Source organism: Chelonia mydas, chromosome 8, assembly GCF_015237465.2.
Source record: "Chelonia mydas isolate rCheMyd1 chromosome 8, rCheMyd1.pri.v2, whole genome shotgun sequence".
NCBI classification, from domain to species: Eukaryota; Metazoa; Chordata; order Testudines; family Cheloniidae; genus Chelonia; species Chelonia mydas.
The window spans coordinates 69,823,513-69,967,691 of record NC_057854.1 but is presented as its reverse complement, the minus strand read 5'-3'; the positions used below and the strand labels follow the sequence as shown (position 1 = coordinate 69,967,691).

Here is a 144,179-nt window from a genome sequence, read left to right as displayed (position 1 = left end):
CCGATGAAGTGAGCTGTAGCTCACGAAAGCTTATGCTCAAATAAATTGGTTAGTCTCTAAGGTGCCACAAGTACTCCTTTTCTTTTTGCGAATACAGACTAACATGGCTGCTTCTCTGAAACCTATCAACACTGAGTAATTTTGATCTAATCAATAGAATTGTTTCACACAGGTAGTAGAGTGCATTATGGGGTTTTCTTTTGTTTACTTGTTTGTCTTTTCCCTTATCCTAAAGGATCAGAACCAGATACTGCTAAAGGCAGAATACTGGATTTGATGCATCGGTAGTTCAATCAAGTATAGCAAAAATCTCCTTGCCATTCTTCCTTCTAGAGACAGGAGAATAATTGGCAACAAATAATTTACTCAAAGTTCACTGCTTTTCAATTTACAAATTCATTCAAGTGCCCTGATACTGTGGTGATGTGAGAACCTAGATAATTACTCCCAACACCTATAGTGCCAGATGCCACTTAAAGTCTGTTATTTATACTTGTATATCTTGTTACTATAACTATTCCTTATTGGTTTGAGACATCTGTCCAAGGGGTACTTTTTATATCAAGTGATCATCTCTGCCATCATATCCCATTGAAGCTCCCTTGACTAGAATAGGCTTTGGAGGAAGCCCTACAAGAGGTACACTGGCTCAGATAATATACGAGGGTAGACAAACCAAGGCAGAAGGTTAGATTAGGGTTTTAGACTCTACAGTCCCTTAGTCAACAGTTTCCAATACAGAAAAGTGGAAGAGAAAGAGTAGATAAAAGACTATCAGATGTATTGTTTGCAGACCTACAAGATGTGGAGGAGGTAATTTTCACTTTGACCATGACAATATGGATGAATTTGGACTGATGTTTACAGTAGCAGTATCACCAAAATCACAAGTTAGTCAAAAGTAGAGACATCAGCACAGATGAACCAGAACCGGTAGCAGCAGATGACTCAAGCTTCTGCTGCACAGACGTTAATACCACCTGTCATTGTCACTTGAAAATGCATACCAGGAGTATACAGCAAAAGTTGCCATTAGAATACTTGCTCTTTACAGGCATTTATTATAACTGCTACTGAAGCTTTGTTTAACATTCAGGTTCAGTTCAGTCAGGTTCCTGTAAACAGAGATGGCTTAGATTTCATACCATCACTAACAGCTTTCATTGTATTGGCAGCAAGAGGAAATGAAAAAGTCATTTTTAGGGAAGGTCTATATACCCAGATACCATGGAGACAGGTACAGTTGAGAAACCTACATAGCTAGGATGCTGGCTTTGTGTTTTGCTTTATAGGAGAGCTCTCTGATTGCCTTGTAGCCTTTCTTCTAGCACCGATTCCCAAGTATGGAGTCTGTTTATTAGTATGACCTGGTCTGCACTAGAAAACAAAATAGCATTTCTACCTGTGTTCGTAACAGTAAAACCTGTATTGTAAATAGGGCATAGATGCTTACCACCATGTTCCCTATCTATCCTCTAAGGCAGTGGTTCCCAAACTTGTTCCGCCGATTATGCAGGGAAAGCCCTGGGAGCTGCTGGAAGCGGCAGCCAGAATGTCCCTCGGCCCGCACCGCTTCCAGCAGCTCCGATTGGCCTGGAGCAATGAACCGCAGCCACCAGGAGCCACGATCAGCCGAACCTGCGGTCGCGGCAGGTAAACAAACTGGCGCAGCCCGCCAGGGGCTTTCTCTGCACAAGCGGCGGAACAAGTTTGGGAGCTACTGCTCTAAGGTAAGGATGGGGGTATACTATAGCCTACATCTTTTCTATGTTTAATGGAGCATATGGTTGCCAACCCTCCAGGATTGCCCTGGAGTCTCCAGGAATTACACATTAATCTTTAATTGGAGATTATGTCATGTGATGAAACCTCCAGGAATACCACCAACCAAAATTGTAAACCATAACCCCCTCCTGTACCCCAACCCCTTGCCCCAGCCCTGAGCCCCCCCCCCACACTCAGAATCCCTCAGCCTGAGACCTCACCCCCTCCCACACCCCAACCCACTGCCCCAGCCCAGTGAAAATCAGTGAGGGTGAGAAAGAGCGAGCAATGGAGGAAGGGGGGGATGGAGTGAGCAGGGGCAGGGCAAGGGTGTTTAGTTTTGTGCGATTAGAAAGTTTGCAATGCTGTTGGAGCGACACCAGTGGAGAAGTACCAGTCCTAAATTTTCTTGAGTAGATACAGCATCAGGGTGAAAAGAAGTAGGGATTTTGCTGCATTTTCTAATATTTCTAATCTAAATAGGACAATTTTCCAGTAGGGGGAAATCATTTGGTGTCTGAGTCCTATGCTTCTGACAACAGCATCAGTAATGTGTTCTATTGTGCTCATACTGTCCATGTCTAAATATCAGTAGGGCTGTTGAGAGAGAAGTTATTTGCATTAAAAAAAAATGTTTTTTCTCGTTTGGTAAAGATCAAAAGGTTTTGTCTAATGAACATTGTATGTGTCTGGAGGTTCAGACTAGGCCATGCAGGCCCTGTACTAAACCAAAACAGGATCCCCATTTTCCAAACATACACAATGTTCTTTGCATTAAAAATCTTTTTCTTCTTGAATTTGGTTAAAAGCAAAATGTATTACCTGAATATCACCACCACTTGGGTCAGCCATGTTTCCCATACCATGCTTTGATTTTTTTTTTTTTTTTTTAAATCACAGTAAGACATACCTGTAAGTACCAGAAAACTACATGAGTTTGAATATATTGCGTTTTCTAAGAGGATCTGTCCTATGGAATGGGCAAAAGGGTTCAGGGGGTAGTAAAGGGACACCAGACCTTGTAAATCTTCTGTGGCTGCCTTGACTCAGACTTTTTCCCAGGATCTGGCACTTGCTTCTTGGGTGCAGTGGTCGTGAATAAATATGAGAAGTTATATTACATATCACATTATACTATAACTAATTCATTCCACTTATGCATTTATTTCTCATTATGTAAGCTTAACTGCTCGATTCCATATAGTATTGCCCCATGCATCATAAACTTAATTTAGTCAGCCTGGTCTCTATACAAAATATTCCATGGTCCAGTTGCAACCTGCCTTCTTGGGGTGAATACTTTTTAAATGGCTGACTAACCGTGTACTAGTAGCACATAAAGCTATACCTGACGTGAACTGGTGCAGTACATACTTCCCTGCCCAGGTCTGCCAGTGGAACTCAGTTCTCAGATACAACATACGGGCTGTTTTTCCACTGAATGCATCCGATGAAGTGAGCTGTAGCTCACGAAAGCTTATGCTCAAATAAATTTGTTAGTCTCTAAGGTGCCACAAGTACTCCTTTTCTTTTTGGGCTGTTTTAAATGCGCGCCTTGCTAGGCCTCTTTAAGCAGAGATTGCTAACAATGCCAAATTGTGTAGGGGTTTTGTGATAGCAGCCCCATGTTTTAGCAGGATGTGTTAGCTCATGTTAGGAGCCCCAAGGAGATCAAGTTTATTTTCATTCATCACTTAAGCCAGAATTTCAGAGTTTCAGGCCAAAAGGAATGATTAGGTCATCTAGTCTGACCTCCTGTATCTCACGGGCCACTAAAATTCACCCTGTTGTCCCTATATTGAGCCAAATAACTTGGGTTAAACTTAAGCATTTCACACTTTAGGAGCCTGAACTGTTGTGTGTCACAGGCACAGAACAAGATGGAGCAAGGTGTCACCAAATGCCCAAATACCCTGCAATGGCAGGGAGTTGATTTAGTGAGATGTACCATATGTACATAAGTTAGCCATGCTCCATGCTGCAGTGGAAGGAGAACTCCCCCCTCTCCCCCACCACCAAAAAAGAGTTCCTGCCAATCAAACATGGGGGAAGATTCCTTCCCATCCCCTCTCAGTTTGACCCAGAGCATAGGAGCAAGAATTTTAATTCCAGCTTCTGGAAAAGAAATATTAGCAAGCAGCTAGACAATTCAGCCAACCTTTCAAGAGTAGATAGGGATAGACTAGGCCTTCCTACCCCATCCCTCCCAGGCCGTGCTAGTATTTGAGAGAGAGAGAGAGAGAGAGAGCGCGCGCAAGATATGGGGAGGAGGGTTACACCTCATTGTGCAGCACAAAGCCACACTGTACAGCAGCTGAACAGCATTCCACAGCATCACTGAGTAGCAGCCCACAGAGGGGTGGGTGGAAGCCATGTAGGGGTGGGCCAGAAGGAGTGGGATCTGGGAAAATGCTGCTGCATGAATCCTTTTATCACAGTGGAAGAATGGGTTACATTAAGGTATGGAAGAGCTATTCCTGCCAATGGACTGAAAACCTTCATGGAGTAGCTCCACCACCTCTCTGCAGCCTAAGAGGGGAATATACCCTCCTTCTGTACCACTTATTTACCTATTGGCACAGCCAATCTACTCAGGTCAGGTGCTGGACTCAGGATTTGAGCCTTAATGCAAGAAAGGTCACTCACTAAGTCCAATATGTGACACCACAAGTAAATCCCTCCTTGTTCACTGGATCTTTGTGATGTACAATGCACAATTCCACAATGCAGTGTCCCTGCATTCCAGGGAAGATATAAAATGATATTTAGTTGAGTAGCAAAAAAACCCAAAAACCACCCCAAACACCACACAAATCACCACACACTCTGCACTGTACACCCATGTCCAGACCTATGACTTCTGTCTTGTTGCATGCACAGATTAGTGTTCTAGTGCCCATCATGAAAGAGGATTTCTTTCTAAAAGAGCAGATCTTATTCAAAACTGGCATTTCCTCGACATCTGGCATTACTTTGCTAAGGTCAGTCGTTTTGCCACATTCCCATGACAGGAACAAATTGAAGGCAGAAAACAGAGCTGCCACATTTGAAAATACCAGTGATGCATTATAGACACTTATCTCCTCTATCATCTGTTTTACATTTAGAAAAAAAAAATCTAAGAAAACAGGAAAAAAAAGAGTAAGAAAGGCACTACATTTAAACGGCCACATAATTCATGGAATTGTTAGGGGTAAGAGCCCATATTTGCAACTTTTCATGAAATATCTATATGACAAGCATTCCCCTTGCACAATTAAAATGACTCCAGTTTATTTAAATAGCAACTGGCTGTAGAAAAATATCTATTATAGGGCCCGATCCTGCAGTACCCATGCAAAACTGCATTCTTGACTCCCATCTGAGGTCATACAGAGCTGACTGTGCTGCTTATGAACCTGCTGCAGAACCCTTCTATGCTAAGGATATTTTTCTGGAAAGGTCAGAATGGATTTGTGATCACTTTGCAGCCAGCTTGCACCAGCATAATCATCACAAAGCAAATGCAGCACAAAAGTTAATTTGTCCTATCAGTCCTGTGCCAGCAAAGCTCCCATTGGCTTCAGTGGGAGTAGGATTGTGGCTGTAATCAAATCCTTTAGAGAGAGAAGAAATTTAGACTATTCTATTTATGGGCCTAACCTTGGTGAGACCATCCTACAAGCAATGCAGAGCACCCTTCACTCCTATTGACTTCAAGAGGAGCTGCAGGTGTTCAACACCTTTAAGGATTTGGGTCACTAACAACAGGCTGACATAAGCACGTCCCCTCTAAGGATCTCAAAGCGTGTCACTAAGTATAATTAGCTAAGTGTCTCAACACCTTTGAGGTCGGAAAGTATTTTTATCCCCCATTTTATAAATGGGTAATCCGCAGTACAGGGAGATTATGTAATGCCCCAAAACAGACCAAGTCAGGGGCAGAAAGAGGAAAAGTCAAGAATCTACCTCCCAGCTCCATGCTCTTCATTTTGAGAAGTCTTACAAGCCAAGCTTCTCAGATAGATGCTCAAATAATAATAAACATAGAACTGTTCAGATTGGCTTTGTATGTGTCATGTCATATTCTCTTCCCCCTTCCCCCGACTTGTGTCGCCTCCTTTTTGACAGACAAGATGCCTGTGTTTTTACTTTCAATACAAAATTTTTATACTTTCTGCTGGGTACATTCTTGAGATCCAGAAGCAGCAACATGCATTTATACCTCCTGTCCTAAGTATATAGTTAGTGTTTGGCTGGATGTTAGAATCAGGGATTTTCATATTGGTACAGCCCTTATTTTGGAGACACCGTTAATTTGAAGTATAATCAACTTCACAAATACTTTAAGGTAGAAACACCTGCCTCTGAGCACCTTGTCATTTTTGTGGTTTTACCATCACATTTTCTTATTTTTAGAAATCTTCTCTCCACGGTTACCCACAGAAACAGCAGGAAAAACTGACTCACTGGAGAACAATTAAGCTGACTACACACAAAGCATGAACTGAATATTTTTCTCCTAATATCTTTGTCATACTTGTAAGACTAGAATCTAAATATTCCAGACAGAAGTAGGATTATAAGGTTGATGAGGTCCCTTAAAAAACAGAAAGTCAGCTGGAGAAAAAGAAACAAATAATTTTGATCTTTTATGCCTGACAATGTCTCTTTCATTTTGTACTCGATGATATACAGAGGGGTCGGCAACCTTTCAGAAGTGGTGTGCCGAGTCTTCATTTATTCACTTTAATTTAAGGTTTTGCATGCCAGTAATGCATTTAAACATTTTTAGAAGGTCTCTCTTTATAAGTCTATATACTATATAACTAAACTATTGTAAAGTAAACAAGGTTTTCAAAATGTTTAAGACGCTTCATTTAAAATTAAATTAAAATGCTGATCTTACGCTGCCGGCCTGCTCAACCCGCTGCCAGCCTGGGGTTCCATTCACCTAGGCTGGCAGCAGGCTGAGCAGGGCCTGCAGCCAGGATCCCAGCTGGCAAGGGGCCGGCAGCCAGAACCCCAGACTGGCAGCGGGCTGAGCGCGGCCGGAGGCCGGGACCCCAGACCAGCAGTGGGCTGAGTGGCTCAGCCCACTGCCAGTCTGGGGTTCTGTCTGCTGGCTCCTGCCAGCCCCGCTCAGCCCGCTGCTGGTCTGGGGTCCTGGCCCTGCCCACATAGAGTGGGTACCTACCTTCTCCCTGGTTCTAGCCCATTCTCTTCCTCTCTCTCTGCACTGAGCTGAGGGTGGGAGTGAACTGAGCACTGGGCTGGGGGTGAAGGAGCAGGCTGGGCGTTGGGGTGCAGGGTCTGGCCAGGAGCTAGAATGAGGGAGGGGGCTCAGGGTTGGGGCAGGAGGTTTGGGTGTGGAGTGCTTACCTGGGCAGCTCCCATTTGGTGCGAGGGGTGCAGGTGGGAATGTGGGAAGGTGGGTGCAGGAGCTCCCGTTTGGTGCTCAGGGTGGGGGTGGAATGTGAGGGGTGCAAGAGTCAGGGCATGGAATGTGGGGGGGCTGGGGTGTGTGAGGAGGGTGCAGGAGTCAGGGCAGAGGGCTGGGGTCCTGTGTGGGGGGTGCTGGAGTCAGGGCTGGGGTTGTGGGGAGGTGCAGGGGTCAGGGCAGATGGCTGGGGGTATAGGCTAGGGTCGTGAGGGTGCTCCCAGCCCCCTGTCCAGAGCGGCTCATGGCAGGGGGCTGGAGGGGATATGCCCTGATTCCACCCCCCTTCCCCAAGGCCCCGTCCCCACCTCTTCTCCGCCTCCTCCCCAGAGCAGCGAGCTCACTGCGGCTCCACTTCTCCCCCTCCTCACAAGGGCCATCAGCGGATCCGCGGCAGGGAGGGAGAGGAGGAGGGGCAGGAACCCCAGCATGCTGGGGAAGAGCCACAGACCAAGCTTCTTTACCCTGCCTCCGCGGGGAGGTCGAGTGGGGGGTGGAGAAGAGCGGGCCGGGGCAGGAAGGGTTTTTAATGGCATGCTGCTGCCTGCTGGGGTCCCGGCCTGGGTTCGGCAGCGGGCTGAGCAGGGCTGGCAGCTGGAACCCAGCAGGCAGCAGCGTGCCATTAAAAAAAATCGGCTCACGTGCCGTCTTTGGCACACGTGCTGTAGGTTGCCGACCCCTGATATATAGCATAATCCCGTGTATATTTTTTTTAATGAATGGCTGGGTCAGTAAAATGGTAAATAAATACTTACATATCAGTTATTAAATAACACTAGTAATGCCCTGAAATTGCTGTTAAGGTATTTTTTCCAAACACCTGGAAATATTGAAATTGGATTAAATAGAGTGTATGCAGACACAAACCCACTTAAATTTTCTTATCTAATAACTCTCTAGGTAGGCAAGATAGCTAAAGAAGCAGGATACTTGGCAATCCACCTGTAATTCTATCCCCTTTTAGAAACTGCATATTCCTTCTTGCAAACTCTAACTTGGGGAACAGACATACTGCTGTCTACAGAGAGCTCCTGTGCCCTGCTCCTTGTCTTGTTGCACTAAAAAGGTGGCTGACCTACCTATCTAATGCTGCCCTAGTGCCTCCAGTGCCCTTGGTTTGTTATTGATTCTACCAACTGGTTACAACTCAGCTTCTGTCCCCCTCCAGCCTCTAATGGGGTTACTAGGCCAAAAAAGCTAGTAGGGGGCATGCTGTATGTAAAGCTGGTTTCCTAGAGAACTCAGACTGTAGATTCTGTAGAGAAAAAGAGAGGGAAAGAGAATGAGAAGACAGGATTGTACAACAACAAAAAATTCCTACCGTGGACAGCTCCTCCAGCTCCACTTCTTTTTGCACAGTGCAAAACAATATTACATTAGCAGGTGAAAACCATGATATGGTTAATATTTAAAGGAGTAAGACAAGCACAGTACTTGGTGTCAGGTGGGGGTGGAGTTGTTATATTATTCCTCACCTTTCAGAACTGGGTCACCTGGTTTCTCTTTACTGTCTCAATTAACTAATTGCTCTAAGCAGGGCTGTCTGTCTGTAGCCAGGAGTGACCAAGACAGGATCTAGTTCCAGTATGGAGCAGAGAGGATAGGAGAGAACAGGAGTTTGGAAACATGGGATAAGGGAATAATAGAAAAGTGGAGGATTGGGTGAGGGGAATGTGGAATAGAGTAGGGAGAACAAACAAAAGGGGTGGGGGAAAAAATCAGGGAAAGGGAGGAAGGTAAGGAGGAGTAAGAATGAGTGAGGGGGAGGGAGAAAGGAAAGTGAGAAGGAGGAGAGAGGTGGGAGAACAAATAAGGGAATGGGGAAGAAAGTGCAGGGGAAGACAAGACAGAGGAAAAAGGTAGAAGAATTGAGACAGGACAAGGGAGTGGAGAGGAGGGGAATGGGAAATAAGATGGAAAAGAGGATGAAGGAAAGTAAGAGACAAAGAAAAGGCATAAGAGTGGGGACATTTGGTGAAAAGGCTAATGGAGGACAAAAGATAAGTTCTGAACAAAGGATAAGGTGATGGAAGTTGTGAGATTTAAGGATGAGGTTCTACAGAGGTTGGACAATGACCAAACCAACCACACTACCAATTAGTGGGGGGATACCAAATATCCAGACATACATACTACAGAAAGAGCACCTGGTGCCTCTGGCCAAATGAAAGGGGGGAAATTTTATGGCAAGGAGATGTGGTGGTTGGCCAGTGATGTGCAGGAGGCAGGAAGGAAGGAAAGGCTTAAAGCAAGGGCAGAAAGTAACAGCAGTGGCAATTTATGAGGAACACAAGATGGCAAAAAAAAGTGATAGCTAAAGCTAAGGATCAGGCATTTAAAGTCTTATACACAGGACTACTAATGGAAGAGGAAAAAGGAATATATAGATTACCTCATCATGGCTAAAGCAGCACAGAGAACTGGGCAGCTATAAGGTGTGTCAAAGATGAAAACACAAGAGTACTGGTGGAAGGTGGTGAAATCTTTAGGAGGTGGCAGCGTTTTGTTTGTTTTTTTCACGAGAAACTGCTCAGAGTAGAGAATCCAAAGCAATTGTTGAGGGAAATATGTGCAAACAACAATCTCAAGACTTATCACCATGGTGGAGACTCAGACAGTGCTACCAGACAGTGTACCAACTGAGGCATGAGAAAGTAGTGATAATGACAAACTTTTTCAGCTTAATTTGCCATACTGGAAAAATGCCCAACAAGTGGAGGAAGAGCATGCTAGTCCCTTATCTTCAAGCATAAAGGAGATGTGCAAGAATGTAATAATTACTGACTCATCAAGTTACATAACACGGTGCCTAGAAAGAGTTATTGAGAAAAGACTTTGGGATGAGCTGGAGCACCAATGAAATGACAACTGATTCAGGTTTATGCCAATGAAGTCGCCAATGGATGCAGTGTTTTCAGCCTGAACGCTGCAGGAGCAGAAGTTCTGGAAGAACTGCAAGGAACTGCACTTGATGTTCATGGATTTAGAACAGGCTTATGCTAAAGTTCCTAGAGAATCGCTATGTGTCCCCTGTGGTTGTGCAATCCGCTGGAGGCATATGTTCAGTCTATCATGGACGCGTATGGAGGATAACAATAGTGAGAAGTAGCAGCAGCTACAGTGAGTCACTCACTGTGAGGATAGGTCTACATCAAGGATCAGCCTTACACCCGTTCCTATTTGTGATTTTAAATGGATACCTTGACACAGGAGATTAAGGCAGAGGCTCCATGGAGCATGCTTATCACAGATGGTATTATGTTGTGCTGTAAAGATAAATATGAACTGGAAAGGGACCTAAAACTATGGTGGGCTGCATTAGAAGAACATGGCTTAAGAATCAGCAAAAAGCAGAATACTTGTGATGCTTCATTAAGAGGGACAATGAGAAGCCAGTAAAACTAGATTGTATAGAGTTAAAGTCTACATAACAATTTATGTACCTTGGTTCAAGTGTTGAATTATGATTCTTTGTGATAAGAATACGACAAATAAACTAAAGAGCAAAGCATATAAGATCATGATTAGGCCAGTCATGGTGTATGGGTTGGAATTCTGGCCAATATGGGAGAGAGAAATACAACTACTTCACACTGCTGAAATGAGAATGCTCAGGTGGATGCTAAGTAAGATGAGAAATGATAGACTATGTAATGAAACAGTATGAACCATGATGCAAAGTATCTCCCATCACAGAAAAACTTGAGATGACAGATGGTTGGTCAAGTGCGATGATGATATGTGGGATAAGTTGGCCACAGAGTATAAGAGCTAGTAGTCATGGGGCAAAGACCATGAGGAAGACCTAGAAAAGGGAGATTTGAGACCCTGAGGACAGGCATGAAGAAGGTTGGTATCAATGTGGAAGACTCACTTGACAAGAATGTTTGGAGATGAAGAACAAGAGCCATCAACCCCATTTGATGGCAGTGGGAGAAGGAGAATGATGTAGAGGCTTGAGGAGAGTAGGAAGGGAGGGAAAGGAGAAGGAATGGAACCATCTAGTAAGAGGAGTGTATTTTCTTGTTAGATTATACAGATACATTTGAACTCTTTACACATACTCCTGGGACACTCAAGTTGCCTTCTTTTAAGTAGGGACAATGATACTAACCCCCTTTGTATGGCACTGAGATCTACTGAAAAGCACTATATAGGAGCTAGATGGTTTTTTCACTATTATTATTAAGCTGTGTTCCCTACTCTAGGGATGTTCCAGGAATAATGGCCTTCCTATCAATTAGTAACTTTGACTTTCATCAGTTTTAGAGCATTTTCACATTGCGATCTGTGGGAAAACAATGTTTCCTTCCATCCTCCTAATGTGATAGCCCTACTTGAGGATTATTTTTTAATCTTTTATTATTCCCTCTAATTTGGTTATTATGCTGAGACTTTTTTTAAAGTGCTAGCAGGTTTTGTGCCATCAATAAACTGGTTGATAATAGGCAATAGTCAAAGAGTTTCCATCTGGGCCCCAAGAGAATACGTTCATCTGCATACATATTCATCAAGCGTCCTAGAAGTAAACAAAGCGTTCACCTATTAGTTCACAATGTGCCCTGCTTGTCCCCTAAGCAGGGAACTGTATCCTGCACTAGAACCTCCAAAAGCCAGTCTGTTTAAATCTGATCCCAATGAAAATGAACAGATAGGACTTCGGATCAGGCCCTATTAGAGTTGTACTAATAAGTATATACCTTAATTTTTTTTAAAAGGGTGGGGGAGGTTCTCTTTGCAACCAAAAAGACGCATTGGAAACAAAGTTATTAGATAAAACCCAACACTATCTAGAGAGTTAAATGAATACAGTTCAAAGTATTTGATTTCTATCTAAAGCAGTGTCAAACATATCCTGTCTATTGAAATATGTTTTCTGTTTTCATTTTAGATAATTTAATTTGTCATGGTTCACAATTTCCTGTTCATTTATCATTAGGATTTGTAGCTTGAAAGCACTCAACATAGCAAGGCAAATAAAAAGGAAATTTCTTGAGAATTACATTATGCTAAATAAATGCTGATATTGATGTTTTGTTATCAATGCCCTCTAAATCCCAACAAATAAATCCCTCAATGAACAAGAATTGACTTCTGGAAAAAAAAACACCTAGGAAAGCCAAATTGCTGTATAATTTGGACTGAACGGGTTTGGAATTAAGTTTTTGTTTTTTACTTTTCAAAATGTGACATTCTTTGCTCTTAAATTTGAGTCCCGAGTGAAAATATCAAAGTGAGGGGGGAAAAAAAAAACACTACAAGAAAATGCCTTTTCAGTGAAATGCAAGGATCTCTCTGAAAATTAGGGAAGGCTGAAATCTATTTGCCCACAGAACAGGACATAGATTTTAGACAACATTATCTAGGATCAAATAGCATGCACATGGATTTGGGATTTAAAATATGTAAAGCACTGGGTTTTGCTAAAAATGATCTTTCATATAAAGAACCAGTTGACTGCTGTGGATTTTAATAGCACTTAATTCGTTGTTTTTGGGGAAAAAAATAATCCTATCTGAAATCTGTTTAATATTTAGCTCAGTGCCAGTTTTCACAAAGCAAGTCAATAAGGGCTCTATTCATCTGTAATGATCCATAGCCTTGAACAATGCAGGGGGTCATGGCTCCTTGCTCTGTAGTAAGTCAACAGCTGACTTATTCAGTAAAAAGGTCTGTCTGTGGAAGCCATTTTCTTCTTTTACCTTTATCCAGGCATAGCAATAAGACCTCCTCCCTTTGTGGATCTTAGGTCCTAATTCATAAAGCCCCACCTAAGAGTGGAGGAACTCCATGTTGTTGCCAAATGTTATTGGGCTACACAGCTTGGCTTCCAAATCAACTCAAGTGTTTTTTTGTTAATGCCCGACTTCCTCCTTTGCTGGTGCTGTATGCATGTGATAAAGATGTGGAATGGGAGGGGAGTATCTCTCACTTCCCTATGAACAAAGAACCCATAACCTCCCACCACCTTTTATATATTTTGTCAGATCTCTTTTATAAGACCCCGAGTTGATTATTACCCTTAAATTCCATTGAGATAAAAGAGCTCAGTACCTCCCAGGATCGAATCAGCTTCTTTGCAGCTGATCTTGGTGCTCATCAGGTTGCCAAGGTGAGCTGACTTCTGAACAGGTAAAAGGTATTCAGTGGTACCCTCTGTCATCAGTAAATGAAATAAGTGAGCATATCAGGCCTGACCCCAGTCCCAGTGAAAACAATAGAAAACTCCTATTAACTTAAAGGGACACCAGCAATTTGAAAAAAACAAAAAACAAAAAAAAACACATTCCTTCTTGTGACTGTTGTACCTATAAAGAGGACTAGTAAGATTCCTGTAAATGGGGCAGGGGGGAGTATTTTGCAAAACAATATTTCTCTTTTATTTCAAGTTTGTGGCAATTCTTCAACAAAAAACTTCAAAAACAGACTTCAACAAGAAACTGCAGAACTGGAATTAATTTGTAAACTGGACACCATCAAATTAGGCCCGAATAAAGACTGGGAGTGTATGGGTCACTACAAAAAGTAATTTTCCCCCTTCTGATACTCACATCTTCTTGTCAACTGTAGAGAATAGGCCACTTCCACCTTATTTGAATTGGCCTCATTATCACTGACGCCCCCTCCCCCCCAACTTGGTAAGGCAACTCCCATCTTTTTATGTGCTGTGTATATATGAAACACATATAATATATATAAAATACACACACACAGAGAGCTTACTGTATCTTTCACTCCATGCATCTGATGAGGTGGGTTTTAGCCCACGAAAGCTTATGCCCAAATAAATGTGTTAGTCTCTAAGATGCCACAAGGACTCCTCGTTTTTGCTGACACAGACTAACATGGCTACCACTCTAGAACTTTGTGCATTTGGCAGCACTTTGTATACGGTCAGTTTCATTGAGGGGCCATGGAATGCTACTCGATGCATTAGTTGGTCCCTCTGCCCAGCATACAATTGAGCATCTTTAGTGTTCAATCTAACTCCCACTGAAATCAGAGAAGTTTTTACTCTCTAGTGGAAACTGGATCAGGCCCTAGATTCTTATCCTGCCTTGTCTGGCTCTACCACATGTAGGGGGTGGCAGAAAGGGCTCCATGACCCATCCTTCCTGCACACAAGTCAGATGAATTTTGCTCTGAGATGTCAAAATAATTTTGACCCTCACTAATAGGTTGAGAAATGGTGAGTCAGCTTAAATTAATGTGGCTCCCCATTTTCTTTAAATCATAAGACCACAGTGACTTTGGGAAAATCAATTTACTCTGAGTTCCTGAGGCATTAAAATACCTAAGCTGCTAAACTTTAGCTACCGAACAAATTATGCATAGATTTCAAGCCAGTCTGAACTAGTAAATCATTGAAGAATTTGTGGATAAAAACACTAATCAAAAGGACTATAATCCATTCAGACAGCTATTTTGACCTTGAAAAAAAGGGAGTACATCAAGTCAGTTTATATTACTAAATTAGTAAAACATTTCTGAATTTACAGAATTATTAAAATTATTAAATCTGAATTACTTGAGTGCTGTTAAGAGGCTTGAATTTGCCTGGAAGAACTGTCTAATTTTGTAGAGCTGGTCTTCTGTCCCATTTGGGCTTTCAGAGAGATTTTCCTCAGCACAAAATAGGCAAATCCTACATATTTGTATTACAGGCAGAAATAAAAATACAGCATGTTATCCTAAATAGCTTTCATCAACTGCAAATCAGCGTCTGTGCACCTGTGCATATATACACTGATTTGCAATTATTTTATATATTATATTGCATATATAATACACATACATACACTGTAGACTTCTGATACTGCAATCATTTCAACACCACCATATTTTGCAAACTTAATTTTAAGACATCTTACATCTGTCATTAGAAGGAAAGGGGATAACTAGATATTTAGCCCTGGGGGGGGGGGTATTTCTATTATGCTAATACACAATTTAATTATTCTCATGGCAATGAGTGTAGAATTAAGTTTCTCAAATTAAATTGTTAATGGTCTAATTTTTTCCAGAAAAAATTAGACAGGGTACAGGTCTTCAGTCCTTGTACTCAGACAAAAAACAAACCAAACAAAAAAAAAACCCAACAACTTACCACTCAGCTCAATGTGCACTGCATTGTGGAATTTTGAATGTCACAGCACAAGATGAAGTGGTGAGCAGGACAGTGAGTTTCTGAAGTAAAGCTTAAGGCCCCTATTCTGATGTCGCTTGCAGCCCCTGTATACTAGCGCTGTGGGTGTAAAGGGGCCATAATGCTGATAGATCATCCCACTGAGGAAAGCTGCTAGTGTAGGAAGATTACATAGCCAGCAGAACAGTCTCTCTCCAGCCCCTCACATTCCCACTGTGTAGATGAATAGGGGGAGCTCCAGCTATTCTGGATTGCTGGATGACTCCACAGGGTATTGATGCAGACAACATAATTTGAGTTACACCTGGGGTTACTCCAGTGTATGCTGGGAAACACTGATCTCTCCAGCTGTCCCGAGAATCCAGGAGGCACAGAAGTGGCATTTAGCAACCTTTGCCTTGTCCCTACTTGGTCTGTACTAAGTTCAGGACAGCAGCAACCCAAATGGGGGCTAAGAGGAGAACACAGAATCATAGAAATTATAGGACTGGAAGGGACCCTCGAGAGATCTTTAGTTCAGTCCCCTGCACTCAAGGCAGGACTAAGTAGTATCTAGACCAGCACTGACCAGTGATTGGAGGTTTTTTAGGAGTTAGACAATGACAGATTTCATAACCTCCCTAGGCAATTTGTTCCAGTGCTAAAGCCTCCTCCCTTGCTGCAATTTAAGTCCATTGCTTCTTGTCCTATCCTCAGAGGTTAAGAACTATAATTCTTCTCCCTCCTCCTTGTGACAACTTCTTATGTACTTGAAAACTTATGTCCTCCTTCAGTCTTCTCTTCTCCAGACTACACAAACCCATTCCCCCCACCCCACTCTGTCCTCATAGGTCATGTTTTCTAGACTTTTAATCATTTTTGTTGCTCTCCTCTAGACTTTCTCCAGTTTGTCCACATCTTTCCTGAAATGTGGTGTCCAGAACTGGACACAATATTCCAGTTGAGGCTATATCAGTGCTGAGTAGAGTGGAAGAATTACTTCTTGTATCTTGCTTACAGCACTCCTGCTAATACATCCCAGAATGATGTTCATTTTTTTTTGCAACAGTATTACACAGTGGAGCACAAGCTAAATATGAGTCAACAGTGACCCCCAGATCTCTTTCCACAGACCTCTTTCTTAGTCATTTACTCTTTTGTATATGTGCAATTGGTTGTTCCTTCCTGAGTAGAGTACTTTGCATTTGTCCTAATTGAATTTCATCCTATTTACTTCAGACCATTTCTCCAGTTTGTCTAGATCCTTTTGAATTTTAATTCTATCCTCCAAAGCACATGCAACTCCTCCCAGCTTGGTATTGTCCACAAACTTTATAAATGTACTCTCTATGCCATTATCTAAATCATTGATGAAGATATTGAATAGAACTGGACCCAGGACCAATCTCTGTGGAACTCCACTTGGTATGTAATTAAGAGCCTTCATTGTACCCTCAGACATGGCTATTTTCCACCTACATCCTGCCACTTTTTTTTCCCTATACACTGATGAGCACTGGAGCATGCTTGCAACATTCTTGGACTTCCTCTGCACTGAGGGGAAGTATCACAGCTTGCTCTTAACACACACAGCCTTCACTCCGTCTTGTGCAGACACACGCCACTGCCTTGCACTTTTCTGTGCACTGTGTAAGTAACAAACTGTAGCAGAGTAGTCAGCATTGGGGATTGAACCTGGCACCTCTAGCACCAAAACAACATGAATCCAAACACTTAACCTAAAGAATCAGCTCCAGTATGAGCTTTGCCTAAAAGTAAGAGAAGCAGGCTTAAGTTGAGGTGGTTTAGAGTCCAGATCTTGAAAACTGCATATGCTCTTAATGTTCAACATTATTCCCAATGTCTTGTAGAAATATATGTAATAAAATATCTTATTTACATAATAGAGCTTTTATTTGTCAGTAATTTCAGTTTTAAAAAGCAATTGACAATGAGTGTTTACAGATGATGGAGCAAATTTAGCTGAAGGTCATATCAGAGTTATACAGATTTGACAGAGCAGAAGATGGTCCATGTTATTTAAGTTACAAATGTACACTTCCACTTCCTAAACTAGCTAATCCTCAGTACTGAGACTCTATAAAACTCAAATAGTAACAAAGGCAGGAATGTGTTGAAGATGTCCCTACTAAGGGGAAAAGAAGAAGTGCATCAAGATGAATCACTCCTTCTTACTTGATGGATATCTTCTCATTATTGCCATCAATCATCATCATCATCATCTTTCCTTTTGATATTAAGCTATTTAATCCTACTTGCATTTTAATTATTCTATATCCAAGTGTTTGGTGCAGTAAAGAGAAGAAGGATGGTCCAGTGGTTAGGCTGGTAGCCTGGGACCAGGTTTGATTCCCAGCTCCAGAGATTGTGATTTTGTGTAACTCACTAATTTATGCTCTATATTTGTCAATATAGTTATGTTGGGGTGTGTGAAATTCTTTAGCGACATAACTATGCCGACAAAAGCTCCTACCACTAAGGCTTTTGCTGGCATAGCTACATTAGAAAATAACACACACCTTTAACTGACATAGCTGTGCTAGCAAAACTTTGTAGCGTAGCTCAGACCTTAGTCTTTCTGTACTTCAGTTCCCTATCTGTAAAATGCAGATTCTAAGGATGTTCTGATAAATACATTTGAGATTACTTGAGTACCTTATACTTTGACAAGTTATACAAGTACCTTAGCCATAAAAAAATCTCACTTTGTATAGGATTCAGAGTAGCAGCCGTGTTAGTCTGTATTCACAAAAAGAAAAGGAGTACTCAAATAAATTTGTTAGTCTCTAAGGTGCCACAAGTACTCCTTTTCTTTTCACTTTGTATAGTTTCTATATTGAGCATACAGCACATACTTCTCATTTATTTAATCAGAATCAAGCTTTTAGTACCAGGTGCTAAGCAGCCTCAACTCCCATTGACTTCAATAGGGACTGACTGTAACCACCAAATTGCACAAAATCCTCAGCCTCTAGGCCTTATCAGTATATATAAGCAGTAGAAGCAGTGATCAGAAGGGGACCAATTTCCCATGGAGGCAAATTGATAACACTAGTCTATGACCAAAAAAAAAAATTCTTGTTTGAACGTCAAACATGGGGAACTTTTAGATAAACAAAAAGCCATTGTGGATCCCAATAAATAGACCAGAAAGTCAAATACATGGGACCCAAATTAAGTCATCTGTAACCTTTCAGTCTTATTGAACAAAATGCTCTCACAGAGAGGCTGTTCTGGGGAAAAAACTAATCACTATGAGTTACATTGTGAAAGGATTCATTACAGGCAACCACTATGTGCAGTTGTGCATGCAAACAGCAATAGTTTCATAAAGGAAATTTAAGAACCCAGAAAGTGATTTTGAATGCATAGCTGAGCACTCCATCATATGGCAGCTGTACACTCAAAATATCAGGTTTTGCAAAAAATTAGAGGAAACATGTTTGTATTTCTAATTGTACACTGTGATTCCCCTTTGCTTAAATACACACAGCTCCCTCCTTATTTCAGCCCTCACTTGCATTATGAAAACGGATTCCTTCCCATAGTTCAAGCAAACAATAGCTTTTGCAACTCAATAACAAATAGATAAAAAGAGCCTAATTTTATTGTTGCTGAGACCAAAGTATTTGTTATGTCTACATTCATTAAGGTAATTCTCCAGCTCCTTTTTTCAGTCCCTCACAGACATTAATGATATTGAAGGTGTCCGGTCTGCAAATTAAAAATACTACTTCCAAGTTTCATCCCAGAGTATGATTTTTTGTTGGGAAGTTATAAGTGCTTGAAAATAGAGACAACTATTGTATCACTGTAATATGTCTGACCAGAATTTAGATTCTGAACTTCAGCAATATACTCCAGACAAGCAAGAGTCACAAACAACATATCCTAGAAGTTTGGATATAGGACATTAAGACAGTAAATTTGACACACAGAAGTAAGTTCTTCACAGTAGACATAGGAGTACAGTTTAGGCTGGCAGTTTAGGGATTTACCCATGTGTAGCGTATAAGAATTAGATGGTTTCCCTTTAAATCTTATTTCACAACTATATTTGTCTCTTTATGCTACTATCCATAAACTGATTTTGAACTGCATCTTAGATGGTATTCAAAAACCACACATAAAGAAAAAAGTTACTGGAATGAGTAACGGATCATGTAAACAAGTATTTAAAAAGGTATAGAACTTGAATCTAGAGCAAACATTCTAATCCAAGAAATAACATGAAAATAGGTATTATCTATGTATGCTGCTCTCCTCAGGACACCCAGAACCATAAGCCACTGTGTTACCCCTCTGCCTCAGCATGGCAGAGCTTTGTTGGGGCTTAAACTGTCTGCTCCCTGCCACACCAGTCTGTCCACCCCACCAGCACATTCCCTGAGACTCTGCCAGTCTTAACTTTGCCTTGCAGGTAACAATTAGTGAACCCTAGTTTCTCAGAGACATCTCTTTGCAGTGTCTAGTCCCTCTCACCGGACACTTAGAAAAATCATCATTATCTTGCTACCTCCAAAGAGACAGCATACATACCAGCCTATTAGGTTAACTGAGGTTCCCTCTTCACTTCAATATAAATGGCCCTGTGATGGTTTATTGTAAAACTAAAAAGAAGTTAAAATCTATTCTTTATTAATTAAGTGCAACTAAGCAAGAGAAAGAGAGACAGATATGGTTACAAATAAACAAAAAACGCTGCCGAAAACTTAATTCAAGCAAGCTATGTCATTGCCTAAACAGCTCTGTCACTTACAGCATCTCCAGCTTTTCTTGTTAAGAGATTCAGAGGGTGCTGCCCCCTTCATCCCCTAAGTGATGAATAACTAGAGTGTCTTTTTGCTCTCCTTATGTTGCCTACAGTCCATTGTCTTTGCCTCAAGAGCCAGGATGACTTCCTGAGGATGGAGACTCTATCCCAGGATGAGCTCACTAAGCTGCTGCTTGTTAGCTTAATTGCTTTGTTTACTTTATATGTAAATGTACTTTCGTTCTCCTCTTCCTGTAATCAAGCTAGTCAGACAGGTAAATCCACATTTCTTTGTGGAATGCAGGCTTGATCTAGTCACTGCCTCCAAAACACATTTTAAGAACATATTTCCAGATTCTTGCCGAGGTGATTATCACCACCCGCCTTTAGCTATTTTAGTTTCTACAGCTGGGGAGGAGAAATGCCCAATCTTATCTCATCTGTGCGTTCTTAGACAAAAGGGTCTCACATGATGAACCATTTTCTTATTGTCTTCATAGGTGGGTCCTATTTTGGGATAAAGAGAGGTGGGATATCATTTTTGAGAACCAGAAGGAATCATTAGCTATTAATCATTCAAGACACATGAGTCCCATATATCCCTTACAACATCACTCAGTGATATTCCTGACCATCACGTCACCATTTACACATTAATAGCTTATAAGATACTTTTTGGAGATTTATCACAACAACTGTGCGTTAGGGATAGTGAGTGTCAGGCTTGGTATGAGTTACAGCCTAGTAGGCCTTCTGCTGGCAGGCACTGAGGTGTTCTTAGGATCATACTGTGTGCTTCTGTGACTTTCAAAACCAGTGATCTATATATAGCAACTATGAAGAAATGACATAGCTTTGTGACAGGAGATTGTTAGATATTGTAGAAAAGAGACAATTGCTTTATGTAATTGCAACTTTAAGACAGAATTTACCTCTCCAGTCTGCACTGCAGACGTCTATTGCCTATGCTGAACTTGTTCCATTGTGGAACAACCACTGGTGTCACATGCCAGCTATTCAAGAGAGTTTCACACTGCTAACAGTGTGAATCAAAGAGGAGAATTTTGTCCTATATGAGAAACTAAAGGGGGGAACTTACAATCACTGAAAGCTATTGTAAATGTTAATTATTAAGTGATTGCTTGGCCTTCATGTCATTCAAAAATAGTTTTCACTTATCCTGCAAGTATTTTTTCCCTGCTGATATTAACCAGATTTTTTTTGCCTGGTAACATGCAGCAAAATTATTTTGGCAAGATGTCTGCAGAGAAGATTGCTCTGGGAGCCACCATTTCACCCCCATAGAAAGTAATGTATCAAAACAGTTGCACCACAGAGGGGACAACCTTTTGAAGGAGTATCTTAAATATTTCTAGGTCCATGTCTTATGAACCCAAATCTCTCATAAGTGAGAGAGACTGGGAAATAAGAAATCGTCATACCATCCACAGTGGACAGAGTCACTTCTGCAGGAGTAATATGTGAATTCTACACACAGAGCAAATTCCACACACCAAATTACTTTATGAAGGACTGAGAAAAAAAAATTGTACCATAATTCTGACATAAGCAAAACAGAGCAAAAACAACAACAACAACAAAAAACACAAAAACAGAACAGCTGTCAATTCTACACAGGGAACCCTGTCTCCCATATGTTGGTCTCCCTTCATGTGCCCTTCAAGCTTCATGTGAGGATTATTGTTTTAATCAGGTCATCTATTCTATGCTTAGTACAAAAAGAAAAAACCCACACCAAACAAAACCACATATTGATGCTAAAGGGCTAATCATGGACCCTGCATGCAGCCCAAGCAAGTGGCTTTTGTGCAGGGGAGTTCTGGGGTGGCCAGTGGGAAGAATCCTTCCGCAGGCTATGAAACAGCAGCCACCACTCTATAGCTGGTACTAAACCCTCAGGGTTGAGCCACTGGCTGCTGCAATCCACCCCTCTTGAAGGATTTGACTAGTGGATATGCACAGTCATGATGGATCCTCTGGAAGTGGGCCGTTCATGACACTACCCAAAATCCCTCAGCATGCTGTGCAGAGCACAGTTTCATAGTGCACAGGGGTTGCCAACCTTCCCCTCACCCCCTTAAGTGTCACACATTTTGCTCCCTCTAAAGTAATACAACTGGCTACATTCAGGGAGAGAGGGCAATGTTTTGTCTCAGAAGGAATTGTGCACCTAGATAAAGAGGGAATAAAAGGACCCACCTTTGCTCGTGGATCATATGGTACAGCCTCACAGGTACTGATGAACTAAAATGGAAACTCATTTCAAACCATGTTTGCCATGGCCATGCAGGGGCTCCGTCAGTGCTCTCAATCTGCCTTAAGACTGGGAGGGAAAGTAGTTTCCCTCCAGCATCTGCATAGGCCCCTTTCACAAAGCTGGTTTACTTTGACTAAATAGCCTGGGGCCAGGATTTGGCCCTGGATGAGATTTAAAGACTCAGCATGGGAGTTTTAAAAACACAACAGCCCTAGCCAAACTTTTTCTATTGAAGTCAATGGGAGTCACCCTTCTTTATTACTTGCTACAGACTAGTCAGAGATGCCACATCCTCCAGATCAAGGACTTTTGTTTTCTGTTTCCCTAATTTGTTTCATGGCATTTTTAGTTTTTTCATCAACATAATTAAGTGCTTTTGTTAGAGTTGAGCATATTTTCCTGATACTTTGTAGTCAAAAGCTGTTTGAAACATGGCAGAAAAGCAGTTTGCATTAATGCAGATCTTCTACAAGCAGCTATACTGTGTGTATGCATATACAAAAACAACGGGGAGTCCGGTGGCACCTTAAAGCCTAAGATTTATTTGGGCATAAGCTTTCGTGGGTAAAAAACCCACTTCTTCAGATGCATGGAGTCCATGCAGGGTTTTTTACCCACGAAAGCTTATGCCCAAATAAATCTTAGTCTTTAAGGTATCACCAGACTCCCCATTGTTTTTGTGGATACAGACTAACACAGCTACCCCTCTGATGTATGTATATAAGCATTTATAAGGAACATACAGAAGGAAACACATGCATGATGTTTGCTGATGATAGTCTGTGCCAGTGGTGGGCAACCTGTGGCCTGTCAGGGTAATCTGCTGGCAGGCTGCCAGACAGTTTGTTTACATTTGCGGGATTGTGATCTACTGGTTGGTGACCACTGCTGTAAACAGTCAAACAGCAAGATGGAAAAAGAGACAAAGAAAATCTTCATATCCACACACACAGGTGAAAGAAAACAGCATGATCCATCTTTCCTACCAGATTCCTTCTGCTCAACTGAATAGAACTTTATGAGTGGGAGCTTAACTATAAAAGCGAGGGGCAAATGCCCCAAGGTCTCTCACTCCCTGTCCATTTCTCTCTTTACACCAAAGATGACAAAAAAAAAAAAAACAGCCATTGGCCTTTGGGGGAGGCCTGAACGTTTTGGTCAGTAATTATGTTGAAGAATGTGGTAAGGACTTTACCTTGATTCAAGTATAGTTTGTTAAGTTAGGAAGCGTGATTTTTCTTGTAACCATTTCTGACTTTTATGCCTCATTATTTGTATGTACTTAAAATCCGATCTTCTTTTATTAATGAAATTGTTTGATCCAATACAGTGTTTTAAATTATTGTCTGGGTAACTCCATTTAAGGTGGCAACTTCTTGTTTATTATTCCCTCAAAGGGACAATGGCTCTAATATCTTTGGACTGTCCAGAAGAGGGCTGGACAGTACAGAACTTGGGAACTTGGGGGGAAATCTGAGACTGGGATTGTGTTGGGATCACCCTGCAGAAGTAACCAAGGGTGGTAAAAGCCAGAGTGCAATCCATGTATTGGGGGCAGGCTGCAATTACATACACACACACACACTCACACTCAGAGATGTGACTTGAAGGCTGGCAGACTATTTGTGAGTGGCCCAGGTTGAGCTACTGCAACAAGGCATTGTAAATTTGCAGGGCAGGAGTGACACAGCCACTAACTTGTCTTGATTGCACCCTGAAGATTACAGTGGCTTCCCCCTCCCCCCATCAGATCCTGTAAAGCTTTTCTCTAGGGTGGCTCCTGCTCTGTCTGGGTTGCAGCTTTTTAATCACAGCTGTTAACCAGCCATTCAGCCCCATCTGTGGGTGGGGTGGGGTAACTGCTCTCTTCATTACCCATTTAGTGTCTGCTGCAAGGTAGGGTCTATACATCCCATCACAGGACTGAATTTTACTGCTGCCTTCCATTGGTGTTCTAGAGTAGGGACATGGAGCTCCGAGTGCATCCGCGTAGGAGGCAATTATAATTTGGCAAGGTCAGACAGTGCTCACTGCAGCATTCTGTATGTGACATCATGAGGTCTTGACAATGGTGTCATTGCTGTCAAGAGCCAGGAGAGTTATTTTTGGAGATTGGTCACTATGCTTTTGTCAGCTCATAGGATTTTATCATTTGACTCAATATTTGACATACTTGTTAAAGCTGCAACTCCTGGAATCACTCAGCTATGTGAGACATTCAGTTTATAAAAAAAACACACAAAAAAACCCCACAACATTTCCAACCCTCACCGTTGGGGAGAAAAGCTTGGAAACCTGGCCTGCATGAGCCCTAATGGGCCAGAAACCAAGAATGAAGCCCACATTTGTTACTTTTTAAGAGGTCTTGTGATTTTTAATCTCATTTCAACCATTTCATGATTTTTCCACACCTGGGGCTGTCACCTGCTTCAGTGTCCCAGCAGGATCAGCATCTGCTAACTAGGTGGCATGTTTCATGGAAACATTGCCAGCCTGTAACAGCTCTGAAAAGTTTCATTTAGAGTCAGATTGTAGACTGGTCCTCCATGGTTGCACAGCAGCGTAAAGGGAAAGCAACACACTTTACCATGTAGCCTCTCTGCACATCCACTTCATGTGTGTTGGGGAATGCCACATATGCATACCCTCTGTTCCCCATCCATGCAGGTGAGAAGAGAGTGGTCAGAAAGAGAAAGGGCTGGATTGAGCCTTAGTTCCACATCCCATAATGCACTGCTAGTGTAGCTAAGCTCATATGAAGAGGCAGTAAACTGCTACTAGTTAGGAGCCGGGGCCAGGAGCAGATTATTTCCCCCAGAAATAAGGGAGGAGCAGGGAAGAAACTATGACTACCTGAGTCACACTTCCTTTCCACTCTGCTCTGGGATGGTGCAGCTATATGCCACCCTATCACGGGACCCAATCACCACTATGGGCTCCTCCTCCTGGCCACTCTGGGGATTAGCTCCTTCCAGGTCTGAGGCTCTCTAATGCTGCTTGCTTCCTCTTCATGACTTAGCCCCCTGGCCAGGTCACTATCTGTGTTTCCCCTTTCCAGGCTACCAAAATGTATCTTGACTGCTCAGGCAGTCTTCCCATTCACTGCCCAGCCAATAGGGGAACTCAGGCCTACCCCTGTTCCAGCTCAGGGGCCCTATACCCAGGAGCCAAGTTTTGCACTACCCTATTCCTTACTGCTTTTCCCCTGAGCGATGCCTACCTTTCTGGTTCCTTCCCCCACACAGAATTCCATTTTGCCAGACCAAACTCCCTCCATCCCAGGGAATGACTGTGTCTACCCTTTATAGCCCTAAACATCCACACCCAGGGAATGACAGAAAACTACTTCCCTGCACCCCTCCTGCTCTGTTCTTGGGCTCTATACAAGCCCCTCCTGTTCCTGTCCAGCTGAGCCTCATCTCCTCAATCCCTGCTCCTTCTCCAGGTGCAGCCTGAGGAGTTAATTGGCCTATCTAGCCACCTTAACCTTTTCAGATCTTGTGTGGGGTGTCCACTCCATCACATACTCCTTTCACAGAGCTAGGTTCACAGGCACAATATAGCAGGCACAGGCATTTTAATGGCATTATAAAATAAGAACTTGTGCTATGCTACGTATTTTCTGCAGTCCTTACTCAGGTAAGGCTCTTATTAATATCAGTGGGAGTTAGCTTGAGAAAGGCTGCCAGGTTTGACCAATAAACATTGTCCCAGAATAACACGCTTCGCCATGGAAACAATTGCTCATGGTAACTCAGCTCCTTTCGAGATATTGGCAGAAACTGCACAAGATCCTTCAGATAGTGTGCGTCATTGTTGCATATAGAGTTTAAGGGCTCAATTATGCGCTCAGTTACAGTGGTGTAACTCCACTTGGTTGTAACTGAAGGCAGGATTGAGCCCTTAATGGCAAGTCAAACTGAAAAAGAGTGGGTTCTCAGGAATATATTACGTGAATAACATACCCAGTTCCAGGATACTGTTATGCTTTATAGAAAGATTCCCCCGAACTCAAGGAATGTGTGTCTGTTCTCTCCATTGTCTCTCACCAGGCCTTCTGGCATAGCTTTCAGATTTCTCAGTGCATGTATGTGCACATTTGCTGTCTAGAGTCCAAAGTTTTGCTGCTAAATATTGAGATTGATTTCTGTCTTTTTATTTCACAAACTTTCATTCTAGCTCTGTATAGTAAAAACCTGCTGCTCTCACTAGCTAGGGTGACCTCATATACAGCACGTTGCCACTCTTGAAATATTTTGCTGTATGTAACCATCCCAAATTGGTCAAAATAAGTATGGCCATGCCAGAGGTCATCTTCTCTTCAAAGTGATGGGTATCCTGGTCTCACTAAGGATGCTTTGTGAGCTAGCTTCTTTTGATGTTTAAAAGTGATTCCTCCTAGCACATCCATCTCATAACCATTGCCTGAGTGCTTCTGGTGCTCCCCAAGTCCTACAGAGTGTATCCACCAAGCTAGCCAGTTGTCATCTCTAAAAGACTCGCTGACACGTGGGATGCTTTAAGACATTTGGCCCACTACTGCTAGCATCTCCACCTCCAAAAATAGCCTAAATTCCTACTCTCTTGTCCTGGTGCACTACATCACTTGAGGATCTCTTCACATTTTCAAGGTGGGAAACAGACACACACTATGGTGTGCAATGCCCTTTCCTCCATCCAGCAGGGACAGTCAGACTCAGTGCCCATTTTCCATCCAAAAAGGCGGGATCACTCAGGCAGCCAACCAAATATCATATCATATGCTTCCATATTAGTATCCATCTCAGCACTTATATCCCCTTCCCCTCAATCACCATAGAATTGGAAGATTCTAACCTATCAAAGATTAAACACATAGGGGGTACAGAGAGTAGTTTATTAAATACATCAATTATGGTTCATTTGGTCACTCCAATCTGCTAAGAGAGTAGGTTGTAGGCAGTCAGGACCAGTGGCCAGACCAGGACATCAGAACCAGAGTCAGAGTCTGAATGCCAAAGCCAAGGGTTAAGACAGAGTCATCACCAGAAACCAGGGCTCAACATCAGAACTGCAATCAGAGTCCAAATTCCAGAGCCAAGGGTTGAGACAAAGTCAGAGCCAGGAATCAGAGTTGAGGGTCAGAACTGGATTACCTGGAGTCAGAGAAGGCAGGAGCAGGCCTGGTTTCAGAGGCAGGAGCAAGTCTGGAACAAGATTGGAATGAGGCCAGTTACAGGGCAGGGTCAAGGCAGGCGCAGAGCAGAAGCAGGGCTTGGAGTGAGGCAAGCACAGGAAGACAGAGAATCCACAGCCAAGTCCATTGAGCAGCCAGTGAGCTGCTGCTGCTGCTCCTGGGCTTAAGAACCGGCCAGCTAGCTTCCTCAGCCAATCAGGCAGGACTCAGTAGGCCACCAGGAGACTGAACAAACAGAGTTGCAGGGCCTCACTCCAGACATGGCTTGGATAAATATGGCCATTTTATAGGTAATATATTCCAATAAGCATTGGCTTTGGGAAGGCATGCACCTATCACAGAACCAATGGTGATGAATAATTCAACTATCTGCCATCTCAAATTTTAATGACACTTTCTGGGCCTACAAGAGGTAACATGGAATTGCTGTTCTGCTCTAGAAAGGAAGCCCTAAAGAGGTAGCCTAAGAAATAGACAAGAAAGCTAACAGGCATGCAAATTACTAGGGCTGTCAATTAATTGCATTTAACTTACATGATTAACTCAAAAAAATTAATCCCAATTAAAAAAATTAATCCCAATTAATCGCAGTTTTAATCACACTGTTAAACTATAGAATACCAATTGAAATGTATTAAATATTTTTGGATGTTTTTCTACATTTTCAAATATATTGATTTCAATTACAACACAGATTACAAAGTGTACACTGCTCACTTTATATTATTATTTTTGATTACAAATATTTGCACTGTAAAAATGATAAACCAAAGAAATAGTATTTTTCAGTTCACCTCAGACAAGTACTGTAGTGCAATCTATCATGAAAATGCAACTTAGAAATGTAGATTTTTCTATTACTGCACTCAAAAACAAAACAATGTAAAACTTTAGAGTCTACAAGTCCTACTTCTTGTTCAGCCAATTGCTAAGACAAACAAGTTTGTTTACATTTATGGGAGATAATGCTGCCCACTTCTTATTTACAATGTCACCAGAAAGTGAGAACAGGCATTCACATGGCACTTTTGTAGCCAGCATTGCAAGGTGTTTACGTGCCAGATATGCTAAACATTCATATGTCCCTTCATGCTTCAGCCATCATTCCAGAGGACATGCTTCCATGCTGATGACTCTCGTTAAAAAAATAATGTGTCAATTAAATTTGGGACTGAACTCCTTTGGAGAGAATAGTATGTCTCCTGTTCTGTTTTACCCACATTCTGCCATATATTTCATGTTATAGTAATCTCGGATGATGACTTAGCACATCTTGTTCATTTAAGAACACTTTCGCTGCAGATTTGACAAAACACAAAGAAGCTACCAATGTGAGATTTCTAAAGATAGGTACAGCACTTGACCCAAGGTTTAAGAATCTGAAGTGCCTTCCCAAATCTGAGAGGGACGAGATGTGGAGCATGTTTTCAGAAATTTTAAAAGAGCAACACTCCGATGCAGAAACTACAGAACCCAAACCACCAAAAAAGAAAATCAACCTTCTTTTGATGGCATCTGACTCAGATTATGAAAACGAACATGTGTCAGTCCACATTGCTTTGGATTGTTATCAAAAGAACCTATCATCAGTCTGGACGCATGTCCTCTGGAATGGTGGTTGAAGCATGAAGGGACATATGCATCTTTAGCGCATCTGGCATGTAAATATCTTGTGACGCTGGCTACAACAGTGCCATGTGAATGCCGGTTCTTACTTTCAGGTGACATTATGAACAAGAAGTAAGTAGCATTATTTCCTTCAAATGTAAACAAACTTGTTTGTCTGAGCAATTGGTTGAACAAGAAATAGGACTCACTTGACTTGTAGGCTCTAAAGTTTGATATTGTTTTATTTTTGAATGCAGTTATTTTTTATACATAATTCTACATTTGTAAGTTCAACTTTCATGATAAAGAGATTGCACTACAGTACTTGTATTAGGTGAATTGAAAAATACTCTTTCTGGTGTTTTTTATAGTGCAAATATTTGTAATAAAAATAACTATAAAGTGAGCACTGTACATTTTGCATTCCATGTTGTAATTGCAATCAATGTATTTGAAAATGTAGAAAAATCCGAAAAATATTTAAATAAATGGTATTCTATTATTGTTTAACAGTGCGATTAATCACTCAATTAATCATGATTAATTTTTTTAATTGTGCAATTAATTGTGATTAATTTGTTAGTCGTTTGACAGCCCTTTACATTACCCACTCACTGAACTAGGGACAAGGTCATCTTCAATCCTTAAATAAAGATTTATTGGAAAGCAAGTCTGGTGCCAGCAGCCACAATGATTCACATGTTCCAACAGTACATATTAAAGCTGCTGCAGTTGAAAAACTCTTTAAAAGGAGTTTTAAAAACTGAGATTTGGTGATTGAATTGGCAAACTACTGCAAACCATCACACTGGTACCATGAAACCATCAAACTGGTACGAGGCCCTGCCTTTCAGAACTCCCTTGATGACTTTAATCAGTGGTCCTTGTGGCTTTTACTTTGAAATATTCTATTTCTGATTCTTCTCCCTCTTACTGAAGTAAATCAGGAGTAACTCCAATGAGGTCAATGGCCCCAATTTCCTTGTGTATGGAGTCTGCTTTGTGCTGATATAGCTGGCACGAAGTGAACTTAGAACCATAGAACCATAGGGTTAGAATGGACCACAAATGGCTCGCAGGCCGTATCCGGCCTGTGGGCCGTAGTTTGCCCACCCCTGGCTTAGGCACAACAAATCCTGCATCTTGGCAGGGGTTAGGTCAAGGTTAGACCAGATGACCCGGTCATCCACATGGTTCGGCTCCGCTCCGGTGCTCTGGCTGGGGCGGTGGGTCAGGGGCCACACCAGTGATTCAGCCCCGCTCCAGCGCTCTGGCCAGGGCACTGGGTCGGGGGCTGCATCAGCGGATGGACCCACTCTGGCCGGGGCACTGGGTCGGGGCCACACCTCGCAGCTAGGCCCTGCTCCGGCGCTCCAGCCAGGACGCTGGGTCGGGGGCTGCACCAGCGGCTCGGACCCCTCCAGCCAGGGTGCAGGGTTGGGGCCTCACCACGCGGCTCCCAGAAGCCATGGCATGGCCCCGTTCCAGCTCCTACGTGCTCCAGTGGGAGCTGCAGGGGCAGTGCCTGCTGATGGGGCAGCGCACAGAGCCGCCTGGCCTGGCCTTCCCATAGGAGCTGGAGAAGGGACATGCCACTGCCTTCGGGAGCTGCTTGAGGTAAGCGCCCCCTGAGCCACTCCTCATGCCCCAACCCCCAGCCCCTGTTGTACCATGGGTACTGTGCTATATAATTAGTTATGTTTTGGCTATATACAGTGTATGTTTTATAGGAAGAATTAAGGTACTAGAATAAACGAATAGGATAGTGGATACTAGTATTAGCCATTTTCTTTTTATTCATGCCTTGCAAGTAACAGGCAGGATTTTGTCTGTGTCTATGTTAATTAGATTAGAGGACTTTCGAAGGCCTAGGCCCCAACGTAAGAAAAGATAGTTGCAAGTTTAGGCTATGGCGACACTGGCACTTTACAGTGCTGCAACTTTCTCGCTCAAGGGATTGAAAAAACACCCCCCTGAGTGCTGCAAGTTACAGTGCTGTAAAGCATCAGTGTAAACAGTGACCCAGCGCTGGGAGCTGTGCTCCCAGCACTCTACGATAATCCCCTCGTGGAGGTGGAGTACCAGGAGCGCTGGAAGACCTCTCTCCCAGCGCTGGTGCACGACCACACTCACACTTCAAAGCGCTGCCGCAGGAAGTTTCGAGTGTAGCCATGCCCTTAGGAAGGCCTAATTTATGATGCCTTTCTTGTTCAATATAAAACACTGCTATTTCTTACCTTTTGGAGGTCTCTGTAAAGAACTGTTTGTATAAATGAGGAATGCATGCATCAGGAAAAGATAAGGTGTGAAGGCCATTGTTAAAGCCAGATGACCAAGGGAGGAGGAGTGAAGAGACTTAAAGACGCCAGACAACCATCAAGGTGCATCTATGGTTGAGGAGGTGCAGACTGACGACCTGAGGTGAAGGCTGGCACCCTTAAAACACAAGATAATTGATTAAATCGAAACCAGACAGGATGATGCTCCCGGAGGTGTTTTGGGCCATCAAAAGATAACACCCACTGAGGAGTAACCAGTCATAAACTGACACAGCAAAATCCATAGACTTCAACGGAGAAAAAGGACTATAAGAACAGGGTGCTTTGCCATGGGGCTTTGGGTTCATCTTGCCAGCAACTCCAGGAGCATCGGATCGCAACCGACAGAGCCCGGCTCCCCTCTGCAACCAATCTGGCTGGCCACTAGATTGATCCAGACTCTGGACTGGTAACGATAAACATTGACTGGCAGGACTGTGTGCATGGTGTGTGTGTGTGACTGAAAAGCATATGCTAATTGCTGTATTCTCAATAAATGCGACGTGTTGCCTTTTCCCCTACAAAAAGATCTCGTGTGCTTTGTTTAAGCATAACACCCCAGCCCTGATCCCACTCCCGCTCTCCAAACCCCTCGATCCTAGCCCGGAGCACCCTCCTGCACCCCAAAGCTCTCATTCCCAGCCCCACCCCAGAGCCCGCACCCCCTTCTGCCCCCCAACCCCAATTTTGTGAGTATTCATGGCCCGCCATACACTTTCTATTCCCCGATGTGGCCCTTGGGCCAAAAAGTTTGCCCACCCCTGGTCGAAGCCATCCAAGACAGATGGCCATCCAGCCTCTTTTTGAAAACCTCCTGTGAAAGAGATTCCACAACCTCCCGAGGCAGTTTGTTCCATTGTCCTACTGTTCTTACACTTAGGAAGTTTTTCCTGAGATTTAATCTAAGGCTGCTATGCTGTAGTTTGAACCCATTGCCTCTTGGCCTGCCCTCTGTGGCAAGAGAGAACAATTTTTCTCCACCTTTTTTTTGGCAGGCTTTCAAGTATTTGAAGACTGCTATCATGTCCCGCCCTTAACCTCATCTTTTCCAAACTAAACATACCCAGTTCCTTCAGTCTTTGCCCATATGGCTTGTATCCCATCCCTTTGATCATCTTCATCGCCCACCTCTAGATCCTTTCCAGGTTCTATACATCCTTTTTATACATTGGTGACCAAAATTGGACACCGAACTACAGCTGATGCCTAATCAGTGCCGAGTAGAGCGGTACTATCACCTCCCGTGACTTGCATTCTATGCTTCTGTTACTGCAACCTTAAATTGCATTTGCTTTTTTTGTAACAGCATCACACTGTTGACTCATGTTGAGGTTGTGATCCACCACAACTCCCAGATCCTTCTCAGCAGTGCTGCTGCCAAGCCAGTTTCCCCCGTTCTGTATTTGTGTATTTGGTTTTTCTTTCCTAAGTGTAGCACCTTATATTTGTCTTTGTTTAATTTCATTTTGTTGTCTATCGCCCAGTTCTCCAATTTATCAAGATCCATTTGAATTTTAGTTCTATCCTCCAAAGTGTTTGCAACCCCCCCGCCCCCGCTTTGTGTCATCTGCAAATTTGATCAGTATGCCCTCTATTCCTACATCCAGGTAATTAATAAAGATATTAACTGCAAACAAAGAGTAACTATTAATGAATGAAGTCAGACTGGAAGAAGGTCTCGAGTGGAGTTCCACAGGGGTTCTGGGTCCAGTGTTATTTAATCAAGTATACATCCATTTAATGGTACTCTACTGAGCCTGCATTTCTTCAGTTTAGTTACAGAATGTGCGACTGTGTCAAAAGCATTGCTAAAGTCCAGGTATATTATGTCCATCGCATTCCTCCTATCCACCAAACTAGTTACCTTGTCAAAGTGGCCCCAGCCACTTGAAAATTCCCCCATTGTAATGCTTCTGGAGCGCTGCAACTTTGGATCTTACTCTTGAAAAGCCAACTAGCTCTGCAGGTCCTTCTGAGCTCTCTCCTTCACCCCTGGGCAGATCCCGCCTGCCCAACCAGCACACAGACCCCCCAGCCAATGATGTACATATCTGCCACCTGCTGGTTACCCACCACTGCAGCCTCCTGTTTCCCCTATGCTGAGAGGGCAGGGGGAGGAAGAACCACTGGACTCACCTTCACATCACTCCTGCCTTCCCCACCAGGCCACCACACCCTGCATGTGAGGAGGGGCCTGCTGCAGCTACTTTTGTCCCTGCAATGGAGGAGGTGGGGAATCATTGCTACCCCTGATGTCCCACTTGTGGGACGGTGGAGCCAAGGTCACCTACTGCACTTGGCCATTCCCTTTTCAGAGCTTCCTCCATAGCTTCCCCTTGTGCTCCGCAGGAATCTCAGGGCCTACTTGCCCCTCAACTGCTGCAACTAACTCCTACCACTTTACAGCCTTCCTGCCCATCTTCCCCATGATCCCGTCTCCAAGCTCTGCTGCTCACCGGATTTCCCCGCCCTTCCTGAATACTCAAAACCAACACATCCAGGAGGGAAAGGGTTAAGGTGGCTGGAGCACGCTCCCCTCCTCCTGTAGGCTAATGGGGCCCCTTCGTTTTCCCTGGGGTAGGTTTCTTGACGTCAAGCCCATGAATATTATACGAAGCTTCAGGATTGTAAGTGCAGCGAATCCTCCTCGGGCAGAGAAAGCCTGGGCTCTGTGCTGGGGGTGGAAGCCATTGCGGCGGCTTTGGGGAGGGAAGGAGATCTCTCGCAGAGAAGAGGCTTTGGGCTGCCTGCGTGTGGCACAAGGGATTGCTGCGAAGGGGGAAGCTTCACGCTGAGCTCTCCAGAGGGGCCTCTGGGGCATGTGACATCCACACAAGGCACCGGAGCGGGAGGAGAGGAAGCCTGCTTCGAAGCACTCATCCCCATCCCTAAAAGAGGAGCCCAGCTCAGCCCCTTAGCCAGCATGTCTGCGAAGGAGAGGCAAAAAGGCAAAGTGACCAAGGACAGCGTCACTCTATTGCCCTGCTTTTATTTTGTGGAGGTGAGTGGAGCACCTGAGCGCGTGTCCCTTCAGCTTTAGCATAATGCAGCTCGTTAGAGGCATTTTAGGAACAACTTTGGTCCCTGACAGCATGCGTCTTTCACTGGGGTCTGCTCTGGTTAGTGCCTTCCTCACTGCCTAGGTGAAGATGTAGAGAATAGCACTACGGAGAGCTGTGCATGCTGAGCGAGAGAATGTTCTATCGGCGTATTATGCATGTGTGAGAGTATGGCAGTGTGTCTCATTCCTCTGTCAGTGTTTGTTATGTCAGCATGTGTCTGGGTTCGGGGTCTGATTCGTACCTGGCTGTGGATTTCAGTTAGGGTAACATTAAGCTTTGCTTGTAATATATTTGCATGGAGTTCACGTCTGGTTCTGAAACTGGGTCTACATCATCTGAGCTGTAATCCACGGTGGGGTGGGGGGAGGGATGTTCTTTACATCTCGAAAAAGAGAGAGTTCATGTTGATAATGTTTCAGAACCATTTCATGTAAAATATGTAGGTGATGCTTTGCATAATAAAATCAGTACCAGACAGCCATCAGTATTCTGAAGAGCTGGTTTGAGATTAAAATCTTCCTTGCAGGATACAGGCTGCTTTTATGGGAATTATTTCCGAGAGAATCATTTTGCAAATGGACTGGCAGCGAAATGAAACCATGTCACAGACATAGGATCATCTCAACAGGAAGACATGTTTCAGAGAGGGGTTTATATGCAAACAGATATTGCATGTATTATCTCCATGAAAGGAAAGTCATGTTGTAGAAGGAATGTTAAAAAAATGAATATGGTTTAAAGTTGTTAGATAATCAGCATTGTGTTTTTGATCAGTCCCCAGTAACCTGCCTGGATTGTCAGAGATAGCTAGGTAACGATGCACGTTTTGTATCTTGAAAAAGTGAAAGAGTTTCTCAGTAGATTTTGTATTGAAAGATTGAAACATGTCATGGCTGCTCTGTTGGTGCCAGGTGAAGTTACACTTCCACAGGTTTCAGAGTAGAAGCCGTGTTTGTCTGTATTCGCAAAAAGAAAAGGAGTATTTGTGGCACCTTAGAGACTCAAATAAATTTGTTAGTCTCTAAGGTGCCACAAGTACTCCTTTTCTTTTTACACTTCCACAGGCTCTCACTGCTTCAGAACTGGTGTATTGCTTAGAGGATTTTAGCCTCTTTTGACAGTAAGTAAAAGAGCAAACATGGTTTCAGCTTCAGGAAATGAGTATGTGATTTCTGTGTTTGTTAACCAAGCAGTAAGTGAACACAGCTTGCTTCTGATGACTCCACTTACAGTAGGGCAGTTACTTAGTCACTCGGCCTCTGTGCCTTAGTTTCCCCATCTGTAACACAAGGATGGTAGTAATTGCTTCACAGAGGTGTGCTGAAGATAATGCACAAAAAGAACTTTGAAGGTTAAAAACAGGAGGGCTATGTAAGAACTAAGTATAATTTTTAGCCAGAATGGCAATATTAAAAATCTTGCTTAAATATACTGGGAGATAGGGGGCCACAGTATGAGAGTGGCTTGTAAGTGGTGGCAGGCTGTCTCTCTTCCCCCTAAATTCCCTACTAGTTGCCTGGGACAAGGGAGATGAATCATATTAAAAATAATATTGGATGGGATACTTTTCAGAGAATGTTAGATTTTAAAGTAACAGACGTGTCTTATTATTGTGGATTAGGCCCACTTGGTGAAATGTACCCACTGATGGAAGGCTCCTTCTGGGCCACATAATTCCTGTAGTATTCTTGTCAGAGGAAGGAGGTCATGTGTAGAGAAGCCAGCTAGGTGGGGGCCTCTCTATCCTCCTCATACTGGAGCAGAGGGTTCTATACTATCGGAGGCCATCCCATCACTGAGAAGGGCTTAGGGGGCAGACAAGGGAAGGGACCACTTCTATACTGATGCAGATCTAGTAACCAAGGGCCCCCTCACACACACACACAAGGGGAGTAGCAGCCACTTGGGGATTTGAGGGGTTGCACTGCAACTCTATGGTCTGATCCCACACTGTGGTGGGATGATTTTTTCGAACAGTAGCGCATAGCCCAAGAACAGTGGTCACACTTAAAATCAGTTTTGCCTCGGATAACATTACCTCAGAATTTAGTATAGACTCAAGGAGCTCAGTCAATTCAGCTTAACAAAGAGAAGGCTAAAGAGGTGACTTGATCACAGTCTATAAATACCAACATGGGGAATACACATTTGACAACGGGCTCTTCAAACTAGCAGATGAAGGTATAACACAATCCAATGGCTGGAAGTTGAAGCTAGACACAAATTCATAGTGGAAATAAGGTGTACATTTTTAATGGTGAGAGTAATTAACCATTAGAACAATTAACCAATTATTCATCACTGGCAATTTTTAAATCAGGATTGGATGTTTTTCTAAAAGATCTGCTCTAGGAATTATTTTGTGGAAGTTCCTTGGCCTGTGTTATTATAGAAGAGGTCAGAGTAGATATTCACAGTGGTCTCTTCTGGCCTTGGAATCTATTTGCAGTATTCCTTAGGAACTCCCTGTACTTTGTATAGTGAGTACTGCAAACCACACTAAAGCGACTGCAGCTCTTATGACTAAGTCACTGGACTGCAACTCAGGAGATAAGGGGCCAGTTCTCAGCCCTACTGCACACTCTTTGTAAGACCTTGGGTAAGTCACTTAATCTCCTTGAATCTCAGCTCCTCAGCTGTGAAGAGGAGCCTTTGTCTGTCTTTTCTATTTAGGCTGCAATTCTCTGGGGCAAGGCGTGTTTTTCATTTTGTGTATGTACAGCACCTAGCACAATGGGGCTCTGATCTCAGTTGGAGCCTCTAGTATAGGCACTACTATAATACAAAGAATAGTCTGTCCACTGACCTAGAGAAAACTGCTACTGCTGATGGTTATTTAAGACAACAGACAAGTTTTTAAGTATGACTATTGTGCTTGGGCTTTATGTAGGATTAGAAAATTTCACCCACTGTGCACAGACACTTTGGGAAATGCTGTCAGGTGACAAACTGCATTACTGCAAAATGTCACATGTCCTTAATAGTTAGGATTTCTTTGTTGTAGTTGTTTTTAAACTCTTCATTATTAAATTCCATTTTCTATTGATTCACCTCCATAGGGCCAAAGCAGGACTCCGCCCCCTTCTTATGCACATTCCATTAGTGTCAGTGGGAGTTACATATGCTTATAGAGAAGAGAGGAGACCTCACACTGCTTGTTTGTAGCAAAGGATAAAGCATATAGATTTTGTATGTATTTCTGTGCACCAGCCTCATCAGTGGTGGGCTGCAGGAATATGCCCAGCTTGGGGAATGAGTTTAACAGAAACTAGAAAAGCAAGGGAATCTCCCATGCTATATTATTGCTGTTGCAGAGGCAGAGTGGAGAGGTTGTTATGCAGAAACTGGCTTTCTGTATACCAGATGAAGTGGGCTTCAGACCTCATCTGTTGTAAGGAAAGTTGTGAGGATACAGACCCTTACAAGTAGAGAGGGGAACTAAAACTGAAAACCTTGGGATTCCAGGACAAGCTGTGAGGACCCTTCCACCTTGCCCATGTCTAGCACCTGGGAGCTCTGAGGATGTTCACTTCTAGATTTGAATTTTATGGTTGGCCCCAATCTGTGTATTGTTCAAAACCAAAGCGTCAGATCTGAACAGATACAACATTTAGGGAAATTTGGATCCAAATCCAGAGATTCAAACTTTGCAACTGGGGCCCAACTCCAGTTCCCCTAAAGGTTTAGGGGTGAGGCTACTGTCCTCCTCTTCTATTTCTCTCCTTTTCACCTGCAAGTATATTTGATGAGACAGAAGGCCAAATTCTGCTTTCAGTTACACTTGTGTAAATCAAGAGCAAATTCAGTAGACTTAATTGATAACTGCGAAAAAGTGGACTGAGTCCAGGGTATCCAGTATTCAAATTAGAAAATTGTTATGGTTGCCTCCCCCACCCCCCAACTCTTCTTCTGTTCAGTTTCTAGTGGTAAGACATATATTTATGATTTACCCACATATATCCAACTCTAATCTGATCCCTGAGAATGTGCTCCTGGAACTTTATAGGTTTCAGAGTAGCAGCTGTGTTAGTCTGTATTCGCAAAAAGAAAAGGAGTACTTGTGGCACCTTAGAGAGTAACAAATCTATTCGAACATAAGCTTTCGTGAGCTACAGCATCAGATGAAGTGAGCTGTAGCTCACGAAAGCTTATGCTCAAATAAATTTGTTAGTCTCTAAGGTGCCACAAGTACTCCTTTTCTTTTTGGAACTTTATAGTACACGATAATACTGAGATTAATGAAACAACCACCTGATAGCCCCTGCGGTGGCTTTAGCAGAAGGAGGAAAATGGCTTAAACATTTTTGAATTGTGATTGGTTAAAGAAGAACGTGAAACTGGCTCACCTCTCATATATATGTGTTTAAATCAGGAATAGCTCTATTGAAGTCAATAGAGCTACCAATGTACGGGACAAGACAGGCAGGCCCTGTGAGGTTAACTGGCATTAGTACACAATGTGGATGCTTTTTGCATACCATAGGCAACATCATCATCCAAATAAGTGTAAACATGAATATAGGAGACAAGATTTAAGTAAACCAGCCACCTCTTAAATGTACACAATTTGGGATTTTCAAAATTTATTTAATAAAAAAATGTTTTAAAGGGTTTAATTCAGTAGGTGAATAATGAAAAATGATGAAAAATGCAGTTTCTCCCCTCTGTACCTCTCGCCTTTCTGTATATTTCCTTCCCATTCCATTCTGCCCTACTCTCAGGTCAGGCTTGCCCTCCCCTGGCCCGTTCTTAGTTGCAAGTCCCAATCCACTGCTCCTTGTGGCTAAGCAACAATTAGTTTCATTTTGTATTTTGAGAAAGACATGAGGAGCTTCTTTCTCACCTGTGCAATTAAATAATGAAATGCTAATCAGAAAATGCTGGAGGATCAGGGCCACAGGAAGAAGGCAGATCTATCACTAATAATGTCAGCAAAATAATGGGAAACTGTAGACAGGCATTATTTCCCCGAAAACTAGAGGAAAGGGAGGGGCCGAGAAAATTATCCAGGGAAAAGGAGAAAATGGAAAACCAAAAATCACACGATATAGAAGGGTGGGTTAATACATAAGCATAATGTCATACATAATACATAAACAGGGAAGGAAAAGATGCCTTATAGTAACTGATGTAACCTAAACATGCATGGAACTTTATAGAGCAAAATTAAAACAAACAGATTTTCTGCCTTCAAAGGGCTTGAGCCTGCAAACTCGCACTATGGGGAGCAGTACTTACTATCCTGAAGTCAAGTACTACTCAGAGGAATAAGCACAATTATGTCCAGTAATATCTGTTTGCAGAATTGAGCCCTAAAATGAGACAAAAAACAGTCAGAGACTACAATTAAGGGAGGGGATGAGGAAATGGTAGAGAGAAGAGGAGGACAATGATTCCAATCCTGCAGATGCTTACTACTAGGCACAGTGTTTATTACCATGATGCCAACAAGACTACTCATGTTAGTAACCAATACTTACGATTATAAGGATTTATAACACTGGACCAAATATGATTATATAGTAACTTAGCAAGCGAGGCTGCATTTCTATTGATAGTTTCAATCTAAAAAAAAAATTGTGGGCCTGATTCTGATCTCATATACAGCAGTGTCAATCAATAGTAACTCAACAAAACTCAACCAAGTTACATTCAACATAAAAACGATGTAAGATCAGATCAGGCCCTATCTAACTTAATTTATTTGAGCTACAGGGCCACATTCGCCTCTTACTTACACCAATTTTACATTAGAGGCTTCAGTGGAGTTATTCCTGATGTACAGAGATTAGATAAACGGAGAAGCAGGCCCATGGGTTAGAAGCTGTAGAAGTGAGAAGGAAATCAACAGACATACAGAAAAGAATTAGAGCAGCAGATATGGTGGATGTGGCCTAGGCTGAAAAAATAGGGAAGCAGAAAACCTACAAAAAAGTTAATGAAACTTTATTAAACACAGCATAAAACATTTCATGACTTTTTGCAGTTTTCACTATTCGTGGATTAGTATGTATCTCATAAAAATTTTAAAGTGTATTTAAACATTATTTTTAAATGACCCTATTATAATGACAGTAAGAGTCTTACACTTTGCAGAAGCACATATCACGTGATCTGGCTGGGTTTAGTTTTATCTGTGCATCGCTACCTACCTGAAGTGTATATTAATCAGCACTTCCACACAAACTGAACTGTGTTATTTTTTAATTATGTTTGTACGTTTCACAGTTGTATAGAATATGTGGATAATCTGAGCCTCTTCTTTAAAAACTAAGGGAGAGGACTACTCATGGAAGCTCAGTTTGCATCTGTTTAAACAGAAGGATATTTTCATAATGAAAGATCTATAAGCATCAGGAAAATATTAGGAATTGAAACATTGGGCTAGTCTACACTGGCAACACTAAGCGCTGCCACAGCAGTGCTTTAATGTGGCTTGTGTAGTCGTGGCAGAGGGCTGGGAGAAACCTCTCCCAGCGCCCTGAAAAAAACACCTCCACGAGGGGCACTGGTACACGGTCTACACTGGCGCTTTACAGCACTGAAACTTGATGCACTCAGGAGGGTGTTTTTTCCTCACACGAGCGAGAAAGTTTCAGCGCTGTAAAGTGCCAGTGTAGACAAGCCCATTGTCTGTGACCATTCCTGGAAAGAGATCTGCCCTTTGCTTTGTTGATCTTCCCTCGTTAGCATATTCAGAGTACATCCTCAGTACATTCAAGGACAATAGCCAGAAGGTTAGTGCCTCACATTTTAAGTATGAATCTGGAAAACTTCCAGGGATATATACCTCCTGTTCCCCAGAGGATGAAGATGTCTGCAGATGTAGCATGGACAAATACATTTATTCATAGTGACAGGAATATGCTCTGTTTCAAGGAAAAATCTGTGTGTGATTTTTCTTCACTCATTAACCAGACATCAAAAAATATCTGGAAATCCTGGAGCCTGGGAGTTTTACCACAGACTTATATGAAGACAGGATTTTACACCTTACCTTTTGTCTTCAGGGTTAGCATGTACAAACACAGAAGGCCTAATTTTCTCTCACTTACACATGTATAAATATAGAGTAACCCCACTGAAGTCAATGAAGTTACACCAATGTATAATAGGTATAAGGAATCGGAGAATCAGGCTCAGTAGATGAAATCCTGGCCCCGCTGAATTCAATGGGGTCAAGATTTCACCCATTTTCAGTACGCTGAAATACAGAATGCCAGATCCTGAACTCCTGTAAGTCAGCAAAGCTCTGTAGATTTAAATGCTAGCTGAATAATTGGCCTATAAACTTTGTGTTACTGTGGATTTATTGGCAGAATATCCCTACCCCAGTTACTTGTCTCTGGGTTTGCTGAGACGTGAATGCAGCTCAGAGAGACTATCCACAGAGTTAAGTTTTGTTCCTTACCTTTTCATGTGATATGTAAGGTGGTAATGGGGTTTCTTTTGGCAGTATTTCCTCAAGCAGACAGTATGTAACCCAACCAATCACTGTTATAATGTGGATCCCTTCTCTGAGAATTGATAATCCATCCACTTTTGTTGGCTACCAGACAGGCTAGAAAGCCAGTGGTAGGCAGTGCCTTAGAAAACACAAAAGAGATCTATTATTGTAGCAGTCAGTTCTGTAAACTGGTGGGTTTCCTCGGCTCCAGTTGAAATAAATGGGTGTTGAGGATGTTCAGTGTATCTCAGGACCAGATACTTAGTTCCCATTCATTTTTAACTTATACTGACAAAGTGAGATTCAAAATGTCAGATGTGGATGCACATCACTAAGTATCTCAAAAATTCCACTTCTCAGTCATTTCTGGATTTTTTAGGTGTGTAGATATGCATGACACACATCCGCATTAAAATTATTTGCTTAGGACTCTGCAAGGTTTTTGTAGGCTTGACTTCCAGGATATGCATTGCCTATGGGAATTAAGTGATTAGAATGGGAGCTTTACCTCTATAAGGAATTATAGGATCAGCTCCTCAATTTCGGGGAAAGGGCAATTGCTGTATGCTAATTAAAGGGTTCAGAAAGAGTCAGGAACTACACCAATGTCTCTTGGAGGCACAATGGAGGACTTTCCTCCCTAAATTTAAATCCAATGAAAAAGCATGTTTAATCTTAAAAAATAAAATACAAATAAAAAAGCAACCTGTAACACTGATGAGCTGCACACAATCATTTTGATGATTTGGTCCCATGAAGGGGAGTTTCCACTTTCATCACAATAAAGATCATATGTCTAGCCCTTTACCTTGTGAAGATAGCAGCATCAGTTTACTATTCCTAAGCTAATCATGTGAGCAACTATGAGGGGTGAAATGGACAAGCACCTGGGTCATGCAGTAGCAGGAGGCTGGGGAGGGGCATCCTAATGACCCACTCTCCTCACATACATACCTTTTTATGTGAAAGGTGTCAGTTCAATCTGGTATGTACCTGAAAGAAGCCCTAAGCCCCACTGAAGTCTTTTGGCTGGCCCTGAAGTGTGGTCAAGGTGCACAGGAGTCAGTTTTGTTTGGGGGAATTATGTTCAAGACCTGGCCAAAGCATGCTAAGGAGAGCTCTGCTTGTTCTTCCTTCTAACACATTCTGAGGCCAGGACAGAGGTGTCTGCTGCTCAGTCCGGCAGCTGCCACCAAAGGTTGAGCCTGCTCTGGCAACTGCTACCCATTTATCACTCCTTATGCATTGCCCCCTGCACCACTAGAAGTGCATGGTGGATGCACTTGTAGACCTGCATTCCACACCACCATCCTGCCAGCCTCTCCAGCAGCTCATGAAAAGGAGAGGAGGTGGGAATATTGTGCCCTGAGCACATTTGGCAGTATTGCTCTTGGGGCTGACCCCGGTGACGCTCCTAAGCTGTGGAGCAGACAACAAAAAATATATAATTGTGTGCAAGTCTCTTTAAAGAGAGTTCCCCCTCAGAAACTCATGCTTTAAAGTATTACTCACTTCCAAAAAAGGGGACCAGGGTCTTTTAACTCTAGCCCAGATTTCCACATTGAAACCCCGAGGCTAAGCAGCAGTGTGGTAGATCCCATGACCTACTAGCCCATTGTTGTGGCCTCTCGGTGATACTGCAATATATGGTATTAAATAAATTTATCAACAACATTGTCCTTTGGCCTAACCAGTAAGTCAGTATTCAGGGCCTTGCTGGACTGTTTCTGTTAGAACAAGAAATTGATTTTACTAGTCAGATATTTCTTTGGTGCAATCTTGTTTCTTTATGTAGAATGTACCCACAGTCCTGTTTCCCTGATCACAGTAGGAAAGAAAAGCAGAAGGCAGAGGAGGCAGTTTCTCTGCTCACAGTTTCAAAGCCTGTCTTTCCAGCCTGTACTCTGCACAAAAGAAAGCTCTCTGTTGGCTTCCTCCTAGGGCAATGCTCACACGGTTTCTCTGGTTTTCTGCTCACTTTCCCATTCTTTTCACACACTCAGGGCAGGTTTACACTTAAAACTCTGCAGCTGTAGCACTTCAGTGGAGCTGTTACTATGCTAAAGCAGAGCTTCTCCCGTCAGCGTAGTTAATCCACTTCCATGATAGGTGGTAGCCATGTCAATGGGCAAAGCCCTCCTAGCAACATAGCGCTATCTGCACTGGGGGTTAGGTCAGTAGAACTGCGTCGCTCAGGGGTGTGGATTTTTCACACCCCTGAGCAATTTATTTATACCAGTGTAAGTTTATAGTGTAGACCTGGCCTCAGACAGCTGCAATCAAATCAATGCCCCAGCCCCTGCGTTGCAGTCAGTCTCCAGGCAAACCCCTCTGGCCACATGGCTCAGCTTTTACTCAGGCATTGCCTTTGATGGTTTCTTCTGTTTCAGTTATCATGAAATGAAGAGGCTAACTGCTCCCTCATTTACCCTTGATAGAAGTCAGCTAACACATCCATCAGCTTCATAGCCTATAGATCTAAGACACGCCTGCTGGCAGCCACATACACGCTCCGGCACAACAACAATAATATAAATAAGATAATACATATACTTTACAATCATGAAGAGAGTCATAGGTAACAAATAACAGGTGTAGAGTACAGCATGTTATGAAGAAGCACAAAGATTGCATAGATGTGTCATACAATGTATTATTGATACATAGAGGATCTATGAGGACAATTTCATGCAGGTGAAGATCGTGTGAAGTCTTCACTAGGTGAGTTGTTGTAAAGACGCTAACCAGAGATGACCATCAAGGTGTTTAGTTTTTTAGTCAGGGAATTTATTATTTTTGTGTTCCCTGAGCATCAGCAAAATACTGTCATACTGGGGGGACCAGATTGCATTTTCTTCGGCAGAATAATAGGCTTTTCCAACTGGGAATGTGTTTTTTATTTGTCTCTTTCCTTTTGTTTAAGAAAACATATATTTTGGACCTAAAGTTCTTGACAATGTCATTTCATGATATGGTCAATATTTGCTTGCTAGTGACTCAGAGCAAACATCACTTGCAGAGAAAATGAAGCTTTGGTTTGGAAAATTCTCCAAGGGGGAGGAAAACCTTGTTTTTTTTTCTGATGGCTGGACAGCATGGTTATGAATGCAAATGTAGGGATTCTGAAAAGAACCTGTGAAAGGGTAAAGCCCTCGGCCCAAGATTTTAACTGTGTTCAGTGCTCCAAGCTAGCAGGAGGGGTTTGTGGCTAGAAGCATCAAGTCATAGATTCTGTGCTAACCCAGCATTGATCTTACCCTTCTGCAGGCTTCTGCTCTTTAGTAAAGGCTTCTGCTCTTTAGTAACGGGGGTTTGTCACCATCACTCAGCACCAGTCACACTACAACAATACGAATGGTAGTGGTAATGATAACATCTGAGGTGGCAGAATGTAACTGATTATTGCTTCTGGGAGCATTCAGTCCTGTGTGCCTTTTCACTTGGAAATATTTTGGTTTAAGAATCATAGAAATGTAGGGCTGGAAGGGACCTCAAAATCCAGCCCCCTGCACTGAGGAAGGACCGAGTAAACCTAGACCATCCCTAACAGGTGTTTATCCACCTTGTTCTTAAAGGCCTCCAGTAATGGGGATTCCACAACGTCCCTTGGAAGCCTATTCCAGAATTTAGCCATACTTCATAGTTAGAAAGTTTTTTCTTAATATCTAATCTAAATCTCCCTCACTGCAGATTAAGTCTCTTACTATTTTTCCTACCTTCAGTGAACATAGAGAACAATTGACTAAACATAACCAATTTTTTTAACCTGTTTCATAGATCAGGTTTTCTAAACCTTTTATCATTTTTGTTGTTCTCCTCTGGAATATTTACAATTTGTCCATCTCTCTCCTAAAATGTGGCACCCAGAAATGGACAGATTATTCCAATTGAAGCATTACTGGGGCCAAGTAGAGCAGGACAATTAACTTCCATGTCTTACATATAACACTGCTGTTAATATACCCCAGAATGATATTAGACTTTTTGGCAACTGCATCACAGTGTTAACTCATATTCAGTTTGTGATCCACTATAACCCCCAAGATGCTTTTCAGCAATATTACAAACTAGCCAGTTATTCCCCATTTTGTAGTTTTGCGTCTGATTTTTCCTTCCTAAGTGAAGTACTTTGCATGTCTTTATTTAATTTCATTTTATTGATTTCAGACCAATTCTCCAATTTGTCAAAGTCATTTTGAATTCTAATCCTGTCCTCCAGTGTTTGCAACCCCTCCCCTCCAAATGTTAGAAGTATACTCTCTAAGTAATTAATGAAAATATTGATTAGTACCAGACCCAGGACTGATCCCTGTGGAACTCCCACTTGACTAGACATCCCCCGCTCCCTCAGTTTCACAGCAAACCATTGATAACTATTCTTTGAGTATGGCCACAAAGACATACGCAGTGCAAAGTGACTGGTGCCTGGCTTTTTCCCCCTCCCATGCACTAGAAACTATGAATGTATGAGTTTACAAAAATCTCTTGGAGGGGCTTCCACCAGATCTGGGACCCCCTCTATAAGGTTTGGGTCTTGCTGACTAATTAGAGCTCCTTTGCTTTGCACTACATCATGAAACACAAAGGAGCATTTGGCCTTTATTCTTCTCCTGAAAGTATTTGTGAATATGTTTATCTCTTGTTAAGTTTTTTGGGGAATGGCATGATAGGGCTAGGTCCCCTGCAATATAAATAATAATCATCATAGTAATGAATAATACAACTCTATGGCTTAAGAAAGCCTCTTAACTAGAATGGGGGTGGGGGCGGTGTCATGAAAATTTGACCAAAAATGGGCAACATTTGAAGTTTTGTAACCAGCTCTTCTCCTAACTGTGCTGATTATGATCCTAATACAAAGTCCTTTGAAACCAATGGGAATCTTTCCATTGATTTCACTGGGCTTGTATCAGATCTTCTATTTCCAGGGATAAATTATAATCCAGAGCAGAGATTAAAAGTCAGAAATTTCTCAATCGACTGATCATGTCAGAACACGAAGACTCATTAGCCCAGGTCATTGGGTTTACTTTTTGTATTCCAATTAGAAATAAGAAAAAGATTTTCTATTTTGTAATTAAAACAATGCATATTATTACCTTCTAATTATGTCTCACTTGTTCAGGGTGTCAGAAGCTAATGCTTGTAATTACAATGCTTATGCTGCCCTAAGCAGAATACTCAATCAGTATTCGTATTTTTAAACAGCCACTTAGAATTATTTAGGATATTGAACAAACACTTCTATTTTCTTTGCCTTTTTGAAGATGCATTTTATATTTAGGTTGATAAAAAAGATACGAGAACAAGACGTCTTATGGGACCTGACATACAATATATTGCAAATTGTCTATAAAAGTATTTGTTCTTATTGCTGAGGAATTATTGTAGGGGTTATTAGGCCTTTAGAGTTATTCTTTTCTTTTGGGGAGAGGGTGGTTATGTTCCAAAAGAATATGGTAAACCTAGAAGTGAAAAGCACAATGGAGTCCTGTCCTTTGTGGGGGTTTCTAAGCAAATGTGGATGTTTCCTGGATTTTGTAATTAGCAATAATAAAACTGCAGTTAGCATATGCAGAATGCAGATCCCTTCGAAAATGATCTGTAGGCACATTAACTCATTATACTACATCACTATATAAAATATTACATATTTAATAATAGCTGAATCTCACTAGATAAATGCAATTATATAGCTGGGAAACAATCAGATTGGAAATATGGACTTGTTGGTAACATACTGTCCTAAAACTCAAGAAATCTGGGTCCACACCAGTGTGACCTGGAGCAAATCACATAATCTCTTTGTGCCTCAGCTCCCCCTCTGTAAGAAGTAGGATAATTATTCCTTTGCCTGTTTTGTCGATTTAGCTCTTGGAGGCCAGGACTGTCTCTAATTATGTGATTTGTACAGCACCTAGCACAATGCTGCCCTGATCTCGGTTGACGCCCTTAGGTACTACTGTATTGCAAATAATAATAATAATAATAATGATTTTGATGTCAGATTTTACAATTGCCTAAACCATGATGTGTGGTGTCAGTGAAATCACACTGTGTGTGGGCCTATGTGTTGCCTAGCCACGATAGAATGGTGCAGAGCTGCACTGGCCCAGGTGGAGCTAAGGTAGGATTGTGCCACTATCCCTCGCTGAGTTTTCCAGTGGTGGGGATAACACGTACACTGTACCATTCCATTGAATGGACATCTCCCAACCTCCTGCGAGCTGAGACACAAAGAGATTATGTGATTTGCTCCAGGTCACACAGGAGTGGAACCCACCTGAACAGCTCTGGGTGAGTGCATCAGGGGAAGATAAGGGGATACACCACTATAAGCCTCCATCTTCCCACCCCATTTAGAGATATTTGTGCACCCAGAAGCAGTCTCAATAATCCCCTGAGCACAGGGGCTGTGACTGTCCCTTCCAACTGCTGGGGGAGAAAACCGGGGGAAAACTCCTTGTTCCTTACTTATCCATGCAATCATACTGAGTTACTACACATACAGGACTGTCACTGAAATCAAAGGGAGTTCTCTGGAGTGCCCAATGTGAGATGAGAATTAAACAATTCATCTAACTAAAAAACGTTATTTCCAATGACAGCAGAAATCACAAAATTCAAATGGGATGAATTTACTATTTATTTAAGTAAATCTAATGGATTTCTTGTGTTATTTTCAAGACACTCTTGGGAATGCCACTCTTTGCTTTATTCAGGATGTCAATTCACATTCCTTTCCTATGCAATCACAATCAGCCTCAAAAATGTAATTACAACACAATCAACCTGACCACTGAGAACAAAGAATGCAAAGTTATTCCTTAGACTACCTTCAGTGCACTTTTCATAGCAATACTTTTGAAGACAAGCTAAACTCTGCAGCTCTTTGCACTGTGTAGCGCTTCAAAGCAAAGCTGTTATTTTCAAAAACCAAGACCCATTATAAAGCCTGTTTCAGTGGAGTCCAACTAACAACCTCTTTCACCCCTCCCCCCTCCCAAAATTACATTTTCTTTTTAAAAAAAACCTGTACTAACAAAAGCAAACATCTTAAAGTTTGGAAATGGCTAATTAATGGATCCAGACAGTTTCCCATTGCACTTTACAAACATTATCATACATTGTCTTGTCACCCGACATACCTTACACACCCAGTCTTCACTCTGTTTTACTCCAGAATGGCTATAAGCAGAATGTATCACCTGCTTTTATCCCTTTTTATGAAATGTGCAATAAAGATTTAAAATGCAGCATAATCCAGTGATACATTAAATTCTGAAGGAAAACTACATTTTCTCAGTGTGATGTGTTGGCATAGAAGAATATTTTCTGCAAGGGAAATAGAATAATTCATGTTTGGTGCTATGAAATATCTTCACTGTCTGGTGCTGTAGGTATATGCAAATCTATGTGGACCTTGCAAGTTTGTACTTTTAGCTATATTAAGAAGTGGAGGAAAAGCAAACATAACAGCCACCTTCAAAATAAGAAGGAAAAGTAATGCTAGCAATTACCGTTCCATTAGCCATGTTTACCTTCACTGCTGCAGGGAACTGCAAATCTTACCTCCCTGTGTCAGCCAGGTTCATTGCATCCCAAGGGGTTTCAACCTAAGGGAGGGCAGGCAGGGTGCTTCTACTGTGGCCCTCCTCCATGGGTGGTGCTGGGTAAATGCAGATTTCAGTTCTATTGAGCACTCAGTGAGGACCTCCTCCATGGAAACTGAGAAGCAGGGGAATGCAGTGAATCATCATATGCTGCTGCCCCCCGCCAAGCTGCCTCCCCCACCCACCCCTGGTCACTTTGTGGACTGTACTGGCCCTTACATGCACCCTCGTAGAAGGGTGCTTTTGCCTGCTTGCCATTGCCACAGCTTCTCTGGTACACTGTCTGCCAAAGAGGGCCCTCTGATAGAATCGGTGCTTTCAGAAGCTCAGGGAGAGCCTGGGTGAAGTTTCCTCCTTAAGTCTAACTTTTCTCCCTAATGAATTAATGGAACTAATCTCTAAAGGGTAAAATCACTAAACATCTAGATAAAGGAACCATGACCCATAATCATCAGCGTTTTCTACAGGAGTAAATCCTGCCAGGCAAAGTTAATTGTTTGGTTTTTTTTAATAGAAAAAAAGCCTTCACCCATAATGAATAGGTGAAGGCAATTCACTCTCTATATATAAAAGAAAAGCATTGGATACAATTTCTCATAAAATCTTCATGATTGTCTCACTGATGAAAAGGCTAAATTGTTTGGGAAATAAGATTGCAACAAATAGTTTGACCAGCTCAATTGACTAAGGTAGTGGTGGGCAACCTGCGGCCCACGGGCCACATGCGGCCCGTCAAGGTAATCGGCTGGTGGGCCGCAAGACTGTTTTTGTACATTGACCGTCCACAGGCATGGCCGCCTGCAGCTCCCGCGGTTCGCTGTTCCTGGCCAATGGGAGCTGCGGGAAGTGGCGCGGGCCACAGTTTGCTGCTTTTGCATAAATATTATAGGGTTGTTTGGGTTTTTAGGTTTATTATTACAAAGAAATAACAATGAATTGTTTTTCTTTCCTTCCTTCCCAGTTGCCCATACTGGCATCTTCTGTTATTAGTCTCTATTTTCTTGAACTTACTGATGTCTTCAAGCCAGTTCACTCTGGATTCAGCTGCTATGACAGGAGTCTGAGTATGCCATACATTGAACCTACACAAGAGGCTGTTCCCTTCCTGATGTTGCTTAGTTTGACTTTTGCTGGACCTGCAATCACAGTAAGTTATGGGAATGTTCACCTGCCTCACCTAAAAAAAGATTTAGGAGCAGATCTTCAGTTGGTTTAAATCAACATGACTCCATTGAATTCAATGAATTACATGAGCTGATGATCCGATTGTTAGGTTTTTAACATGCAATTTTTATCCTTCTAACACAAAATGTTAATAGGGCCCCAAACTTTGCAACAGAAAAGTGTGGATTTTTAAAAATCTCTTATTGACTTTTAATAGGCTTTAGGGTTCCCAAGTCACTTGGGCAATTTTGAGAATTTTACCCATTAATCCTAAGTGGTACAGTTATGAATTAAGAATAAAACATTCATCGTATTGAAATTAACAATGGAATTTCTCTCTCTCTCTCTCTCTCTCTCTCTCTCACACACACACACAAAATGTTAAAGTATGTTAAAAGGATGAGAGTAAATAAGAAAGTTTCGTTCTTAACTGTTTATATTGAGATGCCAATCGGAAATGCATAATCAGACAAAGGCTACCATGGAAGACACTCTTAAATGCAAATTAATTGTGTTCTCTCCTTTTCACTCACACTTTAAATACCTTTTCACGTGTGCTAACGTTTTTGTCAAGTAAATCTTCCTGTGGTTACAGAGCCAGAGCCAAATTCTGCTCTGAGGGCACGTCTTCACTGGCAACGTTAAAGCGCTGCTGCCCCCAAGAGGGGAACAGCTACCAGCCCTGGGAGTGCGGCTGGTGCACTGTCTACACTGGCGCTTTATAGCGCTGAAACTTGCTGTGCTCAGGGGTGTGTTTTTTCACACCCCTGAGCGAGAAAGTTGCAGCACTGTAAAGTGTCAGTGTAGACAATCTATCAAGCAATCTGCAATTCCAATGAACACTCACTGTAGTTGCCTGAGTGTAAAGACAACAAAATGGAGCCAGTACATTTGTGTGTAGGCTGGGAACAGCAGAAAGTTTCTACACAATGTGAAAAAGTCCCTTAACTCTGTCTTAAAATGACTCCTAGTAGCACACTAGTAAATTATGGTTGCGATTCACCCCTCCCTGAGCAACTGGGCTTTGTGCAGAGAACAAAGGCGGGTGGGAGGGATAGAATTCACCTTTTATAGCCTGGGATGAAAAGCAGGCTGTGTATGGCTGTTCATTCAGTGCATTTCCCAGCCTCCTCCACAGTGTTTTTTGACTATTCATTTGCATAAATTGAGATCCCACTGACTACCCATTGGCCAATCAAACAAGTCCTTAACACTAGCCTAATTAAAACTAGCATAAAGATATTTCCATCTGTAGTCCACAGGAGAGACTGTGGAGTTCCACCCATGCCCTCTTTGCTATGGGCATGAACATTAGAGGGCGTGCATGGATCTTCTGTCCCTTTGTGAAGATCACTCTATATAAATCACTGTTCTGTATATTATGCTGAATGAAATAGTGTTTGTACAGGACCTTTCATAGTTTTGTTAATGAGCGTGATCACTAGTGCAGGATTTTTTTTGGCAAATGGAGATGCCAGGTTACACTCAGCAGTGGCTTACATGCAGTTTTAGAAATAAGAGCCAGGTTTCTTCAGTGAGTGAATATTGACACTGTGGTTATTTATTATTCTTTCCAAAACTGCCCTGGAGTATCTAACTTGTAAGCTATAGGATAGGCAAGAAGGAAACTAATTCAATGGCTCATCCAAAGGGAGAACAAATTTTTAACAGAACCTTCCCAGTACAGCACTTAAATATCAGTGTATGAGCAATTCAACTACTTTTATATAGTAAATGAAATAAAATGATCTTTACTAGTATAATAACCCTGCTGGAATGACAACGTGAAGGTAAAATGAAATGTAAAAACGTTATTTTTATGTACACTTAGAGTGCTGTCTACACTGCTTTACTGGGGCGCTCATTTGCTCATTTAACTATGCACTTAGATATGCTCACAATGCTATAGCTACCTCTAGTACACAAGAAAAGGCAGGCCAACAAATTCATCCCTGTTCCGAACTCCTTTGAGTTTAACCAGGGATTAATTCATTCCTTTGTGCTATATCGGATAGTATGAAATTGTGAAAACTCTAAAATGCGACTCTGCATATACAGAAGTGAAGAGAAGGGGTGAAATCCTGCCCCCATTGAAGCCAATGCCCAAACTCCCGTGGAGTTCAGTGGAGCCAGGATTTCACCCTATGAGTTTTTAAATAGAGGTATGGCACTCTGGTAAACATCTGTGTCACTACTTCTGTTCGGGTATCCCACCTTTTTGAATGTGCAACGCAATGAATGACAAAATTCCTTGAAAGTGACCTGTGGGCCCTGTATATACACTGGGAGAACTTTGCTAAGAACAACCATGTTCATAAACTGGTAGGAAGCTCACCTACATTCTTTATCATTCTTGAACAGCTGCTCCTCTCTTGCCCACAGTCCCTTCCATCTCACCGAGGAATTCCGCCTCAGGGTCATTCATGTTGGTGTGCATCTAATTTCAGTATTCCCAGCCCAAGCATTTCAAAATCATGAGTGGAATTCAAAAAGTCATGTGATTGACTTAAAGAATCATGAGGGTTTTTTTTTTTATTGGTTTCTTTGTATAGGTCTCATGTAAATAATATGGTTTCAGCAGCAGGGGCTTTAAGAAAAATATGAACTATCATGACACTTGTGATAAAAACAAGAGATTGGCAATGTTGCTGTGTATGTGGCCACCTTGGGCTTATTCACTGCTGACTAAACTGGATCCAAAAGGCTTGCCCTTGGAGAGCAGATTGGCTGGGTAACTATGGGTTTTTTTAATTCTGTCAGAATGGATTTTCACACTGGCATCTACAGGGAACAGCTGCAGGAGTCATACTGAAGTCATACAGGCTCAAGGACTATGAGCCAGATGCAGTCTTGGCATAAGTGCACTGAACTTTATTGATGTCAGTGTATTTACACCAAAGCTGACTATTAACAGACACTTTCAATGGAGGTAATCTCTGTTCTGGGAGCACTTCTAGCCTGAATGGAAGAACCATGGTATATTATGAGTTTTTCATGTCTTTTTTGACACTGGATTCATAGGACTTATTTGGTCATGCCTCTGGGCCAGGAACTGCCCACATTTCTATGATTCTATGTACGAGTCAACTGGAATGCTCTAAGATTGCAAAATAGTTCCTATTTTAACCCCTTGTTTTTATACGCTCATAATTTATTCAGCCACCCATTGGATGGAAATTTTCAATGCTTTGTATATGCCTGAAGATTATGTTTTCTAAGGGCTCATTTATACAAACACTTAGATCACAGCAACCTGGGGTGTAATCTACCCTGCACTTGCCTGCCACTCACTAAGTGTTCGTGTGGACCCAGCTGTCAAATGCTAAAAAGTTCTCTAATGCACTTTGGTCTATCCTATTTGGAAGCAGGAGCAGATCAACGGGAACTAGGAAATTTTTGCTGCATAGCAAAAAAAGGGCGGGGGGGCGCCACATGGACATTTAGTGCATGGCAGGCCAGTTCAGGGTAGATTTACACCCGAGCTTGCTGCAAACTATGTGTTTGTGTGGACAAAACCTAAGTCTGAGCAAAATCCCTTGAAGTAGGCTTCAGTTCAGTGAGAATGCCAAAAAAAAAAAAAAAAAGTACTTTCCCATTGTGAACAATTCTAATCACAATGTTGCTTTAGACAGGGCTAAATGCAAAAAAGGCTGAAAATTAAAACCTACTTTGAAAATAATCCTCACCAATGACTAGTGCATTTTCTTGCTTTTAAAAAAGATGCTTTTGATTTGCCAGTTATGATTATTTTAAAATTGCATGAGACTGTGCAGTAGAAAATGTTGTGTTCAACAAGTGCGTACTTAAGCCCTTGTCTTGCAAAGATTTACATGTGAGATTATTTTATGCACATGAGTAGTCAGAGTGAGTCAGTGATACTACTCATATGCGTCAAGTTAAATAGGTGTGTAAATCAAGCAGGATTACGGAATAAAAGATGCATCACAGTTAGTTCATTGTGCGTTTTTCAAAACTATCTTGCTGATTTTAAACGTTCATAATGTTGAAACTCCTGAAGCCATTTTCTCCGAACTTGGATTGTCTATAATTGTCTGAGTATTTTTTAAAAATATTTTTGAGACTTAAATACTGAGCCAAATTTGAAAAAAATAAGTCCAGAAGCGTCAAAGTTATAACCATTAATTATTAGCCAGCTCTAGGAATGCCTTAATTCACGCATACTAATAAGGACATACACCCGTACATTTCCTTGTACCAAAATGCATACTTAGCTTGTATTAATAATAGAAACTAATGACAGTGGTACACACCAGTTGTCTGTTACTCACTGGTACCTGTGAATTATGGAACTAGAGACTTACCTTTCTTCATTTTTTTCTTCTTTCCTTTAAATAAAAATCCTAGGAAGTTAATGCACAAAGAATATACTTATGCAAAATTTGAGTTGCACAGTTAAGTATTTTGTATTTAAATTTTCATTAATTTTCCAATGAATCATAATTCATACAAAAGATGCAATATATAAAATGAACCACTGAGAACCATACCAGGAACTCCAATACTCTAACATAAAATTTCCAGAAGCCTAAGAGATCCGTACATAACTTACTACATTATGGGAGCAACAGGAACTGAATATCATTGTCAAGGTTCCTTCCCCACTCTGAACTCTAGGGTACAGATGTGGGGACCTGCATGAAAAACCCTCTAAGCTTATTTTTACGAGCTTAGGTTAAAACTTCCCCAAGGTACAAACTATTTTACCTTTTGTGCCTGGACTTTTTGCTGCCACCACCAAGCGTCTAACAAATATAACAGGGAAAGAGCCCACTTGGAAACATCTTTCCCCCAAAAATCCCCCCAAGCCCTACACCCCCTTTCCTGGGGAAGGCTTGATAAAAATCCTCACCAATTTGCAAAGGTGAACACAGACCCAAACCCTTGGATCTTAAGAACAATGAAAAAGCAATCAGGTTCTTAAAAGAAGAATTTTAATTAAAGAAAAAGTAAAAGAATCACCTCTGTAAAATCAGGATGGTAAATACCTTACAGGGTAATCAGATTCAAAACACAGAGAATCCCTCTAGGCTAAACCTTAAGTTACAAAAAGACACAAAAACAGGAATATACATTCCATTCAGCACAACTTATTTTATCAGCCATTTAAGCAAAACAGAATCTAACGCATATCTAACTAAATTGCTTACTGACTTTTTACAGGAGTTCTGACCAGCATTCCTGCTCTGGTCCCGGCAGAAACAACACACAGACAGAGAGACCCTTTGTTTCCCCCCCTCCAGCTTTGAAAGTATCTTGTCTCCTCATTGGTCATTTTGGTCAGGTGCCAGCGAGGTTGTCTTAGCTTCTTAACCTTTACAGGTGAAAGGGTTTTTCCTCTGGCCAGGAGGGATTTAAAGGTGTTTACCCTTTCCTTTATATTTATGACAATCATGTTAAAAAAAAAACCTCATATACAAATTGATGTAATATTTAATGATCATGGCTAACAAAAAGGAAAGGGGAGAAGAAAAACAAATCCCTTCTGAAACCCCAACCTCAATCCCTACCCAGAGGCCTAGAAAGGTAAAAACAGTTAGAGCAGGAATCAGTTTGCCTATGTTATCTGGTGAGATATTCACTTACGTTATCCCATGTCTAGAGTATGGTTTAGGTCTATTTCCTTTAGAGTAAATAGTCTTTACTACAGTATCATCCAGTAACTTATTTTCCCCAAGCTATTACTTTAGGAGTATCTGTGTCTTTCCATTAAACCGAATTAGTTTTTGCTCACTATCAGTTCCATTAAACAGTAGCAGTTTTTAACTAGACTTATTCGGAGCCCTGAGGTTCCTCCTAAAATGCCTGTACTTGGTGTAGGCATACGTTGTGTATGTGTGTGTGTGTATGCCTAAATATATACACACACACACACACACACATTTACACACAGAGGATTTTTTTCCAGTAACTCCCAATGACAAGATGACTCTGAAACATATGTATTAAACTCTCAGAATGGGTACTGCATCTCCAGCATTTGCCTGACCCCCATTCACTTCAGTGGGCTTTGAATCAGGCCTCTAATATTTTTTCCTCTTAGAAGGAAAATAAAAGCACTATAAAGCATACAAAATTCATATGGTGTGGTTGTTTTAGCCATGTCAGTGTATGTTAGATGGCTAAAGAGTGTTTGCTCCCTTTGTGCAACCTATCTACTTTGTCACAGAGTAACTGAATGTTAGATCATATAGTTTATCAGATAGTTTGCAAGTTTGATTGACAGTACCAAAGCAGAAAGAATAGAGGCTTTGCACCACTGCAGCAGCTTTATGTTGTCCCCTTCTCAGTCAACACAACTACCCAGTTGAGTAAAATAAAATAAAAAGTCCCAGAAATATTTAGTAAAGTAGCATAACTTTTGGCTTTACCATGGTCCAAGCTTTTGTCCTGTAAATTACCTAAGAAGGAGAGCAAATTCGCAATCTGCTGAATCTGCCAGCCCTAATCTCTAACATGATTAATCCAGTTCTCCGGAAAGACACCAGCATGAACAGCTGAATATACTACCCCATGTTGTCCGCTTTGTTTCCCTGATTTCCCTTCTATAACACATGATGGTCTATCTTTCCAGGTTTTTTCTCCTTGCCAAATATCCCCTGATGCTTCCCAAAAGCTATTTAAGATTCTGTAAAATTTTAATTTAAAATCCCACTGCTTGGTCCTGGACAAAGTCTTAGCATTATAATGGTGATACTGAGATGGATAATAATGTTATAGACTCTTTGTGAAATTAACTCTTAGCTAATAAAACTCTCTACGTCTCCTCTACCATTGACTTTCCCATATACTGACGCAACCTTCACTGCATTTATTTTGCTCTAGGGGAAGAAAGGAAACTCAATTAAGACCAAATGAGTGGTCAGCAGGGGGTTGATTGTCCAGAAACTGCTGTCCCATTTAATTTCCTCCCCCCTGTACAGGGGGTTTCACTGAGATAGTACAATGCATCAGCACTTGTCTGATGGTTCCATCAGGTCCTACATAGTTTGTCTTCATTTTTTTTTTAAGCATTTTTTTTTAGCATTCAGCTACATTGCAAATCTTTTGAATCACACCTTATACAGTGCCGTTTTACTGAATCTGCAGACAAACAATCTGAATCTGTTCTGAGGTCTGAACTGCCCATTCACATCAGTGCAGTGTTAACTCTGAAGTCTAAAAACAATATTCTTGCCAACATTCGAGCTGGACAAAATTTTTCAGCCAAAAATTTTTGGTGAAAAATGCAGATTCGTTGACACTAAAACATTTTGCAGATATGTGTCTGTTCCGCCAAATTGTTTATGTAAAAAAAACATAGAGAAAGAGTCTAAATATTTTGTTTAAACATTTTCTAAAGGAAATATTTCAGTTTTCAATTTGAAATTATTTTTGTTTTGAAATGTTTTCAATTTCATTTAAAATATATAAAAATGTTAAAAATACCTTGAAAGTGAAACAGAACATTTAGTTTCAGGTTGAACAAAACGTTTCGTTTGACACTGCCCTGCCCCCATTTTTTTTTTTTAATGATTTTTCAAAATTGCCAACAAATATAAGAAAGCAATTATTCACAGAGCTCTGGTCAGCATTGCTGACATAACTATATCACTGCTGAGAATTTTAGCAGAAACATCAAATAAATCTGAGTGTGTGGAATTTAGGACCATGTCATGGCTTCCATAGAGCAATATCACACTTTCCTCCTTATATCAGGGTGACTTGCTCTGGGCAAGCCAACCCTGATTACAGAATGAGCCCCACTTGAGGGGAATCAGGGACTTTCCTTTAAGGAGCCATAGTAAGAAAAGCTCAGAAAGCCCTAGTGAAATTACAATCAGTGAGAGAGGCTCCTGCAGGGAAGACCCTGAGACTAGGGGAACTGGTACAGCTAGGAAGGGCTGGGAGTAGCCTACCAATACAGGAAGGACTCTGCCCAGACCAGGGGAGTTTGGCTGTACCTGGCTGGAGGGAAGACTTTTGTATTTAGTTTTGAACTTTAATTAATAAATCAGCCAGTAAGGAAGGCTGTTGTGATTGGACTGGAAACCCTGTGTGAATTTTATCTGGGGATCCAAGAAGGGAAACTGAGATAAGGGATTGCATACAGGCAGGGTTGCCCTGAGGCCACCAGGATGGCATGAGGCAGCCACTCATCTGCACTTCTACTTTCTCCTTCCTAGCTCCACTCTAACCCCTCAGTAGGCTTGCTATCTCTCTCACTCTGTTAATTTATATGGCTATAAGGACAGAACCCCAGTCTCTGCAGTGGATCTGGTTAAAAACCAAACCCATTATACAATTAGGGAAGAACAAGCTGTCATGGAATTTTAGGCTGCCAGGGATTGCTAGGCAGGCAGGCAGCCAAAGGTTGAGTGCTAAATCCACCCCAGAAATGCGATGGGAGTGCTATGGCTTTTCACCATTTATGATGCAGCATTTTCTAATTATTACTTTTTTATATTATTGTATCACCTAGAGGCCCCAGGCAGGGCCAGCGTTCCATGCACTAGGCACTATACACACACACATACACACAAAATGCAAAGATGGTCCCTGCCCCAAAGAGCTTATGTCATTATATATTTAATGTCAGTGCCATCTTCTCACCTGCCCTCACTCAGGGGAAATTGCATTTGTGAATGTTTACATGTTGATGAAAGAAAAGGAGTACTTGTGGCACCTTAGAGACTAACCAATTTATTTGAGCATAAGCTTTCGTGAGCTACAGCTCACTTCATCGGATGCATACTGTGGAAACACAGTATGCATCCGATGAAGTGAGCTGTAGCTCACAAATAAATTGGTTAGTCTCTAAGGTGCCACAAGTACTCCTTTTCTTTTTGCGAATACAGATTAACACGGCTGTTACTCTGAAACCTGACATATTGATGTAAATCCTTTAAAGGCAAGTACACATCTGTGAATGATGAGATTTGTTCTATTATAATATATTTCAGCCCTTACAATCCAGTCACTAACTGCTGCATAACTGCTACCTATGCCATGAATACCTCCTTTGTCATTGCAGATAATGGTAGGAGAAGGAATTCTCTACTGTTGCCTGTCTAAAAGAAGAAATGGGATTGGAGCCGAGGCCAATATTAATGCGGGAGGCTGCAACTTCAACTCTTTCCTTAGAAGAGCTGTCAGATTCGTTGGTGGGTTTTGGGTATTAGTTACCAAAAATGCCTTTTGTGACGTATTTTTTATTTTAATTACACAGGTTTTTTTGTTCTTTAAAATAGCCTTTTAGGACAGTAAACGGCAGTTATTGGCATAGCTCTCATCCTGCCAAAAAAAAGTGCAAGAGAAGCTGTTGAATGGTATTGCAAAGTAAATACACACATTCAATGACGTAACACTTCTGTTGTCCATTTTTCACTTTCATCTATTGCATTATCATCAGTATTGCTAAATCAATAATTTGGCTTATCATTATCCCACCAACCCCCCCATCTCCTTTCAAAGTCCATTTAATTGTTAAGATGTATGGGTTTTGTTTTGTTTTGAATGTTTTTTGCCCTGTAAAAAGAATCACTATTCATGAGCATCACAATAGAAACCGCTTGAGCTGATAGCCCTATCAAACAATATCCGTGGATTTGATATTCCATGTGTGGATGGTGGGTCTCTCAGGCTGGCTTCACAAAAGGACATAGGTGTTATAGAAGACCTCCCTTTACCCCAATGGTTAGAGTACTCACGTAGGATGTGGGGGGATCAGCTGTTCAAGTCCCTCCTCTGCCTGATGAGAAGAAGGGAACTCAACAGGAATCTGCTGCCTCTCAGGTGAGGGGCCTAACCAGTAGGCCATAGTATCATTCTAACTCTCTCTGGCCCAAATAATATTCAGTTATTTAATTAAAGTGGGACAACTTCAATAGGAGAGAAGAGAGACCTCCCCCACTGTCCCAGCACAATATCCAGTAGCCCATTGGTTAAAGCACTCTCCTGAGAGGTGGCAGGGTGCCTGTTCAAATCCCATCTCCTCATCAGGAAGAGGGAAGACTTGAACCAGTGGTCTTCCACAGCCCAGGTGAGTGCTCCAACCACTGGACTAAAGGTTATAACAGAGAGCCTCCTCCTTGGCTGCTCTGCCTGGAGGTAGGTGGCCTTGTGTATGCTTGCCAGATTGGGTCTCCACACAAGTTAGGTGGAAGAGCACCTATCTTCCACTGGTTTGTGAATCACTCTGTGGTGGAGATAGGAGATAGGCATCTGGACACAGAGTGAGACAGAGGTGTACAGAAACATAGGTGCCTAGGGAATTTTTACTGCAAAAACTTAGGTACTGAGTTTGGGCACCTACAGGGGTAGGTGGCAGCTGAGCAGGAGTTTTGTGAATTGCAATGGTGCTTAAAAATGGAAATTTGTTGCCTATATCTGCGGGTTAAGTGCCTAAATACCTCTGTGAATCTACCCCTTATCTCCTGGAAAATGGATGAAGGCTGACATATTCATTTCATATAAGCCATTGATAAGAAGGCAATTAGGTGTTTTGTTTTGTTTTTAATTATTGGTGACCATCACTGGATTTGAATTGACAAGTTATTCTTTGCTCTTCGTGTAGAATGAAGTGTACCTGTTGGTGAGAGATTCAAAGCACAGTCCTCTACGCTGCAGAAACCTGCATGGGCAGAGCAGGTGCACAGGAGGGCAATGTTTTTGAGCAGCGGAGAGCTTCACCACAGCTCCAGTTATGCTGGAATGGAGGAAAATGCTAGAGTGGGAAAAGGAAGAGGTTACTGGACCCATACACAGCACAGATTCAGTGGCCAGAAACCCTCACATAAGAGCAGCAGGGGTGGGGACTCTGACAAGGCTAGAATAGCCATGAAGGAGGGCTGCAAAATTGCTCCATATCCTGCTCTATCCCACCTAAGGGGGCCCCTCTCCAACTCCATATAAACCAAGCTTTGGAGCTGTGGATTTCACCCTTAATTTATTCCCTGAATCTGATCTTTCATTTATATGTCTCATTTAATCATCTCATGATAAAGCAATAACTTCAGCCTTCTTCAAGTTCTCCAATGGAAAAAACTACTTTAAACAGTACAAGTTGATCAGAGAAACAAATCTGAAAACCATCCAAAGCAGGAAAAAAATGCACCATAAAGCAACCACATTTACTTGAACTATATATATTCTGTCTCAGGAATTTGGCATTCAAGATACTAGTGTTATTAGTCAGTAACAAAAAGAGAACATTTGGAGGAAGACTGCATTTTTCAATAGATAAACTCTTAACAGGAAGTGCAGTTTAACTAAACAATTTAGTTTGTTTTTTGTAATATAATGAAAAAGAGTGACACTGTGATTCAAGGGTTAAACCACTGCATGGACACAAACAAGGTCTGCAATGCCCAAATTACAATCTGACTGGTGTTTGGTGGTCTGTGGGAGATGAGCTGGTGCTCTCAGATCCCTTATTAATAGACAGATGTCCATACTGAAAACAAAAGAACACCACACATCCCAGTTGGCATTATTTGGCACTACAGGTGGCCATCTCACGAGAACGAACAAGTGTTGAATGAACATGCATATTCTCATGCCTAGAGAGTTGCCCATCCTTGGGGCAGTGTGGGAAAGCTTGCACTGTCATCACTTCCATTTCCTCTACTGCCAGTTCGGTGTATAAACAGATTAATGAATTATTGAAAATATTAAATAAGATTGGTCCAGAGACAGATCCTTGAGGAATTCCACTAATATCCTTCCTCTAGCCCAACAGTTCTTCTTTTAGAACAACCAATTGTTGTGTCTCCTTTAGCCAGTTCCTTACGCACCTCATAATTCTTGTAATAATCCCCATTTTATCCAGGTAAGCTAATAATTTCCCAAATAGAACTGTATCAAATGCTTTACTGAAATCCAGGTAGATTAAATCTACCACATTTCCCTTGTCTAAAAGATCAGTTAGCTTAAGGAAAGATCAGGTCTGTGTGACACAACCTACTTTTGGTAAACCTATGTTGCATTTTATCCCATTTTCAGTTTACGTCAATGTCTTTAATTATTCTTTACTTTAATATTTGTTCTAAAACCTTGCATACTATTGAGGTCAGACTAATGGGGCTGTAGTTACCTAGATCACTTTTTCCCCTTTCTTATTATATAGGTACTAGGTTTGATAGTTTCCAGTTATACGGTACCTCAGTTTGATAGATTTATTAAAAATCCTTGCTAACAAGATGTTTGGTTATTAAAGTTAAAGACAAAAAATTGGGAGAGAAAAAAGGAAATCAGTGTAGAGTCAATTTTCCAAAGTACAGAATCTCCATTTCTTATATTCATAACATCATATATATTTTCCAATATGATACTGGAACACTGTACAGTTTACTACAGTTTATAAGCCAAATTTACCCCTGCGCAGAGGGCCCACAAAAGGCTTATTATTAATTATTATTATTATCAGATGCCTAACAACCCCAGTAATGGGCTGGGATATTATTAGGTGCAGTACAAACACAGAACAAAAAGACAGGCCCTCCCCCAAAAAGCTTACAGACTAAATAATATTCCACTTAAATCGTACCTAAACTCTGGCGTAAGCAAGCTTAATACCACTGAATGCAGTGGAGCTGTGGTTACTCATGTTGCAGTGAATTTGATCCAATGATCTTAACTAAGTTTAACCAGCTGGTATGTTTTACTTTCTAGGTGTTCATGTCTTTGGCCTTTGTTCTACTGCTCTCATTACTGACATCATACAGCTGTCAACAGGGTATCAGACACCATATTTCCTGACTGTATGCAAACCTAACTACACATCCCTAAATGTATCCTGTTCAGAAAATTCTTACATTGTGGAAGACATTTGTTCAGGATCTGATCCCATAATCATCAATGGTGGAAGGTTAGTTCCATATTTCATTGTGTAATAATCTTTCCTTACATGGTTGCTTTTAAAGGATGTAGGTATTCATTCTTATTTTTAATTATCTGTCCCACATACCAGGCTTAATCAGTAACTATCATCAACTCTGAGTGAGTTTTGACAGTTTTTATAACAAAATTCAGTGAATAAGTTGATCTTTAGATATGTTTACTGTAAACTTAACTAAGGCCTAAGGGAGACTTTGGAGAGTATTCAGACAGTCTTGAGTGCCTAAGGGTGTGGTGGTACCCACTATTAACTAACAATTTTCTTCCCTTTCGAGTAAGCACAGTATCTAATTCATTTTTCAACGTGGGTTGCTTTTACTGTTACTTTTGATAGGGTCTTCATAAGTTCTACATGATGTATAGGGAAAGATCATGGCTAAATACCCATGTTACCTGAGGTCTCCTTATACCTTAGTTCATGAAGTCCACTACACTTTGTTCTTTACTACTTTTTTGTGCATTTTCTGCTTGGCTGAAGTCGGGACATTGACAGACATTGAGACTGAAGTCCCTTATTTAAGAAAAGATTGCAGCATTGCAAACTACTCTACACTCCCCAACCAATATGAGCTTCAGTCCTTACCTGTCTAGGGACAAGAGGATAATTCATTCTCTCTGGTCACTCAGGGAGATCACTCCCATGGAGATGGCCAACATGCATGGAAGTTAACGCTATTTGTGGTGGTAGTTTATGTATGCTGGACATCAGTTCTCTGGGAACTTAGAGACCACAAATGCATTTTAGACAGGCCAGCAGTCATCAGATGGTAAAACAGTCACTACTAGAGATGAAGGACTCTATATCCTATTGCTCTGATGCACCTGGTCCTCACCATGAGTCTTAATATTTGACAGTTAGTTCAAGAAACTTATCTATACTACCCTAATTATACTTTTAGGCTCTTGAAAAATGCAGTCACATCTCCTCTTAAAACTCTTTATTCCATTGAACACACCACCAGTTTCTCCTAGTTCTCCCACAATAGGTTAACTCTCCTTTCTAATTTATCATTCATGTTGAAATCCCTTGAATGTTCTATACTGTGGTTTTCTAATTTGCACATAGGTATCTAAAAGAGATTCAGCAAAATTATAGAATGGCTGGAGCATGTGAGCTGCTTGGACATACTAGCGTGACCAGGGACTGCCAGTGAGCCTGGTGCCCACCGTAGTGGACAGGGCTGGGGACAGTACAGCCATGCCAGAGGAGCTGCCTGGGCTGGGCACTGGCTCCTGCAAGCGACGGCCTGATATGCTGCTGCTTTCACTGTGTGGTTCCTGGCCCCGGTGCTGACCATGACCCTGCTGGTCTCGCTTGCTGTCACTAGAGCCCTTCAGCTCTGCAGATATCTACTTTATGCCCACAGATATAAATTGTGTGTCCATGCAGGGCTCTAACTATAATGATAATTAAGTATTGGAACAGATTTCCAAGGGAGGTTACAGAATCCCCATCACTGGAGGATTTTAAGAGCATGTTAGACAAACACTTGTCAGAGTGGGTCTAGGTATGCTTGGCCCTGCCTCAGCACAGGTGGCTGGACTAGATGACGTCTCAAAGCCCTACATTTCTATCATTCTATAGTGGCTAATTCTTCACTCTGTTCTTTCCTACCCCATAAGCCTTTACTCTCACCTAGGCTCTGATTCTGCAAGGTGACTGGTGCAGGCAGTACCTTGAATCTGCATGGAATCCCACTGAGTTCAGTGGGGTTCCATAGGTCCACCCTTGCTCCAAGTAATTTCTTTATCCTTTCACGTAGGGCATCTACTGTTCTGTGTTTGCACTTATTAGTCCACTCTGTCAAATGCCTTTTAGAAATTTCAGAATAGTACTTCACCCCTCACTTCGCATATCATCATCTCTAAAACATCAATCAGATTTGTCACATCAGATGAATATTTTATGAAGCCAGTGGCCAATTTTAATCAGCTCATATTTCTTCAGAAATGTTATGATCTCATCTCATATTAATATCTCTGTGTTATTCCTGACACTGAGATTGCATTTGATTGATCTATAATTTTCTGGCTCCTCCTTAATTATTATTTTTGTTTCCTTCAAGTCCTTCTCCACTCATGCTGGAATGGTCAGATATCTCTTATTGGTCCAACAGACTCTTCAATCACCCCTGTTGGGGTTTTATGGTATAACCTCTCCAACCTTGGAGAGTAATCTGACTGTCGTGATTTTAACTTGTACAAGTCTTGTTTTTGTGAGATTGCTAATGGCCTTCATTTTTAATTTATAATACACCAGAAACTTTGTTTCCATATGTCGTAACTAGCCTCCAGACTCCCCTGTGAACAGTAAAGAGAAGAATTTGTGTAACTATTCAGCTGATAGAGAAAATTAATTTTCTCTGTTATCCCTTAGTGGTCCAGTCGCATTCCTCATCAATCTCTTCCCCGGTTTATAGTCAAAGTGCCTTTCCATAATTTTATTCATATCATAGGTGAGTTCTGTCTCCTTTTGTTAGTTCTAGTTTTCTTAATCAGTTTTATACTCTCTGTTTTGTTTCATAATCCTCTTTATCCCCTTTGCATTGTGTGTTCTTACACTCTGCATGTTATATGAACTATTTTTCCTCTCATAGCTTCCTTAGTTTTATCCCCCATGTTTATATTTCATGACTCTGAGTGGTAGCTTATTTCTTGTGCTCAGAGTAGGTTTTCTTTCAGAACTCTGAATTTATCTACCACATTAATACTAGATGTCATGCTTTCCATTCACAAAGAAGAGTCATACATTTTCAGCCAAAATTATTTTCATTTTAAAATTAAAAGATAACAAAACAAGAAAGAATAAAAGTAGTATCTCCCTGAGAGAGCCCTGTATGTACCTCTCCTCTGTAACAGCCTGCATTTGCACTGAATGCAAAGAAACAAAAAGGTTCAGTAAATAGAAAATAAACCAAAACACAATGACACAGCTACACATCAAAGTCATGAAATTAAGATCCAGACCTGAACTTTGTCAAAGTTCAGAGAGCTGGATCCAGTGCTGTGCTCAGGCCTCTCTCTCTGTTCATTGGCACAACTGACTCTTTGACAAAGATGTGCAGACCATAAATACATGGTTTCATTCACCCAAATTGGGGGAGAAACTGAGTGGCTTCTACCACAGCCTATAGAGCAGGAGTGGGCAAACTTTTTGGCCCAAGGGCCACATCGGGATTGCAAAACTGTATGGAGGGCCGGGTAGAGAAGGCTGTGCCTCCCCAAACAGCCTGGCCCCTGCCCTCTATCTGAACCCTCCCACTTCCCACCCCCTGACTGGCCCCCTTAGAACCTCCGACCCGTCCAACCCCCCCTTGCTCCTTATCCCCTGATGCCCCCTCACGGGACCCCCAGGCCCTAACCGCCCCCGGGATCCCACCCCCTATCCAACCCCCTTGCTCCTTGTCCCCTGACCGCCCTCCCTGGGACCCCCAGCCCCTAACTGCCCCCAGAACCCCACCTCCTAGCCAACCCCTGCTGCTCCCTGCCTGCCCTGACCCCTATCCACACCCCTGCCCCCTGACAGGCTCCCTGGGACTCTCACGCTTATCCAATCCCCCCCCATCCAACCTCCACCCCATCCAACCACCCCCTGCTCCCTGTCCCTTGACTGCCCCCCGGGACCCCCTGCCCCTTATCTAACCCCCCCCCCACACACATACACTCTCTGCCCCCTTATTATGCCACTCAGAGCAGCATGTCCAGCAGCTGTGACCCCCGGCCGGAGGCAGACATGCTGCCACGCTGCCCTGCAGAAGCACACAGCCCTGCTGCTCAGAGCGCTGACGGCGTGGCAGCATGACTGCAGGGGAGGGGGGACAGCAGGGGAGGGGCCGGGAACTCAAGAGCCGGGCAGGATGGTCCCGCAGGCGGGATGTGGCCCGTGGGCCATAGTTTGCCCACCTCTGCTATAGAGGCTCCATGTCCTAGGGAGGGAAGATTTTTGTCTTTCTTCCCTATGCCACTCTTAATACTTATGGATATTCCTTGTGAAAGGCTCTCAGAATTTACAAAGGAGTCAAAGATCTAAATCTCTGACCTTACTAATGAGAAATTAACACATTTCTATTTAGCCAGAGTCAAAACTGAGGAATTGCTAGGGCATGTCTTCACTACCCGCCGGATCGGCGGGCAGCAATCGATCCAGCGGGGATCAATTTATCGTGTCTAGTCTAGACACGATAAATCAATCCCCGAGCGCTCTCCTGTCGACTCCTGTACTCCAGCGCCGTGAGAGGAGCAGGCAGAGCCGACGGGGGAGCGGCAGCCGTCGACTCACCACGGTGAAGACACCACGGTAAGTCAATCTAAGTACGTCGACTTCAGCTACGTTATTCACGTAGCTGAAGTTGCATCACTTAGATCCAATCCACCCCCCCCACACTGTAGACCAGGGCCTAGACACAAAGTTCAGATCAGTGGAGTTGCATTCACACTAGTTCTGAATTTGGGCCAGAGAGTTCATTTACACAGAATTATTTAGAGAAGACAAAGCAAAACGCAGAATATAAAAAAATATGATGCAGCCTCTCAAAGGAAAACCAATTCTTTAATTCACCAGGGCATACTGTAGGCGACAACGACTTCTTAGCATTGCTGTAACGTTCTAAGAGGGGCATATTTATGACAACAAATTGACATATATTTTCTATTTATAGTGCCCCTTTTTAAAGGTCAGAGTCGTTCTGTTCATCTTCCACAGACCTTTAACTAGGATTCTGGTCAAGAACCCTGGCTGTACAACAGAGGTTGTTGTTGTTTTTTTTATAAACTGAATCTAGACCTTTATTTTTTTTCCTCTCATGCCCTTGTGACTTTTTTGTTCTTTTCAGAGAAAAGAAGGTGTTGAAATGCAACCATAAAGGGGCAAATGTCAAGATCCAGAATATCTGATGTGACAGTTTTATTTAGCTACTGCTGTTATGGTTCTGGCTGCAAATGTTCTAAAATAATAGACGCTAAGCTACACATTGTAACTTTCACCCTCATTATAGCTCCTTATCTGGGACTCAATCCTGGAATGTGCTGAGAGCACTCAACTCTGTCATCACTTGGAGCTGAGGCCTCCCCCCACCCCCAGCACGTTGCAGAATCTGGCCAAAAATCAGGAGTCCCCCACAATCTTGACATCTTCAAGGAATCTTCTAATTTTTTTGTCTTGCTGGTCTGCTCCTTTAGCTGTTGGGTGAAGGGGCTGGATTACTTTATCCTGAAATGCTTTCTCCAGTTCCTTTGCCGTACGTGAGCCTGTCACGTCAGGAACTACTGGGAGCTGAATCTGAGGAACCAGGAGACAGAGCAAATGAAGGTTCACTATGCCTGCCTCCTTAAGACAAGAAAGCTCCATTGTTATTCCCCCCTTTTCACAACAGTAATATGGGGAGGAAGGAGGAAAGAGAAAGCACAGAGAGGATGCAGGGTCTCTGCGCAGTCAGAGGAAGACATTTAGGGGGATGTCAGAGTGCTGAAGAAATTAAGCCTTCACACTGCTCCTCCAGACCACCTACAACATTTGAGGACACTTTCTGTTTTCCATATTATCAGTCTTACTTGTGGGCCCCCATTTCTCACATACGGCGAAGCAACTTTCTGCTATTCTGGTGGTGCAAAGCTGCCCTTCAGCCAGTGGATCTTGGCACCAGAGGAGCTCTTCTGCTTAGGGTGATCCTTGGTTGGTGTAGAGACACTGTAGCAACAACTATTCTAATCACCATCCTGACTGACTGTACAGGGGACATAGCTAGGGAAAACAGTGTGTGACTACAACTCCCTCATGCTCCAACAACCCCCCGTTACTATAACAGTACATTGGTAGCAGTCACAAATTAGAGCAGCCCCCAGGAGTGGCATTCAGATGGCCCAACATTTGGAGAAGCAGACTGCTTCCTGACCTGTGCTGCGCACTCTTAGGCCACAGCTAATCATCTGAGCCATGAACTTCATTGATTAAGATTATGGAGATATATATAATGTAATCAGTTATTTGCACATATTATTTGACTAGCAGTAGAGTAATATTGTTGATGAATAAATTATTCACAAATAATAAAACTCCATTATTTGACTAGCTCTATAGATGGCTAAACAATGTGCCTCAAATAAATTATTCACGTTTTTCCCCTCAATCAGAACTACCTATATTGATAGAAAAGAATAAGGTAGATAATGTGTAGCAGTCCTCCTGTAATACTCATTCCAGTCACTAACCGCTTAAAGAAAGAATTAATGAAATCTCAATCTATTTACTATGTAAGAATTTTTTTTAATGAGATTTTTGAGCTTATCTCTTTGGGCCCAATCATCCACACATCTACTATTAGTTGTTAGTCAAAAAGGAAGTCCCTCTGAAGTCAATGGAATAATTATATAACTCATATGAACAGACTTTTGTAGGATATGGCCCATCATGAAAAAATATCCAGAAATGTAATTATATATATTTGCCCCTTTAAAAAAATCAAATATCTCAGAGTTCGGTGCATCTAATTAGTTTTTTAATATCAGAAAATGACTTGGTGTTGAATATTTAAAACAAAATGTGATTATTTTATTAATTCAGTTCTTAGCTGATCCTTTCCCCAGAATACGGAATGGGGACTTAGGAAAAAATATAAAAGATAATTTATTTGCTTGTGATTTGTAAGTTAAAAAAGACTGTACCATCCCATGTGTTTTTAAATGAGCAGTCGCAGAGTGTATTTGAACTGAGAAGCATAATTTGAGTATCCTTCCTTGGCAGAAAGTCATTCCCTTCTCAACATGCGACTCTGGCAGCCTTTGCAGCTGTATATATTTCGGTAAGTAATCAACTCTGTTCATTATTCATTTGTACTAGAGAAAAGTCAGAATGTCATTTACTCTCTGGCGTAAAGTGACTTGACTTAGATTGTTGCCTAACGTAGTAAGGAAATAAATAAGCTCTTATCCTCCGAGCCTGACAGCAAAATGAAATTACAAATAGCTGAAATAAACTCAATATTGTATTACTATAAAAGAAACAGTAGGGACACAGTAGTTCCACACAGTTTGTTATCTAGCAACATTATCCTTTGTAGTGGAGTGTAACATTAAAGCATATTTAATGCTTCATATTATTCACATACAAAATATGATACTTGTCTTATAAAGTGATATTTTAGTTTGCGTTCAAATAATGCTTACCATATCCTGCCTCTTTTCTTCCTCCCATCTTACTTCAAACATTGCATCCAAACTCTAGACTCTAAGGGACAAATTCTTCCTTGATATCGCTGCATTGACTTCAGTGGAATTACATCAGGAATTTGTTTGTTTGATGTGAATAGCTCCACTGATATTTACCAATAGGATTGGCTGGCTAATTTATGGTTAATTGTGCCTTTGTTGAATGTTTAATTTTTAAAATCTAGGAGGAGCACAGGTCAGAGGCTAGGAACTCAGCAAGATTCAAAGAGCAAGTGGCTGTTTATGTAAACAACAAAAATATCTAGAGTTAATGCTAACGGAGGATTGGAAGCAATGTGAAACCTTATGTTTCCGGGCTTAAATCAGTTACTGCAGACAGTCTTTTAGTTCTGTGTTTGCACAGTGCCTTGCACAATGGGGTGCTGATTCATGACAGGGACTTCTACGCACTTCTGCAATGCAAATAAATAATAAATAACAACCACCATTACTGATTAAATTGAAACCTTCCGGGGGAGGGGATTGATTACCCCACATCTGCCCACTGTGGGATCTCTTGTACCTTCCTCTAAAGCAGTGTTTCTCAACCTTTTTAGGTTAGTGATTCCTTATTCAAAGTCAAAACATTACACCATCCCCTTACACTTACTATCAAAATAAGAGTAAAAAATATATTAAGGATAACCATGATAGGTCTATATAATTTAATTGTGTGTGTGGTTACATATTCAACAGACAATACTTGACCATGAAGGTTAAGGGAAGTGGAGGAGCAAGATTTTCTTTGCTTTAGATTATAATAAAATTTTCAGCACATTGTGATTGCTTTTTGTGACATACACCCAGGGGTCATGACCCACTGGCTGAGAAACACTGCTCTAAAGTATCTGGTACTAACTGCTATCAGAAACACTGTATTAGATGGACGATGGGTCTCATCTGGTAGGACAATTCCTATGTTCCAAAAGCACTGTCTCCTTAGCTAGTAATATTTGCAACACACCAAATCCTTACTCAGGTCTGAGTTGCATTGTCTTCGGTGAGAGTTTGGCTTGGATAAGGCCTTTGGAAGTGGTCCCATTTGACTAAAGATTTTTCTATAGCAGTTGAATGGATTTTACCAAAAATGAAAAATAAAATCAACAAAATTGATGCAATAAGAATATACCAGGCATTCCTTTGTATTCAGTTGAAGAAACCATACATGAAATAAAGTCATGTCCTCTTAGGTCAATCTGAAATTTCATAAATCACTTTTTTTCTTTTCTTTTCTTTTCAAGATGTACTTCAATTCCACTTTAACCGACTCCTCCAAACTTCTGAAACCTCTTCTCGTCTTCGCATTTATCATCTGTGGAATTATATGTGGCCTGACTCGTATCACCCAGTATAAGAGCCATCCAGTTGATGTCTATTGTGGTTTTCTAATAGGAGGAGGAATTGCTCTCTATTTGGTAAATACAGTATGAATGTGTTCTAAGTTTTAGAAAACACAAGTCATTCATATTGCAATGTGCTAGTGAATTCTACACAAGTATCATTTCTGGAGATAAACTGGTAAAGGGGGAACAGGAGTCTCTCCATTTAAAATGGATGCCTGTCATAGGGATGACACCCCACCTGGGATGCCCTCATGCAGCAGGCTGCAGCACAATAGGTGTGCCAGCATCAGTTTCTTTTTTCTCCACCCATGAAAGGAACATAATTTCCTCAGTGTCCAACACAAAGTCCCATCTCTAGGTATAATTTATTCACAAGCAGCAGTTTCCCCAAAACCTTTGTAGTAAAACCATTCTCCATAGACCCACAGTAAACATATAAAGGTACAACACTTTCTCCATTCTCCTCCTCAGGGACAAAACCGCTGTGTCACCCACCCAAAAGTCAATAGCAGCACCGTGTTCCCTGTTCTTTTTTGCCTTGTTCCAGGGCCTCCCTTTCCAGGCCATCCACCTGGGAATAAGCAGTCTCATGACTCTTCTACCCCAGACACAGGATTAGTCCTTTTCAACCGCCCAGCACTGGCTCCCCACTCAGCAGGCTAGCCCCGCCGCTGGTCTCCTAGCCCGGCCTCCCTCCCTGTTCCACGGAGGCCTGCAGGGCTTTCCATTCTCTGCAGCTTCTCTGTCTCCCCCAAGAAGCTCTCACCTGACCCTTTCCTTGCTCCTCCAGCCTGTGCTCTCAGGCACAGCTCACCCTGCCCTTTCCTGAACCTCCCCTCTTGGGCCCAGAGCCGTCTCATAACCCCTGTTGGAGGAAAGCCAGTCAGTTGCAGTGCATTGGACCCTGCTTCATTTTAAAGGAGCCAGTCACCCAGTGAAAATAACATAATGTACAACGTTGCTATTAAAAGTAAATGTAATTTAAGATTGAACATGGAAACAGCTCTAAGACTGTGTGCTGTCTGAAAGTATCTTGGGACTTTTCTATCCAAACACTAGCTAAAATAATGGATTAGATCAGAATTTGCTGCCATGTGTAGTTTATATTACAAATATCAGTTTTGTTTTCACAATTAAATATGAACTTTAAAACGGCCAAAATTAACATAAGCAGGTACAATAAATTGCCAAGTTGGTAATAAACTAAGGGCAACGTAATGCCCTTGTACATCATTGGAACATGTTGGGAGGTTGTGCAGAACTCTGCGGCCTGAGCAGGGATCCTCTGAGGCACTCCATGTGTATAGGGTAGAAGGATTCAAGAAGGGCTTAGCTCTCCTTACATCTGTTGGTGAAAAGCATAGCAAGTATTCCTCCAGTGCTTGGTGTTGTGTGTGCTAGGAAGTGGGGCTCTGGACACATCCCCAGTCTGAGTGATCTACATCATCTTAAGTCTTCAGAACACTGTCAGGCTAGCTACCTCCTAGCCTCCCCAGTGCTCAAGGAATTCTAGTGACAGCATTTTGCCTGGGTCCTGTGTGGGTGAGGAAAAGATGTTTCCCTGCATCCAGCTATGAACCAAAATGAGTCAGAAATGCTCTTCAATATTAAAACAGATGATGTTCAGTCACATCATGATAATCACATGACAGTACAGGCTATATGCCAGGGGTTCTCAAACTGGGGGTTGTGACCCCTCAGGGGGTCGCAAGGTCATTACATGGGGGATTGCAAGCTGTCAGCCTCCACCCCAAACCCTGCTTCACCTCCAGCATTTATAATAGCATTAAATATTTTTAAAGTGTTTTTAATTTATAAGGAGGGTCACATTCAGAGGCTTGCTGTGTGAAAGGGGTCACCAGCAGTGATGACCTGCCAAAATCTTAACAACCAGTTCCCTATTAAAAGTTGTGATTTAAGGTATGTGCCCCAGTATGTATTTTTTGTACCAGCAGGGTTACCATACGTCTGTATTTTCCCGGGAGGAATTTTTAAAATTTAAAAATTCCTCCCAAACGGCGATTTAAGAACCAAAAAGCCTGACCTGTCCGGGAAAATACGGATGTATGTTAACCCTGCCTAAAGTTCTTTTTTAAAAAGATGGGCCTGAACTAGAAATCAGCTAAGTTTCACATGGGTGGATCCCTGCCACTCCCTGGGGGTGTGCTAGGGTGACCAGATGTCCTTATTATATAGGGACAGTCCCAATTCTGGGGTCTTTTTCTTATATAGGCTCCTATTACCCCCCACCCCCTGTCCTGATTTTTCACACTTGCTGTCTGGTCACCCTAGGGCATGCACATGTGTGGGTCCCAGCTGCTCCCTGCCCCCCTCATTGAAGCAGGTGTGCAGGGTTACTGCCCTGGGAACTGCAGGGCATCAGTGGATGGGGGCCAGCTGCAGACAGGGGCGTGGGGCAGGGCTAGCTGGAGGCAGGGGGTGCGGGGGCTGGCTGGAGACAGGAGGGTGCGGGGTTGGCTGGAGGCAAGGGAGTGCAGGGCTGGCTGTGGGCAGGGCAGGGGGTGTGGAGCTGGCTGGAGACAGGAGGGTCTGGGGCTGGCTGGAGGCAAGGGGCTGTGGGGCTGGCTGGAGGCAGGGCAGGGGCTGACTGGAGGTAGGGGCTGGCTGCAGGCAGGGCAGGGGGGTTCAGGGCTGGCTGGAGACAGGGGCTGGCTGCGGGCAAGGCAGGGGGTGTGGCAGGGGCTGGTGCGGGCAGGGCAGGGGGTGGCTGGAGACAGGGGCTGGTTGCGGGCAGGGCAGGGGGTGCAGCAGGGGCTGTTGCAGGCAGGGCAGGGGGTGGCTGGAGACAGGGGCTGGTTGCAGGCAGGGGGTGCAGGGGTGGCTGGAGACGAGCTGGCTGCAGGCAGGGGGTACAGGGGGTGGCCGGAGGCAGGAGCTGGCTGCAGGCAGGGGGTGCAGGGGGTGGCCGGAGGCAGGGGCTGGCTGCGGGCAGGGGGTGCGGGGGTGGCTGGAGACGGGCTGGCTGCAGGCAGGGGGTGCAGGAGGTGGCCGGAGGCAGGTGCTGGCTGCGGGCAGGGGGTGCAGGGGGGGGGGCCGGAGGCAGGGGCTGGCTGCGGGCAGGGGGTGCAGGGGGGGGGCCGGAGGCAGGGGCTGGCTGCGGGCAGGCTGGTGGGTACTCACAGGGAGAGCAGCAGGACGCAGCCCAGGCCCAGCAGAGCAGCCGGGGACCCACCAGGCAGCATCGGGAGCCCCAGGGCCAGGGGAGCAGCAGTAGCAACAGGGCTTGTGCTCAGGGCCAGGCGGCAGCCCACATGGTCCCATAGCGCAGCGCCCCCGGTGGCCGGAGGAGGAATTACATCACTTCTCAGCCGGAGCCCATCAAAGCCTCAGCGCCCCCTGCAGGGAAGCGGGTTAACAACCGGTTCTAAAACTGCTTCAAAATTTAACAACCGGTTTGGGCGAACCAGTGCGAACTAGCTCCAGCTCACCACTGGTCACCAGTACAAAAGTTTGAGAACCTCTGCTATGCAATGCCCTCACCAGAGGATGATATTAGAGGCAATAGCTTTTAGAGTGGTAGAAGTAACACCAATATGAATAGACCATTGAAATCACACGGTATATGAAAATGGTCAGTTCCTGTGTATTGCAACCTGATCTGGAATTGATTTTTTTACCCTGGATGCCACATAAAATGATAAGTGCATGTAAAGACATACAAAATTCACAGCAAAATTGAGTTGTGCCTATGTTTGAAACACACACTCAAGCATGTTCTTGACTAAGCTTGCTCATAGGCTGTTGCATGATGCCTTACTTCAGAGACTCTTCATTCTAAATACTCTGCAGCCAGCAAATCGGCTCTGAAAAGTAAAAAAAAAAAAAAAAAAAAAAAATCAATGGGGAGGTTGAGAGGGAGAAATTAATACTGTGTAATTACAAACAGATCTGGGAGTAGTGCAAAGAATTAACCTGAGTGATTAGCTCAAGCGTTTGGACTGTTTATTAAATATTCTCTCTCACTAGAATTTCTTTAAAATGATATTGTTTTACAACTGGCCCACTGAATGGAGTAAATGTCACGAAGCTAAACCTTGTTGAAGTTCTGCATACCTTGGAAGCCAATTGATTCAAATTGTTCTATCATGTAGATATTGTATTACATGGTCATTACACAGTAGAAAGGGCAGAACCACTGAGCAGAGAACTAATCTAGCTGGAACAAGATTCAGTAAATCAGAGCAGACAGTTGTGTAGCTGTAAACATTACTTAAGTGAAGGCCAGGAATTGTGAAAACATTATTTTAAAAACAAAACATTCTCCCTTGTACTGTATCTGCTGCTTTGTAGGAGGGGGAAATAATCCTCTGCTTTTCCCAGTTATTCTCTTAGACTACCTGGGTGTAATAAAGGATCACAATGGTACCACTTTATACATACCTGCATGTACAGAACTGAGGGCAAAATTTGGAACAATAAATAAGATTTGTATTGGTGAGGATAAGTAGTAATGGAAAGAAAACAAACTGAACCATTTAGCTGTATTAACATTATGAGTTTTCTATTTATTTAAAGCCATGAAAGTATAATTAAAGTGTCTGAAAATATTTGTTTTTCCATAATTATCTAATGCTTCTATCCAAATATCAGGGTCTTTATGCTGTGGGGAACTTCTTGCCAAGTGAAGAGAATGTAATTCACCAGAATCTGCAAAGAGAACCATTAAGATCTTTGACAGACCTGAGTCAAGATGCCAACAGAATTTTACCGGGTAAAAATGGTGGCAATAGTGACGGCCGTTCCTCTCACCATTCTGAGAGTATTCTGAATCGAAACCACAGAGATTCTGGATCCCTGACTAACATCAAGAGAGCAAATGCTGATGTAGAGATTATAACTCCACGAAGCCCCATGGGAAAGGAAAATATGGTTACTTTCAGCAACACTTTGCCAAGAGTCAACACGCCATCACTGGAAGATCCAGCAAGGCGAAACGCAACAATTCATGCATCAATGGACTCTGCCCGTTCCAAGCAACTTCTTTCTCAATGGAAGAACAAGAACGAAAGTCGAAAATTGTCTTTGCAAGTAATAGAGACTGAATCCGGCCATTCACCACCAAGGGCTATTGAAATGCGATCAAGCTCTGAGCCATCCAGAGTGGGCGTTAATGGTGATCATCATGGCCCCAGCAATCAGTACCTCAAAATTCAGCCTGGCAGCGTTCCGGGTTGTAATAACACTGGTCTTTCTGGAGGGCCAAGAGTCTCTATTCAGTCACGTCCTGGTTCTTCACAGCTAGTCCATATTCCTGAAGAGACCCAGGAAAATATAAACACATCTCCCAAAAGTAGTTCAGCTAGGGCCAAATGGCTGAAAGCTGCAGAGAAAAGCGTTGCATGTAGAAGCAACAGTCAGCCAAGAATCATGCAAGTAATAGCCATGTCAAAGCAGCAAGGAGTGCTTCAGAGCAGTCCTAAGAATTCAGAGAGCAGCACAGTCACCTGTACTGGAGCCATCCGATATAAAACCTTGACAGATCATGAACCCAGTGGTATTGTAAGAGTTGAGGCCCATCCAGAAAATAACAGACCCATAATTCAGGTGCCATCAGAAGGTGAAGGGAGTGGATCTTGGAAATGGAAAGCTCCCGAGAAAGGTAGCCTTCGTCAAATTTATGAGCTAAATGATCTCAATAGAGACTCTGAGAGCTGTGAATCCTTGAAAGACAGTTATGGGTCTGGTGACAGGAAAAGAAGTAACATAGATAACAGTGAGCATCACCATCATGGGATTACCACTATAAGAGTCACACCAGTGGAGGGAAGTGAGATTGGCTCAGAAACTCTGTCCATCTCTTCGAGCCGTGACTCCACACTTCGAAGAAAAGGTAACATTATTTTAATCCCTGAAAGAGGGAGCAGCCCAGAGAACACCAGAAACATCTTCTATAAAGGAACATCCCCCACAAGAGCTTACAAAGAATGAAAAGAGACATGTCAGCTGATCCATATTACCAAGAATTAACACATTTTTATAAAGCTTGTGCTCTATTTCTTTTTGAGCAGATTCAGAAATATTCTTGATGTGCCAAATTTACTGAGCATCGGCCTGACTATTGTTGGATGTTGCTGATGTATGGTGTGCATGAGCTTGTGGATTTCATGTGGTTGGGGGGGTGGGGGAAAGCACAATGCAAGAACCTAATACAAAGAGTTTTCTTACAACTTGTTTCGTCAGACTAAAAACATTTCTCTGAGGGTGATGATATCAATCAAAGTGATGGTTTTGAACACAGACACTTTATTTCCTGAATGTGCCAACTTTTTGATTTTATTTATATTTACGTCTGAGGACAAATAATTTTTTCACAGCAAAGGCTGTATCAGTGTTGTATATTCACCTTTGCAGATTTTGCACCAAAACTTTAATACAGGGTGGTGCTGATTATAACTTTACATATTTTGAAAATTTACATATGCGTTAAACTCGACACATGACATATTGATGTGCAGTTACTTTAAAAATAATACTGCTAATACTAGGACGATGCTGGCTGCATTCATGTAGAGTAGGAAATATTTACAGCTTTGTTATAGTGGATTTGTCACATTAAAAGATTGCAAAGATTTTGTGTAGTTCTTTGAAATAATGTTTACTGCAACAAAAAAATATGTGGGTGACATTCCATTGGAGTGAAATAACTATCTAGTTTGAATAGTTTAGCTGCTGCTGCTGCTCAACTTTTGTTTAAGTACAGGTGCTACTAATGAAGAGGCTTCTTCTTAGTGGGCTAACTTGTAGAACAGTTTTAAATATTGTTTTTAAAGGGATCTTTTAAAGCACATAAAATAATACAGATTTTGCATTTTTACAAGCTCTCATTTTGTCTCTCTGCAGACCTTATATTTTTCTGTTAATTTTTAACTAGATAATGCTTGACACTGATAACTGCAAAGAAATTTGCTGTGAAAGAAGGTGAGCCATGAAAACTGAAATTGCTACTGCCTGATCAGTCACTAACTATTGATTAACCAGCATTCTAGCTCACACTTGGACGTACACACTTCACTTGCTTAGCTTAGCACAAAATGACCATAAGCTTCACTCTCGTCATAGTGGATCCCTATTTATAATGCTTTGCTTTAAATTTGGAATGTCTTAGTATGCAGAATCAATACGCAAGTATTGCATTGTGCCTCAGGTGCTACTGGGGTCCCTGGGACAGACTCATAAGACCCTCCTTAAACATGACTTTTTTTCAGTTAGGAATCAAGAGGGTTGTGTCCTGGCACTGGAGAGAATATGGATGAACTCCTAATGGTGTGATTCTTCCTGTAATACTTTTATAATATGAGGAAATAACTTGCCTTCTTGGAATCTGTGTTGCCAGGAATTACTAAACTAGACTCTAAAGGGAACTAAAATGGCTTTGTCCTGGGCAAAGGAGGACAGACAAGATGCAAGGGATTTGGTGTAATTAGGCTGCAACTTTATTAATTTAGCTCATCTGGAAACTACCAGGCAATATCTTGTACAGTTCAGGTCCTGATTCCTTCCTTAAATGTTTCCACCTAGTGGAAACATTCCCCCAACACTCCACAGATGGTCTCTAGCCTGTTGCTGGGACCCCACTGGGAGGGCTAAGGGGCTGATGATGGGGGGCTGTCTTCTTGCTGATCAGACGTTAGGAGCCCTAACCCCTTTCCTCTCCAGGCACCTCCTAAGTCAACTTCTTTAGGGGAAGGCACCCCCTAAGTCAACTTCCAGTTCTGGTTCATGAGGGAGCTGGGCCCCTATAGAATGAGTACCTGTACTGAACATCTTCCACTTACTAAATTGCAGCAGCTTGAACCTAATCTCCTAACCTACTCCACCAGGTCACTGAGCTGCTGTGGAGAAGGCAAAAAAACCCCAATCTGGCAGTAAGGGGAAAAAATCCTTCCTAGTCCAAAATAAGGTGCCTAGTGCAATGCCCACAGCTGACCAAACAATCCCAGGACCTACTTTAATCCCAGGGACTGGAGGCATGGAAGGGGATTCCAGCCAGAGGAACAGGGTTTATATACCCTCTCCCCAATCCAGTGTACAGGGACAAATGATTGACCTGAGCCCTGCTGGCCAGCCCACCACTTCAGGTGATGCTTTCCCCTTCCCCAAACCCCTGAAGGAAGGGGGCAGGGAGACCCTTAATGGAGCCAGTATCTGTTTTCCCCACCAGTCCGAACAGACGCCCCCACCCCCTCACCTTTGAGATTCCAAGTTTGAATTCTGCAGATTATGTTTAAGGAACTATCCTGTGGGGGTGGTGTAGCCTGCTACTAATGGTGAGTGTTACTACTGGGCACTATAGTGGTGAACGTAACCATAGAAACTAGGGAACGGTGAGAAAAGAAAAGTAATTTTTTAGAATATGCAGTTTCAGATTACAATAGTTACAAGGTTTGTTTTGTTTTTGTTTATATAAATAAAACTGAGTCTTCAGTCCTTGGTATTTAATATCAAACCTTTTTTACACATTTCCTAGGGATTGCAAACACGTGGATTGTCTTGGATAAAAATATGTAGGCTTTAGCTTAGTTTGGGTGTACAATTGAGCAGGTAGGATTAGCTTTAATGGAATGGGTATGACACAGTCATTGCTGGCCTATAAATTCAAGAAGAGGGGACATAAGTAGATAAACCTGAAAAAAGAAATGGAAAACTGCAACTGGAAATACTGGCAATAAACCAAGGATTATACACTACTCTCTCCAGCAGTATAACTGTTTTGGAGATGACAGGGTTTCTGGTGGGAGTGGTTGCTCTTTATTCCTTGGTTTTAGTTGAGCCATTTATGGGTATCTAGCATATGTTGCTTTTACTACTATGAAATTTGCTGCATTATTTCAAGTGCAGTGTGATATTTTTCCTATCAAGCTTTCCTATTTCTTAACAAAAGATTTTAAAGCACTTGTGTAATCATTGAAATTGTGTTCTTTACATAATATTGATATATTCTTTTTTTACTCAAAGTGCCAAAGGCAACTCTTTTTAATAATGGCTTATCAAATTATATTACATTAGAAAACAAATGTAATAAGATATACATTGGAACTCAGATTTCTGCATGTATCTCTGATAAGGAGCCTTTTGTAAAATTAACCTGTGTTTACATTCCACTAATACCTTAATTTAAAATGGATGAAATAAATTGACAGGTGGCATCTTCTTAGTGTTCTAATTTTTCTTACTTGTGAAAGGGGGAACCAATTTCTTTGTTAGGCTGTGCTCTACTGAGAAAAAAAATACTGGAAATATAAAATTAAATATGTTTTTCAATGAAAATTCTATATATAAAATATTGTGTTTAATAAACTGTTACGCAATGTTTTCAAATGGAAAAATTTGTAAATTGCTAGAATGTATTTTGTTAAATAAGTACAGATCAATGCTACTGTGTGAGTTTATTGTGCTATCATAAAAATAAAGATTAAATTCCTCATTGAAGTTCAGTCATTTCATCTGTAGAGCAGTAGAAGTCAAGTTCCCATTTCCCCTCTCCTTCCCCACTCCTGGCCCCCTTCTTTTTTGTATCATTAATGTGTAGCTTAAGAAATGTAAAATCTGGCAGCAGTGGCAGCTAATCCGAGCCATTAGCATTGCCATCTAAAATATACAGGAAGTCATAAGGAACTGCTTAAGGACAGAAAGTCTTAGATCTATGGGAAAAAATCCACATGAAAATGTGAAGCCAGTGAATCTGGGCATGAAGGGCCTGATCCTAAGCCTGGTAAAGTCAATGGAAAGATAGCCTCTGATATCAGTGTGCTTTCAGTTGGGCATTGCCATTTCCACAAACAGGACAGTGCAGTTTTTCATTTGTTCTGACCAGTAAAAGGCAGAGGGGTTTACTCCACTTCTTGTCATGCAATTTTAGAGGCTGAATTTTACTCACATAATCAGCAATGCTCAGAATGCAAAAAAGGGCGAGGAGAGGGGGTCAAGAGTCATAGAAGGAAACTGAGAAAAAGCCATAAAGTAATTGTTGTGGGACATAAGAAAACTAACTTCTTGTGGAGGGAGAATCAGAAAGACAGAACTTAACATGTACGTACAATGGAAGGAAAAGAAAAAGGAGGATGGTAGAAGAAAAGCAACGGATGAGAATTCCTCTTCTACCCACACCAGCAAAGTTAAGCATTTTCCTAGACAAACAGGTAACAAAGGCAGGGGAAAGACAAAATCAGCAGTTAGAAAGTGTGTGGATGATTGAGAGAGACAGAGACAGATTCGTCAGGTAAATTAGAAAAGAGAAGTGTGGTGAAAAAAGAGATTATTGGGATGGGAAAGAAGAAGGCAAAGACAGGAAATACAATGAGAGAGAAAGAAAAACAGTCATGGAAGGAGAAGATAGCCCATGTCCTATTCTAGATAAGAAAAAGTGTAGTGAAACCAGGAGGGGAAAGAAAGGAAAATTAATGCATGAGATGGAGTAATTTTTATATTTCTCCCTATATATTTACACTAAACAGAAAGATGAGGGACAATGTTACCTCATTAAATAAAGTGCATAGCATAGACCATACAAGTGTGTTAGTGTTTTAAACTGCATGAACATGCCTTTAGGTTTTGTGGTCTTGGAAGGAATGGTGACCCAGGACTCTTACGCTGTGGTGATTGGGCATCAGATAAAGGTTTTAAGCCCTGTCCCTAAGTGAATTCAGTTGAGTTTACATTATCATTCACCGTGCCGATCTCATGTATGTTACCACCAGGCCGAGCTGGGACATTACAGCTCTATGCGTGTGAGTGTGTGTGGATGGCAAAAGCCGGGGAATTGAACAAAAGCAAAAGGCTGTGCAGGTAGTATTTGCAGGTGCTGCATCTTAAGGTGACTAGACCTCTGAATACTAAGGGCCTGTTAATATGTAGCCAAATACAGTGAACCAGATTCTCCATTGCCCTCCATCTTTTGTAGTCCTTAACACCAGCGCAAAGGGGGTGTAATTCATAACTATTCTGATTCACCAGTGTTTTATGCCCACTTTGCACTCATGTAAATAACTACATGAGGTGCAGGGCCATGGAGAATTGGGTCCACTATGTCTTCTCTACATTTCCAGTTTTACTGAGTCTACATGCTTGGCTCAGAAGTCAATCTTTCGTAAATTGTTCCTGTGTCTGTTTTTTAATACAGAAACCACTGATTGCCTCAAATTAAATATGCCAAGAGGTCTGTTCAAAGCATTTGCAGGCATAAGTGAATAAAGTGAATCTATTAAACATATTTTGTTCTGGATTTAAAGCAAGCCGCAGAGGTCCTGGAAGTGAGAAGTCAAATGAGGCCAGATTGTACTGTAATCATTTAACTATAAATCTAAAGACCTTTTATGTGACATAACTGCACATCTGATTTGTCAGGAATATTTTAAAGGCCTTTACAACCAAGGATTCATAAATAGCTTGAGGTTCTGAGTAAATTCAAGGTTGACAAAAATGTAGATAAGATATCTAACAAATCCTATAGCTCAGTATGAATCAGGCAGCAAAACTCAAGCATTAACAAGTGGCTTAAAACTATACATTGAAAAGGAAAATCTGACAGCTTTCCACCCCAACCCATATGTGCATACACACGGGTACATTACCCACTATTGCCTTCAGCTCATGCTTTAAAGTGTGGAATCAAAATAACTAGTTTACATTTAGGGAAGCATTGCGTCTAAACTTCAGCTCTTCTATATAAACTTCCTTAGTCCAATAGGCCTTCACCTGTCCTATGGTAAATTCTTCAAGCGCTTTAGATGCTCAGTAACACATTCAGTTATGCCTCTCATAAAAGAAATCCATTCCTACATTTGTGAGCCATTTTGTGAAAGCATGGGAGAATAGGAATCTTGCATACTTTGTGGCTTTAATAGTGCTTTGATCTCTGGTTCGCTATAGGAAAAAGGAAGCCCTCAGATGCCAGGAACTGGGGAGAGAGAAGTAGTTTAGAACTCAACCAGATCAGCTGGGCTTATGAATCTACAACAGTAAGATAAAAGTAGCCACTCTGGAAAAACTCAGATTGGATCTGGGGTGGGGATGTCAGGAGGTTGTAGCACTGAATGTATGGACTTAGTGGGAGGTGGAAGATTGAGGACCTGATTCATAGCCCATCAAAGTCAATGGAGACACTCCCACTGACTTCTCTGAGCCTGAATGTGGTGGAGTCTGCAATAGGAATGATACCCAGGTATCTGAGCAGAGGGTAGGTGCGATTCTACAGTGGGAGATAAAGAGGAAATGGGACAGAAAGAACAAGTGGAAATAATGGGGGAGGGAATACTTCCACACATGAATCCAAACCTTGAAAATTATTCAGTCATTCTTACTTTGCCCCAGTTGGTTTGCTTGTACCCACTTACTAGAGCTTGACAAATAAAACAAAACAGTTTTTTCTGCAATTATTTCCTTGAATTGAATAATTAACTCACTTCGGCCATGTGTTCATTTTCTGAGGGCATATGAGACCCCAAAGGAATTAAGCTTGTGGCACTTGAGTACTGCAGAGAATGAACCTTAAACTCATGCATGAGTATTTACACTGGATGTTTTATATGGGATGACACATTGATTGACACAGCAGAGGGACAAAATATCCGGGACTCATACCTGATCCCTGGAAATTACCCAACAATAAATAAACTTTGGAATCAGGACTGTGCACATAAATGCAATTACTTTGTAGCTGACAAGAAAAAATTACATTTAAAAATTTCACACAGCCAATTAATCTTACAGTATCCTAACTTGTATAGGAATAATGCTTCTAGTTAGGCCTGTGATATTCAGAAAGGAAAAAGTTTAACATTTCTCTAAGTGGGAGAGGGGTGGGCACAAAAGGTGGCTTAGGGCCAACTCAGGATTGAGGTAATAGTTTTCTGTACTTCTGATTTTCAAGAAAAACCAAGGATTATCAACTGTCAACTAGTGCTACTGTCACCCAGCTGTTTCCAAATTGCATTACTGCTTCATGTGGTGGGCATGAACATTAAGAAGAATCTGAAACCTGTCAAATATCTGCCCCTTCTAAATACAACATAATTGAAAGCACCATTCTCATCGCACCAAAGCATTCAGAGCTGAAATTAGCATGTGTGTATCGTATCCAATAGGTGATGGGTTTTTTTCCTGTTCTTGTAACTACCAAAGAGCATTTAGCTTGGTAATTATAATATCTGTTTTGCTTCACCGGTCTTCAGGTGTTTAGAAATCTAGATCTATGATCATTGCAAAGAGGATAATGTTATACATTTGATTGCAATAGCTTAATTTACTGTTTCTCTAGGGAGAAAATGACAGCACAATGAGTACTGAAAATAAATCATTTTCTTTTTTCCCTGTAGGATTTTTTTGTATTTTTTTTCTCTTCTCCGCCTCCCCCTCCATTTTCCCCTCCCCCTTAGCTTTCTGCTTAGCTGTAGAAGACAGCAGCAGTCTTTTGGACCTTAAAGATAATAATTTTACTGCAATAAATAACAGCTCAACAATAGCTCATACCACACATTCATGTTAACACTTGCTTCTCTAGCACCACAAGTATATACAGAGCACAGCTGAAAAGACTTCTTGACAACATCCACTCTTAAAATGTGCTTTATCTGCTAATAATTGGTTGGTGCTTTCATATGTAAAATAGTGGACCACATACCAGTATGGTTAGATGATGTTTTTGTAAAGATGTGAAGTATCCTAGAGTGGCAATAAGTCCAGGTACATATGAGTTTACAATACATTAGAGTTGTCAAGATTGCAGTGGCATGTATAAAATGGAAAATTCCTCTACTTAAAATGGCAGGGTTTTATAAGTTTTTTGAAAACCTGGCACAATCTCTTCTAATACAACACAGACAGCCTATTTCTTACACTGCTATGTCACCCTCTAGCACTTATATATTTGCAAAGCACTGTGACAACATTAATTAATTAATCGTTAAAAGTCACTATGCCCTGTGAGGTAGGAAAAAATATTATCTGCATTTTGCACATGGGAATGCTGACACGCAAAGAAAACAAATATTTTATTAAGAAAGTAGAGCCATTTTTCCATCTAATAATGTAGTGAGGTAACATTTTGGGGATATCCAACCAGCTCTATTGCTGGTGAATATTACTAGCCTTTTTCAATGAATACCAGCTATATTTGTCAAATAAATTATTCAACATACATATTTTTCTGGTATTTCATCAGCCTGAGTTATGTGACTTGCCCACGATCACATACTGAGACACATTTGCAGAACTGGGACTAGAACTCAGGAGTTTCTGCATTTCAAGGCTGGACCGTGCTATCACTCCCAGCTGTGGTTTGCTCTGCAACGTGCCAGCTGTACTTTAAATATGCAGAGATGTTATCAGTAGCTGAAAGTTCTATTCCCTAGCGCATCAATAAGAGTACCTGGGACCTACTGAAGGCGTCAGTGGCTATCCTCGCTTGTATTTTCACCCACCAATGTTATCTAATAGATCATCCTCTTTGTCCCAACAGAGAGGAGAGTTTTCAAATAATTAGATCATTCCAACATGGAGGTCTCCATCTACTGCTACAAACATTCCTGGGTTTTCTCCCCATTTGCACAGCTGTTGGCTGCGTTTCTGGTAGTAAGTAGTATCTGAATGCTCATGTTGTTGAAAGCCAATAATGGGACGGTTACATGCATTGATCATTCAATAGGCTCAATTCCTGAGCGCTGCCATAGTTAAGATGCCAGGTTTAACTGCCCTGCTTTATCAGCAGTGATAATTGGATCTATGGCCTGTAGTACTTCAAGGATCAGGTTTGTAGAATTCAGAAAGAAAATAAAAGAGAAGGGATAATCTCACATTTGGCAACAAGGTGCTCCAGTGATCAGTGAGACTGTTGCACAGCCAAATGCCTCTCATGGCTTGAGGATGCCCTACAGCATGTTGCCTCTGCTTTCTAAGAACTCATTTTCCACAGGTCGTTCAAAAATACATCCCATCTTGGGGGCCTCTGTTACACTTCAGCCCTTTTGGCCTCAAGTCCAGTTCAGTGTTTCTCTTCTGATTAACCCAAAAAACCATAATGCGCATACTCACACATTTTTCAGCCCAGTTGGCCTTTATAGTTTCGTCCCTGCCTGGCAGAGATCTCTCCCAGGCCTCCCTAGCTGGAGAGCTTTCTCCTACTCTTTGCTTCAGCTTTACCCCTATTGATTGAAGGCCCTGCAGCAGCCTTCTTACTCCTGGTAGTGTCTCCAAGGATAACTCATTCTCCTCGGCTTCCTCCCTCCACTACAGCTTCCTGCCTTTATATATAATATAGCATAACAGGAGCTTATGATTTCCCTAAAGTGAGGCTCATTTCATAATCAGGGTTGGCTTAGCACCACACTTTCTAGTCCCTGGGCAAGCCACCCTCTTACAGGGACTAAGAGGTAAAAACACCACAATCTGTTTGGTGAACCTAATATGGCAGCTAACACATTGAGTAAAATACAGCACTAGGCTGAAAGGGATATGTGCAGATACTAAGGGGATAGGTACTTTTAAAATGCCCCTCATTTCTCCTGTAACATTATCACTGTGTATGGGAAATTGTCATTCCCTTTGTTTCTACTGGTCTTTTTGACACACAGGTTGTAAAAGATTTAATAAACAGACAGTTCATGACATAAATGGGGGAAAAAACATGTAAAGCTAGGATTTTCAAAGGAACCTAAGAGAAAAGTTAAGCGCTTTGCTAGAGAAAAGATTGAGCACCTGTAGCAAAAAAGAAAATGATACTTTTTAGTAAATGTATACCCTCGTGGGCAGATAATTAATATGTTCAGATTTTTCTTAATTCCTCTGACAATGATCATAACATTGATGGAAGAATGTGCAAAGGAAAAAAGGACTCACATGAATCCAAAACTAAGATAAACAATATGCCTTGTTTACATAAACTCCAGAGCTTTGACAGTGGAAGGCCTGGACACAGATGATGAGAAATTGCTTTTAATCTAATAAGTGAAATAAAAACAAGAACAAATAAGTCAGTAGAAGATTTAAAACATGTACATGCCAATTATGAAAGAGTGTTAATTAATTTGACTTGAGATTAACAGGAGATTAACAAAATGAGATGGATGCCTACAGTGAAAAGCTATTGGAGTTTTTACATGTACATTTGCATTGTACTTCCCTATAATTCAGGATAACTGTTAAATTTGCCTTTAAACAACAGTGAAACAAATATTGCATTTAATCAATGCAGACATCCCAGCTTGGACTGTGAGCTCTCCACACTTAATAAAATAAGCAGAATCAAGCCAGTTTACAATTTGGATGGGGCATCACAAAGTGCAGTGGGAAATGGTCTGGGTGATTCAATATGTGGTGCTTTTCCCATAAGGCCTGATTTTAGTCCCACTTGAGGGAGGTTTGCCACGGGCTTCAACAGGTGTAGGATTGGGCCATAGTCAGTACTGAATCAATGCTCCCTTGAAAAGAACAAAATGTGGTGGAACTGCCTTTCAGATGAGGTATAGAAAAAGAAGGTGCTGATAAATGGTGGTAAATAGAAAATTCATGACTATTTTCATAAGGGCACTAATTTTGGTGACATGGCCAAAATTATCTTGCAGTAATTACATCCTGCCTTCCTAAATTCCCCCTGGAATCTTATTTGGTTTTCTATTAGTAGTATTAAATCTTTAGACCTCAATGAGGATCAAGCCCTCTTGTGGGAGGCACAGACAAAGACACAGTCCCTGCCTTGAAGACCTTAAAATTTAATGCCCCAATCTTGCAAGGAGTGATACATAGGAACAAGGACCCACCTGGATGGAGTTCTTTCCAGGCTTGGTGCCCAAAAATGATCTCTCTCCGAAACTAAATGTGTGTTAAACATGTACATTCTTTTACACATTAGAATCTAATGCCTTGTTTTGAAATCCGTTGCAGAAATGTCTACACCAAGCTGATTTGTCAAACAAAGCCTGCACCATATAAATAACCTGAAAGATTGCACGGCATTGATATTAATAGAAAATGTAAAAAATCATTATATAAGAGAATGCAGCAGAGCAATCTGTACTGACTGAGGATACAGAAGGGATGCACAAGTAAAATAATATTTTAAACCCTCTATTAAAGGGCTATTTTATATGTTGGTTCTTTGAAATCATTATTTTTAAAACAATTATTTAAAAAAATTTTTAAATCAGCCTCTAATTATAGTATTATAACACTTCAGACCATGTGCTAGTGCTGATAAATGCATTTCTGGTTCTTGGAAAGCCCTTGTCTTCTATTTGCATCTTGCCCACACGCTGAGGTGTGCTTTACTCAGAATTACTGTATTGTTTGTTCTGTCTCACTGTTTAAATACAAACAAATTTTCTTTGATAACAGTCAGGTAATGATTGATGCCCTGATCTTACAAAGAGATCCATTAAGATAGATCCTTTCAGAATCCCATTGTCCATGTGAGCAGATCCCATTGAATGATCAGGTGTTAAAAAGTGGATTTGTTAGCAAGGATGGTGAGTGGCTGATGTTAGACAGTAATAGCAGAAGATCACTAAGCAAGTTATGAATACCTCAATGGTTTGCTGGTACCAACAGTAACCTGTTGCTAGAGTGATGGGGAAGAGATCTGTTGCCATAGAAACAAATGGAGCAGAATGGAGAAACCTGATAGATGTACAGCACCATTGCTTCATTTTAGACAAACACAGCTCAGCAGCCTATTATACCTAGCACCCCTTGTTCAATGAGAATTTTGATTTTAAAAACTTAAACTGACATGTAACAGTTACTTATAATTTAAGGAAGTTGTACAATCTTCATGTTAGGGATAACAAAACTTAATCTATTGAAAACTCAATATGAAATGAAATAACTAAGCTTTAAATAAACATTGAAGGCAATTAAATCTTGCATGTAAATACTTTAAGTTTCCAATGAAATAAAAATATGACTACAGGACTTAATCCTGCAGTTCTTACACAGGCAAAACTCATACTGAAAGTAATGGAATTTTGCTTATGTGGGCACTGTGTGAAACACAGAATAAGGTCCTAATTCCAAATTCCTAATGCAAGAAAATCTTCCATTGAGGTCAACAATATTTTTTCTTATGTAAAAAGCAAGCAGCTGAAGCCTCTATAGTCATGATTCATCTCTGCACCAATGCTGAGCACTGTGCAGGGCCCTAGAAGACAACATGCCTCCTCAACCTCAGGGCTGTTAGGGCCCTGGTTTGACCGCTCTCACAGATCAGAGAATGGCAAACTGTCATTCTCTGTAGACTCCATTTTTTCATCTTGAGTTGAGGAGTTTGCCTTGATTCAAGATAGCTGAACAAATTCAGTCATTGGTTTAATAATGTCAAACTTTAAGAAAACCATAACAATGTGAAGTCAATGGGTGAGCTCGTTCTATTCTCATTAATATCTAATTGTACAAGTTTTTTGTTTTTCTTTTCTCTATTTAAAAAGCTTTATTGGATTTTACAAAATGCAAAGATACAAAAACATAGCCAAAGTCACATCGGGAACCAAGAACTCTTGTTCCTTGGCAGCATTACAAATGGATTGGCAAATACATGGTGTCACTTTCTTATCAGAGGAGGAAAGGATTAAAAATGGCAGGATTCTTCCCCATCCAGGAAATGCCCCACACAAAAGCAGTGGGATCTGGAAGATTGTGTTTACAGGATTGCTTTTTTTCAATTTTTTCCCCTCAAAAAACTAGGTGGGGCTTGTTTTATCCTCCACAGAAGAGTCTGGGATTCCCCCACACCCTAAAGGTATGTATCGCAAGGGATCAGCATAAGTCAGGGCTAGAGGAGGAGAATAGCAGGGAAAAGTAGGGGGAAATTTCAGCAGAGACAACATGTCTCTTTTACATCTAGTTTGTCCTCTAAGCAAATACTGGCACCATTCTTCAGGTATATGTAGAAGAGTGCTGAGAGGCCTATATTTCAAGGGTCCCACCACCACCACCAGTGAAGTAGAAATTTCTTGTTTTAATTTTTTATGCTTTTGTCTCCTGAGCCAAAGTTCTCTGGTTACCAATTGATTCCCACCACTGTACTTTCTGTTTCTATGGTAACTATGCCAGTTGTCTGCTTAGCCATTTATAAAGCATCTTTTCCATTTTTAATCACTCTTCTGCATTAACAGGGAGGGAATGCCTGAAAGTCACATATGAAATCAAGGAGATAGGTATTTTATTTGCAAGTCTTAGTGCATTTGTAGACAAATACAGGAGGATAAAATGATAATTTCTGGAGACTCTTACTGGCATGAACCTAATGTAAAGCAAGAGTGAACTTGCATGGTAAAATGGATATGGGAAAGCACTTATCTTTTTGATCACCAGTAAAATATACATGGGGTCTTATTTAATAAAGAATTTATAAGCATTACTTTGCAGTAGTCAAGAACAAGAGTGAGGTGGAAAAGAGTTGTTCCATTATCTCTTTCTGTCTCACACACACACACACAGTTTGAGTCACAAAGCTCATTTTTGCCTCACATAATCACTCTTCTCTTGTGACTTACCTAAGACACTTTATGAATCCAATTCGCCTCCCTATAAAAAAACAAACAATGGAAACAGTCACATTGACTTCAGTGGAAAGTGGATCATTCCCTAGTATTTTACATGAAAGAGTAAACAAATTATATTAGGCCAGATGAATTCCTGGGGAACTCAATGGCCCATTGTATGTACAGCCCAGTGTTCACATCAAAGTAAACATAAATCTGGGATTTGGGGAAATATTTCAATGTACTTCATTCATGTATTTCAACCATATTATTTTATAGCTACCATAAATTCCTAGAGGATATAGCAGCTGTTGGTACACTAAGGTCTGGTCTTCACTATGGGGAGATCAACACTGCTGCAATCGATTCAGCAGGGATCGATTTAGCGGGTCTAGTGAAGACCCGCTAAATGGATGGCAGAGTGCTTTCTGGTCAACCACGGTACTCCACCTCTCCGAGGACAATAAGGGAAGTCCACCAGAGAGCATTTCCTGTCAACACAGCACAGTAAAAACACCAGGTTAAGTCGACCTAAGCTACATTGACTCCAGCTACGTTATTCAGGTAGCTGGAGTAGTGTAACTTAGGTCAACTTACCCAGTAGTGAAGACAAGCCCTATGTTACTCTTTTACTTTTATGGAGTGAAAAGTATAAATACATACAAAGTTGAAGCACTATTACATTTAATGTGGCCTAAAGAAGCATTACTTATTGCATATTTTTTGGTTTTGGTGACTGCTGTCTACAATTTTTTGAAGCACATGAATATTATACAGTCACACAAAGATATGCCTGTTTGCTTAATGCTGGAGTCTTTATAAGTTGGGATCTTTCTTCCCCTTCTTGCAAAGATAACAACAACAGACCCTGAAAATGATCAATGTTCATTTGCACATAGGGAAACAGTGAAATTAAAAATTACAACATCAAAAAGAAAAACAACTGTCAGTTTTTAAAGGGACACAGACAACTTGATTCTTTTTTAAATTAACTAATTAACCAAAAAATGCCTGTTTGAGCATATTCTTTATATAGCATGCCCTGATTTTTTTAAAAAATATTCTTCTACAAGAATTTTGAACATTTAAAACAAATGATTATCTCCTCCCATGCTAAGATTCAGGAGGGGCAGATCTACAAGTACCACCAAAATGATAACGCCCACTCCACCTTCTCAGACCTCCCATTACTTACATGTGCCTGCATACTGCCTGTTATCACTACCGTTTTCTGCTTTGCTGCTGCTGCTACTGGTAAATTCCCTCTTGTAGGACCTGGAGCAAAGTGTGCCCACAAGTTCCCCCCAGAGGAGTGCATGAGAGTAATGTCCTTATGATAGTGCATGAGGCAGGAAGTGCAAATTGACTGTCAACAAACAGTGGAACTGACTATATTCAAAATGCTGTGAAATGAACACAGCAAACAACCTGAAAAATTGGGAGGACGGGGGTTTTAAGCCTTTTCAGTTTTAACAATCTTACTTATGAACTTGCTTCACTTTCCGCATGTGATTACTGCCACTGAAATCAATAAACTACTCACACAAATAAAGTTAAAACACATCCATAAGTCATTGAAGAGTCAGTGCCCTAAAGGTTTCTTGAAGCACAAATAGCAAAATTTTCAGATGGAAATGTTATTTTCAAGTTGAAAGTGTCCCTTTAGGCAAAATTCCACAATAAAGTCGATGGCGAATTCAGCTTAAAAATTGATGGCACAAAATAGCCCTAAATTCTAAAGAAAGTTTGGAATACATACATTGAAAAGAAAACTTGGGGTAGACACACTGAATTGTGAATTTACCAGATTCTTGCTTCCTGAAAGGATTTTATGACTTCAAACATAATTAGTGATATAATCATTTACAAGTAGGAATACATCTGTTATATGAATCATTTCTAATGAAAGTATTTAGGTTATGTACATGACATTCACTAAGATTCCTAAATAGCAAAACGTGTAAAAAATGTTACCAGCCATCTAATCAAGGATTAAGCTTCACTGAGTTTTACCAATTTCTGGAGGAATTTTAAATGCAGAGGGGGCAGTGTGTTAGAAAATTATTCAGTTTTGCTCTCTGCAGTGAAACCAAAATGAGAGGTTTAATTTAAATTCACTCTGCATAGATTTCACTCGATGTTGCTTAACGGTATAGAATGCCAGCAGGTTACACATTAATGCTGTTTTACATTTAGAAGCATGAGCTGACCGTATCACTTTAATGCAGTAGACAATTACTGCAGTTTATATAATGAAAGGACCTTCCATCTTTCCACTTTAGGAGGTATAATTACATTAAGCTAATAATTCAGAAGTTAAGGTATTTAGTGTTTACATATTTCTGGTGCCAAAATACAGTACAGTTTCTGCAAGTAGATGTCTTTGGATACGAATCTCTCTGATCCATCATATTTAGAATAAATCAACAACCTTCAATCCATGCTTTTTTATCCAAGAGGTAAAATAAACTGAAATGTACATATATGCTTTTAAAATATGTAACTAATTCAAAAAATCACTGAATATGTAACTTTGTCTATCAAAGAAAAAGGCTAAATTTTTTTTTTTTACACAACTTCTCCTTGAGCATTCAATCAGCAGCATTCAATGACCAGTGGTGATCTTTGCTTTATATGAAATTAATTTGCCAGCGAGTGAATTAACCCTTCTGCTACCATCTAAAGCTACAGTAGGTATGCTCAGATCTAGCCATAGTACGCCATTCTTTTTTAACATATAGGCTTGTATAACGCACTTCTGAGGATACCCAGAGCTGTGAGCAATGGTGTTACCTCTCTGCCTCAGCAAGAGTGAGAGTTGATGGAGATTAGACTGTGTCAGGTTCCTGCCACACCAATCTGTCTTCCAAACCAGCAAATTCATTGAGTCTACCTCAACCTTGCCTAGCCAGCAACAGTTCAAGTGAGTGAACTCCAGACCCCAACCTCCTCTGAGATGTGTCTTTACAATGCACAGCACCTATCACTGCGCATTTACAGCAGATATTAAGTTTGCTGCAGTTTTAAAGAGTCACTGTTACAGCTTATTAAAATGCACCTTTCTAACACAGCACTGAGTTGGTTTATAGTAAAAATAAAAACTGATTTATTAACAAAAGGACACAGGTTAAGTGATACCAAGTGGAAGGAATAAAGATAGAAAGGTTTACAAACAAAAGTGAAAATATGCTTTTGAGGGTTAAGACCTAACTTAACAGCCACAGTCTTTTTTCAAGGTAGTTTCCTCACCAATCTTCCTTTGCCAGTAATAGCTGGCTATCTCTTAGCCAGGATCCCCACATAATCCAAGGTCCTTTTCTGTGTCTTCTCGGGTAAAAGATTACTTAGTCTTTCCGTGTGTCAATATATCTCAAAGTCTGCCTCGGCTTCTAGAGCCAAACTGATTCCCTGAGGTTCAGTTTGCTGTCTTCCTGCTGGTTGACTCCATTTTGATTAAGGTGTCCCCTGGTGTGCTCCTATGTGATACTTCCTGCTACAATTTTAGAAAGTAAAAGTTTTCTTCCTTGCAACCTTGATACAAATCAATAGCCTATTAAATTTGGCTGCACCTGGTTTGAGGTGTTGGACTCTTTCCTTTGTACAGAGAAAACCTGTTTATCATCTCCCCCAGACATAACTGGTTTAAACATCTTCAGTCACAGACTTTAAGGCATAATAATAGTATCCATAATTCCATGCACAGCATTGTCACATACATTTCAAAAATATATTACTGATCGGTGTGCTATTAGTTTCTTCAAATGATACCTCACACGGTATCTTTTGTACAAATATAGTTTGCAGGGTGTGAACACAGGGGTGCCTAGGGTCACAGCTTGACTATTGCAATGCTCAGTATCTACTATGAAGTTAAATGCCCTATAAAACCTCCAGTTTGTTTAGAGCATGACAGCCTGCATGCTCAGCAAGACAGGTCACTGGGAACATATCAACCCAAACCACTGTTCTCTGCACTGGATCTCCACTGAATATACAATCCAGTTCAAGGTCACTGTCCTGATTTTTAAACGTCTTCATGGAATTGGTCCTAGCTACCAATAAGATCTGGGGGAGATGAGGGTAGAAAATGTTAAATGAGAGACAGATCACTACAGTTGTTTTTGAACTCTTGGGAAGTGTGTGGAACAAACTAAAGTGACGGGTGCCAATATAAGAATCTAAGATAGAAAGATTGCAACTTACAGTACTTCTTTTAACATCAGCATCTGTATCAATTTGAAAAGGGTGTGTAGGGCCTCTTGTGGTATAAAGATGCAGGACTCAGTTGTAATTAACAGAATTCTTTATTGACAACATTGGACACTGAGAAGGTATCCAGTTGTTCCTTGCTCTCAAATTCCCTAACAACTAGTGTCACCAAGGGGGCGCTTAAGGCTCTAAGTCCTGTTCTGAACTAAACTAACCTAACTTAACTAAACATCAGTTCTCCAATGTTCATTTGGTATATTTTTAAAAAGGCAGATATATGTACAATTATTGGAAGTCACTGGATAGTGCTGTTGCAGATAATATAAGTTCTGCTTCACTGACTGGATAAGGAATTCTGTCTTGGAGAAATGCTTATTGTTGAGAGTTCTTTTGAGAAACTAAGCATATACATGCCTGTTCCCTGTTTGACTCTCACTAACTGAATAACCTCTTAGGTGCTGCTTCTGCCAACAACATACGTTCATGCAAGTAATCAAAACATGAGGTATAAAAATAGTACAACATACACATACATCTAATGCATAAAAATATTTCTAAAAGGTTTAAAAAAACTTCCAAACAATTTTGACAGTTCCAGTGGAAGGGGCTGCTCAGTAATCAGGAGTGAAGCAGATGAATCTCCTACTGTTTTTCTATTTTCTCCTCTCTTGTGAGCATAAATCAGGGAACTGGATCAGAGATTTTTATGGTGGGCCGAAGGGAACAGAACAGTCGTCTTGCTGGAACTGGCATAATTAAATTTATGCTCAACTACTGCAGGAATCAAAACATCTTTGTTTCACGCTAAGAAAGGCCCAATTTAAGTAGGCTACGTTCAGGTAGACAGTAGGAATTACTTGATATCATCAATTTGTTTCTTATTATATTTGAAGAAAAAAAGCGGCTGTGTACTACAGTGCTAAGTAACCATGTCAATCTCTCACTGTTACAGGCAGGGAGAGGGTGTCATTCCCACAGTTTATTTGTTGCATCTTGTCTTAATTTAGGCATTCATTCTGCAAACCCTTAAGCCTGCAACTAACTTTTCAGAACTTTGATTACAAGCTTTTTAGGACAGGATCCCCCCCCTTAAACAGTGTTTGTAAACTGCCTAGCACAATGGAGCTCTGGTCTGATTGGGGCCTGTAGGCCCTATGCATTACAAATAAATAATAATAGTTGTACAATATACCGTGCATTCCAGCTGGCCCAAAAATTGATTAAAAACTGAAATGGAAATGTTTGCAGTTCCTACCTGTTTTCTGATCTGCTGTGCTTCTATTCTCTACCTGAACCCCACCGAGGTATGTTCCTTGAATGGAGTTCACCCAAACAAACCCTGTTTTCTGTATCCAAGAGTTATGAGGGCCCTCCTTCATAGTTGCTGGATTCTTCCATTCTATCCACACTATTATTTCTTCATAACTTACTACACAGAAGCAAGGAAACAATGCAGTTATACAATCCCTTTGCCCTAGCCAAAGCTGTTTTTCCTTTAAAATCTCCAAGACAGCACTTAATAGATATTGAATTGTGCCATTATTGTCTTAATTCAGATTGCCTGTGTTTGTTTTCTACAAACAGAGACTCAGTAATGAATAGCTGATACTGTTTGGAGCTGGAAAGCAGATGCATAATCACTTTCATTAACCTTTGGAATATTTGGACTCAGCCAGGAATCACAATTTGGTCCCTGGTTACTCCTTGCTCTGGGGAAAAGTAACCTGCCAGCCCTATACCTAGCACAGATTATTTCCCACTCCACACTAGCTCAGTTGGTAAACAGGTGAAGTCAAGACTCCACCCATTCTTTGACCATGCTTCCCCATTCCCCAGCTCCTGGTAGAAGGTCTGCAGCTGCTCTTGCATTCATTTTCATACTGATCAACAATACTCCAGTTCATAGGTTTCATACCTACAAAATAGGTAAAATAATATTTACCTACATCCAAGTGGTGTTGTGAGGCCTAATTCATGTTCATAAAGCACTTTCTGATTCTTGGATGAAACCAAAAGTAACCAAATCTCAGCATTTTACATAGCCCAGCTCCCTGCATCCCACATATACAGATGATATTTTCAAATAAGTCAAGAACTTAATTGTAACAACTTTCTAGTAAGGCATCTGGAGCAGTTCATACTGAACAACACTGTCTAAGCCATCAGTGACAGACCCCCATTATTAAAATAAATCCGGTAACAATCACTCACCTTGAAACTTGAGGATGGAAAAAAATCATAACTTTGGGGAGCTTTTATGCTGTCTTTGTAACTGATGTTTGATTCTTATACACCAAGGTGATGGGCAGACCACAACAGAGTCTGCCTCATGGCTTCCTGATCTAACCACTATACAAACTTCCCTCTATTCTGCTCACTTTCCTCTAAACCCATTTAGCAAAACTGAAACCCAGGATGCTTGAGTTCTGTAGATCAACAGCCAGAATGTAGCTGCTTTTCAGAAGCTTATACTGTATCAAACATGGCAGAACCCCAAACTAAGTCCTTTTGCCCTCTCCCCTCATTTCCCACAAAAACCCTCAATAGGCCCTGCTTGTATTTTCATGCCTTCCCTTTTATTTTGTTTTTATCTACTTTAGATTGTAAAATACTCAGGGCAGGGGCCAGTCTTCTTGTGTGTTTGTGATTTGCAGAAGGAAGCAGCTAGTGATTGCTCAGTAGATAAATAATAATATGGCTTTGATTCATGTGGGTTTCACTCCCCTAATTCTTCTGCGGATTCTTCTTCCATGGATAGGTCCTCATTTTTATATAATTTAGATAACAAAAAAACTTGGCCTCATCATAGTAACAAAACAAAAACTTATCATCCTTAATTGGTCTAGGTTCATTGGTTACCATAATCAACACATGAGAACATAACGTTTGAAATTATATTATTAAAATAGAAACTGTTTTCCTTCTTGGCTGAGTCATTTCACTTACCCCAAAGAAAGGTGTTTTAAAAGAAAATGCTTACCCTCAGAAATTCAGACTTGATTTGTTGCTCCTTTGTTGTACCCTACCCATACCCATAGCAGCATGCCTGTGCCAGCGTCGGGTGGACAACACTGGAGCTAATGATCATTATGTTATGATTAACTCCTGTAGAAATTTTCACAACTTGTGGCCATGCAGAATGTCTTTCTCACAGCTCTCTCCACATGGCAATGCCCTCAACCCCTAAATCTGCAGAAGCCTAAGCACATAGAATCCTTTCTTTATAAATACCATGGGGATGAAAGACAAGCTGGATGATGCCAAAGCAGCTCAAATCCTCACCCTGAGCCCAGATCTGGAGTCATTGTAGCAGATTTCTTGCTATTTCCATTCACTCCACGGACTTCAAACGAGAAGAAATTATATGACCCCAAGAATGTTTGGTGAGATTTTCAAAAGCAAGTAAGTGACTTAGACTCCTTGAAAGTCATGGGATCTGAGCTTCTAAGTCACTTAGGCACATTTGAAAATCTCACTTATCTTGCAATTGTTATTAACAAAACACCACATCCAAAGACATTAAAGGTTTTCCCACACACTCTGCTAGTCTACCGTTTCATCAGCTGCTTGAAGGTCACCATTATGCACTGTCTTTGTTAATTCACAGTTTCTCCCAGGTTTCCTATGTGTGGCTTTGGGGAATGTACACTTTATTCAATTATAACTGCTGAAGCAGAGAACGCGTGACCCACTCATATTCCCACAAGCCTTCCTCTCTGGAAGCCATTTGCTTTTTGCTACCCCGATGTAACTTCATCCTGGCTTTATGCAGAGCTTGCAAATGGAAGAGCCCCACTGAAAGAGATTTTTGCCTCTCCAAGTCCATAGCTTTAACCAGGCTACATTTCAACTACTAATGAAAAACCCTAACAGACATCTTTTGAACTTTTAGTAGTTTGTCTGTCCAAGATACTACAACAAAAAGTTCCCATTTCTGATGGAGTACTGCACTTGACATCACTTTTAGGTAGTCAAGAGTAAGCTTACCGTAGGAATCAGTAGGAAGAAATACATAAGAAATCTTGGTTCAAACGATCTTACATATAATATACTTGCATCACTACCTGCTGAGTGGCTGTTGGTTCCAACTTTCTCCCTCCTCCTCCCCCCTCACAGTCTGACCCTTTTTCCCTTCAGCATCTCCTCTTCTTTTCCTTTCCTTTCCATTTAGTTTATCTCCTCTTAACTAATAACCCCCTTGCCCCCCACATCATGGACCTAAGGTGTTGTTTGCTACTATCATACTGTTCATTCTGTTTGTGTGTTCTGCCCTTTCCCTGCACCCTGTGTCTGTCTTGTCTATGTATATCACAAGCTCCTTGAGGCAGGGACCATCTACTGCTCCGTGTTTGTACAGTGCTTAGCACACTGGGTCCCCACTTTTGGTTGGTCCTTAGGTACCACCATAATAAACAAGAATAATAAATAACATGTATCTCCATTGCTTTAACCTGGGCATGATCAGTCTGTCATCTTGCAAATAAATGCTGTGTGTGCAGAAGAAAATCATATGACAGTGGCCAAATTTAGATTTCACTCATCAATGTAATCCAAAGTAGCTCCACTGGAGTTCTATTAAAATTGGTTTTAGAGTAGCAGCCATGTTAGTCTGTATCTGCAAAAAGAAAAGGAGGACTTGTGGCACCTTAGAGACTAACAACTTTATTTGAGCATCAGCTTTCGTGAGCTACAGCTCACTTCATCGGATGCATGTAGATCCTTGATGACGACAGCACCTCCTTTGTCAGCCTTTTTGATTATGATGTCAGAGTTGTTTCTGAGGCTGTGGGTGGCATTGTGTTCTGCACGGCTGAGATTATGGGGCAAGTGATGCCCCTTTTCCACAATTTCAGCCCGTGCACGTCGGCGGAAGCACTCTATGTAGAAGTCCAGTCTGTTGTTTCGACCTTCAGGAGGAGTCCCCCCAGAATCCTTCTTTTTGTAGTCTTGGTAGGAAGGTCTCTCTCGGTTAGTATGTTGTTCAGAGGTGTGTTGGAAATATTCCTTGAGTCGGAGATGTCGAAAATAGGATTCTAGGTCACCACAGAACTGTATCACGTTTGTGGGGCTGGAGGGGCAGAAGGAGAGGCCCCGAGATAGGCGAAATTCTTCTGCTGGGCTAAGAGTATAGCTGGACAGATTAACAATATTGCTGGGTGGGTTAAGGGAACCACTGTTGTGGCCCCTTGTGGCATGTAGTAGTTTAGATAGTTTAGTGTCCTTTTTCTTCTATAGAGAAGCAAAGTGTGTGTTGTAAATGGCTTGTCTAGTTTTTGTAAAGTCCAGCCACGAGGAAGTTTGTGTGGAAGGTTGGTTTTTTATGAGAGTATCGAGTTTTGAGAGCTCCTTCTTGATCTTTCCCTGTTTGCTGTAGAGGATGTTGATCAGGTGGTTCCGCAGTTTCTTTGAGAGTGTGTGGCACAAGCTGTCAGCACAGTCCGTGTGGTATGTAGATTGTAATGGATTTTTCACTTTCAGTCCTTTTGGTATGATGTCCATCTGTTTGCATTTGGAAAGGAAATGATGTCTGTCTGTATCTGTACGAGTTTTTTCATGAAGTTGATAGATTTCCACTCCATACAGCTAAATTCAGTGCCTTGCATGATGACAGGTTTTAGAATATTAAAATTAAAATTGGTGCAATACGACTCCATAATAGTTTGAGTTTATTAACCTCGTGAGTCATAAAAGTAAAATGATGGCAGCAGCTCTCTGAGTATTGTTTTCCCTGGAATCTTATTGGATTATGATTTCTTGGCTCTGTTGCAAAGGTTCACAATCTAGTTGTAATCATGGATTTTTAAATATTATTCCTTTCATACACATTTTAGACATATGGCCCAAATTTCCATTTCAACTTCAAAATCTTGAGAAATTTTTATTATTAATTATTATTATTAATCATGTGTTGAACACTTGTCATTGTGTCTTAGACCTTCTCAAGTTGATGCCCCAATGGCCCCAGCATTTATAAACTCATGGATAGATTTGCATAATGCATTGGCAACAGTCTTTCTGCATCTGCTGTTTAGTTATTCTAGTTCATACCTAATCTATACAGGCCAGCATTATATTTTCCCACCTTTTAAAACATTTTTATTGACTGTCAGTAGAGTATTTTTATTTATTTAACTGTAATAGTTTTTACAGATACCCACATTTCGATCTGCATATACAAATATACATAAAGAAAAGGAGTACTTGTGGCACCTTAGAGACTAACCAATTTATTTGAGCATGAGCTTTCGTGAGCTACAGCTCACTTCATCGGATGCACCATACGTATATACATATTCACTTTGGAAGTGTTTGCCCATTTATCCAACCATGGAAGAGAAACAAGACATGTTTATTTGGTCAATCAAAAGTAAGAGACAGCTGGAATGACAAATACTCACAGAAATGTTTTCCATCAATCCATAGTGTTAAAACAAGTAGCAAAAAAATAATAGTTGACTATTGTTGAGGACCAAATACATCTAACCAATCAGTTGTTAGAGATTCTGTGAGCAGGAAATGAGCAAAATTAATCAGGTGAATATTCTGACTGATCTATTCTCAGTGACCCATATGGGCTTTGCTCTGCAAAGTGCTGAGCACTTTCAACACCCACTGAAGCCAAAACGGATTGAGGGTGCTCAGCACCTGACAGAATCAAGTTTTGTCCCACTTTAATGTGACCTAAAAGAAACATTCATTGTGAATGTCTGTTCATCTTTAGAGCAGAGACTTTCTGAACTGGATGAAAGTTTTAACATTGCATTCTTTTATTCCTCATTTGGGAGGGAAACAGATTTGTCAAAGTGACTGCAGTCCCACTTACAAGAGCCTGAAATGACAATTTGTGATGATTCAGATATGTACTTCTTAAAGCAAAGGTTAACACTGAATACTAATAAACTAGGTTTCCTCTGAGATTTGTTACACAATATAGATGGTTGTAGTGGTGTCAGGAAGCTCAGCATCAGATCGTTAGTTTACAAGGCAGCTCCTGGTCTGTTCTTGTGAATTAATTAAGGCTGAATATCCAGCTTTGAGGCAGGTGTCTTGCTGCTGTCCCCGATTCCTTCTGATAAATGAACTCAAAGTGACGTGGCACTGTGAGCAACCCAAAACATTGCTCCCCCCCCGAGACTGGTGCCTAATGTGCCCTACTTCTGTGACCCACTCTTACAGAGGAAAATAAAGGCTGGATCTAGGCCAGGTCTTTAAAGTTTGATCAGTCACACTGTCGTCTTAGTTACTGAGAAGTAACAGTGTTCTCTAAAAACAAAACAAGCAAGCCAACTAAAAAATAAAAATCTCATAATACAACTAAAAACAATAAGCGAATGCAAAAAGAAGACTACGCTGTAGTAGGTTTCAAGGCACCTTGAGGGATTATAGGTTTTGCATCCATGAACAGTGCTAAGCTAAGTGTGTAGTTGCGTGCAACACGTGGAAAGGAATAATACAGCACAGTGCATTTTCTGGCACTTAGGACGGGCTGCAAGATGCTGATGTGCATGTGCAATTAGGGGTTGCCAATTCCAAGGAAATGCCGTGCCCTGTGGTCATCTGCAATAAATTGAAAATAGGGGGGATTGGCAGATGAACTTTATTATTTCATTTATATACAGATAATTAATGTCCTGTTCATTAGTCAAATTACACAGATATCCTTCATCTTAGTCTAAAGATGAACCACGGTTATTTTATGTAGTGTGCTACTGAAAGAGAAGGATCACTAGGTGTTGAGGGCATTGAGTTTCTTGTAAGATCTCATCTTATACCTCTATATTGTTTTTGTTCATTAAGGATATGTCTATACTGGAGCTGGAGGTAGGATCTTTAGCTTGTGTAGATGTATAGGCAGTCGCTTTGATGGAGCTAGCACCCTGAAAAATAGAAGTGTAGCTACAGTAGAGCAAGAATTGTGTGTATAATCCCATCTGAGAACATGGGCACATACTTGAGCGCTCCACAGCTATACTTCTAATTTTAGTGCACTAGCTGGAACAGAGCTAGCAGGGGTAAGTCTAGACTGGAGCTGGAGGTATAATTTCCAACTTAGGTAGACAAGCCCTTAGAGTCTAATTCAATGGCAACTGATGTCAACGAAAGCATTTCCACCAACTTCAGTGGGCATAGGATCAGGCCCTGACAATTCTCCTGTCATACATGCCTTGATTCAGCAAAGTGCTTAACTTTACACACATGAGTAGTTCCACTGGCTTCCCTGAAACTAGTCACGAAGTCTGGCATGTGGTTAAGTCGCTTGCTGAATTGGGCCTTACTTTGGGTATAAACTAAGAGTCCAGCCATTAAAGTTAATAGACAGGTTTCAGAGTAACAGCCGTGTTAGTCTGTATTCGCAAAAAGAAAAGGAGTACTTGTGGCACCTTAGAGACTATGCATCCGATGAAGTGAGCTGTAGCTCACGAAAGCTCATGCTCAAATAAATTGGTTAGTCTCTAAGGTGCCACAAGTACTCCTTTTCTTTTTAAAGTTAATAGAGTTACAGCGGTCTTAAAACAGAGTTAAAATGAGATCAGAATTTGGAACAAGAGTCAAAAAAAGTGAGAGCAATGAATGAAAGCAAGGAAGTGGAGGGGAAGGAGGACTACAGTAATGAAATGAAGATCACACAGTTATGTAGGTTCGCTATTGTGCAGCAAGTGGCTTCAAGTCTTCTGAAGGGTTTATCACTATAACTTTGTCATTTTATTCCATGAATATATTCTTCCCATTTGTCACTTTATGTCCAAATAATTCCTCTTCATTATCCAGCAAGTCATTTTCATCATTAATATCATCCTTATCTCCCCATTGCACCGATTCTTTTCTTTCATTTCACAGTTCATGGACAATTACTGTTTGTTCCTATCATTCTAATTTCCCTCTTCATCATTATCTTCTATATCAGATTTATTAGCCAATAAGATTTTGTTACTTTCAGATTCTCACAGTAGTGGAGCAGAGAAGCAGGGTTTTCTAGGCTGGTGGTCTGTTGAAAGCCAAATATATAAATGAAGCAGTCAAAAAAAATCTTTTTCTATTCAGTATATGATATATTTAATCAATAGCCTATTGATTATATATAATATTTATTTTAAAACTTTACACAGGCAATGAACTATGCAACATTTTCCACATGTTGTTTATGATGGATTGGCTTGAGTGTAGGGATGAGTCTGTACTGAGACTTAACCACACACTTGCATATACTCAAGTGTTTTAGTAAATGAGGTTCTAACCATAGAAATTAGTATGAAGACAACTGATTGCATGGACTGGTTGGGTGTCTTACCATGGCTTAGCTGTACATCCACACTGTAACAATGTTTTTGTCAGAACTATTTAAATATATCCACACACAGAACGACTTATAGCTTAGTGCCAGACCATTCTTGAAAAAAGAAAGGGAGTACTTGTGGCACCTTAGAGACTAACAACTTTATTTGAGCATAAGCTTTCGTGAGCTACAGCTCACTTCATCGGATGCATGCAGTAGAAAATACAGTGGGGAGATTTATATACACAGAGAACATGAAACAATGGGTGTTACCATACACACTGTAACAAGAGTGATCAGCTAAGGTGAGCTATTACCAGCAGGAGAGCGGAGGGGGAGGGGAAACTTTTGTAGTGATAATCAAGGTGGGCCATTTCCAGCAGTTGACAAGAATGTGTGAGGAACAGTGGGGGGGGGGGGGAGGGGGAGTAGGGGAAGGGGGAGAATAAACATGGGGAAATAGTTTTACTTTGTGTAATGACACATCCACTCCCAGTCTTTATTCAAGCCTGAGTTAATGGTGTCCAGTTTGCAAATTAATTCTAATTCAGCAGTCTCTCGTTGAAGTCTGTTTTTGAAGTTTTTTGTTGAGGAATTGCCACCTTTAGGTCTGTAATCAAGTGACCAAAGAGAGTGAAGTGTTCTCCAACTGGTTTTTGAATGTTATAATTCTTGACATCTGATTTGTGTCCATTTATTCTTTTACGTAGAGACTGTCCAGTTTAGCCAATGTACATGGCAGAGGGGCATTGCTGGCACATGATGGCATATATCACATTGGTAGATGTGCAGGTGAATGAGCCCCTGATGGCGTGGCTGATGTGATTAGGCCCTATGATGGTGTCCCCTGAATAGATATGTGGACACAGTTGGCAACGGGCTTTGTTGCAAGGATAGGTTCCTGGGTTAGTGGTTCTGTTGTGTGGTGTGTGGTTGCTGGTGAGAATTTGCTTCAGTTGGGGGGCTGCCTGTGAGCAAGGACTGGCCTGTCTCCCAAGATCTGTGAGAGTGATGGGTCGTCCTTCAGGATAGGTTGTAGATCCTTTGATGATGCGTTGGACAGCTTTTAGTTGGGGGCTGAAGGTGATGGCTAGTGGCGTTCTGTTATTTTCTTTGTTGGGCCTGTCCTGTAGTAGGTAACTTCTGGGTACTCTTCTGGCTCCGTCAATCTGTTTCTTCACTTCAGCAGGTGGGTATTGTAGTTGTAAGAACGCTTGATTGAGATCTTGTAGGTGTTTGTCTCTGTCTGAGGGGTTGGAGCAAATGCGGTTGTATCGTAGAGCTTGGCTGTAGACAATGGATCTTGTGGTGTGGTCTGGATGAAAGCTGGAGGCATGTAGGTAGGCATAGCGGTCAGCAGGTTTCCAGTATAGGGTGGTGTTTATATGACCATCGCTTATTAGCACCGTAGTGTCCAGGAAGTGGATCTCTTGTGTGGACTGGTCCAGGTTGAGGTTGATGGTGGGATGGAAATTGTTGAAATCATGGTGGAATTCCTCAAGGGCTTCTTTTCCATGAGTCCAGATGATGAAGATGTCATCAGTGTAGCGCAAGTAGAGTACGGGCATTAGAGGACGAGAGCTGAGGAAGTGTTGTTCTAAGTCAGCCATAAAAATGTTGGCATACTGTGGGGCCACGCGGGTACCCATAGCAGTGCCGCTGATTTGAAGGTATACATTGTCCCCATATGTGAAATAGTTATGGGTGAGGACAAAGTCACAAAGTTCAGCCACCAGGTTTGCTGTGACATTATTGGGGATAGCGTTCTTGATGGCTTGTAGTCCATCTTTGTGTGGAATGTTGGTATAGAGGGCTTCTACATCCATAGTGGCTAGGATGGTGTTTTCAGGAAGATCACCGATGGATTGTAGTTTCCTCAGGAAGTCAGTGGTGTCTCGAAGATAGCTGGGAGTGCTGGTAGCGTAGGGCCTGAGGAGGGAATCTACATAGCCAGACAATCCTGCTGTCAGGGTGCTAGTGCCTGAGATGATGGGGTGTCCAGGATTTCCAGATTTATGGATCTTGGGTAGCAGATAGAATACCCCTGGTCGAGGTTCCAGGGGTGTGTCTGTGCGGATTTGTTCTTGTGCTTTTTCAGGGAGTTTCTTGAGCAAATGCTGTAGTTTCTTTTGGTACCCCTCGGTGGGATCAGAGGGTAATGGCTCGTAGAATGTGGTGTTGGAGAGCTGCCTAGCAGCCTCTTGTTCCTATTCTGACCTATTCATGATGACGACAGCACCTCCTTTGTCAGCCTTTTTGATTATGATGTCAGAGTTGTTTCTGAGGCTGTGGATGGCATTGTGTTCTGCACGGCTGAGGTTATGGGGCAAGTGATGCCCCTTTTCCACAATTTCAGCCCGTGCACGTCGGCGGAAGCACTCTATGTAGAAGTCCAGTCTGTTGTTTCGACCTTCAGGAGGAGTCCCCCCAGAATCCTTCTTTTTGTAGTCTTGGTAGGAAGGTCTCTCTCGGTTAGTATGTTGTTCAGAGGTGTGTTGGAAATATTCCTTGAGTCGGAGATGTCGAAAATAGGATTCTAGGTCACCACAGAACTGTATCATGTTCGTGGGGCTGGAGGGGCAGAAGGAGAGGCCCCGAGATAGGAGAAATTCTTCTGCTGGGCTAAGAGTATAGCTGGACAGATTAACAATATTGCTGGGTGGGTTAAGGGAACCACTGTTGTGGCCCCTTGTGGCATGTGGTAGTTTAGATAGTTTAGTGTCCTTTTTCTTCTGTAGAGAAGCAAAGTGTGTGTTGTAAATGGCTTGTCTAGTTTTTGTAAAGTCCAGCCACGAGGAAGGTTGTGTGAAAGGTTGGTTTTTTATGAGAGTATCGAGTTTTGAGAGCTCATTCTTGATCTTTCCCTGTTTGCTGTAGAGGATGTTGATCAGATGGTTCCGCAGTTTCTTTGAGTGTGTGGGGCACAAGGTGTCAGCATAGTCTGTGTGGTATGTAGATTGTAATGGATTTTTTACCTTTAGTCCTTTTGGTACGATGTCCATCTGTTTGCATTTGGAAAGGAAGATGATGTCTGTCTGTATCTGTTTTTTCATGAAGTTGATAGATTTCCACTCCATACGGCTAAATGCAGTGCCTTGCATAATGACAGGTTTCAGAGTACCAGCCGTGTTAATCTGTATCAGCAAAAAGAAAAGGAGGACTTGTGGCACCTTAGAGACTAACAAATTTATTTGAGTATAAGCTTTCATGAGCTACAACTCACTTCATCGGATGCATGTAGTGCATTCTTGGACTCCTGGGGGGCACAGTGCCAGCACCTGGGAGGGACTCTGGAGGGCATGGGACCAGCAGTGGATGGTAAAACATGGGGATGCTGCAGCACCTTATGCTCCCTAGTTCCCCATCTATGTGAACTCAATAGTTAACCATTTAACCGATAGAATTTTAATATGTTACACGGTTACCATTTTTAAACCCTATTTACATCTCTAGTTTCCATAAGTTCATTCTATTTAATGCCCTAAAAGAGCATCTCCTTTAGGTCAGAGATGTTCAGAGTCATGAGTTCTGGGCCGTATGGATGGCTAAGCATGTATGTGTATTCTTTCACCCAGTGATAATGAAAGGGTCTTTGTTTTCAATTGTCTTTAGTATGCATTCTCCAATCTCTCCATTTATTTTAAACTTGCTGTAATATTTGCACCTTTAAAGAACACTTTATCCAAGGATCAAAGGCACATTATGAACATTAATTCTCACTGCTCCTCTTGAGATATATTCAGTAACATAATATATATATTACAGATAGGACAACGGGCTCAACGGGTAGTGATCAATGACTCCATGTCTAGTTGGCAGCCGGTATCAAGTGGAGTGCCCCAAGGGTCGGTCCTGGGGCCGGTTTTGTTCAATATCTTCATAAATGATCTGGAGGATGGTGTGGATTGCACCCTCAGCAAATTTACAGATGACACTAAACTGGGAGGAGAGGTAGATACGCTGGAGGGTAGGGATAGGATACAGAGGGACCTAGACAAATTGGAGGATTGGGCCAAAAGAAATCTGATGAGATTCAACAAGGACAAGTGCAGAGTCCTGCACCTAGGACGGAAGAATCCAATGCACTGCTACAGACTAGGGACCGAATGGCTAGGCAGCAGTTCTGCAGAAAAGGAACTAGTGTTACAGTGGACGAGAAGCTGGATATGAGTCAACAGTATGCCCTTGTTGCCAAGAAGGCCAATGGCATTTTGGGATGTATAAGTAGGGGCATTGCCAGCAGATCGAGGGACGTGATCGTTCCCCTCTATTCAACACTGGTGAGGCCTCATCTGGAGTACTGTGTCCAGTTTTGGACCCCACACTACAAGAAGGATGTGCAAAAATTGGAAAGAGTCCAGCGGAGGGCAACAAAAATGATTAGGGGACTGGAACACATGAGTTATGAGAAGAGGCTGAGGGAACTGGGGATGTTTAGTCTATGGAAGAGAAGAATGAGGGGGGATTTGATAGCTGCTTTCAACTACCTGAAAGGGGGTTCCAAAGAGGATGGCTCTAGGCTGTTCTCAGTGGTAGCAGATGACCGAACAAGGAGTAATGGTCTCAAGTTGCAGTGGGGGAGATTTAGGTTGGATATTAGGAAAAACTTTTTCACTAGGAGGTTGGTGAAACACTGGAATGCGTTACCTAGGGAGGTGGTGGAATCTCCTTCCTTAGAAGTTTTTAAGGTCAGGCTTGACAAAGCCCTGGCTGGGATGATTTAATTGGAGATCGGTCCTGCTTTGAGCAGGAGGTTGGACTAGCTGACCTCCTGAGGTCCCTTCCAACCCTGATATTCTATGATTCTATGATTCTATGACAACTGAGGTACACAGATGATGAAGTTCCCAAAGTCACAAGAAAGTCCCTGGCAGAGCAGAGACTACGGGGAGGTCTATACTACAAATTTACATTGGTGCAGCTGCACTGATGCAGCTATGCTGCAGTAGCACGTTTGGTGAAGATGCTCTAAGGCAATGAGAGAGAGCTCTCCTGTTGACTTAATAACTTCACCTCCTCGAGAGATGGTAGCTATGTCAGCGGAAGAAACACTCCCACCACCATAGCGCTGTCTACACAGGGGGTAGGGGCATGCACAGGGGGCAAACAAGGGCACAGACCCCCACCACCACCCAATCAGCATGGCCGAGGCACAGAACTCCTCTGGGGCAGGGGGAGGAGGGGAGAGCAAGCTTGTCCAGCTGCAGGGGTAGAGCCAGCTCCTCTGGCCACATGGTTTGTGTGTGTGTGGCATGGGGGACCAGCTCCTCGGGCCACAGGAAGCACAGAAAGTAGCCCTCCAAAAGTGGCCACATTATTATTTCTCTGCACACTCCTGACAGGGGATTAAGATTGGGATAACTACATGGCTCAGGGGTGTGGATTTGTCATACCCCTGAGCAATGTAGTTATACCCAAGTAAGACTGTAGTGTAGACCAAGCCTTAAACTTCGTCTTAATTTCCAGTCCAGTGTTCTAACCAATAGACCTTGCTTCCCATCTCACACTGATAAATACTGTAGCAAAAATACAAAATGTAGTATTCACACTTGTGGGCATACTTTGTGTATCTTGTACCCATTGATATGAGAGATTTCATAACAAAAATTCAAATTTAAATACTGAATTGATTCAATTGTCTTTTCCATCCATTGATATTTTGTTTATTTTCTCCTGGACTGTTGATAATTATTTCTTGCAGCTCTGATTAGAAAGTAAGTGTTTGCATGAAGGTGAAAGAACAGCTGAAGTGGTGGAGTTTATATTTCCTATAGAATACTATAATAAATATGTGCAACTAATATACTGACGATTTAATACAATAAAAAAAATAGCCAAAATAATGAGGGCACACATATTTTAGTATTCACATCCGCCACTTCTTCTACTGGTATTCTCATCTGTTTACTTAATAAGCAAACTGTAACGCACCCCCCACCACACACACTATTGCTAATACTTTACCTTAACAAAAAGCATACATACATTGCTGACATACAAAGAATATAGTAACAAGATTTGATCTAAAGGCATCTGAATGCACTATGATACTGTGTAGCACAGTGCATATGTATAATTCAGATGGTGTTAATTCCTGCTATAGAAAAGCATCATTATCTAAATTACAAACTTATAAAAAGGAAGAACAGATTGAACCCTTGGCATAAAAAGATAACAATCGTAGCTCTCTCAAATATGAGGAGCATTTATAGCAAGTAAGAGCTGTAAAAAAAGGCCATATGTTAGCTTTTTCAAGAGGCTTAGCTAAAACTGCATCGGGAGTTGGCATAGACTCCAGAATAACAAGGTGCATCACAATTTGACCTAAATAATCAGATGTTATCTTTAATATTTACATAGCATGGCCTGTTGCATTTTTATTTAACATAATAGAAGATGCAGCCGCAGGGGAAGGAGGCAATGGTGGCTTTAAATCACCTTTGTATCACCTGGATTTGGGGATGGAGCAAATTAGAGCAACCCTGAAAGCTGCTCTAGTTTACAGCTGCTTTACATGAGCTACCTATGGCTGCTCGGCAGATTGGAGCAGCCTATAATTTCAGTATGACTCCATGTTATAGAGTCTCCTCCTTCTCCTCCCACATGCCCCACAGTACATTCCCTATGTCTGGGGCTTTGAAGGAACTGCCCAGGCCCACTTATGGTGGCCGTTCTCTTTTGCTGTGTTGGAGGGTGTAACCAAAATGGATATAAACCACTATCAGATCAGAATGGTACCATTTTACACCCATTTTGCACAGCTGTAAATGACTCCATAACATGCAAGGCAATGGAGAATCATACCTTCCCGTTCATCTAGGAAACATATTTGAGTCTTCCTTGGTGGAGGGAAGGTCAAGCAAGGTGTGACGTCTTTGAGAATGGTGATAGTCTTGGGGAAGGGTGAGATACTGAGCTGATGTTGAGGAGCTGTTTTGAGGATGGGCCTGGGAAATGCAGATAGTGGTAATAGTGCATTGGTTGTGAATGTCATCTTGGGATGCTTGTTGTGATAGTGGAATGGAATAATGGAATGCTTAAGGGATGCAGAGATAGATAATGAACGCAGAGATAACTGTAGTGGCCACAGTGGTTAGGAAAGATATTGGCAAATGATGACTTAAAGAAGATGATTTGTATATTCTAGGCAAAGGAGATTGATAAATCCCATGGTACAGATGGCAATGGGGAGAAGAACAAATTAGCTTAATATCCCAGGGAATATTGTAGCAAAAATAAACATTTTTGATGTTTTGTGGACATTTGATTAAATATGTTTAATTGACATGCATCTTTGTGTTACGTATGAGATATTTAATTAGTATAAATAATCCTGGAGTGTGAGAGTCTGAACCAGTTAGTTGGCAGTATAATTACTTAGGCATTCTGATACCATGCAATTGGGCACAGCACAAATTTGAAGGGTACAACAGATTCACCACATAGCTTTGAACCTGTTGCAATTTCTCACAAATAGAAGGCCATCCCAATTCCAAACAACGAACATCTGCTCAGGGATTCATTCTACTGTCACCCTGCTGATTACTCAGATACTACAAATAAAAACAGAACAAAAGACCTCAGGATTTTCCCAATAAATGATTAATATACACATCTTAGAAGTGTTTGAGGTACACTCAACTTCACATCAAAACTTCACTATATGGCTGAGATGTGCACTAGCCAGCACTACTAAATGATTATTGTGCCTTATTACTTAATTAAAACCTCCTGTGGAGCAAGTGGTGTCATGAAATATACTATAACTGGCTCAGCATGGACCCAACCTGAGTGACTTTTAACTCTACTAAAATTTTCAACCTGTATACAAGGCAAGGTAAGGCCAGTTGCTGACTAAGTTAATTTATTCAAGTGGCAGCGACTGTCTGGGTTTCAATCATTTTGGAAAATGCTTTTTTCCTGCTATTGTGTAGTTAGCACATTTCTAAGGGAAGTGAAAGTAAAGGAATTCCCAGAAGGCATAACTTTTATTCTCTGCTTTCTTTATAGCGAAGTGCAGTGTAATGGGAAGAGAACACTTAGTGAACCTGGGGGACACAGACTTCCATTTGAGTTCAAAGCCGACATATAATATGCAACTTATCAGTCCTGTTCTTGCTGGCAAGTTAGCTTGATAATGGGAAATACTTACAGAATGTTAGTAAAATGGACCAAGTGAAAGAACTGGCTTCTAAAACATTCAATCTACTGCAAAGAAAAAAGGTAATGACTGTCTTTAGAAAAGTGCCTCTTGAAAGAAAGCACAGCATCAGTAGCAGTGCTGGTGGATGTCTAGACAGATGCTCATCCATCTGGTGTCTGAAGGAATTATGCCATCAAGAAGAATTTCTGGGTTAAAAAGGACAGTATGTTACTAGCTTTTTTTAAAAAAAAAATCCTCCTACAAAGGAATGTAGATATGTTTCTTTATCAATACTTTGAAGAAATCCAAGCAGGGGGTTGGACTAGATGACCTCCTGACGTCCCTTCCAACCCTGATATTCTATGATTCTAAGTATGATGTAATGTAGACTTTGCTGCATTGATATACGATTGTATCAACCTGCCTCTAACTGGACATTTCAGAATTACCATTACTTTAAAATTCATGCACCATCTCTTCCTTTTATCCACCATCACCCCACCTGGTCTATTTATGCAGACCTCATGCCAGTAAAAATGTTAGTACTCAGTCCTTTATGATATCTACAGCTCAGTTGCATGGCACCAGTTTCGGATGCACCACAAAAAAAGTGCCGTTCTTTCTCTCCATACATCATTAATTCTCGGAGACTAACTAACAATCTTTGTGTGTGTGCACTGTAATCAGGGTACAATGCAGGTTCAAGGGAAGACACAGAGAAGAAATCAAAAACGCTGCTACTGTAGAATGTCATGTGGTGGTGAAGAAAAGGCTATATACAAAATGAAAAACAAAAAATGTTAGCGTGCCTGTATAAAAAATTTCTAGTTACTGCTCATTTTATCTCCATAGATTTTAATTGCATGAATCATCTGCTTTACCATGGTCAAAGATTAAGTAATTCCTGTGGATTCTGTTCATTAAGGGCCAAATCATGCTACATGGAGCAGAATTGTGTAAGTGAAATTTGCTCCATGCAAGAAGTTTCAGAGGTGAGGAATGGAATCCTGAGACCCTGAGCTAGCCAGGCTGCCTGTACAGCTAGGCTTTACCCACCATACCAGGAAATGAAGAGAAGGAGCACCCAGAGCACTCCCTATGCCTGGGGATTCAGCGCAGAGGACTATGGAATGCATGAGCTAGATGACCACATCCGCTACCATGACTCCAGCCCTGTCCACAATCCAACTCATGGGAAATATAGAGGGGAGCCCAGAGGACCCTGCACCGGCTCTCCTCAGTCTGCACAGCAGAACCATTGCATTTGGGCTTTTCAGTGCATGTATCAAGAGCCAAGGTTTAGGTGATTTACTTGCAGAAAGACTGAAATGCATTATATGGGGCTGTGCCGAAGCCCACTAAAGTCAATGGAAATCTTTGCTTTGGATCAGGCTGTAGGTAAACAACACTGGGGAGACAAATTTTGTAACACAGTTGTTTATTTCTTCTATCGTACTTTGCATCCTCCTTTATAGGTCACAAATGAAGAGAGATACTTGGCCTCACACCTGTAAACATAGGTGCACATCCCAAAACCTGCACACAGCCAGAAGCATCTGTTTTATAAGAGTCCAAACCTACAATAACTAAGATATTTGTCTTGATTTAATTATAAGGTTTTAACTGTTTTTTCTCTCATTTTTCTTTCTTTGTGCCGATTCAGGGCCTGATCCTGCTACCTTACTCACATGAGTGGCCTCACTGAAGCCAATGAAATTACTTACATGAGTGAGGATTATTGGACTGATCACGAACGCATAAATAGATGATGGGATGCATAGCTGTATTTAGAATTTTAATGAAAACCATGTGCAGTGCAGAGCAAGCACTCTCTTCTCAGGAGCCTGATCTATACAGTACAGGTCTGATCCAAAACCCATTGAAGTCAAAGGGAGTCTCATTTGACTTCAATGCACTTTGGATTAGGCTCTGTATACTTCTGAGGGCTCTGAAGTAGTGTTTCCATGCCACGGTCAGGTCCCAATTCAGTAGGGCAGCAATTCTCAACCGGGGGTTTAGAGCCCCCTGGGGGCCTGTGAGCAGGTTTTAGGCGGGCCGCCAAGCATGGCCGGCATTAGACTCTCTAAGGCCCAGGGCAGAAAACCAAAGCCCCACTGCAAGGGACTGCAGCCTGGGACCCTGAGCCCCATGACCCAGGGCTGAAGCCGAAGCCTGAGCAACTTAACTTCATGGTGCCCCCTGCAGTATAGAGCCCTGAGCAATTGCCCTGCTTGCTACCCCTTAATACCAGCCCTGGCTTTTATATGCAGAAAAAACATTTGTTGTGGCACAGCTGGGCCTTGGAGTTTTTATCGCATGTTGGGGGCAGGGGCTTCAGAAAGAAAAAGATTGAGAACCCTTGCAGTAGGGGTTTTAAACACGAGTAGTCCCTCTTGAAATCAATGAGGTTCATCACATGCTTAAGGTAAGACATGTGCTCAAGTACCTTGCTAAGTCACCATCACAGGGCCTAATCACATCAGCCACACTATCAGAGGCTCGTTCACCTGCACATCTACCAATGTGATATATGCCATCATGTGCCAGCAAAGCCCCTCTGCCATGTACATTGGTCAAACTGGACCATCTCTATGTTAAAGAATAAATGGATACAAATCAGATGTCAAGAATCATAACATTCAAAAACCAGTCGGCGAACACTTCAATCTCTTTGGTCACTCTATTACAGACCTAAAAGTTGCAATTCTTCAGCAAAAAAACTTCAAAAACAGACTCCAATGAGAGACTGCTGAATTGGAATTAATTTGCAAACTGCATTCAATTAACTTAGGCTTGAATAGAGACTGGAAGTGGATGGGTCATTACACAAAGTAAAAAGAAAAGGAGTACTTATGGCACCTTAGAGACTAACCAATTTATATGAGCATAAGCTTTCGTGAGCTACAGCTCACTTCATCGGATGCACTGAGTGGAAAATACAGTGAGGAGATTTATCCCTCCTCCCACCCCCCACTGTTCCTCAGAGGTTCTTGTCAACTGCTGGAAATAGCCCACCTTGATTATCACTACAAAAGGTTTCTCTCCCCCCCCTCCCCCGCCCCCGCTCTCCTGCTGGTAATATCTCACCTTAAGTGATCACTCTCGTTACAGTTTGTGTGGTAACACCCTTTGATTCATGTTCTCTATGTATATAAATCTCCCCCCTGTATTTTCCACTGAATGCATCTGATGAAGTGAGCTGTAGCTCACGAAAGCTTATGCTCAAATAAATTTGTTAGTCTCTAAGGTGCCACAAATACTCCTTTTCTTTTTGAGAATACAGACTAACACGGCTGCTACTCTGAAACTTGCTAAGTCAGGACACGTGCATGCATCTCTGACCAGAGGTCATGTAAGCATAACTGCCATGGAATTTCTTAGGAGTTCCTACCTAATCTACATGTATCCGGATACTGAAAACTTTCCTCTTTGAAAGGTACAGCAGCGCTACTCTTATATACCTGTTTGTTTGTTCTATGAAAATTGTGGCTGCCACTACCTCATTAAGGCTGCATGAAACATCTGTCTGTCTTTAAACACATAATCAACCTCTCCATGGACAAAGCTGACAAAGTATGTTTTTTGTTTTCATATTTTCCCTTATGCCAATTTAAAAACAAACAAACCAACTAGATATTTTGTGCTAAATGTCTTTGATGAACCATGTTACTGGCAGCAAGTTCCACTTCAATTAAAGCCTTTGCAAAGAGTGAAAAAGACAGACACTAGGAATAAAAATGATCAAAGCTGACACTGTGCACTGCTCTTAGTGGTTCAAAATGCATTATCACTTCTGTTTCCACTAGCTGACAGATTTATGTTTCCACCAAAATATTCATGCCATATTCCATTTTCTAGAGCCAGATGAGACTTCTGCTTTCAGATGTTACTGAAGGAAGACTCCAAAGTGCACCATGGGAAACACTGGTCATTAAAAAGCCCTACTTCGTGTCTCCCTTGACGCCACATCATCATATTACAAACACATTTGTGCCAGAAAAATGTGACACCATACAATGAATTACAGAGTTGTGTTTTTTTTAAAATACAGGCAATCATTTATTTGGAAGATTGAGGAGATCAAAATATAAATTAGGCATTTTTTAAAAAAATCACACATGCTACTTCCTGTCGGAACAAAACTAAAACGCTAATGAAATTCAACGAAACCAGGCAGCAATTTTTTAAAAATACATGCATTATGTCGCCATAATGATTAGAGAAGACTTTATCCAATAGACCAGACTGGATTCTTTAAATATCCATGTAGGTAATTGGAAAATACAGATATAGCTGACAGAATGAAATGGAAGCCATTCCACTCCATCATGTATTCGGGCATCTGTTATCTATAATAAACATCCTTATAAAAATACATTCATGGAAAGACTTTACTCTTCATTGCAGATTTCAGTTTCAACTCACTTCTTGCTGTTGGCTGAATTTTTAAATTTTTCATTTTTCAGATTGTCAAAAACAAAAATCCCATGTTATGGAGCTAAATGACCTTTGCATTGAAGCCATTTATGAATGGTACAGTAGAACCACAATGCTAGGGAAGCCAGAGAATACAAGGGGCTAGAAGGAGAAGGTGAAACAACCAGTTGGTAGTGGGCTGATGAGCTGGGCCTGATTCTGCTCTCATTAGCACCAGTTTTATGCCCATTACACCATAGATGCCAATTGATTTACTCTTGATTTTGGCCCAGTCCAACAATCCATCCTTCCTCAACATTTCAATAGAATTTAGGCATGTGGGATAGGGAGTAACAAAAGCATGGGCTTAAATCATTTGCTGAACTAGGGGGTCTATATAGGTGTGAGAGAATGAGCAGGCCCTTTAGGTCTGTCTAGGGCAGAGGTAGGCATAATGGACCTGATTTTCCACTCAGACCAGTGTAAATAATCCAAAATCAATGAAGTTGTACTTGTGTAAATAACTAACTAAGGAGATGATCAGTTCCAGTGCCTTGAGGGGTGCTGAATGGCATGTGCTCAGATGCAGTGTGCATTCTGCCCAAGAGTGTAGGAGAGAATAGATCCTACACATGCCCATAACATGTCTGGTCACACCCACTGTGGAATCAGCAACACCATTGGCAGTACTAACTGTCTGCCTTCCTCACTTTCAGGAGTGTTTGCCATATCGTATGTACCTTCTGCATGGCTACACTGGCTAACTGGGGAGGAACTACCTCCCTGCATCATTTCCTCCCTCTAACCCATCCCTCCAAGGGAAGCCACAGTTTGTCCTCTTTTCTGAGAGGTGAGGACATACAGATTTGTGCCAGAATGTTAGTGTACAGGGCTGCTAGTATTCTTCCTGTAAAGGTTTGTAGTCCAGTTGTAAACCCTTGAAAATATGGGTTTATAACTTAAGTACTCACCCTCCATTAAATAATGGTGTAGCTAGTGCAACTTTCATGTGTGTTGCTGCACAAAAGCCCAGATTATTTTCTTTATAACCCAAAATTGCTAACTAGAGACCATGAGATGAGCCACTGTGGGCAATCAAGTAAATATTAGCCTCAAACGAAACGTGACTCCACTCAAAGCTTGGTAATATTCTAAATAAAATAAATGCAGGTAATCAGGGAAGGTCAAGGTCTGGAGGTTCAATTCAGTTTCAATAAACACTTAAAACTTGTGAAGCTTATCCAGACTCTATCCAACTTAAGTTTGCATCCTCGCTGCAGGTTCCAGCTCTAAACCACACTTCCCACTGGGTCAGCTAGCTTGGGCTTGAAACATCTCCAAACCCAATTCAGACGGTTATGTGGGTGGTGGGAGTGGGGAATTGAGCTATCACCCAGGTAAGAGCCAGGGTTATCTCTGCAGTGAAGATATACCCTAAGACAGGGATGCTCAACCTTTTTCTTTCTCAGGCCCCACCAACTCCACAGTCCAGCTGTGCCACAACAAAAAATTTTCTGCATATAAAAACCAGGGCTGGCACTAAGGGGTAGCAAGCTGGGCAGTTACACAGGGCCCCGCACCACAGGGGGCACCATGAAGCTAAGTTGCTCAAGCTTCGGCTTCAGCAATGGGTCGTGGGCTGTAGTCCCTTGTTGAGGGGCTTTGGCTTTTTGCCCTGGGCCCTAGAGAGTCTAATGCCAGCCATTCTTGGCAGCTGCCCTGAAACCTGCTTGTGGGCCCTTAGGGAGCCCCAGACCTCTGGTTGAGAACCACTGCCCTAAGAGACAAACCACACTGGTTGGATGCTGGCCTGCAGTGGGGGGTGCAGAGTATAGATCTGCACCACTCCCACAATGACCTCATCACATGCAGCTGTAGGAGGGTGTCTGGAACAGAATGCCTGCAGCATTACATAGTCACAGATCCACCCCAGGTAAATATCTTGGAAGTACCACAGGGCAAGCCAGCCAGTCACAGCTACTGCTTGGCCTTCGATGAAAAGAACACTGTAGTTATCACCTCCCAGCTCTATGATGTCAGGCTGTCTGCAGACTCTGCAGGACACCACCAAATTGGTTTATGTCAGGGCACACTTGTAAAGGTTTTCTTCAACCCCCTGAAAGTTTAGATTCTGGTGAACATTTCTGCAGATGTACCACTTTGTCCAGTGCAGGTTCTGGAATGCCTTAGGTTCTTCTGTCCTTATCTTTGATGATCAGAGGGCAGGTTTATGGTCACTATATCTGGCTTAATGCTATTTGTTTTTATTGTAACCCATGTAAACAGTACCTGGACACAACTGTGAAAGAGCTTTTAAAAATGTGGGGCACTCATAATCTATCATTATAAACTGTCTTGGTTTCATGTTTGCCTCTGTCCTGTATTGGATGAAATCAGCCAGACTTGCTCTGTACTTATACTAAAACTGTGGGGAAAAAAAATTCATTTGCAATTTCCCTTCTGGCACCTTTGTATCCAACAAAATTTAGGGGGCATTTCAAATGAACAGTAAAATACAAAAACATTCACATTTACAGTGATTTCAATATTATTTCCAAAAATATCACCTCGTTGTAATTTATTGGTTTCCTTTAGAGTGTAGCTGAGCTGGCAGTGATGGTCTGTTATCACACACAGAGCTGTCTAACAACGAACTCTTTCAGAACAGCGTAAAATCTCAATTATAAAAGTATTGGTTTAAAATATTTTCTCCCCGCCCCCACAAATAAACTTAAATAAATAAAGCAAAAAAAAAAAAAAGACAAACTTTCTTTTGCACTGGGTAACTACATGTAGAAGATACCAGAGAACATATTTTATAACGTTCAGAAGGAAATATTGAAATATTGAAGAACTTGAGGTCCCCACACACCTTGCAGCCCTGCACTTTGTGTAATCACTTACACCAGTGCTAAGTGAGTGTAATAGGTTGTTGTTCAAATCTGGTAGTATTTTACATCCACTGGGGTTTTTTTGTTGGTGGTGTTTTTAACGTGCCATTTGAACCTTGAGCTTTGCTCAGCTATGGGATTCTAAATATCTGATCTTCTGACTTCTGCTGAAAGAACACTCATTGCTTCCAGGAAAGCCTGCTGTTATCATAACACTAAAAGCACAAGCCTGACAGCTCTAAGAGAGCAGGTGCCTATCAACTGCAATGTGGCAGTCAGATATTCATCCATCCATCTTCTGCAGAGTGACACAGCCTAAAATTAATTTTAAAAAGCCTTTGGTGTTGGAGCATTTCTTGTGCATACATAAGGAAACATAATTATTTAAGAAATTCTTTTTTAAAAGAGAAAACTGGTTAATGACAGTATTCTTGCAATGTGCATGTATCTGGAATTCATTTGGAGGGTCTGAGGGTCAATGAAAAGGCACATTTCCTTCTGTTTTTTAGGAGCCTGCAAAGGTTTTTTCTTCCCTTCCTCTGTAACCATGGTAGTTAACAGGGCTCATGTAATGTTGCATTAGGCTGGTTTGTTGTAGCAGCTTTGGCTGTTTGTTCCAATATACAGTGTAATTTAATGAATCAAGTTGTCAGATTTAAAGTATAGAATATTTTCTACATTATGTTCCAATAAAAGTATGAACAATAAATCTTTTATTGCTGTGGAAACTGTATAAAGTCATCCTGATAATCTGAGAAGCACATCCTATATAAAGAAGAACATCCTTTTCAATCTAAGTTACTGCCTATTAAAGTCCTTAGGCCCCAATTCTTTAGTGGGTTTGGGTGGCACAAAGCTGCTGGGAAGATAGTGGAGGTAGATACTGGAGGGTTTTCTCTGGATATGGAAGTCCCTTGGTGTTATAAAGCCACTGCCGTGGCTCTTATACCATCCCCTTCCCACTCTCCACCACAGGGAGCATAGCTGGGGCTCCTTTATGCCATTGCCAGCTGGTACAGATTAGAGCAGGCCTCGGTCTGCAGGGCTGTTTCAGTGCAGTTTAGGCTTCTGGGCTAGAGCTGGAGCCTGGGCTCTAGGACCTGGCAAGGTGGGAGGGTCCCAGAGCTCAGGCTGCAGCCTAAGCCCGGAAGTAGTGGGTAAGAATTAGGCCATTTATTTAGGTGGCTAAATTTGGAGTTAGATGCCCAAGTTTAAGCACCCAGTTTTGAAAATGTTGGACCCTAGCCCATGCTATTAAAAACTAGCCAACTCTTTGGAAAGGAAACTACTTGAACTTGAACTGATCAGACAGAAAAAGCGTTTGCCAAAATAGAAAGCTGTGTAAGACCCAGTCATCACAGGCCTTTCCACTGCACTTTGACATAGCCATGATGATAAATGAGAATGTTCAGAGGACCAGATAGCCCCAGGTCACCAGACTTCCTTTACATGGTGGGCTGACCCACCAAGCTCGGCTGAGCCATGTTGCCTGATTTAGGGTGTTAATAATATTAATTTGGATAATATGGTTTTAGGCTTGCCAATTTGTTTGATCAGAAGATAAAAGTTCTTGTCCTGAATCAGGCTCTACAGAATTGACAAAAGACCCTTGGGGGTATGACAGGAAGCTGACACTAAGACAGATATAGCCGTAAAGACTTTTTATTAAGATAAATGAAGTAGTAATTAAATGGTAAAATAATCAAAGTTATAGAGTTACAATTGCATTACTGCTATTTAAAAGATACATATGGTATTATGGTATTATATGCTACAAAGTTTTGGTTAATATACTTACACCCTTCCTCAATAACCTGGTGGGGAGAGACACAGGACCAGCCATGCCTCTGGTGGTTCAGGATTTTAAATTTTTGAGTGAGAGGTGCAGCACTTAGAATAAGCTAATCCTAAAAGCTATTAAAGCTAACTTAGGGTTTACTTAAACTTCAAATTAAAACCTAATAAACAAAACTAAGAACAAAAACTTAGGGAAACCAAGCTTAGCCTAGTTCCCTTGGAACTTAAAGTTTGAAAAAAAACGTGCACAGCCTACTAATAGTTAGTAGTCGTCATAGATAGATAGATAGATAGATAGATTTCTAACAAGGTGGGTTACCTTTTTTATAGGGCACAGGTGCCGGAAATCCTTTCTCTTATGCCCAAACTTCATTTTTTTGCCCACAGAAATGTTAGGGTACACTTACTTCACTTACTTTATAGGCTAGTATGTACATACACACATATGTTATTTTTGTTCTCCTTGTGGTATACCTGTTTAGTTTGTGGGTACAGATTTGAAAAAACCCAATGCCATTTTTTCATTATCTATCTAGGTAAAAGGTTCTAGACATATGCATGGGTGTTACTTGTTATTTAGGTGAACGGTCTCAGACATACGTAGGCCAACTTTGCTATCTGGGTGAAAGTTGTAGATACAGATATGCTAACTTTGCCTTAGCATAACATACAGGATATGGCCTGTAGGTTTCTTGCATTACAGCCTGTTGTAGGAGCAGCAGTGATCTGTATGCTCTGTATAACCTGTACGCTCAAAAGGTCTGTTACACTCCCTTCCCCCCCCTCCCCTCCCGTTTTTGTCTCCTCTCCCTCTTTGAATACCTATGAAGTGGCTTTCCCCCTCACCCTCCCTCCTGGAATGCTTATGGGATGAATGGGCTGGTTGAACAGCTTGAAGATCAGAAGAGCTCCCAGCTAGACAAGGTGTCTGGGACTCTAATTAGGCAGCGCTCACACCCCCAGTGCATGGACACTGGCCAAGGTGGAGTGTAAGCAACCAAATGCGGCCAAGTCATCTCTAGTCGCAGGCCATGAGGAGCAGGTTATTAAAAGGGGAAGGGGCCATGTGCTCAGGAGTGCACTCACAAGCTTGTACCTCCCGTGAAGGCCCTTTGCCCAGACCGCCTGGCCAGTGGTTCACCACATTGCATTCCATCGTGCCTTGGGAAGACTTACCTTCATATACTTACCCTGAACAATCCTGACATCTCCAGTACCGTGCTTGTCCTGGGAACATGAGTATGCAAGTGTGAGTGTGACCCCCCCCATCCCTTTCCCCTTCTTTTGAGCTTAGCTATCAGAATAATAAATGCGCTGCTTTCTGCCAAACTCTGGTGGGTCATTAGTCCTCCCTAAGCTTACCATCTGGCCCAATTTCAGGTAACACAGCCGAACTTACTTTAATATAAATTTATAAACCTATTACAATAAACCAAATACTTAAACTATAGGAAAAAATATATATATGCAAGCAAACAGGTTAATCCTATAGGCTACAGCCATCAGAACCCTTTTGCTCTGTATGTACCAGGAGGACTCCTATGGGCAGTTCTGGAGGCCAGGAGCAGAGACTGGCGGATTTATGTTCATCAAAAACTCACTTTAATCTTTAACATCCTTATGTAAGGATTATAAAATCCTCTCTTGTGTAAATTTTTAATCCTAAAGAACTGATTCTGACCCACAGTCAGTGGCCACAGAACACACTGGTATTTAATCCATCCAGAGGCTGGCTTTATTTTCATGCCTACAAATATTAGCCAAGCTCATGCTTTGAGTCAGCAACACTCTCAAATAATGTACTTTAGAGGAAAATCTTCCCTGGGTCAGTCTGGGATCTTTTAGTCTATGGTCAGTATTAATTTGATATTTTCAAACTTAGAGTTTCTGAGGCTGTACCTTCATGGCACTTGATTTCCTGCTGACCAGCAGTGAGAAGATCCTCTCTTCCATATAGACATCAAAAGACCCTTGCCCATGCTGAATGAGGTCATTCTGTTTCCATCACTAGTGGCCAAGCACTTATGCTTGTTGGTAGGCAGCGACTAAAGGAACCAGGAGAGTTGGAATGATCAGAGTAGAAAGCCTGAACCAGTTTACTTGAAGCAGTTGTCAGACCACAATGCTGTTATCTGAACTGGGGACTGAATTGGTTGAACAGGCATTAAGCCACAGAAGCATGACAAAAAAATTTGAGGGAGTCTACCAATTTCGATTTGTAGGAAGTCTCATACCCACTGCTTTGAAAAGCAGTTACTCATATGAGTAGCACCAGTGGCATTAATGGGATTTCTCATGTGAGTAACTGCTCTCCAATGTGAATAACTGATTCACAATCTGGGCCCCTGACTGCTTTATAAATCCCAGCCACTAGCATTGTTATAGTAGGTGTAAGTCCCATTCAACAGGCCGGGCATAGTTTGTCACAAGATAATTCAGTTTAGCCCCAGTATAAAAGTTCTCTCATGGAAGCATATCCCTGAATATGGCCAGTGACTGCATCTATAGAGAGCAATAAAGTCTTCTAGGTACACCAAAATAATTTAAAATACACCACATGTACTATATTGTCTTTTTACAATAATTGCATTAAGGAAATATAAATACATTTGAGAAAATCAGAAATGGATGCCAACATAAATGTAGCAATTAACAGCATTAGAGCTGGTCAGAAATTCTTCAACGGAATGTTTTTCCATTAAAAAATGCAGATTAGTCAAAACTGAATAACTTTTTAAAGGAAAGGGGCAGTATAACAATTTCCCATTTTGTAAAAAAATGAAAAGAGTTTTTCTATTGTCTACAATTTCTGAAATGAGATGTTTCTATTTTGGGGGTCAAAACAACATTTAATTTCTATATTTAAGTTAATGTATAGTAAAAAAACCCAAATTTTAAAACATCAAAATAAAAAAAAGTTTCAAAATTTTGAGGAGAAACATTTCAATTTTTTCAGATTTTTTTATGCCAAAGTTTGAATATTGACATTTCATCCCACTTTGGGACAGGAAATTTTCTTGAAATCTCTTAAATTTTCATTGGAAGGGACAACCCAGCTATAAATAGCATGACTTTTATTCAAAATTGCTCAACCTTGTTTCAGTGTACAAAATAATTCTATCCTGCTAGTGCACCATCGAGTTAATACAATATCCACAAATAGCATGATCTGTGTAGAGGAGAAAATTACCATGAAAAAATAATTGTTTAGTTTCCAACAGGTCATTTGGCTATGGAATATCCTATCCACAACAGACAATCTAAATTGCTTCTCTGTTGTTGGTGTGTAAAACACACAAATCACTAGAGAAAAGCTGACAGAGATTATAACAAACAGGCTAAGTATATGGCAGCTAGCAAAGAAATTTCTATTCCATATCCAATACATTTGGCAGGCAGCTATTTGGAACACAAATATTAGCTAGCAATTAGATGGGAAACCTAGGGAATGTTCTGGTGGCAAGTAGAATCCTTTAAGGTCAGATCGACCCCATGGCATTCTTTTCTCAGTCCCATCATCCATTTCCAAAAACGTTTATGTAACATTTCCCTGTGCTGTTTCTCTTTAGATAGCACCCGCTGGAGCTATTTGGAAAAACCTAGCAGATGGATATAGTTAGATTAAAACTAGGTAGAGGGACTATGTTTGGTCTTTTTGGATTTTGTGAACAGGTGGGAAAACACACAAAAAGATAGAGAAATCAGAGAATAAAACAATCTAAATAGCAAACAACATATTTGAGTTTTAAAACCCTTCCATTTCAAAAAGCTAAATTTGAATTGGAAAAAAATAGGCAGGGAAATTTAGTTTATAGAGGCCAGTTACTAAAATCCTTAATCTTGTTTTCACTCAGTCCTTGCTCCAGAAAACTCAGCCTGAAGTGTTCAAGCAGAGTTTTCCTGAGTGAAAACTGAACAAAGATTTTCAGTATTAAGCCTATGGATTTTTAATCTGACTGAATCCTTTTAAATCTAGATTATATCATAATTTCCCCCTTAATCCTACAGTGTCTTTCCCCCAGCAGCTGTTGCATAGAGTTGACTGAATTCTTGGGACTGTAGTAAACCACCATCGGTGAGACAGAGGGGCCCGAATCTGAGATGGGGAGAAGAGGGTCATTTGCCTGAATTCCAAGCACCATTGAACTGGTCCACAGGACCCAACCTCTCTGAGAGCTGTCCTCTCCCACACGGGCCTGACGTCCTTGGCCTGTTCAGGTGTAAGGGGCTTCCATGTCTCTTAGGATTCTAGGCCATTTCTATTGAAGAGCAGTTTTTTCCTGCCCATAGTTATTTCCTCTCCTCCCCTCCCCATCAAAATAGATTCCCATACTGGGAACTCCTGCACTTGTAAGTGCGCCACCCACAAGGTGTTATACAAGTGGAAACCCTACAGTATTTATAAACTGTGCAAATGCTGCCGTTCAGAATATATTTTTCTGGAGCAGATGTTTTTCTTTCCTCCTGCTTTCATGTTTAGCATGTATCTTTTAAATAAATAAACAAGGCACAGATTAAGATGAAAAGATGATAATGATATAATTGCAGCCAGTTGAAGATTGGAAGGAAAGCTTCAGTTAAAAATAAAAATACATTGGAAGGAACAAATGCCCAGCAGTAGGCCTGAGCGTTGGGACATCTCCTACCTCTGGTTTCCACATCAGATGAAGTGAATGCAATGGTGGGGGCTTTTCGGCCCACTATAGAGATGGAATGCTGAACTCCACTTGTCTGTAGTTGGCCAAATTGTCAAATATGTGAACAAATGTACCTGAAAAAAAATCTGCACTTGTGTACACAAACGTGTGCATTTACCCCAGTCACATGCAACTAGGAGATTTAGTGGGTGTCTGTTTGTATCCATATTTGAAAATGTGGTCAGATGTGTTCCTCCTGATCACCACTTGTTCATCCTTTATATAAGGGGACTATTGCCCCCTTATTAACATTCAGTGCGGGTGTTTTGGTTGGCTAGCTCCCAGTACTAAAAGGGGAAGGGTCAATGGGAAACCAGGACCCTTAGACTGATAGTCCCCAAGAACAATGGGGAGAGGCCAATGCTCCAGGTCAGCCTGAATGACAAGGCGGGCAGGCTAATCAGGGAGTCAGGAGGCCGGGGACGGCCCGTCCTCTGTGTGAGCTGGAATTGCCTGGGTCAGACAGAGTGGGGGCTGAGCTAAGGGAAAGCAGGGGCCCAAGCTGAGCTGGAGAGCAGAGCTGTGCCAGATCCAGAGGGACCAAAAAAGCAGCCCAGAGAGAGCAGACCCTGTGCTGGGAGCAGAGCTGCAGCCCCAAAGCCAGAGGCACAGCCCAGAGAGAGCAGACTTGCCCTGGGAGCAGAGCTGCAGCAACCAGAACCAGAGGGGCCAGAAAAGCAGCCCAGGAAGCAGGTCAGTGCTGAGAGCAGAGTCACAGAAGCAGCCTGCAGAGCAGACTTGTCCTGGGAGAAGAGCTGCAGCAACCAGAGGCAGAGGGGCCAAAGAAGCAGCCCAGGGAGCTGGAGGCACAGCAGCAGCAGCGCTGAGGCAGAGTGGTGGAGCTGGGGCTGGAGCTGGGGAGAGCGAGGGGGACCGTGGGCAGCGGGCCCAGCACAGGCAGACGCCTCAGCCAAGAGGCTCTGCAGGCCAGGCTTGGATCGTAACCCCTACAGGGCAGGGGCGACACTGGGCAGAAGGGTCCTACCACTTAGAGCCTGAGAGCGTGTGGCCACCACCAGAGCAAGTGTCCAACCCAGAGCATCCCTGCAGCACAGCCAGGGCCTGAGAAGAAGGCCTGGGACTTACAAGGAACAGACTGTGAATTGCCCTGACATTCCAGAGACACTGTTTGTGATGTTCCCTGCCGCAGAGCGGGGTGATGTGGTTCCTTTAACCTTTCCCATTTTTCCTTATTCTTTTTAAAATTAATTGTTGATTAAATAACTTGCATTTGCTTTAAATTGTATGTAATGGTCAGTGGGTCAGAGACGTGCCCAGTGCAGAGAGAGTACTCCAGAGTGGGGACACCCTAGCCCCTGTCCTAGGTGACCACAGCAGGGTTGGGGGTCGAGCCCCCCAGGAATTCTGGGCCCAGCCTTGTCGGGGTTACGAGAACTCTGCCAGACAGGAGAGTGGAAGGGGAGTCCTCAAGGGCAGGGAGGCCACTGGGTAAAGGAAGTGGGAGCGAGGACTCAGATCCTTTCGCTAGCCCACTTCACCGGGGTAGTGCAGAAGCCAGGAAAGTTCCCCACAATAGTGGGACTATTCCCCCGCTTACATTTATTTATTTTGGTGTTATTTTTACCATTAGTTCTGAATGTTTTAAAAGATCATGACATTTATTGGATGCACTTTAGTGCTCACGGAACATCATGAAGACACATTGACATTGCTTGTATTAGTAAGGCATAATAAAGTTCAAGTCATATACATTTCTATCAACGCTCCTCCTGCAAAATTGCTCCCTTTTCAGTCCAGAAGGCTCTAGGTCTAAGACTTCTATTATTTCTCAATAGGGCTAAGATATCTGTTAGAACAACTATATCCATTTCAAATTAGACAGGAATGACCAAAAAAAATTTTAATAGGTGTCCGCTGTCAAATTAGTCCCCAGTGTAATCCCATTGACATCAGTGGCATTTACCGTCAGGGATAAATTTAGCCCCTTGTCCTCAAAAATAAAAGTCTAGTGCAGTTAGCCATTGCTTAACTTAACATTCCCACAAAGAAATGTTAAAGGAGATGAACAGTTTCATTGAAGAACTACAACAGTTTAAAAATGAGCCTTGAGTGGAGAAATGTGGGGAAAAAATCTAGGTGAAAACCACTGGGAAAAATTCATTCCTACTGCTAGTTGACAGAACTCAGTGATGCCCTTATTTGGGGTTTAATTTTTAATTAGAATGTAACTGAAGTTTTTGAGTGATAAAAAGAACAGAAGTTCACGGAGTAAAAGTTATGTTGAAAAAGTAGCATCTGACATGCAAATAAAGAATAAGGCCAACATTTGATGGATATATAATGTTGTTATCATTTGGAAGGCCTGATTCAATGGGACTTGGAGCATGTTCATAATCTTGATGGTAATAAGTAGCAATACATCCAGCTGTGGGAACATCTACTAGACATTATTTGAATTTATGAAAAATATAAGGGAGAAAAAAAGAGAGTTATTCATCCTAGATTTCCAGTGAAAGCTAGCCGCCACATAATCATACAATGCCAGGAGTCAGAAGACAGCCAAACCAACAATCAGATATTTGAAATTTAATTTTAAAAAGAGATTTGTCAAATGAAATGATGCATCTATCATGGTATAAGCTATTCTGAGCAAAAAAGATTAGCCATTTCTTCTTACAGGGCAGAATCTCTGGTTTTGCTTTTCTAGTTCATTAATATTATTTTATTTGCTGCACGTTCAGTTCTCAGAATCCTCTCCCCTCCATTTGTCAAGGCTATGAAGAGCAGCACAGCTGTGTTTTCATCCAGTTCAGTAGTTAATGGCAACTCAGTTCTTTTCAGAACTGCAACTCAAAGGGAGCTGTGACTGAACATTACTAGAGCATACAGAGAAATGTAACCTTGCCCATACCACATCTTCAACACTCATCCTTCTAATTCTCCCAGGCAATATAATTGTGTTGGGATCCAATCATGTTGGGATTCCATCCATAAAATGTGAACTTGTTATAACTTAGGACATAAAAGCATTTATAGTCAGAGCTCCTGAAGATAAATCCTCTACATTTCGTTTGATTTAAATGCTACTTTATATGCTGATATGCTACATTCATGAGGAATGCAGGCACGTGAGGGAAATATATCAACCATCGCAATTAAATTGCTTTGGACAAATCTGCTATTCCTATAATATTATACAGTAGGTCACACTTCATTATAAGATGCTATAATTACAGTTTAGTTACATTACAGATACAGTAAAATCACAGACATTTTTCTTTTCCATATGTAATTACCATTAATTCATATAACCTGAATTTACATGTTATGTAAATGTATACACTATTTCCTTCGCATTCCTTTGGTGTCCTACTAAATACAAATATTAAAAGAATCTTCTAGGTATACTAAATACACTCTGTCATTTAGGGCCTGGTCTAAAGCCCATTGAAATCAGAGGAAGTTGTATAAACACAGTGGAATTGTGACACAACTAAAGCTCCTATATTATAAAGTGTGACTTAAGTTCTAACAGTGCAAATAAGCTGTTGGAGTATAGGTCAGCCCACTCTAACCTTCACTCCTGGGTGCTCCTGTCTTTGAAGACTTTTTTGCTATAGGTTTTGTAAGATGTGTTAGTTTACAATACATAAACAACAACATTATGATTTACACAGCATCTTCATGGTCCACCAAGGTGGTCAGGGGACAAACTAGTAGTGCAATAAAGAGAGCAATAAAGAGGCAATAAAATAACTAATATAAAACAAATAAAATAACCTCTCATCATCATCACCACAATAAGCTGCAGAAAAAATATGTTGTCTCTGGTTCACCCGTGTAAGAGTTTGCTGGGCAAAGACAAGAGTAAGAGTTTGCATATAACTGTTCTGCATGAGCTGCTGTGAAACAGACTCTAGTGAAACAGGAGTAATGCAATAGCTGAAAAGAGGGGTTATAATGAAGTCTCTGGTATTTTATATTTTGTCTCTCTCTGTAGAATTACCCCATGATAAAGACTAGACAAGGAAAGTGCACATCTGTCAAGCATCTCCTGAATATTTCAGTGAGGATGCCTGTTTCAGAGCTTTTACCAAATTTGGAACGTGCATGTTACATTCATATATTAAGCATAACATGCCCATTAAATTTCAGAAAACATATTTCTGCCTAAGTTACCAAAATAAAAACAAAGATGCACGATACAAAACTGACCCCTGAAGTCTTAAGTCACGTTAATGGTATAGTCAGATAGTCACTCCACTTTTGTTTGGGTAATAAAGACAGAAGATTAAGCCACTTATCAGCTGCATAGGAACTGTCTGCCCTATATTTTTTGTAAATTGTTTTATTTAAAGTGAAATAAAATAGTGGGAGAGACAATACAGTGCAAGGGAAAGCAAAAGTCCTGGTTGCAATCTTTGGAATGGATTCCCACAAGGTAAAATCTTCAGTGGGGTCTTTCTCGGCAGTAAAAGCCTTCAATAATTCCCATCAGACAACCTCCCAGGACTTCCCCACTTTTCAGTCTCAACCACTGCATCAGCAAATACAAATCATTTGCTTTTCTCATACTTAGCAGGGTGCTGCTGATCTGATGGGATGTACAAAGCTACAGATCTGATTATAGGCCCTTTGTACCAAATGACTCAAATGTGGTGAGTAACGTGTGTGTGTGCGCGCATGCACGCCCTTGCGCAAGGCAATTAGGAAATAACTCCCTGTTAGGGCTGGTCAAAATTTTTCCAAACAGAATGTTTCTCCTTTAGAAAGTGCTGATTTGACAAAAATAAATGTTCTATGGACATGTATCAATTTCATCAATTTTTGATGAAAAATTATCAAGAGGTTTTACTGTAATAAAGTCAAATTGTTTTGTTTCATCTTTATCATAATGTATAATATAATACAAAAGTTAAAAGTGTCCAACTCATAATATGACATATATTTGGTATAATATAAAAATGTAAACATAAATGACATTACAATAGGAAATTACCAATTACCTAATCAATTATCAAACCAATTACCAGGAAGAACTTTTATAAGTGACCAGCTAGAATACTATTTAAACTACAAAACCAATTAGAATACCAATGATCAAACCAAAAATTATAAATTAGAATACCATTTAGCAATAGAATGCCAATTTCAAAACCAAGTTATTAGTGTATAAAAATAGAATATAAAAGAGAGAACATTTCTACTATTATTTTATAACATAAAAGTCAAGTTGATAAAGCTGAAAAGGAACAGTTTCAACTTCATAGAAATGAAACTATTCAGTAAAGTTATTTCAAGTTTTCCAAAATGAAATTTCAGAATTCCGTGAGAAATTTCAAGTTTTCCTTCTGATATAGAACAAAAACTATGAAATTTCAGAATATCCGGTGGAATGGGAGTTCAGGGTTCTGATCAGCTCTGACTGAAGATCTTTAATCAAAAAAGCAAGCAATGGGGGAAAAAAAGCTTGCTGAACCCACATGAATTGAAATTTGGGGAAAACATTGGCTATAATGCTATATTTTTTCTTTTGTCTCCAAAAGAGATTTTTCTACAGTACTAGACAGACCTATTGTGCTGAAGACATGCAGCAAAAACAAAGCTGCCTGTTAATGCCCCACTGAAAAATATTCTCATGAAGACTCTACCTGAAGGGATCAGTCTCTTACCATGAAGTGTCTTCAAAGCACACCAAAACAAAACACACACACACAAAAACACTTTAAGAAGCCACCCCTTCTGGACTACTTAACTAATTCCTCTTACTTTAGTAGGTGGGAGGTAAGGTAAGTAGAGTTTCCTTTCAGTAACCGTACAGAGAGATCTATGTGGAATCTGAATATTCAGCAGAATATGAAAAAGGAATTTCAAAATACTTAAATGTGCCTCATTCAGGCAGGTGTAATGATTTTCCACTGACTCTAATCACTACCACCAATAAAGAACTTAAACCACTACCTTGGTAGTTTTTCCCCCTCTATTACTACATATGTTATCATCCTGTTGAGTTTCTTATCCAAGATTACAAAAGAGAAGACACCCCAAAGCACGCCATCTGTGAGTCTGGTGTTGTTTGTATTGGTATAATTTAGTGGAGATGCTACAGAAAATTAATCCAGGTTTATTCCTAAATACTATAGCAAATAAGTAGGTAAACAATCCTGCAAGATGCTGAATGACCTCAACTCCACTGGGCCCAATCCTGCAAGCCACTGCACACCTGTTAGTGGCTCAGGCCTCATCTCTTAGGCCTGGATCCACAATGGTACTTTGCCACCTAACTCACCAGACTCAGGCACCTACGTTCAATTTTTAGGTGCACCTGCGATTCACAAAACTCCCATCAGACCCTGCAGGCACCTAACTCATTAAGTACCTAAGTTTTTGCAGTTAAAGCTCCATAAGTGCCTAAGTTTCCACCTTTGAACATGTGCACTGTTGCCTGCTAGGCACCGGGGCTTCTATCTCTGCCCTAAGCCCCAGAGCAATCCATGAACCAGAGGGAAGATAGACTCTCTTCTGCCACCCTCATGTGTGGGGCCAGAACTGATAGGAGTACTCAGAGGCCGCCTAACTCCACATAAATCAGACAGAAGTGGGACCTTACACTCAGACTCACCCAGGATGTGAGAAACCACTTGTTCAAGTCCCTTTTCTGCCTGAGGACAAGTTGAACAGGGATCTGCCACCTCTCATGTGAGTGCCCTAAGCACTAGACTATGGAATATTCTGATGTGGGCCTCTCCAATCTCTCCTACTGCAGTTGTTTCACCTTAGTTAAATAATTAACTATTAATTGGGTCAGAGAAAGAGTAAGAGTGACTCCACAGTGTAATGGCTAGGGCACTCAGCAGAGAGGTGCCTGATCTGTGTTCAAATCCCTTCTTCTCATCAGGCAGAGCAGAGACTTGAACAGGTGGTGTCCTAAATCCTGGGTGAATGCTCTACCTCAGGACTAAAGAGAAGGGAAGGTCACCCCCTCCTTTTGTATAGATCTAGGTGGCCTCGGTACATGACTACTGGATTTGGCACCACCTGTGAGTTAGGCAGAAGAGCACCTCATCTCCCCCACTTCATAAATCATTAGCAGAGACAGGCTCTTCCCTGAAGACTGGACTTCAGCATCTATTCCTGTGAAAGGAGTGGGGCTTAAGATACACCCCTCTTACCACCATCCCCCATTGGCTAATTTAGATGAGTCCCCCCTAGCACGCTGGCTTTGTGGATCACATTCTAAGGTGCCTATCTCCTCCCATTCATTATGTAGCAGCCTAGGCCCTTAATTCAGGCTTTGTGGTTTGCAGTGTTGTTTCTGTGATTTTGCATGGACCTAAAAGTTAGGTGCCACAATGCTCAGTATCTCAACCTCAAAGTGTTTTTCTGGATCTAGGATCCACTGATGTTGCCAGAGGAGAGTGAAAGAAAGTCACTCTGTGCCTGGATTGTGGGATGGGTAGCCCTGATCCCTGTGTGTTCCTACCCCTTCACTCCATTTTTATACCCACCCTGTATCCCTGCAGCCTCCTAGATTGTGGCGTTTTGCTTTTATCCATGTGTTTTTTCACAACAGGGGAGCATATGGGCCACTATTTTTTTAAGAGTGTCTCCTGGGGAGAATGGCTTAGTATAATGTACAAACATATTGCTGTTCAGAACATTCTCTGCCAAGGTGTTGCCAGAAAAGTCCTCATCAACGGAAGAACATTTTACCACCACTCCCCTATGAAAAGACTCCAAATTGAGGCTTTTAAGATTGAAGTGATCTTAATGGAAGGGGACTGTTGCCCCCTTACTAACATTCAGTGGGGGTGTTTTGGTTGGCTAGCTCCCAGTACTAAAAGGGGAAGGGTCAATGGGAAACCAGGACCCTTAGACTGATAGTCCCCAGGAACAATGGGGAGAGGCCAATGCTCCAGGTCAGCCTGAATGACAGGGCGAGCACGCTAATCAGGGAGTCAGGAGGCCGGGGAGGGCCCGTCCTCCGTGTGAGCTGGATTTGCCTGGGTCAGACAGAGTGGGGCTAAGCTAAGGAGAAAGCAGGGGCTCTAGCTAAGCTGGGGAGCAGAGCTGTGCCAGATCCGGAGGGACCAGAAAAGCAGCCCAGGGAGCTGGAGGCAGAGCAGCAGCAGTGCTGAGGCAGAGTGGTGGAGCTGGGGCTGGAGCTGGGGAGAGCGAGGGGGACCGTGGGCAGCGGGCCCAGCACAGGCAGACGCCTCAGCCAAGAGGCTCTGCAGGCCAGGCTTGGATCGTAACCCTGACAGGGCGGGGGCGACACTGGGCAGAAGGGTCCTACCACTTAGAGCCTGAGAGCATGTGGCCACCACCAGAGCAAGTGTCCAACCCAGAGCATCCCTGCAGCACAGCCAGGGCCTGAGAAGAAGGCCTGGGACTTATAAGGAACAGACTGTGAACTGCCCTGACATTCCAGAGACACCGTTTGTGATGTTCCCTGCCCCAGAGCGGGTTGATGTGTTTCCTTTAACCTTTCCCATTTTTCCTTATTCTTTTTAAAATTAATTGTTGATTAAATAACTTGCATTTGCTTTAAATTGTATGTAATGGTCAGTGGGTCAGAGACGTGCCCAGTGCAGAGAGAGTACCCCGGAGTGGGGACACCCTAGCCCCTGTCCTAGGTGACCACAGCAGGGTTGGGCGTCGAGCCCCCCAGGAATCCTGGGCCCAGCCTTGTTGGGGTTACGAGGACTCTGCCAGACAGGAGAGTGGATGGGAAGTCCTCAAGGGCAGGGAGGCCACTGGGTAAAGGAAGTGGGAGCGAGGACTCAGATCCTTTCACTAGCCTACTTCACCGGGGTAGTGCAGAAACCAGGAAAGTTCCCCACAATAGCGGGACTATTCCCCTGCTTACATTAATAAATAAGAACCAAGAGAACACAAATGACAGAAGCATGATCACCATTATTTTTGTAGATTAAAAACAAGTTGGCAGATGCCACAGGGAGAAAAAAAATGTGGCATATTGCAGTCTTTTATGACAGATGGTTTCAAATAGATTAGCGAGGAGAGTGCAGCATTTCTAGACTGTGGTTAACATTTCACATCCAGTCCACAGACACATCTAAGACTGGGCCTCCACACTATTCCACTGTGACATTCTGCAGAACAATTGGACATATGGTGGTAACTGGAAGAGCCGATTACAAAGGAAGAGAGATGGAGGTGGTGGTACACCCCAGGGGAAGAGACAAGAGAAGTGGTAGAGGCCTTGTTGTCTCAGAACTAAATGTGTAATTAATTGTTTTGTGAATTAATTGAGTATTTCAGGAGATAGAGCTATAAATCTTTCACTTTTCATGAGCCCTTATCCCCTGCTTGAAGTGCCTCCACTAAGCCAGCAGGAATACACACACACACACACACCCCCAGACGTGTCAGTTAATAATATAACGTTGCAGCCAGGCAGATAAGAAAGGGGCTAACCTGGGAAACATTTTAAAGTTCCTATTGCTGTATGATTTTAGAGTGGAAGCGATCTAGTCCTCCACATAAATGGAAATAAAAATATCAGTGCTTTTAGCAACAATGTCAGTCTTTGCTGTCAGTGCACCAGGACACATTAAATAAGTGACATTCATAGTTGCAGCCAGCAGACATACCATGCTGACTTCATAGCTATGTCAATTGAATTCACTATGCACCTGCAAATGGCTGAGAGTAATCGTTGCTCAATTGAATAGCTCCATTGCCTGTAAAGGAAAAGTTAGGGTCCACAGCAGCTATATGCAAGACTTAGGCTTCACAGATTTCAGCAATAAATTCCCCAGTCTGTTTAATAAAGATAGCCACATTTTAATGCTGCTAAAGTGGTGCTGACGTGGGCTTGTATTCTGATCCAGACAGAGCCTTATGCAAATCCTACATGGAGATTATTGCTTTAAAGGGTCCAATTAATCTGAGCAAGAGATGGGGGTGCTAGATCAGGGAATGTACATGCTAAAATTAGCTGGGCAGGCCCTCTTATTCAAAGCTCTGAATATCCCAGAATATCCCTTCAGTGACTTCACTATGAAAGATCTGCAGTGTAAAAGCCAGAGAGTTGGGTACAACAGTTACAGCCCACTTAGCTCTCTCTTTTTCTATGTGCACATGTGGAAGAGGCAGCCTAGATTTCTGTATACAGTATCATCACCAGCTTTTGGTTGATATTTCTGGACAAATTTCCTGAAAAGCCAAGGTTCTGTGTTAGTAAGCCTCTTAGGGCAATGAATTTTTATGGGGAAAGACACAATTACTACAGAATATATCATGATGTTTTGGCAAGAACTATACTGAAAAAAGTTAAGTTATTTAACATGACCTGTATATCAGGATCTACTATCAGAAATTCTTCAGTTGATCAAGATCTCCCAAGCCATGATCAGGTCATCTTCTATGTTTGCCTAGCACAATGGAGCGGAGATCTTGATTGGATGTGACAGGCACTACTAGGATACAAATAATAGACAGTCACAAAGGGGAACGCACCTTGAGAGGTTTCGGCTTTTAACATGAAAATATAAATTATTTTTACATTGTGAAAAACGCCGTTTTAAAATGTGATTTTTTTTATTTTATTTTTTTTTTTGAAGCTTTTGTCACTTTTGACTGCTGCGGAAGTCCAAATCAAGGTATCAGAGTAAAAAATTGTTACTCTAAACATTTTAAACTAGACATGTGCTGTGATTGGAACATTAAAATAATCATAAAATTCTAATCCACTTAGAAAATGAAACAAGGAAAATTAAATACTGATGTCTAATTGAGAGCACAATTGTTTAAATAAAATTGGTTTTAATAATCATCTGTGAAGGTTGGCTATATTATACAATCTAGGGCAGAATCATACTGAGGCCCATGTGTGTGAGCATGGATTTTCCGTTTGCCTAAGGCATCATGAACATTAGATCCAGTCCTGTTTTCCTCCATTTACCTTTTGTTGCTGGCTAGTGTGAAAATGCCCCACTATGACTTTAAGAGCCATTAAAGCACTCCTCAGGCCCTGGGGTGATGGACGTTCATCAAGTATTGTGGCCCTATGGTCTGTTAAGAGGGACATGACTTTGGTAGAGGCTGTTGAAATGCCTCATCAAGGCAGTCCTTCCTTTTAGAAAAATGCCTTGGGGAAAGTGAAGAACCAGTTTTCCCTCCTATTTTAATTCAGCATATAGTCAGGGTAATCCAAAGCTAGGGCCTGATTCTGCTCCCACTGAAGTCAATGAGAGCTTCACTATTGACTGCAAGAGGAGCAGGTCAATAGTGAGGTTATTGCCTTTCACTGAAACAAATGGCCTTATTCTTCTTTCATTGACCCCTTTTAAGTCAAGAGTAACTGCACTGAAATCAAAGTTACACCAGTATAAACCTGTTCATATGAGATCAGCCTCAAGCCCAAGGGAGCTAGACATTTGTGTAAAATATATCGCTGAAAGTGGATTCAGGCCAAAAGCCTAGTCTAAATGAGGATTTAATGGGTGGTGTAGCACAGGTTATCTACCACGTGCTAATACATTTTAAAAGTCTAGTCTACTCTAGACAAGACATGGTCTTGTTAAAGGGTAGTGTGCCTTTTCTAGACTGGACTTAAATGTGTTAGAAGCACATGGTAGCTCACCTGTGCTACATCATACCTTAATTCCTAGTCATGACCAGGACAAGAGTATCCACAGCATGGAAGAGATTGTCCTTCCAAAGGCTAACTATTATTATTTATTTTCAGCAGCAGCCATACTGTTCAGTACTTTTAAAATGGATAATAAACTACAAATCACATTTTAAACTAGACATGTGCTGTGGTTGGTTAGAACACTAAAATAATCAAAATTCTAATCCACTTAGAAAATGAAAAAGGAAAATTAAATACTGTATTGTCTAATTGAGAGCACAATTACTCTGAATATCTCCACTGAACTCAGTGAAAGACCAGAATCTAGACCCCCTCTTTAACATCCCCATGTGAGTAAAGTTCATTTGGCTAAAACAGCAGGAAAAAAAATCGCATTAGAATATGTTAGGTACTTCCACATAGTAAATTAAAACTCAAAAATAATTGTAGACAAGACCTAAAGTCAGAGCTTGTATTTAAAGCAGTCCAACTGAGGTTTATGTGAGTGGTGTTGCTGGTTAAACTTTTATGGGCTGCTTCCTCTATTCACCATGCATCTACATTGTTAAATGATCAGTAAAAAAATGCAGTATACAATATTGTCTCCAAAAGATACTAAAATGGATGGGAGTCAAATGAAATCAGAAATATTAACAGTCTTCCTGTAAATATTTAATATCATAACAAAACTAAAAATTAACCATTTCACTATCTTCTCAGAGTACAGTTCGGTTTCTTGCTAAAGTGTAGATGAAGTGAAACCGAAGCAAGCTGTTGTCTTATCTGAGATCCTGCACACTTTAAATGAAAAGGCAGGAAACACCGACTCTGAGCAGGCACCTGAGAAATAACTATAGTAGAGTAGTTTTCAGAGTAGCAGCTGTGTTAGTCTGTATTCACAAAAAGAAAAGGAGGACTTGTGGCACATTAGAGACTAACAAATTTATTTGAGCATAAGCTTTCGTGAGCTACAGCTCACTTCATCGGATGCATGCAGTGGAAAATACAGTGGAGAGATTTATATACATAGAGAACATGAAACAATGGGTGTTACCATACATACTGTAGAGTATGTGCTCCAGAAGAGCTTACACAAAATGCATGTGATTTAAAAAAAAAATCCTGGAATATAGCATTTTGTCAAATTCATAGCCCATGAGGAATTATTTGAGAAGTATTCCTCATGCTCCAGAATAATGGCAATAAAGAGATTCTCAGTTGGCTCTTCCCTTAAAAGCAAAGAGCCAAAGGTGAGAATAGCAAATTTGTCTGAGTTTGAAGAGTCTTAAATAAGCAAGCAGATACATCTTCACTCACACCCTGTGGGCCACAACGTGACTTAGTTTGCAAGTAATAGGTTCATATTATGGCAACCACAGGAGGGAAAGAGAATCAGTCAAGACAGAGCACTAGATATATGCTATTTAGAAATCTATGGCCTGGGTTTTTCTGACATAACTGGTTTTATACCAAAGCAACTTCATTGGCTAGAATGGTATTACTCCCTGTTGATATCAGTGTAAATAAGATCAGAATAAGGCCCTCCAAAGACATTGTCCTTAATTTCAGAGCCAGGATTTAGCTACAAGCAAGAGTCAGATCCTATCATGGAGCCAGGTGTGGAATTCCTATTGAATCCTATAGAATTTTGCATAATAATAAATACGGCACAATGGGATAATGTTCTAAATGTGAGTACAAGTCAGAAGTGAATTCAGTTTGTACTCATTAAGTGCAAGCAGTAGCAAATATATGGGAAACTAATTGTTTTATAACAACTATGCCGTAGTACGGTTTATTATATATAGTAGTACATTTACTGTATAGTGTCTATGGGCCAGATAATGCTCTCAGTTACACATGTGTACATCTAGAGTAACAACTGAAATCAATGGAATTATTCCATATTTACACCAGTGCAATAGAAGTTCACCCTTTATAAGCAAGGTACTTAAGTCATGCCCATTCCCTGAAATTTGGGTTTGTCTTGATATCACAGCTTAGTTTAGCCTAAAATTAAGTTCTCCATTTACATTTAAATTAATTTTGCAGCAACTTGTTTCAGTGCAAGTTGCCAGCATTTAAATAACACTTTTCATAGAATCATAGAAGATTGGGTTGGAAGAGACCTCAGGCGATCATCTAGTCCAAACCCCTGCTCAAAGCAGGACCAACCCCAACTAAATCATCCCAGCCAGGGCTTTGTCAAGCCAGGCCTTAAAAACCTCGAAGGATGGAAATTCCACTACCTCCCTAGGTAACCCATTCCAGTGCTCCACCCACACTCCTAATGAAATAGTTTTTCCTAATATCCAACCTAGACCACCCCACTGCAACTTGAGACCACTGCTTCTTGTTCTGTCATCTGCCACCACTGAGAACAGCCGAGCTCCATCTTCTTTGGAACCCCCTTTCAGGTAAAAAGAAATGGAGTACTTGTGGCACCTTAGAGACTAATAAATTTATTAGAGCATAAGCTTTTGTGAGCTACAGCTCACTTCATCGGTAGTTGAAGGCTGCTATCAAATCTCCCTCTCCCCACCCCACCCCATCCCCACTTCTCTTCTGCAGACTAAATAAGTCCAGCTCCCTCAGCCTCTCCTCGTAAGTCACGTGCTCCAACCCCCTAATCATTTTTGTTGCCCTCTGCTCCAATTTGTCCACATCCTTTCTGTAGTGGTGGGCCCAAAACTGGACGCAATACTCCAGATGTGGCCTCAGCAGTGCCTAATAGAAGGGAATATTCACTTCCCTCAATCTCAATGCTCCTACCAGTGCAGCCCAATATGCCATTAGCCTTCTTGGCAACAAGGGCACACTGTTGACTCATATCAAGCTTCTCATCCACTGTAATCTCCAGGTCCTTTTCTGCAGAACTGCTGCTTAGCCAGTTAGTCCCCAGCCTGTAGCGGTGCATGGGATTCTTCCATCCTAAGTGCAGGACTCTGCACTTGCCTTTGTTGAACCTCATCAGATTTCTTTAGGCCCAATCCTCCAATTTGACTAGGTCACTCTGGACCCTATCCCCCCAGTTTAGTATCATCTGCGAACTTGCTGAGGGTGCGATCCATCCCATCATCCAGAACAATAAATGAAGACGTTGAACAAAACCGGCCCCAGGACCTACCCCTGGGGCATTCTGCTTAATACTGGCTGCCAACTAGACATCGACATGTTGATCACTACCCATTGAGCCTGATGATCTAGCCAGCTTTCTAGCCACCTTATAGTCCATTCATCCAATCCATACTTCTTTAACTTGCTGGCAAGAATACTGTGGGAAACCGTATCAAAAGCTTTGCTAAAGTCAAGATATATCACGTCCACTGTTTTCCCCATATCCACAGGGTCCAGATATTATCTCATATATATCACGCAGTTATCTCATCCAGCAGTTATCTCATCATGTTAGACAATCAGGCATGACAATTGGTCAGGCATGACTTGCCCTTGATGAATCCATGTGGACTGTTCCTGATCACCTTCCTCTCCTCGAAATGCTTCAAAATGGATTCCTTGAGGACCTGCTCCACAATTTATCCAGGGACTGAGATGGGGCTGACTGGTCTGTAGTTCCCCGGATTCTCCTTCTTCCCTTTTTTAAAAGACAGGCACTATATTTGCCTTTTTCCAATCGTCCGGGACCTCCCCTGATTGCCACGAGTTTTCAAGGATAATGGCCAATGGCTCTGCAATCACATCAGCCAACTCCCTCAGCACCCTTGGATGCATTAGATCAGGACCCATGGACTTGTGCATGTCCAGCTTTTTTAAATAGTCCTTAACCTGTTCTTTCACCACTGAGGGCTGTTAACCTCCTCCCCATACTGTGCTGCCCAGTGCAGCAGTCTGGGAGCTGACCTTGTCTGTGAAGACCAAGGCAAAAAAAGCATTGAGTACTTCAGCTTTATCCACATCATCTGGCACTATGTTGCCTCCCCCATTCAGTAAGGGTCCCACACTTTCCCTGAACTTTTTCTTGTTGCTAACATACCTGTAGAAACCCTTCTTGCTACCCTTCACATTCCTTGCTAGCTACAACTCCAATTGTGCTTTGGCCTTCCTGATTACACCCCTGCATGCTTGAGCAATATTTTTATACTCCTCCCTAGTCATCTGTCCAAGTTTCCACTTCTTGTAAGCTTCCTTTTTGTGTTTACGATCACCAAAGATTTCTCTGTTAAGCCAAGCTAGTCACCTGCCATATTTGCTATTCTTTCTGCACATCAGGATGGTTTGTTCCTGCACCCTCAATAAGGCTTCTTTAAAATACAGTCAGCTCTCCTGGACTCCTTTCCCCCTCATATTAGCCTCCCAGGGGATCCTGCCCATCAGTTCCCTGAGGGGAAAAGTGTGCTTTTCTGAAGTCCAGGGTCCGTATTCTGCTGCTCTCCTTTCTTCCTTTTGTCAGGATCCTGAACTCAGCCATCTCATGGTCACTGCTATCCAGGTTGCCACCTACTTCTACTTACCCTACCAATACTTCCCTATTTGTGAGCAGCAGGTCAAGAGAAGCACGGCCCCTACTTGGTTCCTGCAGTACTTTCACCAGGAAGTTGTCCGCAACACTCTCCAAAAATCTAGATGGATCTCAAATAATTTTACATGTTTTTCTGAGTATGCAAATTAATATGTATTAGAAACATACACTATGGGCATCATCCACACCATTGAATCAATAGGTCATTGACTTTAATAGGAACTAGATCTTGCACTATATGAATTAAATACACAATGAAACTCATGGGTGCAACTTTTCAATACTACAGAACAGTTTGGGAAAGGAATTAAAATGGAGATCAGATTTAAAGTACAAATGGATTATTTCATTCATCTACTAATCTATGTACACTAACTTTTAGAGAAGGTCATATTCAGAACTGTGGAATATTTTTACATATATTGCTATGGTATTTTTGTAACTTTTGCTAAGAAAAAATTATATGGGACATTAACTGATGGCTGGCTGTATCCCCAGCATTTAACTTGGTTTCTTACATTTGCTTTGGGTAGATGCTCTGTTTTAGAGAAGATGGATTTTAGTTAGGCAAAAATTATTACCCAAACTGACATTTACACTCGCTGATCTTACAAAAATGTGAAGGGATCCTTAAGGGGGGGGGGGGGTGGGAGAGTAGGAAGCTGTTGTAATTATGAAAACTGACAATGCCTGGCTCCATTTTCATCCGAAACTGGCCTAAGTGATTAATGTTACTTTGAAAGTCACATCTTTATAAGATTCATTTTTTATCTGAAATGCAGAGCAGCTCTGTTCAAAGATGTACCCATTTGTTGTCAGTTTCTGCTTAAATGGACTGAGAGCAAACTGTAGTTCTGTACATCTGTACCCTGCACTCCCTGTAGGCATTATAAATAATTTCCATGGAAACAGTGCTGAGGAGAATATCTGTGAACCCAAGAGATATCTATGGCACTTTTGTGAGGTTTATGTCTTCTTTTTTCCTCCTTTTCCTCAGATAGACACATTTTAACATTGGTTTATTTTATAAA

The 144,179-nt window shown here is 41.5% G+C and overlaps 1 protein-coding gene and 1 long non-coding RNA gene across 5 annotated transcripts; one reads left to right on the top strand and one right to left on the bottom strand.

Annotated features, from left to right (window-relative positions):
* Positions 1–33,968: 33,968 nt before the first annotated feature.
* Positions 33,969–81,631, top strand: PLPPR4 (phospholipid phosphatase related 4). Of its 4 annotated transcripts, none has more exons than XM_007062601.4 (7): positions 33,969–34,463; positions 50,546–50,731; positions 59,780–59,909; positions 63,418–63,613; positions 70,382–70,439; positions 72,087–72,260; positions 76,800–81,631. In XM_007062601.4, exons 1-7 carry the CDS (start codon positions 34,386–34,388, stop codon positions 78,135–78,137), a joined length of 2,160 nt encoding a protein of 719 aa, XP_007062663.1. In that variant the 5' UTR covers positions 33,969–34,385; the 3' UTR covers positions 78,138–81,631. The 4 variants fall into 4 exon arrangements, with proteins under 4 accessions (XP_007062663.1, XP_043377062.1, XP_043377061.1 ...); XM_043521127.1 differs by lacking the exon at positions 33,969–34,463 and adding an exon at positions 34,736–34,876; XM_043521128.1 differs by lacking the exons at positions 33,969–34,463; positions 50,546–50,731 and adding exons at positions 52,977–53,070; positions 53,301–53,479.
* On the bottom strand, positions 75,618–97,669 carry LOC122461449. The gene is made up of 3 exons (XR_006283344.1): positions 97,143–97,669; positions 91,691–91,721; positions 75,618–76,012 (listed from the first exon to the last, which is right to left on the bottom strand). It is a non-coding gene; the product is annotated as an uncharacterized LOC122461449 (long non-coding RNA).
* Between the last annotated feature and the right edge of the window lie 46,510 nt (positions 97,670–144,179).

Coding starts and splice junctions, on each gene's coding strand:
- PLPPR4 (XM_007062601.4), top strand. CDS start 34,386: ATGTCTGCGAAGGAGAGGCAAAAAGGCAAAGTGACCAAGGACAGCGTC. Junction 63,614..70,381: donor ATAATCATCAATGGTGGAAG/GTTAGTTCCATA, acceptor CTTCCTTGGCAG/AAAGTCATTCCCTTCTCAAC. Junction 72,261..76,799: donor GAGGAATTGCTCTCTATTTG/GTAAATACAGTA, acceptor TCCAAATATCAG/GGTCTTTATGCTGTGGGGAA.